This window comes from Symphalangus syndactylus, chromosome 22, assembly GCF_028878055.3.
Source record: "Symphalangus syndactylus isolate Jambi chromosome 22, NHGRI_mSymSyn1-v2.1_pri, whole genome shotgun sequence".
Taxonomy (NCBI): domain Eukaryota; kingdom Metazoa; phylum Chordata; class Mammalia; order Primates; family Hylobatidae; genus Symphalangus; species Symphalangus syndactylus.
Window position 1 is genome coordinate 10,580,034 of NC_072444.2, and position 141,041 is coordinate 10,721,074.

Consider the following 141,041-nt stretch of genomic DNA (forward strand, 5'->3'; position numbering starts at 1 on the left):
TCACAGAAAGGCTTGAAGGAGGTCAGGTAACCAGCCATGTGGATATCTGGGGAAGAGTGTTCCAGGCAGAAGGAATAGCGAGTGCAAAGACCCTGACGCAGAAGTGTGTCTGCCAGTGTTTGAGAAATAGGAGGCAGTGGTGAAGTGAGTGCGGAGGAGACCAGAAGAAGGCTTTGCTGGGCCGTGACATTATGACGAAAGAAGGAGCGGCTGAGTACAATGGCTTACCCCTGTAATCCCAACACTTTGGGAGGCCGAGGCAAGAGAATCAATCAAGACCAGGGGTTTGAGACCAGCCTGGGCAATATAGCAAGACCCTATCCCTACCAAAAATATTTTTAAAAATTAGTCAGGTGTGGTGGCGTGTGCCTGTAGCCCAACTCGGGAGGGTGAGGCTGGAGGATCGGTTGAGCCCAGGAGTTTGAGGTTGCAGTGAGCTATGATTGCACCATTGCACTCTAGCCTAGGTGACAGCAAGACTCTGTCTCAAAAAAAAAAAAAAAAAAAAAAGAAGGAAATGAACCCAGTCACTGAGTGCTGACTGTGTACCAGGAACTATGCTTGACATACATTGGCCTTTTCATCCTTACAATAAACCTTACAAAGCAAGCAATGTGACTCCACCCACCTTTCATATATATGAACACACCGAGAGACAGAAACAAGGTGTGACTTGCTCATAATGTGCAGCTACTAGGGGCTGAGCAGATTCTTTCCTGGCGCCGTGCATTATGTGCCATAAAACTCCAAGCACTTTTAGTGAAAGGATTCAAGGAGGGGATTGGGGAGCAGACATGGCTTAAGCAGGGGGAGATGCCACCCAGGGCCCAGGCTTCCTGAGGCTGTCCTGGATCTGCAGGGGAAGGGTCTGCAGAGACCTGGCCTCTCTGAATCAGAAGCAGTGTGGGCCTGGAATGGTTAAAAAATGAGGACTTGGCTGGGTGTGTCAGCTCACGCCTGTAATCCCAGCACTTTTGGAGGCTGAGGCAGGTGGATCACCTGAGGTCAAGAGTTCGAGACCAGCCTGGCCAACATGGTGAAACCCTGTCTCTATAAAAAATACAAAAAATTAGCCGGGCATGGTGGCAGGCGCCTGTAATCCCTGCTACTCGGGAGGCTGAGGCAGCAGAATCGCTTGAACCCAGGAGGCAGAGGTTGTAGTGAGCTGAGATCGTGCCATTGCGCTGCAGCCTGGGCAACAAGAGTGAAACTCCATCTTAAAAAAAACAAAAAAACAAAAAACAAAAAATGACTTGCTCAAACATGGTTACAAATATTGCTATGTATTTTAACTGATTTTTTTTTTCTTTTTTGAGACAGAGTCTTGCTCTGTCGCCCAGGCTGGAGTGCAGTGGGGTGATCTCTGCTCACTGCAGGCTCCGCCTCCCAGGTTCACGCCATTCTCCTGCCTCAGCCTCCCGAGTAGCTGGGACTACAAGCTCCCGCCACCACGCCCGGCTATTTTTTTGTATTTTTAGTAGAGACGGGGTTTCACCGTGTTAGCCAGGATGGTCTTGATCTCCTGACCTCGTGATCCGCCCACCTTGGCCTCCCAAAGATGCTGGGATTACAGGCATGAGCCACCGCGCCCAGACTTAACTGATTATTTTTAAGAAAACAAGGCTTTTAAGGCCGAGGCAGGCGGATCACGAGGTCAGGAGATCGAGACCATTCTGGCTAACATGGTGAAACCCCGTCTCTACTAAAAATACAAAAAATTAGTGGGCGTGATGGCAGACGCCTGTAGTCCCAGCTACTCAGGAGGCTGAGGCAGGAGAATGGCGTGAACCCGGGAGGTGGAGCTTTCAGTGAGCGGAGATCTTGCCACTGCACTCCAGCCTGGGTGACAGAGCAAGACTCCGTCTCAAAAAAAAAAAAAAAAAAAAAAGAAGAGAAAGAAGAAGATAAGGCTTTTAACATACAATACACATCAGTGTGATTCATTTACAAAAATATTAAATTCATAGCATGCTGAAGGTGGTGGTCTGATGGTGGGACCCATCTCACAGATGTGAGGGTCTGTTTTCCAGCCTGTCAATTTTCTCTGTGACTGAAGGCATAACTTCATGTGGTTCCCAACATCAAAAGTCTACTCTCGAGGTCCTCGGTGCATGTAAATAAATAGAATGATGGTAAATATACGTGGTACTTGCTGGGGGCAGTGGTAAATGCTTCGCATACATTGGCTAATATCTTCATGAGAGCCCCATGAGGTTGACACTATTGTTGTCCCCCCTTATGGAGCTGCAGAACAGGCACTGATTTGCCCAGGGTCTCATGACTAGTGGGCGGTGGTGCCACAGCACTGAAAGGAGACAAGGTGGCTACCCATGTTCGGCAGTCCCAGCATTTAACTATTCATTATTCTACACTGCCTGCGCAGGCTGGGCCTTGGCCATCGGCTGTCCCATGTGGTTTCTCCCGAGGCCTGTTGCCTGATATTGTCCTGTTGTTATAACCTTCTCCAAGCCGTGGAAGATCTCAGGGCTGGCATTTCCTGGTTGTACTGGGATCTACCACGTCCCAGACTGGCACCCAGAGACTCACTGAGGCCTGAGTGAGGGAGAGTTAGAGAGTGGGGAGCACACCAGTGAATGCTGCCTTCAAGACTGGAAAGAACAGTAGGTCTTCGGCTTCTGGCCCGAGGGCACCTGTGGAAAGTCACTCCACCAGCCCCATCCTTTCCCTCTTTTCTTCTTTTTACACTGAACCTGTGATGTTTTAAAAGGGTGCTGGACTTAGGTGTTAGAAACCTGACTTAAGTCCTGGATCTGCTTCTTTTTTTTTAATTTTAATTTAATTTTATTGGCTCACTGCAACCTCTGCCTCCCAGGTTCAAGTGATTCTCCTGCCTCAACCTTCTGAGTAGCTGAGATTACAGGTGCCCGCCACCATGCCCAGCTAATTTTTGTATTTTCAGTAGAGATGGGGTTTCACCATGTTGCCCAGGCTGGTCTTGAACTTCTGATTTCAAGTGATCTGCCTGGCTTGGCCTCCCAAAGTGTTGGGATTACAGGTGTAAGCCACTGTGCCAGGCATGGATCTGCATCTTAATAGATGTGTGACCTTGGGCAAATAGCTTTATGTCTCTGGGCCTTTGTCTTTTCACCTGTAAAATGGGAATGAGAATAAAAGCTACTCTTTGGCCAGGTGCGGTGACTCACGCCTGTAATCCTAGCACTTTGGGAGGCCAAGGCAGGTGGATCACCTGAAGTCAGGAGTTCCTGACCAGCCTGGTCAACATAGTGAAACCCCGTCTCTACTAAAAATACAACAATTAGCTGGGTGTGGTGGCAGGTGCTTGTAATCCCAGGTACTCGGGAGGCTGAGGCAGGAGAATCACTTGAACCTGGGAGGTGGAGATTGCAAGTGAGCCAAGATTGCCACTGCACTCCAGCCTGGGCAACAAGAGTGAAACTCTGTCTCAAAAAAAAAAAAAAAAAAAAAAAGAATAATAGGTACTGTTTTTTCTGAGACAGGGTCTCACTCTTGTCACCCAAGCTGGAGTGCAGTGGTGTGATCTCGGCTCACTGCAACCTCTGCCTCCCAGGTTCAAGTGATTCTCGTGCCTCAGCCTCCCAAGTAGCTGGGACTACAGGCACGTGCCACTCCACCCAGCTAATTTTTGCATTTTTAGTGGAGACGGGATTTCGCTGTGTTGGCCAGGCTCGTCACGAATTCCTGACCTCAGGTGATCCACCTGCCTTGGCCTCCCAAAGTGCTGGGATTACAGGCATGAGCCACCGCGCCCAGCCTAGCATTTGGATCATTGATAAACCTGGGGCATTTGGTTGTGAACTCTAAAGGGCTGAACAATTGTGAGGCATTATTGTTATTATTCTGATCCTTGCTCTAAATGCTCTTTGGTTACTTTTATTATAGCTGATGTTCTCCTTTCATCTGCTCCCAGATGACACAAGTCCCCTGCCCTTCTCTGAAATCTCTTTTGTCATTTCCCAGGTGGCTGGAATTTGTGCCTGGAGAATGTGAGGTACGGAGAACTCAGTTTAGGCATGGGAATATAAAAAGAGAGAGAGAGAGAGAACTCAGTTTAATGTTGCCACCTTCAGTTACTATCGTATCACTCTATTAATTATTTTTATATTTATTTATTTTGAGACAGAGTCTCCCTCTGTCACCCAGGGTGGAATGCAGTGGCACAATCTCAGCTCACTGCAACCTCCATCTCCTGGGTTCAGGGGATTCTCCCACCTCAGCCTCCCAAGTAGCTGGGGCTATAGGCGTGTGCCACCACGCCCAGCCAATTTTTGTATTTTTTGGTAGAGACAGGGTTTTGCCATGTTAGCCAGGCTGGTCTTGAACCCCTGACCTCAAGTGATCTGCTTGCCTCAGCCTCCCACATGCTGGAATTACAGGCTTGAACCACTGTGCCTGGCCTAATAAATTTTTAGAGATGGGTCTCACTATGTTTCCCAGGCTGGAGTGCAGTGGCTATTTCACAAGCACAATCATAGTGCATTACAGCCTCAAATTCCTGGGTTCAAGTGATTCTTCTGCCTCAGCTTCCCAAGTAGCTGGTACTACAGGTGCATGCCACTGCACCTGGATATTATTATTTTATTTTACTTATTTTTTTTAGAGACAGGGTCTCCCTATGTTGCCTAGGTTGGTCTTAAACTCCTGGCCTCAACTGATACTCCCATCTCAGGCTCCTGAGTTGTGGGGATTACAGGCATGAGCCACTGCTGCTAGCTTATTATTATTTTAATATATTTTTCCATGGAAGGATAGCATACCTAGAACAAAGTGCACACATCTTGAGTCTTCAATGAGTTATCACGGAACAACTACATCGCTGTAACCTTTGTAGCTAACGCCCAGTAAAGAAATAGAACATTACCAGCATTCTAGAAGCCCTCATTATGTCCACTTTATGCCCCCTCCCAATTCCTACCACCTCCTTCCTCCCTCTGGCTTATCTCTGTGTTGCCAGAGCCCAGCACGAAGCCCTGTCGAGAGGCCCAGTAAACATTTTTTCAACTAAATTGAACCTCAAGTACTTGTGATGTGACCTTGAGCTAGACACTTTGACTGTTTTGGACTTAATGTACTCTTCTGCAAAACAGGGACAGCATTTCAGTGATTTCTGTACCTCCCAACCCTAGTTGTATATCAGAGCCTTTGAAAAAAATGCTTGGGCACTACCCTGAAGTAATTGAATCTAAATCTCCGACGGTGGGTCCCCAGAAATGGCATTTTACAAAAGATGATGATGACTATTATTACTATTATTGACAGGGTCTCTCTTTGTTGCCCAGGCTAGAGTGCTGTGGTGTGATCATAGTTCACTGTAGTCTCAAACTCCTAGGTTCAAATGATACTCCTGCCTCAGCCTCCCAAGTGGCTAGGACTACCAAGCCCAGCTACTTTTATCAGACAATGATATTTATTTTTATTTTTATTTTTTTGAGACAGAGTCTCGCTCTCTCGCCCAGGCTGGAGTATAGTGGTGCAATCTTGACTCACTGCAAGCTCCGCCTCCTGGGTTCAAGCAATTCTCCTGCCTCAGCCTCCCGAGTAGCTGGGATTACAGGTGCCCGCCATGACGCCCGGCTAATTTTTTGTATTTTTAGTAGAGAGGGGGTTTCACCTGGTCTCAATCTCCTGACCTCGTGATCCACCCGCCTCGGCCTCCCAAAGTGCTGGGATTACAAGCGTGAGCCACCGCGCCCGGCCAGTTTGTGATACTTTGTTACGGCAGCCCTAGTAAGCAATACAACTACTTACATAGTAGCCAGGGGACTCTCTTCACCTGTTTCCTCATCTCTAAAAGTGGAATTGTAATAATGTGCCAGGGTGCATTCCAAATAGTTTACACGGATTGTCTCAGTCATTACATCATCCCTCTGACACAGTCACTATTACTGTCTCTACTTAACAGATGAGAAAGTTGTGAAAAAGAAAGGTTAAGTAACTTGCTCAAGGTCACACGGTAACTAAATACATAAACTAATAATACATTCTTCACAGGATTGTTGGAAAGCGCTTATGAGACTGCAGATGTGGACGTGAAATCGCTTTGTAAGTAGTCGGCATTTTACTCGCGTTAGTGAATTTCTCTGTATGTTCAGGACTTTTTTTTTGTCATCTCTGACTCTCCTTCCTCTTCCTACGCGATACTTCCTTCCCTCAGCGACAGGGGCCGCTGCGCTGGGCGGGTGCCGACGGTCTCTCTAGCCCGCCGCACCGGCTGCTCGCTGGTGCCTATAAGTGACAGCGCCGGGCTCAGCTAGGCTTCAGTCCGCTGCCGCCGGGGCCGGGGCTAGGGTTAGTTGTGGAGCTGGACAAGGAGGAGCTGCAGCTGGGCCGGGGCGGAGCGCCGCGCCGCGCCGGGGCCGCGAGGAGGGGCGTGTTGCTGCTGGTCCACCGCGAGCCGCCCCCAGCCCGCGCCGAGGCGCCTTCCCGCCAGGCCGCCTGCCTTCCGCCTCTTTCCATTTCCCCGGAATCTCAGCCCGGCGCGCCTGGACCCCAGCCCCTCTCTGGGTGGACAAGCTCCCGGCCGCTTCCCGGTTTCATTTCTTCTCAGCCTGGGCTCCCAGCCCCCTCTCTCCTTTTCCTGGACTGGGTCTCACCCTCTTCGGTCCCCTTCCTTTAGCTCAGGCTCCCTACCGCTTCCTTTAGCCCACAGCCCAGAGTCCCAGCTCCTCAGTCACTTTCCTCAGCCAAAGAGCTCAGCCTTCCCTCTTCCTTTCCCTTGCACGGGTCCAGCCTATCCTGCCCCTTCCTCTATCCCTAGGGCTCAGTTTCCCACATCCCTCCTCCCCCTTCCCAGGCCCGGAGTTCCAGACCTTTTGGTCTCCTTCCGTGGTCCTTCCTGGGTCCTTGCCCCCTTTCCCCACTTTGGAGTTCCAGATTGCAAACCCAGCCTCCCTCCATCCCCAGAAAATTGCTTCCATGGAAATGCCTCTCTAAAACATGAACTTTTCCTAGAGACCACGCCAGTCTCTCTTCCCGCTTGCTGACCCCTTGCTACCTATGTGCCCGGTTTTACTCTCACTTGGGTAAGGTCGAGGCCGGCTCTGGGAGAAGCACCATGGTTCTGCGGTCTGGCATCCGTGGCCTCTCTCCACCTCGGATCTTCCCTTCCTTGCTCGTGGTGGTCGCTTTGGTGGGGCTGCTGCCTGTTCTCAGGAGCCATGGCCTCCAGCTCAGCCCAACTGCCAGCACCATTCGAAGCTCAGAGCCACCACGAGAACGCTCGATTGGGGATGTCACCACCGCTCCACCGGAGGTCACCCCAGAGAGCCGCCCTGTTAATCATTCCGTCACTGATCATGGCATGAAGCCGCGCAAGGCCTTTCCAGTCCTGGGCATCGACTACACGCACGTACGCACCCCCTTCGAGATCTCCCTCTGGATCCTTCTGGCCTGCCTCATGAAGATAGGTAAGTCCCATTTGCTCCGATGCGGCGGCCGCCACCAGACTGGTGAGCTTCTTGCCTCATCTCGCACCGTTTGAGGCTGTCCAGGAGTAAGGATCTGAACTACCCCCGTAAGGTAGGCAGTCTCCATCCTGCCACCTTGGTCCTTCTCAGGTTCCAGTTCTGTGGCTTCTGATCTGTGATCTGAGGCTTCCCAAGATTGGAGCCAGCACGGTGCACAGAAGAGAGCAGGATTAGAGAATGGGATGCTTCTGATCCTAGGTCCCTTCAGTAAGGCTTCCACAACTGGCAAGTCTCCTCTGACTGGGCCAGACCCCCAGGGGAGCCAGGCACCCCGCTGTGTGTGAGACAGAAAAGAGTGTCTTCTGGCGGGTGGCACATTCTGCTCTGTCAACAGCAACTAGTGCAATTTATGACAGGCTTCACTGGAGCGTGTTGCAGGATGGAGTATATTTCTACTTGGCCTGCTTGAGGAGTTTAAGCATAGTGACCTGGGCACAGGAAACTTACAAGTGTGGTGGAACACAGGGGATCCCCATATTCCCACCTTTCCTTCATCTCCAGAATGTTATCTGTCAGCTTTGCTTGTCCAGGCTAGTTAGGAGCCCCTGAGTCAATTTCTGGCCCAGGAATGCCATACTTTATAGAATCTGTGGGACAAGGGGCCCTGGAAATTTCTGAAGTCTGTTTTGGAAGTGGGGGGAGAGTAGAGGAGGTTGAGGCTTGGTCTGACCCCAGCTCACCCCCAGGTCGCTGCCTGGCTGTGTCTCAGGGTGCTGTCTGGCCTGCTGCTCAATCAAGTAGGTGAGGCACATGGGGGGGCCTAGGGATGTTTAGGCCTGATGGGGGGAGCCTAGGGATGTTCAGGCCTGAAGAGATTTTGAAACCTTCTTTTGGGGAGAAGGAAACAGACAAGTTATTCGCTCTCAGAGTATTGGTCTTCCTGGTAGGCCTGAGCACTCTGTTCTGCTGAGTGATTGGGGGAGCTTACTGGAGCCTACATTGCCCAGAAGTCCCTGGAAGTGGTGTTCAGGGGGGCTTTGACAGCTGCCTTTGCATTTTTAGCTTGCCCCCAGCCGGCTGTGGAAGGCATGAGGTCCTGGGACTCTGCTGTCCCCTCTGCCTGAGATTTGGGTTTGGGGATTTGGCAGGAAACCTTCCAGCTCTCCCAAGGACATGCAGGAGCTGAGCGGTGCTGCCAGGCTGGTGTGAGGCAGGCTCTGGGACATGATGCGGGAGGGAAGTGGTGCCTCTAATTTGATAGATCCAGGAGCTGGGTTCCTGGTGCAGGGCTCTTGTGCCAAGCTGGTCACAGCAGCAGAGCCTTACATGGAACTAAGCCATCAGCACCTATACCCTGATGGCAGTTAGCTTCCTGGAGAGAAATCAAGGACTGGACAAGGGGAACCATGTGTACTGATTCCGACATAAATGCATGACCTTGAATAGCTGAGGCCTTTTTCTGCAGGTCTCCCTCACCTGTGAAATAGGTAAGACTCTCAAATTTGACCATACCAATTGAGTCATGAAATGCTGTCTGATTTGCTGTAAGAAGCTGAAGTGACAGTGATGTCATTTGACTGTGTGAGACCAGGAGGAGACCTCACAAGTGCAGTCTATAAATTGCCTCCTGTCCCTGATCCCCTCACCTGCCCACCACACCTGGCATTATATTAGGGCATTCAGGGCTGGCAGACACACTTTGAGTCTCAGTGGCTGCTGGTGGGACAACAGCATGACTGCAGAGACCCCACTCTAGGCAGTCAGAAGTTTGTCCCTGCAGGCCTGGTATCTCTAGTGCTAATGAGGTCAGCTTGGCCTAGCCTGCTTTGTCACCACCCAAGTGCTGTGCCTGGGACCCTGGGCAGCTGGAGAGCAGAGATGGTGCCATGGCAACAATATCAGTCTAGAAGTCAGGAAAACCTGGCTCCTCTTCCCACCTCCCTCTGTCCTTGGACCAATCACGCCTCCCTACCCATCAGTTGATCTTCGTGGTCCCTTCCAGGTGTGATATTTCTGTCATTCTACTGACTCTGGAAATTCTGGCAAGTCACTCAGCCTGGGACTTCACTTTTCCCATTGTAAAATGATGAGGCTGGACATGGTCTCCTTTCCAGAAGTCTGTTTCTGCCTTGGAAAGGCATTTTTCTACCTCTGAAAACAGGAGCTCTAGCATCTGGCCATGAGTGGAGAGAAAGGTGGTCTAAAGATCTGAAGAGTCCCTGTTCAGGCCTAAAAAATGAAAGCCCATTTTTCCCAGCTTCACCTTTGCAGTGTGGAATTCAGCTACCACTCTGCCACTTAGCAGCATCTCTGAGCCTCAGTTTCCTCATGTATAAAAGGGGAACTAAGCTGGGCGCAGTAGCTCACGCCTGTAATCCCAGCACTTTGGGAGGCTGAGGCAGGGTGGATCGCCTGAAGTCAGGAGTTTTGAGACCAGCCTGGCCAACATGGTGAAACCCCATCTCTACTAACAATACAAAAAATTAGCTGGGTGTGGTGGCGGCTGCCTGTAATCCCAGCTACTCCAGAGGCTGAGGCAGGAGGATCGCTTGAACCCAGGAGGCGGAGGTTGCAGTGAGCCAAGATTGCGCCATTGCACTCCAGCCTGGGCAGCAAGAGTGAAATTCCGTCTCAAAATAAATAAATAAATAAATAAATAATAAAATGGGAACTAATAGTATCCAGTTATAGTGCTATTAATGTGATTATTACATAAATGAATGCACATAAAACTGAGTTTGTATGTACAGGAAGTGTTCAATGAGTGACAGCTGCCCCTGTTAATATTTTAACCACCTACAGCAAATGCATCCCTACCTCAGCCTCCTACAACCTTCCTCTGAGCTGAAGGATTACAAACCTCTCAAACCTAGGCTGCCACCGATGTCCTTCCTTAAGGTATCAGGGTTTCCATATGTCCTATACTGTTCACTTGAGCTGGTCGTGGCGGGAGGGAAGATGGCACCAGCTGCCTTGTGGGGATAAGGGTGGGGGGCTGAGGCCATGCTCCCTCTGCACTCTCAGATACCCAAGAGCCTGGGAGCTGATTTTTGGGGTCTTGCCTATTCTCTCAACACCCCAGCGTGGGTAGGAGTTCCGTTGAGCCCTCATTCTGTCATCTATGGCAGCTGTTTCCCTTGCAGGTTACCCCTCCTATAAGAATAGAAAGTGCTTTGCAGTTCTCCTTCCTACCCTAACCATGGAGCAGAGCCTCAGGTAGACTTGCAGAGACTGGGGTGGGAGGAGCAGGGTGGGAGCTGAAGTTCTAGAATAGTTGCTTCTGGGTTCTAGTCTACCTCTGACTCAGGAGGTGACATTAGGTAAGTCACCTTCCCTCTCTGGACCTTTTTTCTCTCCCCAGCGGTCAGGAATTCTTGCTTGTCCTTGGTGGGGAGGGGCCAGTGGTGTGAAGAGGATTTAGGCTATTGGGAAAACTGGGAATGACTCCAAGCCTTAGGAGTTAGGTGCATTCCCCACCCCACGTTGTGCTGTGGACCCTGCGTGAACTCTGCTTTGTTCCGAGTTCACCTGACTCCCAGGCTAGTACTTGTTCCAGAGGAGAGCTTCACTGTAACTCAGCTCACTACTGGCATCTCCTGCAGTTGTTTACCCATGTTCCTGACCCAGAATGCCTGGCAGAGGCCCAGGCGCCCATAAAGCAGGTATTCATCTTGTCTCCTGACCAGGGACACAAAAGGTTTCTTTTGTCCCTTTACATCTTATAGCCTTTTTTGGTTTTGGTCTTTGCAAGGCGAATCCTGCCATCTCCTCTGTAGATTAAGTCTGTGAATAGGGGAGATGGGGTCACTGCCCACTTCACCTGCGTGGATATCAGACCCAGCAACTGGTTTCCTGTAAAAATGACACTAGAAGGTGCCTCTCTCACTTCTCAAAAGAAGAGAAGAACAAATAGCTTAAAGGTCACCTTGAAACTGTCTCAAAAAGCCCAAGTAGGACTCTGTAAAAAGGAAGCGATGACCTTTTTCTCTGGGAAAATAGCAGATTGACCGCAGAACAGTGGGAGGGAGGTCAGCTGGGGACTAGGAGGAAGGCTTCAGGTAGGACATGTGTCTCTAGGAGTGCCAAGGCACTTAGAGGGCTTAGTTGGTCAGATTGCCCAGACTTCATTCAGCTGAGCACCCACAAAGTTTGCCTTTCCTCTCCTTCCAAGCCAGCCCCATGGCGTTCAGCCCTGGTATAAAGGAAAGCCATAGTCAGAAGCCCTGGGTTCTCCTCCTGACGCTGCCTCTCGGTACCTGTGTGACCATGAACCTTGAAGTTCATGCACCTCATTCTCTGAATCTGACTTGCCTCATCCTTAAGACCAACGTAGAGGCTGAACGTGGGAATGCCCAGTAGAGTGCCCAGCTCACTGTAGTAACTTTCAGGGCCGTGCAGATTCTTCCCCTTTTGGGAGGTCTTCCCAGCCCACAGCAGTCACTTTCTCTTTCTCTCCCAAACCCTTTTCCCTTATTGTTTATCCATAACATTGGCATTAGGCCTTGCCTGCCCTGTGACAGCTCCTGTGTTGAACGGGTGTGTGTGTTTTCATAATAGTTGCCACTTGGTATCTACGGAGTAGCGTCAGGCACTTTATAAAAGCAATCTTATTTAATCCCTACTCAAATCACATGAGATAAAAGGTGTCTCTGTTTTGCAGATGAGGAAATGGCTCAGAGAGGTTATCTTCAGTGATGTCGAATTGCTATTTATTGTCTGTTCGAGTCTTGGCATAGCCTCCTAGAGGGGTGCAGCTGCATCTCCTGCCTCTGGCATTCCTGCAGCAGATGCACACAGCCCTGCGCTGAGAAGCGCCCAGCTCACTGCACCTGCACTCAGGAATTGTAGGACTCCCTCTAGGAGCTGGGCACATGTCATTGGTGGGAGCCTTGTCCCTGCCTTGAGAAAGCTGTAGGTGTTCTGTGTCCAGCTGTGCGCCTGTCCTTCGTTTTTGTGAGTCTTCTTGGATGCACCTATATCCTGCATTCAGGTAGGGCCTATCCCTTGTTCTCTGCTAGCGACCAGTGCCCTCTCAGCCATCAGACCAGAGCTTGCTTCTTCCCTGCTTGGGCAGGGAAGTGCCAGGCAAAGGGTGGTCTCCTTTAGCCACAAGGGGTGGCTGACCTTATGACCTCCCGCCTCTGAGCAGAAAGGTGACAGGCTGCTTTTGGTTACCCTCAGGGCCCAGCAGAGTCCCCTGAGAGGCAGCCTCTGTTGGGAGCAGGTGGCACAACTTTGTTTAGCTCTACAAGGCAGGAGGAGTTTAATAGTACTTCTCATTAGCAATGAAATTTGTTTCCAAAGCACTTGCGTGTACAATATTTAATTTAGATCTTCTCAGTGGTCCTGTGGGTTAGAATAGCATGTGGTATTGATGTGTTCATTTTACATCTAAAGAAATTGAGCCTTCGGTTGTGACCTGCCTGAGGTCACTTAGCAAGCCTGGGACTAATCACTCAAGGCCAAACTCTCTCCTGCCAAGCCGACACGCTGGGTTCTTGTTGGATCAAGGGGGATGAGAGATTTAAAGGGGCTTTGAGGAGAGTCAATGACCAGACACATCCACATTGGTAACCTGGATTGTTATCAGGAGGGACACCTGTTCCTCCTATAGGAAGGAAGGGCTAAAGGGTCTGGGTGGTCTGGAGCCTTGACAGCTTTGGCTCAGCTCCAAGTTCTTCTCTACAACTTGAACATACCTGTATTTGCATGAAGGAGGATGAGGGCCAGAGTCGCACTGGGGACTGTCATTCTCATAGCCCTTATCTGTGGAGCAGCAAATCTTTGAAATGGAGGACTTGTCCTTTCCCCCAAAACGTTGTATGCCCTCTGGGAGAGAAAAGGAGAGGCAGAGAAATGATTACAATGGAAAACATGCAGGATGGGGTGAAAGGTCAAGATACCTGAGATCTAGTCTCAGCTCTCTGTTGCCCAGCTGTGTGACTTTAGGCAAGGCATAACCTCTCTGAGCCCCTGTTTTCTTTTTTCTTTTTTTTTTTTGATACAAGAGTTTCGCTCTTGTTGCCCAGGCTGGAGTGCAATAGTGCAATCCCAGCTCGCTGCAACCTCTGCCTCTCGGGTTCAAGCAATTCTCCTGCCTCAGCCTCCTGAGTAGTGGGGATTACAGGCATGTGCCACCACACCTGGCTAATTTTGTATTTTTAGTAGGGATGGGGTTTTGCCGTGTTGGTCAGGCTCGTCTTGAACTCCTGACCTTAGCTGATCCGCCCACCTTGGCCTCCCAAAGTGCTGGGATTACAGGCGTGAGCCACCGTTCCCGGCCTCAGCCCGTTTTCTAATTGATAATATAGATACTTAATTTTTCATTTTGTTTTGTTTTGGTTTTTTAGAGATGGGGGATGGGGGGTCTTCCATTGTTGTTGTCCAGGCTGGTTTTGAATCCCTGGCCTCAAATGACCCTCCCGCCTCAGTCTCCTGAGTAGCTGGGATTACAGGCATGAGCCATCACGCCTGACTCCCTATTATTTTATTTTTATTAATTTTTTTGAGATGGAGTCTCACTCTGTCGCCCAGGCTGGAATGCAATGAGGCGATCTCGGCTCACAGCAACCTCCGCCTCCAGGTTCAAGTGATTCTCCTACCTCAGCCTCCCAAGTAGCTGGGACTACAGGCATGTGCCACCACCCCTAGCTAATTTTTGTATTTTTTTTCTTTTCTTTTTCTTTTTTTTTTTGAGACAGAGTCTCGCCCTGTTGCACAGGCTGGAGTGCAGAGGCACGATCTCAGCTCACTGCAACCTCTGCCTCCCGGGTTCAAGTGATTCTCCTGCCTCAGCCTCCCGAGTAGCTGGGATTACAGGCACCAACCATCGTGCCTGGCTAATTTTTTGTATATATATTTTTATTAATAGAGACAGGGTTTCACCATGTTGGCCAGGCTGGTCTCGAACTCCTGACCTCAGGTGATCTGCCCGCCTCAGCCTCCCAAAGTCCTGATATTACAGGCATGAGCCACCACGCCTGGCCTAATTTTTGTATTTTTAGTAGAGATAGGTTTTCGCCATGTTGGCCAGGCTGGTCTTGAACTCCTGACCTCAGGCTATCTGCCCGTCCTGGCCTCCCAAAGTGCTAGGATTACAGGCATGAGCCACTGCACCCAGCCGGTAATTGGTGATACATTTGTTAAATACTTATTAATTATATTAGCTGCCACTTATTAATTTTTTATTTTGTTTATTTTTGAGACGGGATTTCGCTCTGTCTCCCAGGCTGGAGTGCAGTGGCACAAAGACGGCTCATTGCAGCTTCAACCTCCCGGGCTCAGGCAATCCCCCCACCTCAGCCTCCTGAGTATCTGGGACCACAGGCACAGGCTACCACATACGGCTAAGCTGCCACTTATTCATATCTAGTTTAGAGGTTGTGAAAGGTACTTGCACAGCTAGAAAACATTGGGGTTTAAGCCCAGATTTGTCTGACTTCAGAGCCTGTGTTCTTTTCATCCTCATGCCCTGATTCCAAGGGCCTTTTCAGTTTAGAAATGTAATTTTTCCCATAATCATTTTGAATTGGGGGCGATTTAAAGACTTTAGTATTTTGAGCCTTGGCTGCTTTCTGTGGATCACTTCTTGGGTTTGGGGAAAAAGCTGACCCACTCCAAGTCCCACTGTGAAGCAAATAACCTTTCTCGGAGGTGGCAGCGTGCAGAAAAATACGGGAGTGACGGGGAACTAGAGCTGGGGGCCTGAGGCCCTCTCTGGGAATGCCGGCCCATACACAGCCTCCTTTCCTCCTCACCGCCTCTCCCACCTGCCCCCTTTCCTCCTGAGGCAGGGAGAGAAGGCTCGCTCAGCACACCCAGGACCTGGGTTATTCCTGAGTCATCCATTGCCTGTGTGGGCCTCATTTTGCAGCACTCGCTCCCCCTGCAAATGTCTGAGTCAGACATGTCTCCCCAAGGTTGTCTGCACACACTGCACTGGACCAAACTGTCTCTTTAGATGCCGATAAACATCAACTGATACTTTAAAGCAGCTCGTGATTATATGTTGGTATTTTAATCTTATGGGCTAATCTAATTTTAACTGAACTAAGTTTTGGGTTGGGCCTGGATCGGTGGGCTGCCCGCCTTCCCTGGGATCATGCTGACTTCATTTTCTTCCCCCTAAAGCTCATCTAATATACAGGGCCGGTTTTGGGCTCTATTAGGGCAGACCTGAGCCCTGAGTTTTTATACTACTTGCCAAGAATCCAGAGTTCCCCCAAATTACCCCAGCAAGTTCTTTCCTGAAAAGATATGTCCTTAAGCAGTTCTAACTAAGATTCAGGATGAGAAGCTCTGTTCCTTCCCAGGCCCCCTTCCCTATCCCTTGGGAAGCACTTACCCCTAAGCCCAGACTGGCCTTTCCACAGTGCTGAGCCTGTTTGAGACCAGGCCACAGAAGGCAGAGGAGTGATATCACAGCTGTATGTTAGAGCCCACAAGTTCACTAAACCAGTAAATAGCTAACACTTGCATAGCATTTGCCGTATGCCAAGTGAAGCTGGAAGAGGCTGTGTCTTTGCATCAGCCAGCCAGGACCAAGAGCAGCTCGCTAAGATCCTGGGTGGAAGAGGCAGGTCAGCTGAAATCAGCCAGCAGGCATTTAGCATATGGCCATCAAGGAACAAAAGAGTAAACCCAGGCCCTGCTCTTTAGGAGCTTCCAGCCTGCCAGGGCTGGGTGGACTCCTGGCAGAGGCAAAGTGCAGAGGGAGCAAGCAGTCCCTGAGGACTGGGGTGTTTAGAGAAGGCCTCTCAAAGGAGGTGGAACATGAGTCTGAGTCTTGAAGGATAGAAAGGAATTAGATAAGCAGGCTATACTTAGTACCAATTTCCATACGAATGTAAGCCTCTTGAGGACAGGGCCTTTGTTCACTTTCTTTCTTTTTTTTTTTTCCTTTTTCTTTTGAGATGGAGTCTTGCTCTTCACCGGGGTTGGAGTGCCCGAGTGCAGTGGTGCGATCTCAGCTCACTGCAACTTCTGCCTCCCAGGTTCAAGCAATTCTCCTGCCTCAGCCTCCAGAGTAGCTGGGATTACAGGCTCACATCACCACGCCCAGCTAATTTTTTGTGTTTTTAGTAGAGACAGGGTTTTGCTATGTTGGCCAGTCTGGTCTAGAACTCCTGACCTCAGGTGATTCACCCACTTTGGCCTCCCAAAGTGCTGAGATTACAGGCGTGAGCCACCGCGCCCGGCCTGTTCACTTTCTTATCTGTGCCTGGCACGGAGTAAGGGCTCCATAAATATTTGGGGAAGGAACACATGAATGAATATGTGATTGACTTCAGTGTAGACAGGATCCCTGCAAAGCCCTGGGGCAGACAAGAAACCAGTTTGACTGCTCAGAGAGGAGGGAGAGCAAAGGTTGCAGAGGCTCCTTGGCACCAGACTGCCAAGCCAGGGAGTTTAACTGAGCTGGCTGGGAGCGACACTCACAGAATGATGCCTTAGGCGCCAGCCAGTATTTAAGGGGTGCTGCCATGGCCACCTCCCTCGGCTTGGCTCTAATGGAGGGTCTGCAAGGGCATCCTCTCTGGGCCGGGTGGGGTCTCTCTGGGAAGATCTGGATCTGTTTGGTCTGCCCTCAATTTCTGTAAGTAAAAGAAAGATACCAGAGCTTCCTTGGGGAGCTGCCGAGAGCCCTAATTGAATTAAGCTTTTCCTGGGAAGATTCCTCAAGCCATAAACTGCACTGTGACTGTGAATTAATGAGACTAGTGGCTGGAAACCATACAAGAAGGCAATCTTGTTAATTTGTAGTTGTACCTGGACAGGTTTACTTATGGCTTCTCTTTGCTTTTATGTGTGTTGGGAATGGGTGGGCTGGGCCAGAATCTCCTTTCTATAGCAGATTTATTTTGATAATATGAATAAATGAAACATGTCAATGGTAAAAACAAAACAACAAAAATAAAACTCAACAGTACAGAGGGTATTGAGGTGAAAAGGAAAAGTCCCCCTCATTACTTCTCTGACCACCCCCACTGTCATACATTCCAGAGGTTACCACTGTTAACTGTCTTGTCCATCTTTTATAGAAATTCTCCATGCATATATTGAGTATGTGAGTGTGCATGCATGCAAGGCAGATTTAGCTTTCATAAAGCCATTGCATAAAGGGAAAGAGTTCTAGGCTGGTAACTGGGGACCTGGGTCCTAGTCCTAGCTCGCCTCTTTCCTGCATATTGACCTTTGCTAAGCTGTGTTTGCCTTCCTGGGCCTTAGTTTCCCTATCTGTCAATTTCATCTTGAAGGGCTGTCTGGGGCTGTCCTGTGGGAAAGGCGGTCGTTCCAGGGAAGCCTCTGTTCTGTTGAGGCCTAAGCAGACTGTGAGGCCCTCAGATGGGGAATTCCACAGCTCTATGCTTTGGGAGTGGGCCAATGCTGTCATTGAGCCCTGGCTTCAAAGCACAGAATTCAGTACAAGCACAGATCACGGTCATCTCTAAGTCCAGCTGAGGGTTACAAGGTTGAAGAAATGAGCCCACAGGGAGTCAGCTTTCTTGCTGGGGAAGTGAGACAACATAGAAGGGAGAAAGCACAGGTGGGAAATTGTGTGGTTCAGGCTGGATGCTTGGGGAAATCAGAGGAGAGGAGGAGAGATGAGGGAAGCTTCTTGAAGGAGGCGGCCTTGAGAGGTGGGCCAGGGGTAGAAGAGGAATATCATTCAGGAGGGGTTGCTATGGGATTCTGGTTTAGGTGAGAGGATGGACTGGATGATCTGTCGTTCTAGGATCTAGGTTTCTAAGATTGTTTCTGAGTCCATGATAAAGTTTGTGGAGCTCCCAAAATAGTCTGCAGACAGTTGTATATATGTGATTTTATCAAGGGAGAAGGCCCATAATAGACTCAGATTTTTTTTTTTTTTTTTTTTTTTTTACACAGTTGATTGTCAGTATGTAAGCCACAGATTCTGAAGGTTAAGAGCTTCTGCCTTTTGTGTGGTGGGAACTTGAAGAAGGGTAAAGGACTAACTGGTCTGGGATGAATCCTTGGAGGAGGTGGTACTTAATTCTGGGATGAGTGGGGTTTGCCTGGGGGGACTGCAGAATACTTTCCAGGCAGGGAGAAGGACCCCAGAGTGAGTAAGCTGTGTCCTGAGAGAAGGGAAGGGGAAATGAGTGCTTAAAGTAGAGAAAAACTTTTCTAGGTTGGAAATCAAAGCAGATGCAACATGCTCCGCCTACACTGTGCAGCAGGGAAGGTACTGGCTTCTTTATGCCCTCTGGGTTGCCTGGGTTGCCATGGTGAGCCCAGCTCACACCCAGTAGGTGACTCAGGCCACCTGCCCATTTCCCTAAAGCAGCTAGGGCCCAGGCATACCTCTGAGGCTCTGCTAGTGGGGAAGCAGCCACTTTTGAGGCAGCAAATGCAACAGAAAGCCTCTGAAGGTGGACAGGCTTTGAGGATGCAGCTAGGAAGCCCTGACTGGCCTCTGCTGTTTCCTGGACTGAAGGTCCCTCTTCTCTGTTCTCACTCTGCTTCTGGGAGTGAAAGTATAGGATATTCTAATTCTAGAATGTTAGAGATGGAAAAATCCTTATCATAGCTTGTAACCCCCAGGCCCAAAGGGAAATGGAGATGTTTTGATCGAGTTCTCTGTTTTTCCAGTTGAGACCCAGAGAGGATTGGCCCCAGACCACACATGAATTAATGGCAGAGGCAGTCTTCTTCCCTGCTCTGTTAACTAACTCAGGAGTCCCTAGGCAGTAAGACCTGGACAGTGGACCAAGAGGAGAGGCTGTGGTTTTTGGCTTGGATATTGGTAGCATTGGCAAATCTCAGTTCTATCAGTGGGCCCTTTAAGCCTAAAGAAGGGCAACGTCCTCCTGGGGTATCTATTAGGGAGCTGTCCTTGGCAGAGAAACCATTGGTCCTTACACTGGTCCTCACAGGGGAGCCAAGTACAGGTCTTGGGACCTCTGAGACAGCCCAGAGGCTTCTGCCTTCACCCATTGAATCCCTCAGGTTGGGTAGTCCATCATAAGCCAATGTTGAGCTTGGGTGCTGTGCTTTTTATAGCATCTTTGCCATCAAGCCAGAGAATAAGATCTTATCTCCCCGGTGGCCAGGACCCACAGGAATCTGGATGCTGTACCAGGTAGGCGTTATGCCAGCATGAGGCGGAGCCAACTCACCTAACTGGGCAAAGCCTAAGACTCAGGTTACAGCAAGATAGGGGAGGGGGAGCGGGCACCCTACCCCACCCGCATCCCTGACTGAGCCCCGCCTGCCTGGCTGGTGGAAGGTGCAGAGATGCGTGAGAACTGCTTCTTTTACCAAGCTCAACGACTTGTTTGAGAAATGGACTTGTTTGAGAAATGCGGTACAGATGCAGAACAGTCAGACAGTAGAAAGGGGGTGTGATTTGAAGTGCAGATGGAATTCTATGGGAGTTGAGAGGTGGGAGAGAGAACTTCGTACCTGGGAAGATCCCGGTAGGCTGTGCAAGTGATCACTGAGCTAGGCCTTGAAGTATATGCAGGATTTAGATGAGATACTTGAATGAAATCCCACTGGGCACAGCCAGAAGCTTCAACTTGGGGCAGAACCTCTGGATTGCAGGAGAGTGTCCTAGAGCAGTTCCCTTTGGAGACATGCCCACAGGCATGGTGGTTAGAAAAACAAGCTTTGCAGCTTGACAGACCTGGGTTCAAATCTCAGCTCTACTACTTTGTAGCACTGCGACCTTGGGCAAGTCACTTATCCTGTTTTAACAATTTCTTTTTTAAATTTTTTATTTTGAGATGGAGATTCTCTCTGTCACCCAGACTGGAGTACAGTGGCACAATCTTGGCTCATTGCAACCTCTGCCTCCCTGCTTCAAGGGATTCTCCTGCCTCCCGAGTAGCGGGAGGCTTGTGCCACCATGCCTGGCTAATTTTTGTGTTTTTAGTAGAGATGGGGTTTCGTCATGTTGGCCAGGCTGGTTTTGAACTCCTGACCTCAAGTGATCTCCCCACCTTGTCCTCCCAAAGTGCTGGGATTACAGGCTTGAGCTGCTGCGCCTGGCCTGTGGAGGTGACCCGCCTGGTGTCATATAGCCTGACTGTGGCACAGCTGAAGCCGGACTCCAGGACTTCCCCTTCCAAGTCCTGTGCCATTTCTCCTACATAACATTTATGTTATGTTACCCCACCTAGCTAGAGTAGCAAGACTGATTGCCTGAAACATTTAATGAGCAAAGCGTGATTTTGTATGACAACTTGATGTGTAGCTATAAAAGCACTCAATTTTGCAGAACAGATGATGATTTTAAAAATAGTCCCAGCTACGATAAGTGCTAGGTGAGTGATGCCAGTATTAAGGGGAGAAGGTGTGCCCTTTTGAAGCTACATCACCCTGTCTGAGCCTCGGTTTCCCCAGTCTAAAGGGAGTGATGTCTGTAAAGCCCTGAGCGCATTGTAAGTGCTCAGTAATGGGAATTGCTACTATTCCTGGAGCCTTAAAGGAAGAGGTGAGGGTGGGGTCAAGCACTAGAGGATGGTTTCAGGTATATGGACTGGAGGGCATTGGGGTGAGCTGAGTACTGAGGTTAGGGGTGCAAATGAGACCATGAGCTGAATTGTCTGAGCTTGTTCTTTAGTTGGGAGGTGGGGAGACACATGTTCAGCAAACGGATTCGGGCTGATAAATACTGTACTGAAGATGGAAAGATAGATAAATATAATCCCAGCCTCAAGGGAGAGGCTGGCGTGTAAACAGGCACTTGTGATGTGCTGTGAAGTGCTGCAGCAGGAGCCTGCAGAGCTGTGGGTGCGCGGGAGGGAGGAGCGGAGGTGGGTGGGTCAGGAAAGGCTTCCCAGAGCTTTGAGCTGGGTCCTGAAGGTTAAGAATGAGTGTTTTGGCCAGGTGCCGTGGCTCACACCTGTAATCCCAGCACTTTGGGAGGCTGAGATGGGTGGATCACTTAAGGTCAGGAGTTCCAGACCAGCCTGGACAACATGGTGAAAGCTCATCTCTACTAAAAATACAAAAATTAGCCAGGTGTGATGGCGCAAGTCTCTAATCCCAGCTACTTGGGAGGTTGAGACAGGAGAATGGCTTGAACCCAGGAGGTGGAGGTTGCTGTGAGCCGAGATCGCATCACTGCACTCTAGCCTGGGCGACAGCGAAACTCTGTTTCAAAAAAAAAAAAGAATGAGTGTGCTTAGCTCACATAGAGGGGAGAACTAGAGAAGGGCACAGAGATGTGAATGATACAGAGCCACATATCATGCAGAACCATTGACCTTTGCATCTGAAACTCATTGGGATGTTTCCAACCCTTCCACCTCACCCCCAAACACGCCTCACTCACCTGCTTGGCTGGGCAGAGAAGCTAACTGCACCTGTGGGGCACTGAGCACCTGTGATGGCTGTCGCCCTGGTATAGGCAATGAGGACAGAGCTACCTACTACTTACTGAGACCCTGCCAGTGCCTAGCTTTGTGCTCAGGGCTTCGCATAGTGCATCGTTGCCTTCTGCACTATGTGACGGCCCCGAAGGGTGCGAGTCATGGTATCTAGCTTTATTTAGCTTACAGCTACTTTAGGAAAGTGAAACAGGGAATAATTAAGTGCTCGAGGATTGCTGTGCTGTTGCCTCAAAGAACAGGAGACCTTTAGGAAGGGGAGAAATGTGGCTGGAATGAGCATGGAGCAGAGATCTTTGTGCAGACACCTTCACCAGACCCTTCTAAGAGGGAGAGAAGGTGACCAATCAGGCAAGGGCCGTGACATCAGTCAAGGCTCTTTGCAGGCTCTGAGTACTGGGTACGGGCAGGCACCTGTTGGGGAGCCCAGCCAGCTGCAGGAAAAGTCTGGGTGAGGAGTCAGTGAGAAATAAGACAGTAGATGGGCGGGGCTGGATGAAGCATCTGGAACTCCAGAGGGGTGTAGACTTGGCCAGGGCTCCTCAGACTGGTGGCAAACACAACCACACCTGTCAGAGGCTTGCCTCTTCACTCCATCTTCACCACAAGCACCTCCAACCCGGGTGATTCCCGGGCCTCCTGAATGGTCTTGTGGCTCCACTGCTGTCTGCCTGCAGTCAGCTCTCCGCAGAGCAGCCACAGGGAGCTTTGAGACCTGTAAACCAGAGAGCATGGTGCTCCCCCTGCCGAAAACCCTTCAAATGCTTCCTGATGAACTTGGGAGAAAATGCAAGGAAAGTGTGGCCCACCCCCGTCTCCGCTTCATGCCCCGCTACCCTTTCCCCTGTTCCAGTCGCACCGGCCTTCCTGTGTCCTTAACGCACATCTGCCTTGCCAGGCCTGTTCCTCCATAAAGCTGTGGCATTTGCTCGATCCCCAGTCTGGAGCACTGCCCATAGACTGCCGCACGCCGGCGCTCCTTCAGGCCCTAGATCAAACGTCATCTCTTCAGAGAGGCCTCCCTGACTGTCCAGTCTAACGGGCAGCACACGCCCCACCAGCTGCCTCTGCCCCCATGTCAGACACTATTCTGGATCTGAGGACACAGCCAGGAACAAGACAGAAGAGGCTCCTGATGTCAGGGGGCTCCCATGCCAGCATGGAGCATTGGATGTGGACAAAGCAGTGTTAGGTAGTGGTAAGTGTCCTGAAGAAGGCAGACATGAGGGAGAGGTGGGGCTGCTGGATGGCCAGCAAGGGTTCTCTAAGGAGCTGGTGTCTGAGCTGAGACCCAAAGGACAAGAAGAGCTCATCTTCCAAAGACCAGGGCCCCTGAGGGGGGTGTGTTTGAGGAAACTGAAGTGCAGGGGAAGAGGGGAAGCATGGTGTGAGAATGGAGAAGAGAGCAGGGGCCAGATCATGCCGGGCCCGTGGGCCTGGGGCTGGGATTCATGGTGCTGTGTGGCACCGTCAAAGGCTCTTGAGTAGCATGACATGGTCTGACCTGGGGAGGGACGTGTGGACAGCCTGGGAGTGCAATAGAGTCAGCTCAGGCCCTGGGCTGGCCCTACTCAGTGCCCTGCCTACCAGCAGCTCAGGCTGGGTCTATGAGGGCACCAGAGTACAGCTTCCCGACAGGCACCACTGGCCAAGCCAGCAGTGGGATGGAAGCTCCAGCCTAGGAGAGCTGCTAGCAGGGAGGGGCGAGCAGGACGCTGGAGCAGAGTGGGCATGGAGTCAGGGGCACGTTGGGGAGGGAGGGGCTGAGTGGGCACTAGGCTCTGCTGGACTCCTGCTGGCCACCCCTCCCTTGTTGGGCCTCAGCACCTGCAGGCAAACAGTCACCAGACCTGTCATGTGGGAGGCGTGGCATTGCTGAACACCAGGGTTGGACATGCCTGTTCCCTGCTGAACCCTATGGTCATGGCCTGGGGAGTTGTCAGGTCAGGAAAGGGCAGACCTAGAATCAGAATCAGACTTTAGCGCTGGGAGGGATCCTAGAGACTGCAGAAGTCCAGGAGGAAAAGATAAGGGGTTAGGGAATCAAAAGACCAGGACTGAAACCCCCCTCTCCCACTTGCAGCTGTGTGGTCCCCATGTGCAAAGGTGTGGAGGTTAAATGAGAATGCTGAGGTGAGCACCTAGCAGTAAGGGCTTCTAAATGTCTGACATGATGACAGAGCCCGGCCCATCCCCCTCAGCTCACAGAGGAAGCAGAGGCCAGGGCGGAAGTGACTTGCTTAAGGGCCACAGAGCTGCCTTGAGCTCAGCTCCCTGACCTCTAGTCCAGGCTCTCCTGTGATGCTATAAGTGGTCCTTCTTCCCACATCGTTCCCTCCGCAGAGGTGAGGTGGCCTCCTGCCTGTCCCACTTTCTTTTCAGCCTGCCTCTGAGCACCTACCATGCAGCAGACACAGCTGCGTGGTTGGTGGTTCCCACCCTGGAAGCGCTGGCGCTGACATTTGTGTGTGGGAGACAGACACATAAACAGCTAAAACACAAGGCAGGCTGAAGTGCCGCAGGGACACAGCACGTTGCAGGTGGGCCCTGGGGGCAGATGGGGCTCCATCTGGCACTACCACTTACAATGGAATGGCAATGAGGCCCAAACCTAAGTTAGAACAGATCAAGAGGGCCTTGGATTCAATGCAGAGGAGTGTGGGCTCTTTCCTGAAGGTGGGGGAACTGCAGAGGTTCTGGTGGAGCCATGACCATGACTGGCCTGTGTTTAGGATGAGGGCTCTCCTGGCTGATGGAGAAGGGACTAGATGAAGCTTTTTCCCCAGTGTTCTTGGCTCTGGGAATTTTCCGCCTCCTCCTTCCATGGGTAATTATCCTTCCTAAGAAACTGATCAGATGGGAAACTGCAGGAAATTGTTTGGGACAGGGATTGTGTAGGAGTTGAGGGGAGAGTGGAGAGGATGTAGCCGGAGAGGGGGATCCGTGCCAAGCAGCAGGTGGTGGCTCCCTTCAGAGGGGAGGGAGGGAAGTCTGGGCAGGGCTGGGAATTTAGAGCAGGAGGATGCAGGTGCTTCTGGGGGAGCCGAGTCCCTCAAAACTCCTGGTCTTACCCTCGGTTGAGGAGAGGGGTTAGGGTGACTGGCAGGGTCTGACTTTTCCAGGTCAACAAGAGCTGGGGAAAGTGTGAGGCAGTGTGGCCCAGTGGGCGGGGCCAAGCCCAGGCCCAGCTCTGCTTGGAAATTCCCTTATTGTGGGCCAGGGCTAGTTAGGAGTGGTGAGTGTGCACTGGGCATCCTCCCTTGTCACAGAGCAGTCCTCCTCCTGCCCCCTGCTCCCAGCAGACCCAGAGCTTGAGTCGTGGACCTGGCTGCTGTCCCCTTGCTAGTTAAGCAGCAGCTCTCCATGTGCTGAGGCTTCTGGAGAGCCAGGCTTCCCTTAGTGACTGAACCACAGGGACGGGTGCTTAGCGCTGAGGACAAGGGGCTCCCCACATCTGCAGCCAGGTGCGAGACTGCCTCTAGAGGGGCCCAGAAGGCTCTGCAGGTGGAGATTCAAGGCATCCTTCTGGGCAGTCAGGGGCCAACAGAGACTGCAGAGTCCAACAGACCTGTCTGAATCCCAGCTCTACTACCTGCCTGCTATATGCCTGCAGATAATTCTGGGGTAACCACAATTCTGACTTGGATCATCATCAGTTGGTCTTACCTGTTCTTGAACTTCATCTGAATGGAATCATAGGTACTCTTGTGTGTCTGGCTGCTTTTGCTCAGCCTATCTGTGAGATTCCTCTTCACTGTCACATGTACCAGAGGTTTGTTCATTTTATTGCTGTTCGGTGTTGCCTCGTATGAATACACCACAGTTGGCTCACTCTCCTGTTGATGGGCTTTTGGGTTGGTTCCCTTTTTTTGACAATTGTGAATAAAGCTGCTCTGAGCATTCTTGTACTCCATAGGGTTTTGTGAGAATTAAATGAAATAATCTGTGACAGTAAAGTGTTTAATACTGAATTTTGACTCAGAGCAGGTGCTCAGAACATTTTCCCTCCAGATTTTTTTTTTTTTTTTTTTTTTTTTTTTTTTCAGAAAAAAGGAAGAAATAAAAAAAAAATTGAAACATTGCTTAAGTATATAAAGAAGAAAAATGCAAGTCATACCCCTTTTACTCCCTTGCTTCTCAGGCCGAGCACTCTGAATAGTTCATCCTGGGCTTTTCTCTACAGTGGTGTGAACCGCTTTTTCATAAAAAATGTTAAGCCGGGCACAGTGGCTCAGCCCTGTAATCCCAGCACTTTGGGAGACCAAGGTGGGAGCATCATTTGAACCTGGGAGTTTCAGACCAGCCTGGGCAACCTAGGGAGACCCTGTCTCTACAAAAATAAAAAATTAGCAGGGCATGGTGGCACAGGCCTGTGGTCCCAGCTACTTGGGAGGCTGAAGTGGGAGGACTGCTTGAGCTCAAGAGGTCGAAGCTGCAGTGAGCCATGATTGTGCCACTGCACTCCAGCCTGACAGAGCAAGACTCTGCCTTAAAAAACAAAACAAAACAAAAAAATTTGGCATAAAAACAACCATGCTGGTCTAGCATGGTGGCTCACGCCTGTAGTCCCAGCACTTTGGGAGCCCGAGGCAGGCAGATCACCTGAAGTCAGGAGTTGGAGACCAGCCTGGCCAACATGGTGAAACCCCATCTCAACTAAAAATACAAAAATTAACTGGGCATGGTGGCACGTACCTGAAGTCCCAGCTTCTCGGGAGGCTAAGGTGGGAGAATCATTTGAACCCGGGAGGCAGAGGTTGCAGTGAGCCAAGATTGCACCACTGCACTCCAGCCTGGGTGACAGAGCAATTTGCTCTCGAAACAAACAAAATCATGCTGTCTGTACTCTTTTGCAGCTTAACTTTTTAAATTAAATCAGATCTTTTGAAAGAGTTTCCTTATCTGCATCAAGAGAATAGCTTCAAGAGGGGAGAGTCTGGGATGGACCCTGAAACCAGTCACTTGCTGTTCACCCTGGCCGGGCAGATTTCCTTCTAGGTGGAACCCAGGATCTGGTTTCTGGAACCCAGGGTGTAAATCTTGGCTCTGTTGCTCCCTGTCTGGGTGTGTTCTCAGGCTTAAATGCCCTGAGCTTTGGTTTTCTCATCTTTAACGTAGGAGGACCCTCGGAGAGATACCATGAGGTTTAAATGAAATAATGTACATGAAAGAACAAAGCAAAATGAAAAGTGATGTGTGCTGGTTATTATGTAAAATTGTGGGCTGTCAGAGCTAGAGGAAATATTTGAGAAGTTAACCCAGCCCCATCGTCTTATCTGTGAGGAAACTGTAGCCCAGGGAAGGTCATAGAGCCAGCAAATAATAGAGCCAAAACTGAACCAAGGGTTTCTGAACCCCAGGAGTCTGTACTGTTGCTCTTCCTGGGCAGCGGGAACTCCCCTGGAGGGTTCTCACTCTCTCTGGGCCAGAGCTCAGCTCTGACCGACTCACTTCTTAACTGTAGGGCTTCCTGCTACAGTGGAAAGGCACTTTAGAAAATGTCCAGGGCTCAGGCCGGGTGCAGTAGCTCATGCCTGTAATCCCAGCACTTTGGGAGGCTGAGATGGGTAGGTCACGAGGTCAGGAGTTCAAGACCAGCCTGGCCAAGATGGTGAAACCCCATCTCTGCTAAAAATACGAAAATTAGCAGGGTGTGGTGGCAGGCACCTGTAATTCCAGCTACTGGGGAGGCTGCGGCAGGAGAATTGCTTGAACCGGGGCAGCAGAGGTTGCCGTGAGCCGAGATCGCGCCACTGCACTCCAGCCTAGGCAGCAGACTGAGACTCCGTCTCAAAAAAAAAAAAAAAAAAAAAAAAAGTCCGGGGCTCCAGTTCTCTCCCTGTCCCTAGCTGAGGGACTTCCAGGCAGTGAAGTGTGCCCAACATCCTCTGGTCTAAGAAGGCAGTAGAGTGGGTGTTTGGATGGGGCGGGAGATGCTGACCCAGTAGGGCGCACAGCACCCTTCCCGTCCTAACTACCTCTAAACCTGGGCCTCAGTTCCCTGCTCCCACCAGGCTCACTCCCATCCCCAAGAAGTCAAGCCAGGACCCCACTCCCTCACCTCTTAGTCAGATGAAGTCCTGGCTTTGAGTAGTCTCTTACACTTCTTCTAGCTCAGTGTTTGGGTCCCCTCAGCTTCAGGAAGATAAAGAGGGGGCCCCCATACTTACGAGATTACAACCTAGGTTGATGTCAAGAACCAGGAAATGGGCCAGGTGTGATGGCTCATGCCTGTAATCACAGCACTTTGGGAGGCCAAGCACGGTTGGGTCACTTGAGGCCAGGAGTTTGAGACCAGCCTGGCCAACATGACGAAACCACATCTCTACTAAAAAATACAAAAATTAGCTGGGCGTGGTAGTGCATGACTGTAATACCAGCTGCTGGGGAGGCTGGGGCACCAGAATCACTTGAACCCGGGAGACGGAGGTTGCAGTGAGCTGAGATCGCACCACTGCACTCCAGCCTGGGCAACAGAGACTCCATCTCAAAAAAAAAAAAAAAAAAAGAATCAGGAAACGAAACCCTGACGGGCTTGGGCTAGGCCTTTGCCTCACCCACCCCGCTCCCTCCCAGGAAGCACTTGGCATGATAAGATTCCCATGGTACTGGGCCAGGTGGGCCCCACTCTCCCGGGCGTTTAGCTATCACGTCACAGTGCAGTACCAGGTACCAGGCAGTGGAAATGGCTCCTGGTGCTCCAGCGTCCGCCCTTCCCTGGAGCCACAGCTCATTAAGCAAGCACTGTGGCAATGATAATCAGGGAGCTAGGCGGGGCTGTCCGGAAGTGCCCTGTTGGCCCATGGTGGGAGTTGGGGAGGGACTGCTAGCCCTGGTATCTGCTTTCAGGGTGAGGTCATGGAGTGACACTCATTCCAGTGGCAGTGAACAGTGATGAGAAAAAGTCCTGCTCTAATAGTAGGAGGCATCCCCACCTCATGTTTCAGTACTTGCTTTGTCTGGCCCTATGCTAGGCTCTCTGCCTTCATCATTTTGAGTGGTCCTCACCTGACCCTGTGAGGAGGGGAGAGGCATCTTCATTTTAAAAATAAAGACCCTGAGGTCCAGAGAGAGTAACTAACTTACCCGGGATCACACACACAAGAAAGTAGTGGAACTGGGTGACCTTGAATCCTAGGGAGTCAGGGCAAAAGAGCCATTTGAGGTCACATAGTCCATTCCCCTCATTATATGGCTGAGCAAACCTGAGACCCAGAGAGTCACTTCCTGAAAGAGGGTAGTATGGGGACTGGCGATCAGGGACAGTGTTCTTTCCTCTCCATTGATGACAACAGTCACCATTACCATACTGAGGCCCCCAGCCTGCTCCTTTGAACATTCTGGGAGAACTGTGGTTGTGTCCTCCTTTTGGAGAATTGAGAAAATACTCATCCAGATCATTTTCTCTGTGGCTCGTATGAGGAAGTAGTTGAGCATGAGCACCCGTCTGCTGTAGAGTCAGTTTCTGGGCTTGAGTCCTGCTTGGCCCCGTAACGTAGCCTCTCTGAGCCTCAGTTTCCTCATCTGTGATATGGGTGTGATAGCGCCTACCTCTTTGAATAGTTGTGAGGATTAAGAAGCCTTCAATAAGTGTAGCCGTAATTTTATATATATATATATATATATATATATGTATTTTTTCTTCTTCTTCTTGTTTTTGAGACGGAGTCTCCCTTTATTGCCCAGGCTAGAATGCAGCGGTGCCATCTCTGCTCACTGCAACCTCTGCCTCCTGGGTTCAGGCAGTTCTACTGCCTTGGCCTCCCATGTAGCTGAGATTATGGTATTTTTGGGGTGTGCCACCATGCCTGGATAATTTTTTTTGTTTTGTTTTGAGACAGAGTTTCATTCTGTCGCCAGGCTGGAGTGCAGTGGTGCGATCTCAGATCACTGCAACTCCACCTTCTGGGTTCAAGCAATTCTCCTGCCCCAGCTTTCTGAGTAGCTGAGACTACAGGCGTGCGCCACCACGCCCAGCTAATTTTTGTATTTTGAGTAGAGATGGGGTTTCACCATGTTGGCCAGGATGGTCTTGATTTCTTGACCTTGTGATCCACCCACCTTGGCCTCCCAAAGTACTGGGATTACAGGCATCAGCCACCGTGCCCGGCCTTTTTTTTTTTTTTTTTTTTTGTATTTTTAGTAGAGACGGGGTTTCACCATGTTGGCCAGGCTGGTCTTGAACTCTTGACCTCAAGTGATCCACTCCCCCTAAGCCTCCCAAAGTGCTGAGAGTACAGGTGTGAGCCACCACACCCAGCCACTATTATTATTATTAACATCCCCATTTCAACTGGAAGCTGCATGACAGGGCTGATTAGAACCATGGTCTGGGGGCGGGGTGGCAAAAAAGAAAAAAAGAACCATGGCTCTTGCCTGAATTCTTGACCCTCCTTGTCCCGCCCAGTGGTGGCTGCTTCCCCAGTTCTGGCTGCCCCAGGCATCTCCCCTGCCCTGCTGGAAGGAGGCAGGTGCACCTCGTGCCAGTGCCATGTGCGGGATCATACGATGGGCCCTGCCCAGTCTCAGCAGCCAGCACAGGCCAGGCGGAAGTGGGCACTGACAAAGCCTTCCTTATCTCCTTCCTGGGCATGGGGCACTTACTTCTATGGGGTGGACTCGTTGGCAGACAAGTAGGCAGGCAGGTAACCTCTCAGCCTGCCGGAGCCCTTGGCCCTTTGTGCTCAGCTTATCACCAGTGGGCTCTAGAACCTGTGCCCTGAGGACGAGAGTGCCAGCAGGAAGCAGTTAACCAGGCCCGGCTTGAGGGCAGAGCTTGGCTTCTAGGATCAAATACCGGTTTGGTTGTTTCCTGGCTCTGTGTCATTTGAGCTACTTCATTAAGCTCTGAGCCTCAATTTCTCTACTGGAAAATGGAAACAGTAGTGTCTACCTCATGGCATTGCTGAGGCTAAATGAGAAGGCACAGGGCTTGGTAGTAATTCTCCCTTCCCACAGTGGCATGTGCTGGAGGGCTACACTGTGTCTCCTGAGGCATTGCACATGGGTTTTGAGCAGAGGCCTGCAGGCTAGACCCAGTCTGGGGAGCTGCTGCCAGTGGAGCTCCATTCCCCATTACTAGGGTGCCAGATAGCTCCTGCTTCTCTCCTTGCAAGGCACACACAGAACCAAGGCACACTGGTACTGCTAGGGGTCTTAGAAGGACCAGCAGTTTAGGCCGGGTTCGGTGGCTCACGCCTATAATCCCAGCACTTTGGGAAGCCGAGGTGGGCGGATCACGAGGTCAGGCATTCGAGACCAGTCTGGCCAACATAGTGAAACCCTGTCTCTACTAAAAATACACAAAAAATTAGCCGGGTGTGGTGGTGTGCGCCTGTAATCCCAGCTACTCAGGAGGCTGAAGCAGAAGAATCGCGTGAACCCGGGAGGCGGAGGTTGCAGTGAGCCAAGATCGTGCCACTGCACTCCAGCCTGGGTGACAGAATGAGACTCTTGTCTCAAACAAAATGAAAGACCAGCAGTTTAGAATGGGTGAGTGACCTGCCCAAGGTCACACAGCAAAGGAGTGACAGACCTGGCAATAAATCAGGGCTCCTGCTCCCCACATCCACCATTTGGTCCAGAAAACTGGGGCTCAGAGCTGCAGGCAGCATGGTTGGGGCCATGGCTCTGGAGTCAGACCATTTCTCTCTGCCCCGGTTTGCTCAGCTGTAGAATGAGGAGAGTGAGCCCTGTGTCAGAGGGCTGCTGGGAGAATCATGTGGTTGAAGTATACAGAGCGTCAAAGCGAGGCACTCAATAGAAGGTAATTTAAAAAAAAAAAAAAGTGGGAGTGGAATGGGCGTTGGCACCATGTTCCAAGCAAGGACCAGTTTTGGAGTGGACCATCCTGGGTGTGTGTCCCAGCTCTGCTACCACTTTGCCGTGTAACCTCAGCCAAGTTCCATCCCCTCTCTGGACTTCATCCTTTGCATCTGTGAAATAGAGGGGTTGCACTGGATGGTCTCAGAGGGCCCTCCCTCTTCTAATCTCTGACTTCTTGCCGCCCCTTTTCTCCCGCAGGAGAGACCTGACCTCCCATTGCTGTTCCTAGAGCGCTGGGCCCTCCTGGCACCAGGACCAAGCCCTGCAGCTGGCTGTGTCCTCATCTTTTCTCTGCAGTGTCCTCTAAAGGGCAGCCTCCTCCGAGCATGCTCAGTTCTCCTATCCACTCTACATCTCGTGGCTCCTAGAGGCCTGAAGTGACAAACTAACCCCAGTGTGGTGGGAGAGGAGGCAGGGAGAGGCCCTCCAAGCATGCCCTGTCTCTCCCACCACACACACAGCCCAGCCAGCTGGATTGTTATCAGAAGTGTATGGGAGACCCTTAAGGGATCCCCTTGAGATAGAGGATCCGGTATCAGGAGGGCTCACCCATCTTGCTGGTATTGTGCAGGAGGCAATGCCTGCTGCCCATGGAGCCTTAATGCTGTGCACTTGGACAGCTTCCCCCTCAGGCGTCTGTTTAGGAGAAGCTCTTGCCTCCTTCCTGCTGCCAGCTTGCCTCTGGGACCCTGCTGCTGCCGGTTTCTGGGAACCTAGATCTGCACAGGAGTGTCTGGCATGCGTGCGTGCGTGCATTTATTTATTTGTTTGTTTGTTTATTTACTTATTTATTTATGGGGTTTCCCTCTTTTTGCCCAGGCTGGAGTGCAATGGCGTGAGGATCTCGGCTCACTGCAACCTCCACCTCCTGGGTTCAAGTGATTCTCCTGCCTCAGCCTCCCAAGTAGCTGGGATTACAGGCATGCAGCACCACGCCCAGCTAATTTTGTATTTTTATTTTTATTTATTTATTTATTTATTTTTGAGACGGAGTCTTGCTCTGTCACCCAGGCTGGAGTGCAGTGGCGCAATCTCAGCTCACTGCAAGCTCCGCCTCCCGGGTTCACGCCATTCTCCTGCCTCAGCCTCTCCGAGTAGCTGGGACTACAGGCGCCCGCCACCACGCCCGGCTAATTTTTTGTATTTTTAGTAGAGACGGGGTTTCACTGTGGTCTCGATCTCCTGACCTCGTGATCCGCCCGCCTCGGCCTCCCAAAGTGCTGGGATTACAAGCGTGAGCCACCGTGCCCAGCCTAATTTTGTATTTTTAGTAGAGATGGGGTTTCACCATGTTGGCCAGGCTGGTCTCAGACTCCTGACCTCAGGTGATCCGCCCGCCTTGGCGTCTCAAAAGTGCTGGGATTATAGGCACGAGCCACTACGCCTGGCCTTTTTTTTTTTTTTTTTTTTTTAAGACAGGGTCTCACCCTGTTGCCCAGGCTAGAGTGCAATTGGCATGATCTTGGCTCACTGAAACCTCAACCTCCTGGGCTCAGGTGATTCTCCCACCTCAGCCTCCCTAGTAGCTGGGACTACAGGTATGCACCAACCATGCCCAGCTAATTTTTAAGTTTTTTGTAGAGATGGGTTTTGCCACGTTACCCAGGCTGGTCTCAAACTCCTGGGCTCAAGTTATCCTCTCGCCTCGGCCTCCCCAGCTGCTGGGATTACAGTTGTGAGCCACCTCACCTGGCCTGGGCATATATTTTTGTTTTTGCTTTTTTCTGAGTGTTTTTGTCTCTGTTCTCTCCTCTTACAGCAACCCTGTGCCATAGACATTCTTTATCCCAGTGTTAGAAAGGAAGAAACTGAGGTTCAGGGCAGTACTGTGATTTGCCTTATTAGGTCACAGAGAAAGTTAAGATTTAGAATTGGGACAGAAACTACCTCCCTCATTGATGGACCAGAGCTCTTTACGCTGCCCGCTGCTGCCCCATGCAAGCTTGCCATGGCATGAATGCTATTCTGTACCCAGATGCCACAGTTGCTGGCATGGAGAGAGATGGTGAGTATCACAGAGCCCGGCTTTGTCCAGCTGCAGAGTTCATCAGTCAGATGTCAGAGGTAGAGAGGCTCTCAACAAGCCCCCAAGGATGGAAAAACTGAGACCAAAGAAAAGCAAGGGCTTGTTCAAAGCCCACAGAATGTTAGTGGGTGAGTCTAGACTGAAGCCCAGTTCCCCTGATCCCCAGCCTGGGCTTGACTCAGGCCTTTCTTTTCTCAGAATTGTAGTTTTCTGGTCTTTTGAGGCATTTGGAGGTAGGATGGGCGGGGGGGGGGAGCTCACCCATCCTGCTGGTATTGTGCAGGAGGCAGTGCCAGCTGTCCCTGGAGCTGAGACTAAATGGCTATGCAGTTGGACAACTTTGCTCTATGCCAGGTGCTGAGCCTGGGTGGCCAGCGCTGTCTCCCTTGACCACCTCCCTGAGGTGGCAGAATTTCATGTTGTTCCCCAGGCCAGAGCCCTCCAGTGGCTCTGCCTGGCTCAGCAGGGTGACTGGGAATTCTCTTCCCGCAGGGTATTTGTGGCCCTTTCATAACTGGCTTGGCTGAGTGCTGGATTGGGAGTCAGTAGTTCTGGGTTTGGGACCCGTCTCCATTGTCACCCGTGTGATCTTGGGCCTGTGTCTGGACCTCTCTCAATGTCTGTTCTCTCATCTGTTGCCCACTGCCAGGGCTTGTTGTGAGGGCGAGAGAAAAGGCTGCTTTATAGCATCTCAGTAATGATTTCCACTCCAGTCCACTGCCATTTGCTGCAATAGAAATCCTCTACCTGGGCTGGGCTCGGTGGCTCACGCCTGTAATCTCAGCACTTTGGGAGGCCAAGGCAGGCAGATCTCTTGAGCTCAGGAGTTTGAGACCAGCCTGGGCAACATGGCAAAACCCCCATCTCTACAAAAAATACAAAAACTAGCCAGACGTGCCGGTGTGCGCCTGTAGTCCAGTTACGTGGGGGGCTGAGGCGAGAGGATCACTTGAGCCCAGGAAGTCAAGGCTGCAGTGAGCCGTGTTTGCACCACTGCACTCCAGCCTGGGCAACACAGCCAGACTCTGCTTTCCTTGCCCCCTCCCCACCAAAAAAAAAAAATCTTCTACCTGCACCACTCTCGTTTCCCTGTCCTGCCTTTCCAGATGCTGCTGATTTGCCTGCCAGGCCTTCTTGGTGCCTAACTCTCACCCTTCCTTCAACGAAAAGGCCAGTTCAGCTGGGGTTTAGTGTCCACGTGCTTAGTGCCAAACACTGGAGTTTAAGTTAAACCGAAAGATATATACACAAAAGGGAAGGAAAAAAAGTTAAACCAGACATGACTTTTGCCCTCAAACAGTTCTGCTGGCTCAACAAGTCTCTATCGTTCCCATGTGTCAGGCTCCGTGCTGAGGCCTAGCGAGTGAAAGACGAATAGGACAGGGTCCCTACCCTTGCTTGCAGGTGGAAACTTGCTTGTGGTCTGGAGGGGGAGACAGACCAACCAGCTGTGCCGCGTCATCAGACTCTTAATAGAGGGCTGTGTGGTCCCAGGCTCTGCAGGCCACAGAACTGAGCGTGACTGGGTTCTTCTCCCTGGGGTATTTGGGAAAAGCTGCTCAGCAGCGCCTTGGAGGAGGAGTGGCTCTCCAAGGGACAAACTGATGGTGACCCACCCTGACAACATCTTGTGGTTTGCCCAGTGCTTTTGTGTTTGTGGTCTCATGTAATCCTCACAACAACCTCGTGAGGTCACTGAGGTAAGAGAAAGTCATCCATCCAGCAAACATTGATTGCGAGCCTCCCGTGTGCCAGGTACAGCCTAAGGTGCCAGGGATACAACAGTGATTGGGACAGAGGCTGCCCTCACGAGGCTTATGTTCTGGATGGGGAATGGTCAGAAAGCACATCTAGACATCAGGAAGTGGCAAGAGTAAGCGGATAGAGAGGGTTGGGAGGACCTCTCTGGGGAGGTGGCATCTGAGCAGGGACCTGAAAGAAGGGAGGGAATCTGTTGTTCACCTACATGGGGAAGAGTGTCTCAGGCACAGGGAACAGCAAATGCAAAGGCCCTGAGGTGGAAGCATGTTTGTGCTCAAGGAAAAGCAAGGAGGCTGGTGGAGCTAGGGGAGAGTGAGTGGAGATTCAGGTGTGGTGGAAAGACGCGGAGGGGGGTGAAGTCCCTACCTTTCAGTAGTATGTCTTACCTCTTATAAAGCTTCACTCTTGGCCAGGCACAGTGGCTCACGACTGTAATCCCAGCACTTTGGGAGACCACGGTGGGCAGATCACTTGAGGCCAGTAGTTCGAGACCAGCCTGACCAACATGGTGAAACCCTGCCTCTACTGAAAATATAAAAATTGGCCAGGTGTGGTAGCATGTGCCCGTAATCCCAGCTACTCAGGTGGCTGAGGCACAAGAATCGCTTGAACCCAGGAGGCGGAGGTTGAAGTGAGCCAAGATTGCGCCATTGCACTCCGGCCTAGACAACAGAGCGAGACTCTTTCTCAAAAAAAAAAAAAAAAAAAAAGAAAGAAGGAAGGAAGGAAAGAAAGAGAGAAAGAAAAGTGGATGCAGGAGACTGATTGGATGCTGCTGCAGTGGTCCAGGCGAGTGATCATTCTGGCTTGGATGGGTGTTAGCAATGGAGGTGGTGAGAAGTGTCAGGGTCTGTTCACATCTAGAAGGCAGAACCGGCAGGGTTTGGTGATGGATTGGATGTCAGGAGTGAGAGGAAGAAAGGAGTCGGGAGAACTCCAAAGTTTGGGGCCTGAGGAGCAGGTTTGGGGACGAGAAAATAAGAATTTCCTGTCAGGAGCACCCAGTTCCTGTGCATTTGCCATTCTGCAGTCCACCCCACGCACACGGTAACACACCAGCCTAAGGATGCTCATGCCTCACCCCTCTGGGAAGGCCCCCCATCTTTTCTGCCCTACTCCAGGCTCTGTCCCCTGAGAGTCATTTTCTCTCACTGATCATTTTCTGGCCCTTCTGAGAGGTCAGTAAAATGCCCAAGTGGAGGATGGCTAACACCCCTTCTTCATGACTGCCCTCAGATGCTGTGAAGCACACAATAGACCCCATAAAGCTCATTAAGCTACAAGGGATAGAAGGGGCCCCAGTTGCCTCCCAGAGGCTGCTGGTCTCTCTTCCCCACCCAGCCAGTGCCACCTGTGTTTTGTTCTTCCTTTGCAGTCCCCCGCATTCCTTGTAGTGCTGAAAATAGGACACTGTGACTTGCTTTCTGCAGGGGAATTGTCCTGGAAATTGTAGAATTTCTTTTCGTGTTGCTTTCCTACTGCTATCTCTCTATATTCCACCTCTCTGTAGCCAAGTAAGATGAGATTTCAAGCAAGTTGAAGTTACATATAATGAACTTAACACATTGGTAAGCTTCTAAGCTAACTGACTTTCAACTGGAAGCAATACTAAGAACAACAGATATTTGGTACACTCAATTTTTTTTCTCTCAGATTTGCATTTTGCAAGCTCTACTGTACCTCCAGCAAAGAGGAAAGAACAATCTAGCTTTCCCATGGCTCTAAAGTTTCTAGAAATGGAAGCTCTCTTACTGAGCCTCTGCTTCCCCCACCTCTGCCCCCGCCAGGTGTGGGCAAACTGGTGCCTGGAGCACCTGATACCGTCTGTAAGTCCTGACAGCAGTCTGGCAAGAGGCAAGGACAGGCCAGGGATAGAGATGGAGTGGGGAAGGGAGCACCTGAGCTGGGGAGCCACACACCCGGGACACTGGGAAAGGAAAGGAGGGAGATGGTGGCTTGAAATACAAAATTAGCCGGGCGTGGCATGCATCTGTAATCCCAGCTACTCAGGAGGCTGAGGCAGGAGAATCGCTTGAACCCGGGAGGCGGAGGTTGCAGTGAGCCAAGATCATGCCACTGCACTCCGGCCTGGGTGACTGTGCGGGACTCTGTCTCAAAAAAAAAAAAAAAAAAGTTTTTTTTAAGCCCAATAAAAGGGCTGGGCGCGATGGCTCACGCCTGTAATCCCAGCACTTTGGGACGCCAAGGCAGGTGGATCAGCTGAGGTCAGGAGTCCAAGACCAGCCTGGCCAACATAGTGAAACCCCATCTCTACTAAAAACACAAAAATTAGCCAGGTGTGGTGGTGGGCACCTGTAATCCCAGCTACTCGGGAGGCTGAGGCAGGAGGATCACTTGAACCCAGGAGGTGGAGGTTGCAGTGAGCCAAGATTGTGCCTTTGCACTCCAACACTCCAGCCTGGGTGACAGAGCGAGACTCCATCTAAAAAAAAAAAAAAAAGCCCAATAAAAATAAAAAGCGGATAATAATTATACCCACTGCATTAGGGTTGTTGAGAGAATTAAATGAGATGCCTCAGTACTTAGTGCAGTCTCTGCCCCATAGAAGCAGTTGAAGCACAGCATGTGTGATTTACCATTCACACATAATTTTAAATAACCTATAGATACAGAAAAGTCTTCAGGAATATATACCAAACTTAACGGAAATTCGGTTGTCGGGGAGACTGGTATAGTTGGTAAAGGGGAAGGGGGAGAATCACTGTGAGATGATTGTCCTTAAACTTAAACACTTATATGACTGTTAGAAAAAAATTTTAATGACCATAAGTTTTATTTAAAATCACCAAAGCAATATAATGTATTTCCATTTTGAGAAAATCAAAAGAAACCAGTGTGTAGCATATGGTCACCTATCAGACACCCAGTCCAGCCATGACAGTCTTTGGAGCTTGAGGTCCTACCCCTGCCCCAAGTAAAGCCCACCCCCTGAGCTGCCCCCCACCGCTTCCCCAGGTAACCCCCTCCCCAGGTAAGCACCCCACTGCCTGGCACCTCTCCCTTGCCAGGCACTGTTGGGCCTGTTGGAGCTCTGCCTCTTGTCAACACACACAGGCTGTTTACTGCCAGTCCCAGTCCCTGTCCCCCCCTCTCCCCTGTGAGTCATCCTGTGCTTCACTGCATGGCGACTCTTGATCCAGCACCTTTCCTGCAGGGGGAGGGGCAATCTGCTGGAGTGAAATTTATTCAACAAATGTTTATGCAGAGCTTGGATGATTGGGAAGGTCGGGCTGGATACCAAGAGGTGCTGCCCCAGCTTGGGGTGGTATAGGGGTTACGGAAATGGGTCCTTCAGACCCAGGGAGAAGGCTGGTGGCGGTAGAACCAGGCTGCAGGCTAGGATGGGGCATTCAGGGCCAGGCTGAAGGTCAGGGGACCCTCTGAGGCCTGCTGTGTCAGCTCAGGCCCCTTGACTCAGTTCCTTCCTTGGTCTGCCCGGGTCAGGCCTGTGTGCCAGCATCTCCTGCACTGTTCACTCTCATTTCCAGGCTGGCTGCAGGCTTCAGGATCCTCAGAAGGCTTTTGAGGTTCCCTCTCCTTTCATTTATTCACACTCTTCCCCCTTTAGTCACCCACCTTTGAGACCAAACATTAGTCCTACATCCTTCAGGAAGTGTTCATCATTCCCTTAACCCGCTTTTTCTGAGCATCACTTTTTGGGGACCCAGAGCTGTGTGCTGGGATGCCAGGCTGGCTGAGGCACCGAACGCAGAGCTCCTCAGTTCGGAGGAGCACCTGACTCAGCCTGGGGAGGGCGGGGGTGTGGCTCCAGGAAGGCTTCCCAGAGGAGGTGACATCTGCACTGAGGTTTTTTGTTTGTTTGTTTGTTTTTGTTTTTTTGAGATGGAGTCTCACTCTGTCGCCCAGGCTGGAGTGCCGTGGCACGATCTTGGCTCACTGGAGTGCCCTGGCGCGATCTTGGCTCACTGGAGTGCCATGGCGCGATCTTGGCTCACTGCAACCTGCGCCTGCAGGTTCAAGCAATTCTTATGCCTCATCCTCCTGAGTAGCTGGGACTACAGGCGCACACTCAGCTAATTTTTTGTATTTTTAGTAGAGATGGATTTTCACCATGTTGGCCAGGCTAATCTCGAACTCCTGACCTCAGGTGATCCACCCACCTCGGCCTCCCAAAGTGCTGGGATTACAGGTGTGAGCCACCGCGCCCGGCCCTCCACTGAGTTTTGAAAGGTGGGTAGAAGTTCCAGGTGAGGAAGAGTTTCCTGCTGTTTGCTTAGAGGTGGGATTTGGGAACTTCTGGCTACTGGAGTCAAGGAGTTGATGTAGATGGGACAGGTGAGAGGAGAAAGGAAGGAGAGAGAGAGGCTATGCATTGTGAGGGATTTGTAACCCGGTGCCAGGGTCGCTGAGGCTGTAATCCTCTATCACAACATGCCTGCCTCCGGGAACAGCCTCTCTTGCCAGGTCTCTAAGGCAGTTGCTGCTGGCTAAATCACTGCTTATTACTCCAGGGGCCGCCCAGGCCCCCCAGCCTGCCTGACCTCTCTTTTCTCAGTCGTTTCAGTACACAAGGTGCTCCTGTGTCTAGTCCCTGTTCTCACTTGTTTACAGACAAGAAAATGGAGGTTATTCCATGGTATAGTGATTTACACAAAGCTCATGGTTACTAAAGGGCAGAGCGGGGTCTGGACCTGGGGTTTTGGCCTCCTTGCACGGTCTTCTCTTTTCCATGACTCGGGTAGTCCAGTGTATGCTGCTTGTGTTTTCTGACAGCTTTTTACCTGCTTTCCCATCCAGACCTGATGTTCCCAGAGGGTGAGACCCTGTCTCTCCAACATAGTAGGACCCCCTGAAATGTGGATTGAAACAAGCAAGAAATAGAAGTGCTGTTTGGAAGAATGATGGGGAAAGACACAGAGAGAGACTGATTGCCCTGGGTATGGGGAAGGATGCTTGCCCAGGTACTTGGAACAGATTTATTTATGGCTGTTTTTGTGGGGGAGGCATATTTATTGCAGACTTGAATTCTCTTCCTGGTGATCCTGACAAGCTGTTTTCTTTGAAGCAGCATGGCCCAAAGAACTAGCAGTTCAGAGAACTGGATTCTACTGATGACCCTGCCACTTCCCAGCTAGGTAGCCTTGGACAAGTTACCTCTCTGAACCTGGATTTCTTTGTCTGTCAAATTGGGGGTCAGGATGTGAGATGAAATGAGAGGAGGTGTGTATAAGCCCCCTGCACAGAGCCTTGCATCAAATTCTCCAAGTGTCCAGTGTTTGTCTCCTGGGTGCTGGAGAGTTTATCTTTTTTTTTTTTTTTTTTGAAATGGAATTTTGCTCTGTTGCCCAGGCTGGAGTGCAATGGTGTGATCTCGGCTCACTGCAACCTCCGCCTAACAGGTTCAAGTGATTCTCCTGCCTCAGCCTCCTGAGTAGCTGTGATTAGAGGTGCCTGCCACCACACCTGGCTAATTTTTGTATTTTTCGTACAGACGAGATTTTGCCATGTTGGTCACTGTGGTCTAGAACTCCTGACTTCAGGTGATGCACCCGCCTCAGCCTCCCAAAGTACTGGGATTACAGACGTGAGCTGCCACACCCAGCCGGCTGCTACATTTTTAAAATAGTATTATTTGGTCAGGCACAGTGGCTCAATCTGTAATCCCAGCACTTTGGGAGGCCAAGGTGGGCGGATCACGAGGTCAAGAGATCTAGATCGTCCTGGCCAACATGGTGAAACCCCATCTCTACTAAAAATACAAAAACTAGCTGGGCATGGTGGTGCACGCCTGTAGTTTAGCTACTCAGGAGGCTGAGGCAGGAGAATTGCTGGAACCCAGGAGGTGGAGGTTGCAGTGAGCCGAGATTGCACCACTGCACTCCAGCCTGGTGACAGAGCGAGACTCCACCTCAGAAAAAAAAAAAAAAAAAGTATTATTCATTGAGTTTCTGCTATGGGATGGGAGGTTTATTTATTTTTTTTTTTGAGACGGAGTCTCACTCTTATTGCCTAGGCTGGTGTACAGTGGCACGATTTCGGCTCACTACAGCGTCCGCCTCTAGGGTTCAAGTGATTCTCCTGCCTTAGCCTCTCCAGGGGCGGGGATTACAGGCACCTGCCACCACGCCTGGCTAATTTTTGTATTTTTAATAGAGGAGGGGTTTCGCCATGTTGGCCAGGCTGGTCTCAAACTCCTGACCTCAGGTGATCCACCCACCTCGGCCTCCCAAAGTGCTGAGATTACAGGCATGAGCCACCGTACCTGGCCAGGAGTTCTAATTAAATTATCTCAAAGTTGCTTTTAATCATCATCATCCCAGTTACAGAGACAAAATGAGACTAAAAGACACATGTACCAGGTATTGTGCTAAGTCTTTTATGTACGCCATATCTTTAATCATATTTAATCTTCACAAGAGCCCTCTTGTTTGGATATTGACAAAAGCTTGGTGAAGTCAGCCTGCCTTCCTATTTATTGTCTTCTTTACTTGTTTTTCTTTCATTCATTACCCACATATCCATCTACTATGTGCAAGGTACTATACTAGACTTTTTAAAGGATACAAACCCTTCTCTTCTGGCAAACTTCTATTGATCCTTCAAAGCCCAATTCAAATGGTCCCTGCTCTGGGAACACCACTTAGTCTTGAAAGTCCAGACCCATCCCCACCTCCTTCTTTCCCATACTTCACAACTAACAAGTGAAGTTTACTTCATTTTTCTTTCCTTTTTAAATTAGAGATAAGGTCTTACTTTGTCTCCCAGGCTGGAGAATAGTGGCACCGTCATAACTCACTGCAGTCCCAAATTCCTGGACATAAGCAATCCTCCTGCCTCGTACACCCCCACATCCAGCTAATTATTTTTGTTTTTATTTTTGTAGAGATGGGGTCTCACTATATTGCCCAGACTGGTCTAAATTCCTAGTCTCAAGCAGTCTTCTCTCTTCGGCCTCCCAAAGTGCTGGGGTCAGTTTGCTTCAGTTCACAAATATTTGATGCCTACTCTGTGCTAGAAGCTGGAGACCCACGTGAATCTAGACAGTTCCTACCCTCAGGGAGCTTATAGCCCAGTGATGAACACATGCACACCAACAGGTCACAATAATGCAGAGTGAATTGTATTATACTTGGGTTTTAAAGAAAATTATAATAGTAATAGTAGTCACCACCTTTGGCTAACATTGAGTACCATTATTGCTTGGTGCTCTTTATCCTTATCTCCTCTTGTACTCCAGAAACCCTCTGAAATAGGCTTTTACACAGATGGAGAAACTTTGAGGGGAGGGATGTAAAGTAACTTGTCTAAAGCCACCCAGCAAGTTGTGGCTGGGCTCTGATTAGAACTCAGTTTTCTGACAGTGGGAACATAGGGTGGGGTGGTCAGTGCCACATGTCTGTGTCTCCTCTGCAGGCCTGGCTGTGAACCTGCTGAGGCAGTGGCTGAGTCTGTCATCATGTGACTTTTCTTTCTCCCTGGCCCTCATAGCTGACATTGATGGTAGGAAGAATCAGCCTTGAGGAGACTCAGACGCAAAAGGAGTCAGAGCCCTCCCAGACCCATGGGTCCTCCAGCCCGGTGGACACCAGGGCTGAGTGCAGATCAGCCAGGCAGGGGCTGAACAGTCTGAATAATTATCACTTCTTGCCCTGCAAGTTTGGTAGAAATGATTGACCCCTCCTGGCTGAGTTAACTCAGGAGGGCTTCCTGGAGAGGGCAGCCTTAGAAGATAGGAAGGAGTTCATGAAGTCTTTACTAGGCCACTAGAGTAGAAGGGGAGCAGGGGGAGACTTCCTGGAGAAGAGCTCATGGAAAGAAAAACCTACCTCTGGCCCTTTGGGAACTGCTTTGGGCCTCTTTAGTCCTAGGCTCACACACCCCTTAGAAACAAAGAATAAAGCCAGGGACAATACAGTGAGTGGCCAAGAACACAGACTCTGGAGCCAGACTACCTGGGTTTGAATCCCAGTTACCAGCTATGTGACTTTGATCAAGTTGCTTAACCATTGTGTGCTTCAGTTTCCTCATCTGTAAAATAAGGGGATGGTAACTGTGACTTCCCAGAACTGTGGTGAAGAGCAAACGGGTTGAGAGTGTGCTGCTGTAAACTGTAGAGTGCTGCGCTTTCGTTGGGAAGTATTACCTTTCATTGCTGCAGTTGAGACTGGTTGCTGGGGCAGTTGAAGAGGGAGTTAAAGAAATGGAATCGTTGTGCAACTAGGAATCCCTTGGGACCTGGCCGAGTTGCAGCCCCAGAGCAGTCCTCAGGCCTGGAAGTAGGGCGACAGAGCCCTCAGTGTGCCCCTGGGTCCCTGGTGACCTGGCACTATGGGCCAAAGAGACCCCTCTTCCCAGCACTCCCCTCTGACTTCCCAGGCCAGAGGAGGGTTGCGGGAAGGGGGATCAGGCATGCCTGGTCACCCTGGCAACCCAGGGTGATGTGGGACAGCCTTGCCTGCTCCACTGAGCCAGTCTCAGCAGATGGGGACCGTCCGAGGAGATATAAATAAAACATTCTTGTGGTGCAGAGCAGCTGCAGGGGGCTGGGAGCTTCCATCAATTGGAAGTTTGGTGAGGTATCTGCTCAGCAAGAGTGTGTGTGTGTGTGTGTGTGTGTGTGTGTGTGTGTGTGTGTGTGTGTTCGTTCCAGCTACCACCTACACTAGATAGGTTGAAAAACACTTCTCCCATCCCCCAGCCTCTTCTAAAAGGAGAGCCAACTCTGAACTGTGTCAGAAGGTTTGGCCTGTGGCTGTGCTTGGAGATGCCGAATTCCACACTTCCGTGCCTCCTTGTTCTGGGAGGACTGGACGTCCTCGAAGGAGGCTGTGTGGCTTGTGCAGACCATGGGGCTTGGAGTGTCACAGACTGCTGGGGTAGAACTGGACATGTGATCATTGACGGGTCGCTGGCTGTCTCTGTCTCCGTTTCCCTGACTGTATAATGGAGAATTTAGAGGCTCTCCAAGATCCATTCCGGCTCTCACGTCTCTGGTTCTTACTCTAACTGCCTCTTCCCACCCCTGATTTCACCCTGGTGACATCACTGCTGCTGCATGTTTGGGCCCTGAAAGTTTTGCCTCATCTCTTGGCATCCTGGGATCTTGCCTCCATGCAGGGCTTTTGTCAGGGTACCAGGGGCCCCAGCCATCCTTCTGTGCCCCTTTCACCACACTGGGTGTCAGCAAGCGTCCTACACTTTGTGGGGACTCTGTAGGGATGCAGAGTGAGCGCAGTTGGTGGAGTCAGGGCGTTAGGAGAGGGACAAGCCAGCGCAGGTCCGGGGGTTGCTTCCCACTTCCCTGAGCCGTTGCTCCTGAAGGAGCCTCCTCTTGATGACAGAATCCCTTCCTCCCCCAGCCCTAGAAGCACTTTCCAGTAATGTGCCACCTACCCACGGGCAGGGAGCCAGGAGTGGATCTCAGACCTTTCTCCTCAGCCTGGCCCGGCCCAGCCCTCCCCTCGGGCCCAGAGAGCCCATCAGGGCCTAGAGCTCCTTCAGCTCACTGAGCGCCAGAGACAAAACAGGAAAGCCGGGGAAACCAGTTCCAGGAACGTGGCTGCAGCCCCAGGTACCCTGGAGCTGGCTGAAGGAGAAGGAGGTCGCTGCGCTGCAGTCAGGAGGCCCGGGACCCGGTCCTGGTTGGCCTGGCTGAGTGCATGCAGCGTCCTCTCAGAGCTAGTTTTTCTTGTGTTCAGTAGGAATGCCAGCTCTCCTTTCACCTGGTCATAGAGGCTCCAAGGACTGGAATAGCATGGCCCTCCCCATCAGCTGCTCACGGAGCTTCAGAGTCTGAGTCACCTCAATGTCCCCAGTGTCCAATATGGCCCGGCTCGGAGAAAAAACCGGGCTTTGAGTAAAGAATTAATCAGCGCTCTCTGCTATGGGTTTGAGACAGCTAAGCTGGAATAGAAGTCCTCCCTTAGACACTAGGGAAGCGGCGTAACCTTGCTGAGCCTCAGCTTTCTCTTCTGCAAAATGGAGGCAACACCTATCCCAAGGGCTGTGGTGGGGACTGAATGAGATGGTGCGTGCCAGGCTCCCAGCATGGTTCTGGCTCATGGGACGCCCTCAGACCTGAGGAGCCATCTTCATGTTGCTGCTCTTGGCTTGTTTCACATGCCTGCCCCCTCCCCAGGCAAGAGCTGTGGCCAACTCTTCTCTGGGTCTCCCAGGCACTGTCTGGCGATGTATGGGGCCAGGAAAGCTCTGTGGATTGGGCTGATGGCACAGAGTGAGGGTAGGAGGCATTTTTAGAGCCTGACCCCTTAGGTGGAGGTGGAAGCCATCATCTGCCTACCCTGAACTATCTCTTTAGACTCTGCCTTCTCTTAAGGCAGCTCTTGGTGCTAACGCCAGGACAGGGGCAGGGAGGCTGTGGAGGGGGGGGTCAGCATGCAGCTGGCTGGAGCTGGACTTCTGGCCTTGGGAAGGTGCTTTCTGGCCCCTGCCTGTAGGAGCTCTGCTGCCCTAAATCTTCATCCTGCTTATCTCCCCTGCGCTGTGCCTGTCTCCCATCCAGCACACTGCAGGTCTTTGGGGTGTGGTGCCATTGTCTTGTCTCAGCTGCTTCTGCCTGGGTTGTCTGACTGATCTCATTGGATGCCAGGAAGAGAGAGAGGAACCTGGGAGATGACTGTGGATTGAAGGTTATGAGAGAGGGAGGCACCAGAAGATTCCTGCCCTAACCTGGGCAGACAGGTGGTGGTCAGGGAATGCTTCCTGGAGGAGGAGGCAGGCAGAGGATATGGTGTCAGCCACATACGGTGGGGGTAGAGGTAGAAGAATGATTTCTAGAGAGAGGAACTAGACTAGGTGAAGGTTGGCAGGCAAAAGAGGATGTGGCTCATATGGGGCAATTGCAAGGAATTTGGCAAGGCCGAAACCTAAGAGTTGACAGTGGAGAGAATGGGACATGAGGCAAGACCAGATGACAGAGGCAGTGCTGAAAATGTGGGCTTTATCCTCTGCAGCAGGAGAGACTTGGGTCCAACATGACTAGCCCTTCCCAGTGGACCAGGCAGCTACACACTGGATGTTGACTGGTGGACAGTACAAAGACTGGGGGACTTTTCAGCAAAAGGGGTGATTTTGGAATTATTTTCCCTTTTATTGATGTGGGAAGTAGATGAACAAAAAGTGACTTTTGGTCGTGTCTATTTTGAAATCAGGAGAATGCACACGGTGCCTTCGAGGTCTTCTTGGCCTAGGATGGAGACGTCTTTTTTTCCCAATGTGTTTTGAGTGTTTTCAGGGTGCTTGGCACTGTGCCAGGATTCTGGGCCTGGATAGTGTTCACTGTGTGAACTTTTTTTTTTTCCTTTTTTTTTTTTTTTTTTTTGAGATGGAGTCTTGCTCTGTTGCCCAGGCTGGAGTGCAGTGGCATGATCTCGGCTGGAGTTCAGTGGCGTGATCTCGGCTCACTGCAACTTCCACCTCCCGTGTTCAAGCAATTCTCCTGTCTCAGCCTCCCAAGTAGCTGGGACTACAGGCGCCCACCACCACGCCTGGCCAATTTTTATATTTTTAGTAGAGACAGGGTTTCACCATATTGGTCAGGCTGGTCTTGAATTCCTGACTTCAGGTGATCCACCCACCTTGGCCTCCCAAAGTGCTGGGATTACAGGCGTCTGCCACCACGCCCGGCTAATTTTTTGTATTTTTAGTAGAGATGGGGTTTCACCGTGGTCTCGATCTCCTGACCTCGTGATCCGCCCGCCTCGGCCTCCCAAAGTGCTGGGATTACAGGCGTGAGCCACCGTGCCCAGCCAGCAGTGTGAACTTTGACTTGTCACTGTATTAGCACTGCCCAGATTCCTACCTGAGAGTAGGAAGGGCTTTGGGCATGGACACCAAGGATCTCGAGAGTAAGTAATGAGAGCAGAGGCCTGGCCAGGCATGCAGGTTATCGGAAATCTTGGGTGATGTCCCAGCCCTGTGTATTTTCAAGTCAGCCGATATTTGTTGAGCTCCTCTTGTGTCCTAGCCCTGGGTGTATAATGATGAGCAGTTATGGGATCTGCCTGCACAGAGCTTGCAAGATAGGGAAAGGCAGGAGAGACAGCTTTGCTTTCTTTCTTTTTTTTTTTTTTTTGAGGCTGGGCTCAAGTGATCTTCCTGCCACAGCCCTCCTGACTAGCTGAGACCTACAGGCGCATGCCATGCCCAGCTATTTTTTTTTAAGTGAAAATGAGGTCTCCTACGTTGTACAAGCTGGTGTCAAATTATTGGCCTCAAGTGATCCTCCCACCTCAGCCTCCTAAAGTGCTGGAATACAGGCATGAGTCACCATGCCAGGCCAGAGAGAGCTTTCCTCTTGAGCAAAGGGTTATATCCTCTTGGCTATGCCAACCCTGGGAGCATAGTACCCAAAATACAACTAGATGCTTAGATTTTTTCCACCTACTTTTCTACCCCAAAACAAAACGAACAAGTAAACCACTCACAGGAGCTCAGGGTTCTCTGGCCATACCTGGTATTGAGAGAGGCCCTCTCACAGGGATTTTTGTTACTTCTCAGCTCTGGGTTCGGAGCCTCAAGGTGGACTACACTAGAGTGGCCTGCTGCTGGCCAGGACACGGCCTGGGGAGATGGCTGGTGGGTCCCAGGCAGAGGGGTGTGTGAGGAGGCCTTGATGGGAGGGAAGGATAGGAGAGCTTGAATTACAGAACTGTGCAGTTTGATGGGACCTGGGGCATCAGACCTGTGTTCTATTCTGGTTCTGCTCCCCATTTGCTGTGTGACTTTGGGCAAGTCCCTTCCCTTTTCTGAGCCTTAGTTGCTCCATCTTTAAAGTGGGTGGCATTGAGCTAGAAGCGGCATAGCAAATAGATTTTATCTCACCTGCCAAAGCTGGTTGCCATTGACACCCTTGAGCTGTGTCTCGAGCAGCTGCCCTGGACTCAGTTGGGAAGCCTACTGTTTTGCAGGTTTGCAGACCCCAGGCCTTATTATCCCCAAGTTCCTTCCCACGCTGGTATTCTTAGATTCTTCTGTGCTTTCTTCTGTCTCCTATGCCACTCCCCACCAGCTGGTTGTCTGCCTTCTGCTTAAACAGCTCCGTGATGGGGAACTACCATCTTCCCTCAGACAGAATTGTTAGATTATTATTCCTCAGGTTGAGCTCAGATCTGCCTCCTTGAACTTGTGCCTGGAATAATGCCTTGGGTTCAGGCGTAGGTGATGCCCGTAGGTACTTGGCACGTCAGTAATCAATTTATAATTTCTGCCTTCTGGAGGCATATAGAACTGCTGCTTTCCAACACTTTATGACAACGACAGAGATAGCATGTATATATCCTTTGAAAAAAGTGCCTTAAAAACACTGTCACTTGGTTTATGATGGCAAACCTGTGAAGCTAGCATTGTCCCTTCCATTTTACAGGCGAGGAAGTGGAGGCTCAGAGAGTTAACAGAGCAGCCCTCTGAGACCCAGCCTGTACACCTCTCACCAGCTGCGCTCCTCATCCCCGGCCCGTCCCCAACCTTCTATTCTCCTGGCTCCTCCGAAAGCCCACGGCCTCCCGTTCTCTCGCCCTCCGCAGGTTTCCATGTGATCCCCACTATCTCAAGCATCGTCCCGGAGAGCTGCCTGCTGATCGTGGTGGGGCTGCTGGTGGGGGGCCTGATCAAGGGTGTAGGCGAGACACCCCCCTTCCTGCAGTCCGACGTCTTCTTCCTCTTCCTGCTGCCACCCATCATCCTGGACGCGGGCTACTTCCTGCCACTGCGGCAGTTCACGGAAAACCTGGGCACCATCCTGATCTTTGCCGTGGTGGGCACGCTGTGGAACGCCTTCTTCCTGGGCGGCCTCATGTACGCCGTGTGCCTGGTGGGCGGTGAACAGATCAACAACATCGGCCTCCTGGACAACCTGCTCTTCGGCAGCATCATCTCGGCCGTGGACCCCGTGGCGGTTCTGGCTGTCTTTGAGGAAATTCACATCAATGAGCTGCTGCACATCCTTGTTTTTGGGGAGTCCTTGCTCAATGACGCCGTCACTGTGGTGAGGAGGCCAGGGGCCATGCCCATGTCCAAACGGTACAAACCCGAATCCAGGCCCACCAGTGAATCCCTCATCCGCCCGCTAATAACAGTAATAAAAACAGCTGAGGCCCATTCCCGCCCCCTGTGTGCCAGGCACCGTGCTGAGCCCTTCGGCATGGATTATCTCATTTAAGTCCTCACGGCTGCCTTAGGAGGTGCTTATTATTCTCATTTTCCAGGGGAGACACAGGCCCAAAGAAGTTAAATAACCTGTTGGAGTATGAACCAGTTTGTGATTGAACCAGGTCTGTCTGACTCCAGGGCCTAAGCTCTTGGTTTTGCTAGGTTATATGCTCCCTCCTTGACTTGACTTGCTTTTTGTTTTTTAAGAGACAGGGTCTTGCCCTGTCTTCTAGGCTGGTGAAATGGTACGGTCATAACTCACTGCAGCCTCAAATACCTGGGCCTGAGATCCTCTTGCCTCAGCCTTCCGAGTGGCTAGGACTACAGGCATGCACCACCACACCTGGCTAATTTTTTAAATTTTTTGTGGAGATGGGGTTTGACCATGTTGCCCAGGCTGGTCTCGAACTCTTGGCCTCAAACGATCCTCCTGCCTCGGCCTCCCAAAGTGCTGAGATTACAGACCTGAGCCAACAAGCCTGGCCCTTCACTTGCATTTTGATGTGATCTTGGGCAAATTACTTACACTCTCTGTGCCTCAGTTCCCTCTTCACAGACCATATCATCTGTGAGGGGCCTTTCGGCTCTCATGTTGGCTATATCTTAAGTTAGAATTCGGTTTGTGCACAGTTTTTGGGCAGAGACTATGGAAAGGGGCCTTGTCTCCAAAACGTCTAGAAGGTGATAAGTAAAATAAGTTGGCCACTTGCTTGCTGTGTGACCTTAAGCAAATGCTATACCTCTGTGGTCCTCACCTTTTTTTTTTTTTTTTTTGAGATGGAGTCTTGCTGTGTCTCCCAGACAGGAGTGCAGTGACGCAATCTCAGCTCACTGCAACCTCCGCCTCCCAGGTTCAAGCAATTCTCCTGCCTCAGCCTCCCAAGTAGCTGGGATTACAGGCGTGTGTCACCATGCCCAGCTAATTTTTGTGTTTTTAGTAGAGACTGGGTTTCGCCATGTTGGCCAGGCTAATCTCGAACTCCTGACCTGAGATGATCTGCCCACCTCAGCCTCCGAAAGTGCTGGGATTACAGGCGTGAGCCGCCGCACCCAGCCGGCCTCACCTTTGATAGCCGCAAAGTGGCAGAGGATTAGTGCTTTCCTCCAGGGTCTGCACGTGGTGGCACCATATACACCTGCACATGCCCTTGCTCCCAGCTGGTTTCCTTGGGAAACAGATGTGTGCGTGTGCATGCTCACGTTGTGTTGTGAGAACACTCCCACCCCCTCCTGAGCTGTCCCCCTCAGAGCAGCTGCACACACACGAAAGCTCAAGGGCACATGTGCGTGCCCAGGCCATGACTCCCTCCTCTGCAGCCCCAGCCTTGAGGAAGCAGCACCTCAGAGTAGAGACAGACTGTGGTGTTCAGCTGCTGGCAGCCTCGGCTTCCTGTTCCTCCCCCGCCTCCTCATGGGGCTGGGTAGAATAGCAGCCTGACCTGAGCAGGCAGCCCTCCGTCCTGGCCTCCTCTAGCAGTAGCTCTTGCCCAGGGTTACCACATGAGCCTCAGTTTCCCCATCTGTGACACACAGATTGCAGTACTCAGCCTGTCATCCTCCCAGGCTTCTTACAGGGTTACTTACATTAGTGAGTCATACTAATGTCTGTGAAGCCAGTGGGTGCCAAAGCTAAAGCCCTCTCCAGTGGGATCTGGGTGTTGGGGTTCAGGTGAGCACTGCTGTGGAGCTTGGGGCATGGTTGCATCAAGCTGGTAACAGACCCAGCCATTTGTGGACCCACGGTCGTGTCTCCCAAAGGCAGTGGCAGCGGTGGTAGTGATTGCTGGTGTTCGCTGGGTGCTTCCTGTCTGAATGTGTATTGCCTCATTTTTTTTTATTTATTTAGAGACAGAGTCTCCTGTCACACAGACAGTGTCACCCAGGAGTGCAGTGGCACAATCATAGCTCATTGCACCCTCAAACTCCTCAAATGATCCTCCCCTCTTAGCCTCCCGAGTAGCTGGGACTGCAGGTGCTGGCCATCACACCCAGCTAATTTATTTATTTGTTTATTTATTTTGTAAATATGGGGTCTCATTATGTTGCCTGGGCTGGTCTCAAGCTCCCGGGCACAAGCGATGCTCCCTCCTTGGCCTCCCAAAGTGCTGAGATTACAGGTGTGAGCCATTGTGCCTGGCCTGTATTGCTTCATTTAATCTATACAGTAACTCCATGAGGTTGACACGGTTATATTCCAATTTCTTTGAGATGAGGAAACTGAGGAACAGAGAGGTTACATAAGCCTGATATAGGATACAGCTGAGGTTCAAATCCGTAGTCTGAGTCCAAAGCCCAAGTGCTTACTACTGTGTTACTCTGCTTCTCTATAGTTCCAGGGGTAATAGCACCAGGCCAGAAAGGAGGACTTTCCCCTCTGTGCCCACTCCATGGGCCCATGTGGTAGACCATGAGGACCCATGAATCCCCTCAGGCCAGGAATGAGTTTAGGTAGCCCACAGCTGAACACGTACCTGCTAAGAGGCTCTCTGCCGCTGGGGCCCTGTCCTATCCCCCAGACGGCTGGGGCCAGGCAGCACCAGGCCTGGCCAGTGCTCTGCATCTCCCCTTGCTGCCTGGCCCAAGTCAGATCTTTCTGGAGCTCTCGGCGTGAGTATGAGTGCCCCATTTCCCAGAGAGTAAAGCCAGAGGCTGACCCTGAGCTGCCTGGTCTCAGGTCTGTGCCCTAGACAGGTCACTCCTCATAGTCCATTCCTCCTGCTCCAGGTCCTGGGGGCTTCGGGGGGTTCCCTGTCATGGATCCTCAAGTCCTTCCCTCCCTTCCCCCAGGCCTGGAAACTCCCTGCTCCTTCCTGGCAGAGCTGTCTAGGACAGACTTGAGTAAGCCAGGCAGCTCAGGGACCTAGCAGTAGAGGGGTAGACCCTCAAAGCTGAGCCTGCTGGGGAGGCCTCAGCCATGGCTGTCAGGGAACAAGTTCTGGGCCCAGTTCTTCTGCTCCTGGGCTGGGGGCCCCCTGGCATGTTGTTTTACCACTGTGAGCCTCGGTTTAGCAAAGGAGCATCCTTGACCCACCTGCCTCACATGGTTGTTGAGTGTCGATTCAGATAAAGACCATCAAAGGGCTTTACAGTGTATGAAGTGCCACTTAAACGTCTGATGGTAGTGTTGCAATGACCATCTATTGCCCAGTCCAGGAGACAGGGACGCCTTAGCCTCTGATTCCATAGCATCTGAACTTGGCTGTTCATTGCAACCCCTGGGGTGCTTGTTACATAGAGAATTCTTGGCCCTATCCCAGAGAGTCCAAGTCCAGTATGGCCTGAACATGTGTATTTTCAGAAAGCTCCAGAGGTTAAGAAATCACATTCTAGTTCATTGTGTGAACATCCCTTTTTTGTGCTGAAGGAGGGACTGAAACCCAGTGATGGGCATGACATGCCCAAGGTCAGGCAATGAGAGGCAGACTTGATAGCACCAGGTGTGGCTAACACTGCATCAGGTAAGGCTCCGAGCACTAAATTCACTGATTTAGTCCTCACAGCAGTCCTAAGATTTGGCATTATTATCCTCATTTTATAGACAGGAAAACTGAAACACAGGGAGATGAATTTGCTTCCTGTACACAGCTCAGGAGTGGCAGAGCCAGGATTCCAGTCCAGGCAGTTTGGCTTCAGGGTCTTCACAGAGCTTCCCAGGGCCCACCCTTCACCAGTGTGGCACGTGGCCAGCCCAGAGCAAGCCCCTCAGCCCCAGGCTGAGGTTTTGAGCACCTGCTTGGCACTAGGGTTTCTCTGCTACCGTGTGGCCTCTTCTTGTGGCCGTGGTTAACGGAGGGGACTGGATCGCCCTGGGTGGACCCAGGGAGCCGTGGGGCCAGGGCCCTCTCCTCCCACCCACCAGCCTGCACATCCTCCCCAGGTCCTGTATCACCTGTTTGAGGAGTTTGCCAACTACGAACACGTGGGCATCGTGGACATCTTCCTCGGCTTCCTGAGCTTCTTCGTGGTGGCCCTGGGCGGGGTGTTTGTGGGCGTGGTCTACGGGGTCATCGCAGCCTTCACCTCCCGATTTACCTCCCACATCCGCGTCATCGAGCCGCTCTTCGTCTTCCTCTACAGCTACATGGCCTACTTGTCAGCCGAGCTGTTCCACCTGTCAGGCATCATGGCGTGAGTCTGCGTGCAGCAGGCAGTGGGCTTGGCAGGGTGGGGGTGGGGGCTGCCAGCTTGGATTCCCCAAGCTCGTAGGGTCACGGAGCTCCCAGGGCCCAGCCTTGAGCTCCAGGGATGAGACCTGAGCTCCAGGCTCCAGACCTGCTTGGTAGCCATTTAAATGGCCAAGGGCATCAGTGGCTTCCTAGAAGAGGAGCCCTTCTGCAGCGCCCCCTGGGGTCCAGGAATCTGGAGAGGGCATTTCAGGCTATGAGCAGATGATGCAAGAGTGACCTGCATGAGGGCAAGCCCAGGGTATAGGAGAGCAGAGCCTTCGAAGCCACTAAGCTTCAGGTTGAAGAAAGCCACTTCATTGTCTCGAAGGGAGTCCCCTCAGCAGCCCCAGTAGGAGGCTCACCAGGCCTGAGTCCTGGCGGTCCTGAGGTCTCCGCCGGGTCTGGAAATGGGGAGAATGGGATGTGGAGAGGCAGTGAGGGGTGAAGGTGTTCCAGTGCTGAGGCAAGGCAGAACTGGGGTTCAGGGCCCCTGGCTCCCAGGAGCAGAGCCTGGGTGTGAGCGCTGGGCTGGGAGGACTCCGAGCTCCAAGCAGCTGCTTGGAACACAGCTCCCTGTGGAGACCCCTGTGTAATGGCAGATGCCACCCTTGAGGGGAATGAACCCAGAAGACCATGGGTCTGTGCCATTGACTCCTGTTGGGTCAAGAGGCAGTGTGGCATTGGGGCAAAGGTGCAGGCTTTGGAGTTGGGCACAGTGTGGTTTGTGTGTCTTGGCTTTGCTGCCCGCAGGCAGCATGACGGGACAGGTGACTATTTCTCTTAGCATAAGATCTCTCATTTTTTTTTATTTGAGACGGGGTCCCACTCTTGTCACCCAGGCTGGAATGCAGTGGCACGATCTCAGCTCACTGCAGCCTCCCCCGTCTGGGTTTGAGATTCTCCCACCTCAGCCTCTCAATTAGGTGGGATTACAGGTGCCCACCACCGCACCTGGCTAATTTTTGTATTTTTAAAAGATACTGGGTTTCACCACATTGGCCAAGCTGGTCTCGAACTCCTGGCCTCAAGTGATCCACCTTTGTCGGTCTCCCAAAGTACTGGGATTACAGGCGTGAGCCACTGTGCCCAGCCAAGATCACTCATTTTAAAAATGGAGGAATAGGGCCGGGCACGGTGGCTCACGCCTGTAATCCCCGCACTTTGAGAGGCCGAGGCAGGTGGATCACAAGGTCAGGAGTTCAAGACCAGCCTGGCCAAGATGGTGAAACCCCGTCTCTACTAAAAATACAAAAAAATTAGCCAGGCATGGTGGTGGGCACGTGTAATCCCAGCCACTCGGGAGGCTGAGGCAGAGAATTGCTTAAACCCGGGAGGCGGAGGTTGCAGTGAGCCGACATCGCGCTACTGCACTCCAGCCTGGGCGACAGAGTGAGACTCATCTCAAAAAAAAAAAAAAAAGAGGAATACACCGTGTCTGTAGGGTTGATGTGAGCATGAGTGGCAACGGTGTAAAGCACGCAGCGGGCCCCTGGCCCATAGAGGAGCTTGGAACACGGGCAGCTTGATCGTGGCCCCATTGCCCCTGGCAGTGGAGGGGCTCGGGCAGGTGCAGCTCAACACGGAGCCCTGACCCCGCTCTTTCCTGCTCCAGGCTCATAGCCTCGGGAGTGGTGATGCGCCCCTATGTGGAGGCCAACATCTCCCACAAGTCCCACACCACCATCAAATACTTCCTGAAGATGTGGAGCAGCGTCAGCGAGACCCTCATCTTCATCTTCCTCGGCGTCTCCACGGTGGCCGGCTCCCACCACTGGAACTGGACCTTCGTCATCAGCACCCTGCTCTTCTGCCTCATCGCCCGCGTGCTGGGTGAGGGCCAGGGCTGGGGCGGGGTGGGGGGCGTGGTGAGGGGTGGTGGGCTGTGGTGCTGTGTGTGTGGTGTGTGCAGTGCACTATGTGGAAGGGCCAGGCTATGTGGTGTGTGTGTGCGGTGCAGTGTAAAAGTATTATGTGGAGGGGCTGGGCTGTGGTGTGTGTGTGTGTATGCATATTGCATGTGTGGTGTGTGTAGTGCATTGGGGGGCTGGATGTGTGTGTATGGTGTGTGTGTAGTGTGTGGAGGGCTTGGGGGGGTGTGTGTGGAGGGGCTGGGTGTGTGTGTGTGTGTGGAGGGGCTGGGTGTGTGTGTGGAGGGGCTGGGTGTGTGTGTGTGGAGGGGCTGGGTATGTGTGGAGGCGCTGGGTGTGTGTGTAGTGTTGTGTGAAGGGGCTTTGTGTGTGTATGTGTGGAGGGGCTGGGTGTGTGTGGAGGGGCTGGGTGTGTGTGTGTGTGTGGAGGGGCTGGGTGTGTGTGTGGAGGGGCTATGTGTGTGTGCATGTGGATGGGGCTGGGTGTGTGTGTGGATGGGGCTGGATGTGTGTGTGTGGAGGGGCTGGGTGTGTGTGGGGGGCTGGGTGTGTGTGGGGCTGGGTGTGTGTGTGTGTGTGGAGGGGCTGGGTGTGTGTGTGTGGAGGGGCTGGGTGTGTGTGTGTGGAGGGGCTGGGGGTGTGTGTGTGTGTGTGTGGAGGGGCTGTGTGTGTGTGTGGAGGGGCTGGGTGTGTGTGTGTGGAGGGGCTGTGTGTGTGTGTGGAGGGGCTGGGTGTGTGTGTGTGGATGGGGCTGGATGTGTGTGTGTGGAGGGGCTGGGTGTGTGTGGGGGTGTGGGGGGCTGGGTGTGTGTGGGGGTGTGGAGGGGCTGGGTGTGTGGGGGGGTGTGTGTGTGGAGGGGCCGGGTGTGTGTGTGTGTGTGTGGAGGGGCTGTGTGTGTGTGTGGAGGGGCTGGGTGTGTGTGTGGATGGGGCTGGATGTGTGTGTGTGGAGGAGCTGGGTGTGTGGGGGGGGGCTGGGTGTGTGTGGGGCTGGGTGTGTGTGTGTGTGTGTGTGGAGGGGCTGGGTGTGTGTGTATGGAGGGGCTGGGTGTGTGTGTATGGAGGGGCTGGGTGTGTGTGTGTGGAGGGGCTGGATGTGTGTGTGTGTGTGTGTGTGGAGGGGCTGTGTGTGTGTGTGGAGGGGCTGTGTGTGTGCGTGTGGAGGGGCTATGTGTGTGTGCATGTGGATGGGGCTGGGTGTGTGTGTGGAGCGGCTGGGTGTGTGTGGGGGGGCTGGGTGTGTGTGGGGCTGGGTGTGTGTGTGTGTGGAGGGGCTGGGTGTGTGTGGGTGTGTGTGTGGAGGGGCTGGGTGTGTGTGTGGAGGGGCTGTGTGTGTGGAGGGGCTGGGTGTGTGTGTGTGGATGGGGCTGGATGTGTTGTGTGGAGGGGCTGGGTGTGTGTGGGGGTGTGGAGGGGCTGGGTGTGTGGGGGTGTGTGTGTGTGGAGGGGCTGGGTGTGTGTGTGGAGGGGCTGGGTGTGTGTGTGTGGATGGGGCTGGATGTGTGTGTGTGGAGGGGCTGGGTGTGTGTGGGGGGGGCTGGGTGTGTGGGGGGGGAGGGGCTGGGTGTGTGTGTGTGGGGGGGTGTGTGTGGAGGGCCTGGGTGTGTGTGTGTGTGTGTGTGTGGAGGGGCTGGGTGTGTGTGTGTGTGTGTGTGTGGAGGGGCTGGGTGTGTGTAGGTGTGGAGGGGCTGGGTGTGTGTGTGTGGAGGGGCTGGGTGTGTGTGTGTGGAGGGGGCTGGGTGTGTGTGGAGGGGCTGGGTGTGTGTAGGTGTGGAGGGGCTGGGTGTGTGTGTGGGTGTTTGTGTGTGGAGGGGCTGGGGGTGTGTGTGCGTGTGTGGAGGGGCTGGGTGTATGTGTGTGTGTATGTGGGTGTGTGTGTGGAGGGGCTGGGTGTGTGTGTGTGTGTGGGTGTGTGTGTGTGGAGGGGCTGGGTGTGTGTGTGTGGGGGTGTGGGTGTGTGGAGGGGCTGGGTGTGTGTGTGTGTGTGGAGGGGCTGTGTGTGTGTGTGGAGGGGCTGGGTGTGTGTGTGTGTGTGGAGGGGCTGGGTGTGTGTAGGTGTGGAGGGGCTGGGTGTGTGTGTGGGTGTTTGTGTGTGGAGGGGCTGGGGGTGTGGGTGTGGGTGTGTGTGTGGAGGGGCTGGGGGTGTGTGTGCGTGTGTGGAGGGGCTGGGTGTATGTGTGTGTGTATGTGGGTGTGTGTGTGGAGGGGCTGGGGGTGTGGGTGTGTGTGTGGAGGGGCTGGGTGTGTGTGTGTGTGTATGTGGGTGTGTGTGTGGAGGGGCTGGGTGTATGTGTGGGTGTGTGTGTGTGGAGGGGCTGGGTGTGTGTGTGTGTGGGTGTGGGTGTGTGGAGGGGCTGGGGGTGTGTGTGTGATGAAGTTTGTGGGTGCAGGCTTCCTGCCTGCTCCCAGCACAGCTGGACAGGAGGGACTTCCCTTTTCCATGATGGGCCCTTCAGCAGGAAGAAGCCTGTGTCACAGCAAGGCTGTGGTCTCTGGAGACAGAGTCAGGCTGTGTCAAAGTGATGGGGCCCTGAGACTCTGAGCCTGTGGCTGTCCTGATGAGGGGCCTGAGGCCCACAGAACCCAGGTCTGTGACTCTGAGCTGAGTGCTCTCTGCACCGTCTCAAGACAGGTGATGTGAGCACGTGCCGAATCGCGTGCAGAGCCACGTGCAGTCCTCCAAACCTATGCAGCAGGCCGGGGCACACGTGGGGACCAGGCCCCAGGTGCATGGGTTCCAGTCACATGTGCCCCACATGCCTCACCCCAGCGCCTCAGTCGCCTCCTCCCTGGATCTCTCGCTTCCTCTCTGAGGGTTAGGCCCGTGCCCCCAAGCCTGACAGGACCTCACATTTATTTGGTGCACTTTTGAAATCCCCTTTGTTCCTGAGCCTCATCCTCCAGGGATTCTAGTTCTGTGGGTGGAGGTTGGGCCCAGCCCTCTGCATTTTTTATGCTTTATTATGGAAAATTTCAAGTACTTAGAAAAGTAGAGAGAATAGGATCATGACCCCCCACGTACCCATCACATTTAACAAGTATTGACCTGTGACCCATCTTGTTTGATCTTTTCTCCCTCTTCCTGCCCCCAGCCCTCCAGCCACTGGAGGCCTCCATGGTGTCTCTAAAGCACATCCAGGTTGGGGAAGTCCCTTAAGGATCCACCCAGCTCTTGGATTGAGGGGTTCAGGGCACTCTGGGCTGAGGGATCCAGGAATTGAGTGAGCGGGGTGGGTTTAGTAATGGAGACTTCCTAGATGCACAGAGAAATCACTGATGCAGAAGCCAGGAGGGACTGGGGACAGCCCGACCTGACCCTCATCACCCCCTGCCCTCCCCTGCAGGGGTGCTGGGCCTGACCTGGTTCATCAACAAGTTCCGTATCGTGAAGCTGACCCCCAAGGACCAGTTCATCATCGCCTATGGGGGCCTGCGAGGGGCCATCGCCTTCTCTCTGGGCTACCTCCTGGACAAGAAGCACTTCCCCATGTGTGACCTCTTCCTCACTGCCATCATCACCGTCATCTTCTTCACCGTCTTTGTGCAGGTGCTGGGCCAGGGCAGGGCAGGCCCTTGCCTTGGGGACCCTCACGCTGTTCCCGTGGAAAGAGAGGAAAGCGTGTGATTTGAAATGCGATTCTAGTCCCAGCTCCACCACTAACTTGCTGTGTGACCTTGGGCAAGCCACTCCCCCTTTCTGGGCCTCAGTTCCTTCAATCGCGAAGTGAGAATTGTGATGAGTCATTGCAGAGTGACTGATCAGAATGTAAAGGAACCAGAATGCTGCCCAACTTAATTTGGAACTCATAGAGCATTAAGAGAAGTGGGTACTGGCCGGGCACGGTGACTCATGCCTGTAATCCCAGCACTTTGGGAGGCTGAGGGGGTGGATCACCTGAGGTCAGGAGTTTGAGACCAGCCTGACCAACATGGTGAAACCCTGTTTCTACTAAAAATACAAAATTAGTGGGCATGGTGATGCATGCCTGTAATCCCAGCTACTTGGGAGGCTGAGGCAGGAGAATCACTTGAACCCGGGAGGTGGAGGTTGCAGTGAGCTGAGATCGCGCCATTGCACTCCAACCTGGGCAACAAGAGTGAAATTCCATCTCAAAAAAAAAAAAAAAAAAAAAAAAAAAAAAAGAGAAGTGGGTACAGTCAACAGGCCCAAGATCTCTCTTTGCTACTAACTCATTGTAGGGCTTTAGGCAAGAGATTTCGTATCTTAGGGTCTCAGTTTCTGCATCTGTAAAATGGGAATAATATCACAGCCTGGGGAACTGGAAAGGGCCATGAGCCAGGCAGCAGGAGGCCTGGAGTCAGCCCTAGCTCTGTGTTGGTGTCCGTTTGACCCTAAGAAAGACCCCCACCCTTCTCTGGGTCTCAGTTCCCATCTGTAAAGTGAGGGAACCAGGCGAGATGATTCCCAAGAATCCTTCCAGCCTGCTGCTCAGTGATTTCTGTGCATTTAAACGGCTCACGCTTAGCTGAGAGCCACTCTCCTGCCTAAGGTCCCCAAGGAAGCCCAGCCTGTGATGGTGCAAATTGCTCTGCCTTACCTGACTTTGCCTGACCTTGGGCAAATGAAAAACACTCTGTCTGAGCCTCCATTTCTTTACCATCCCTTCTGTCTTTTCTGGGCACTGATACTCAAAAAGCCCTAGATGGAGTACATCTTTGCATTCCCTTGAGAAAAAAAAATAGGGGAAACCTGGGGCTGGGCTTATTTTCTGTCCTTTAAAGGGAGAGGGGACCCTGGTGCAGTGGCTCATGCCTATGATCCCAGGACTTTGGGAGGCTGAGGCAGGAGGATCCCTTGAGCCCAGGAGTTCAAGAGCAGCCTAGGCAACATGGCAAGACCTTGTCTCTACAAAAAATTTAAAAAAAATTAGTAGGTATGGTAGTACACACCTGTAGTCCCAGCTACTTGGGAAGCTGAGGTGGGAGGATAGCTTGAGCCCAGGAGATTGAGGCAGCTGTGAGCTGTGATTGAGCCACTGCACTCCTACAGCCTGTGTGACAGAGTGAGACTCTGTCTCGAGTTAAGAAAAAGGAGAGAGGCTGGGCGTGGTGGCTCACGCTTGTAATCTCAGCACTTTGGGAGGCCGAGGCAGGCGGATCGCCTGAGGTCAGGAGTTCGAGACCAGCCTGGCCAACATGGTGAAACCCTGTCTCTACTAAAAATACAAAAATTAGCTGAGCGTGGTGGCGGGTGCCTGTAATCCCAGCTATTCGGGAGGCTGAGGCAGGAGAATCACTTGAACCCGGTAGGTGGAGGTTGCAGTGAGCTGAAATCACGCCACTGCACTCCAGCCTAGGTGACAGAGCAAGACTCCATCTCAAAAAAAAAAAAAAGAAAAAGAGGAGGAGGCTGCCACTTTTGTCCTCTTGCCCTGCTTCCATCTTCAAAATTTTTTTTTTTTTTTACCTTGATTTTGCAGTTGTATGTGCTAATGATTTTCCAAGCCCATTTTCACTGAAGGCAGCATTGGGGAGGGGGCCTCCCTCCAGAGCCAGCCTGCCTGGGTTTGAAGCATGGCTTTACTGCTTCTGTGGGATCTTAGCAAGCTGCTTAACTTCTCTGAGCCTCAGGTTCTGCGTCTGTTAAATAGCGACAATGGAAGGACCTTCCTCTTTGTGTTGTGGGTATTGGAGAGCTGATGCTAGAACACTTCCAAGCACATGTGTTGGTCACACAGCAGGTGTGCAGTTCCATCCGCCGCTGCTGTTGCTACTCGGTCCTCCTTGCAGTCCTGGTGGGGAGGCAGTGCAGAGGTAGTTTTCCCTGTGTGTGGGGCCTGACTTCCGTGGGGTTGCAGAGCAAGTCTGTGGTGCAGTCCACATCCAAACCCAGGCTGTCTGCTGCCTGGCCCAGGCCAGATGACCAGTGTGGGGGGCATTTGGCGGTCAAACCTCTGACCGTGTCTCCAGGAAGAAGCAGGCCTTAAGGACCTGTCTTTAGATGAGCGCTGGGAGGTGGGAGAGTTCTCACACCCTTGGGTCCTGGGAGAGATCAGAGCAGAGAAGGCATCCTAGCCTTGGGGGCCTGGGGTGAGGGAGGGAGGCTCTGCGGCCTTCCTGCCTGGGTAGCAGAACTGGAGTGCATGACACCTGCCTGCCCCCCAGGGCATGACCATTCGGCCCCTGGTAGACCTGTTGGCTGTGAAGAAAAAGCAAGAGACGAAGCGCTCCATCAACGAAGAGATCCACACACAGGTACTGGAGTGCGGGCTGGGCCCTCGGTTGCAGAAGGAGGAACAGGGAGATAGGGAGCAGCTGGGCCTCAAGTCTCTGCCCCCCATCAGCCCCTTCTCCCTGTGCCGGTGCCCAGGGGCTCCCTCTGCCCCAGGAGGCCACCAGGGTCTAGCCATAGGAAGGTGTGGTGTGAGCAGCTGGGAGCCTGAGGAGGGGGCATCATGCCATCTCTGCCTCCATTTGAAACCTATCCCAGGCATGGGTCCCAGGTGGGATTAGAGAAGGGGGCTCAGCTGGACACAAGCAAGGCTTGGAGATACCCAGAGTCAGGGCCACTGGGTTCGATGAGTGGAGTGTGGGCGCCACCTCCTGGCTGCTCATGGAACCACAGGGCTGGACCCAGCAGGGCTGCAGCTACAGGAGGGAGTGGGGCTAGTCAGAGGTCTTGGTAGGGAAGGCGCCCCACAGCGAGGCTTGACCTGGCCCTGGGCCCCTTTCAGTTCCTGGACCACCTTCTGACAGGCATCGAGGACATCTGTGGCCACTATGGTCACCACCACTGGAAGGACAAGTAGGTGGCAGGCCTGGTGGGCAGGCAGGGAGGGGCAGGCAAGGGTCTCCTGGGCCTGGGCATCTCCCCACTCCTGGAAGCTGGCTCCATCCGTCTCCCTCCTCCTCCCACCAGGCTCAACCGGTTTAATAAGAAATATGTGAAGAAGTGTCTGATAGCCGGCGAGCGCTCCAAGGAGCCCCAGCTCATCGCCTTCTACCACAAGATGGAGATGAAGCAGGCCATCGAGCTGGTGGAGAGCGGGGGCATGGGCAAGATCCCCTCTGCCGTCTCCACCGTCTCCATGCAGTGAGTGCCAGGGCAACCAGGCAGCTTCTGCTCCCACACACCGGCCCCTCAAGCCCAGTTGGAGGTGGCCACCTGGGGGCGGGGCCCTCTGTTGTCCTGTTGGGGCAGACAAGAGAGCTGTGGGCTCGCACCAAGGACCTGAGGCTTTGGTGCCCACCTGGGTCATCCCTAGGGTGACTTCCTTCTGGCCAAACCTGGGAGGCACCAGGATCCCAAGAAGCTTGGGGACCTAACCTATGCCCTATTGCCCCAGGAACATCCACCCCAAGTCCCTGCCTTCCGAGCGCATCCTGCCAGCACTGTCCAAGGACAAGGAGGAGGAGATCCGCAAAATCCTGAGGAACAACTTGCAGAAGACCAGGCAGCGGGTGAGGGCCTGCTCCCCAGCCCGACCCCCAGGGTACAGGAGCCTTCAGCCCCTCTCCACCGCAGCCCTGCCCTGCCCATGCCCCTCGGCACCCACCCCGGGACTGGCCCGCCCTCCGGCACTGCCCCCACCCCTCCATGAGCAGAGACTTCCGGGGCCTGCACTGCCCTGACGCTGTCCCTCCCACAGCTGCGGTCCTACAACAGACACACGCTGGTGGCAGACCCCTACGAGGAAGCCTGGAACCAGATGCTTCTCCGGAGGCAGAAGGCCCGGCAGCTGGAGCAGAAGGTAGCCTCTGCCTTTTTCTGGGAATCTGTATCCCACCCCACTCGCCCAAGCTCCACCACAGCCTCTGAGGAAATGTAACCATTCTAGGAACAGGGTTTGGCTTTTGAGGGGCTTGTTGGCAGTGTAAGGGCATGGAGAGCCATGAAGAGTTCTAAGCCAGGGATTGGCGTGGGGGTGTGGGACGTGTCCTGGGTTAGGGCAGTGGCAGGGGACAGAGGAATGGGTGGCTTTAAGGCTGGGCAGTGTGGGTGTGTTCAGGGAGGCTGTGACAGGAGCCTGGGATGAGCCCTCAGGAGCTCCTGAAGGGCCAGTACGGGCGCCCACACAGGCACGAGGGAGGGGGAGCGAGCACTCCGCATATACGGAAGGTGGGGTGTGCACTGGCTGGGTTCTGTCCTGAGGGGCTCCGTCTGCCCAGCTGCCTGTGCTCACCCTGTCTGTCCTCTCTGTCAGATCAACAACTACCTGACGGTGCCAGCCCACAAGCTGGACTCGCCCACCATGTCTCGGGCCCGCATCGGCTCAGGTAAGGGCCTGGCGAGGGGCCTCAGGACGGGGCGCTCTGAGCCGCCATCTCCTGCCACCATCTCCTGAGGATAGGGCTCCACAGGAACAGGCCTCAGCCACTGGGAGGACAGGCCTGGCCCTCGCTGACCTCAGGGGCCCCTCCCAAGCCATGAGCTGCTTCTACGTCAGGGGCCATCCCTAGGGAGAGAGACGTTCCGGGTGAGGACTGTGTGGGGAGCTGGGAGAGCCACGGTGCCTGGCGGGAAGGCAGGGTATCTGCCCCATCAAGACCCCCAGCACGTGTGGGGAACGTGAGGGCAGGGCCCCAGGGCAGACTGTGACTCAGGGAGGAGCCCCAGGTCTTGGCCTGTGGAGGGACACCTCTGGGAGCCCCTGTCAGAGGAGAGGGCCACAGTCTGAGGAAGAGAAGCTGTGGGGTGGAGGGTCGCAGAGGCCCGCTTCTGAGGCCTGTCGGGACGGGGACGGCTGTGCTCTTGAGAAGGCCTGCAGGAGGCGCTGATGCAGCCGAGTGGCACGTGCTGGGCCGGGCCCCAGAGCGGAACCCAGCTTGTGCCTTGCTCTTGGTCCCCAGACCCACTGGCCTATGAGCCGAAGGAGGACCTGCCTGTGATCACCATCGACCCGGCTTCCCCGCAGTCACCCGAGTCTGTGGACCTGGTGAACGAGGAGCTGAAGGGCAAAGTCTTGGGGTTGAGCCGGGATCCTGCAAAGGTGGCCGAGGAGGACGAGGACGACGATGGGGGCATCATGATGAGGAGCAAGGAGACTTCGTCCCCAGGAACCGACGATGTCTTCACCCCCGCGCCCAGTGACAGCCCCAGCTCCCAGAGGATACAGCGCTGCCTCAGCGACCCAGGCCCCCACCCTGAGCCTGGGGAGGGAGAACCGTTCATCCCCAAGGGGCAGTAGCACCAGGGCCAGCAGGCAGCGCCCGTCCCCTCACAGACTCTCCCACCAGAGCAGGGGCTGCTGGGGGCTCCCCTTGCCCTTCCTGACCCGGATTGGCCCTGCCCCTCCCCCTACCGCATGGCAGCTGGGCCCACAGCCCCCACCCCAGCACAGCTCCTCCCCCGCCGCCTCCTGGGAAGCATCCTCCCCACCAGAGCTGCCTCCCCAATCCATTTGGCAGAACTGCTGGGGCTGGTGAGGCTGCCCCTGCCCCTCCCTAGATCCGGGCTTCTCCCAGACCTGGACTAGGGCCTCGGAGGCTCCTCCCTCTGCCTCAGCCTCCTCCTCCTCATTCAGACCAATCTTAGTTTCTAACCAAAGAGTCTCTGGCTCAGCTGTGGTCCCACCCAGGAAGGGAGGGAGCTGAGGCCTCCCTCGAGCAGGCCCTGCTTTATCAGGGGATACACCAGGGGTACCAGGCACATGGCTGAGGGAGGGACTGCTGACCCACCAAGGTCTCATAGTCCTCCTGCCAGCTCTGTCACCCTGGCTACCACCCAACCTGTCCTTACTCAGAGCTGCGGGCTGAGGGCATCTCTGAGCGTCTCTGCCTGGAGCAGGGGTGGTTTCTACGATGACAGTGACGTGACTCAGAGCTTTTCGAACTATGCTCCCACAGGGACCAGTGGACCCCTCAGGGGATGCTGCTAGGGGAAGGACTGGCTGTGGCTCCAGAATGTGCTGCCTTTTAAAGTTTCGTTTGTTCACACTTCTATATATAATTGTTTGCACAGAGGGCACTCCTGTTTTTAAAACATTTTGAAAACCCCTGGCTGAACAGTGCTCTGCCTCTAACTCCCTCCTCACACTCCAGGAATTACCCTTCCTCATTTGTGCCTGTCTGTCCAACCCCCTCCCCCACGTTTCTCTGCCTGCTGGGTTCTTAACTGTTGCTGGAAGACTGTGACATCAGAAGTAACTCCCACTCCTAATCAAGAGTCTCTCCAGCCTCACAGATGCTGGCCTCTTGGCACCTGCCTAGCTCTTGGGCCTGACCTCCAGTCCTGCTGGCCTGCTCTTACTTCCCCCACCCTGGGTTTGTCCCCTGGAACCTTTCCCTTGTGTGTACCACACCCTACCTGCTGTGGAGCCCATTGTGGAGGTGGTGGGAGGGGAGAAGGCCTCCCCTGAGGATCTCCTGTCCCCCGGGGCTGGTGGGTTGGGCAGAGTCCTGGGCCCCCAGAGACCTTTGCTCACACACACTCCTTCCCCTTGTCCCTGGGGCACTCCCTCAGGATTGTGCAATAGAGTGTCCCTCTTTGCAGGGGACTGGGCCATGGGTCCTCGGCCCATCTGTCCATCCTCCTCTCCATGCAAGTGCTGTTTGGGCAGGAGTCACCATGCAAGGGTGACGTCGACAACCACGTACCAAGCCACCGCAGCTGCTGCCACTCTGCTGCCTGTACAGAAGAAACTGAATCTTTTTCATACTCTAATAAATCAACGTGAGTTTTTAATAGAGTCAAGGGTTGCTTCCTGGGGACGAGGGTCTTTAGGAGGGAGGGTGGCCTGAGGGCCTGAAGTACTTCGTTCAAAGGCTGGCACAGAAACACTTCATGGCTGTCAGCTGCTGGGATGGTTGTTCCCACATGCCAGGCACTGAGATACCACAACGAGCTAAGCAGGACGTGCCCTGCCCCGCGGGGGAGAGCGGCACTAACCAGTGCCCAGTGTTTGTGCAAGAGGTGAATAAGAGGCAGAGGGGAGGGAGGGGACGGCGAGGAGAACCCTCCTGAGTCCTGAGTGAGTGAGATCCCAGGAGGGGACTGAAGGAGCTGGGGGCTTCCGGGTGGAAAAGGACCCAGAAAGTTCCCAAACGTTGTACTGGGAGCTGAGAAAAGGCCAGCTGGCTGGGTCAGAGTGACAGGGGAGGCAAGGATGGGGCCGCGTGCTCCACGGTTAAGATTTTGCTCTTTTTTTTTTTTTTTTTTTCTGTTGTGATGGAGTCTCGCTCTGTCACCCAGGCTGGAGTGCAGTGGCGCAATCTCGGCTCACTGCAAGCTCCGCCTCCCGGGTTCACGCCATTCTCCTGCCTCAGCCTCTCTGAGTAGCTGGGACTACAGGCGCCCGCCACCACGCCCAGCTAATTTTTTTGTATTTTTAGTAGAGACAGGGTTTCACCGTGGTCTCGATCTCCTGACCTCGTGATCCGCCTGCCTCGGCCTCCCAAAGTGCTGGGATTATAAGCATGAGCCACCGCGCCCGGCCTAAGATTTTGCTCTTAACCGTGGGAAAACCAAAAGGGCAGTGGGAAGTCACTGAAGCCCTCAAGTTCTCACCTGTAAAGTGGGGACAGTGACCCCTGCATGAGATAAGCTCAGGTGTGTACAGACTGAGCATCCCTAATCAGAAAACCCAACACAACGCCAGAATGGAGAATGCACACCTGACCTCATGAGACAGGTTGCAGTCAAGACTTTGCTTCATGTGCAATATTTAAAATATATAAAATTGGGCAGGGCGCGGTGGCTTACGCCTGTAATCCCAGCACTTTGGGAGGCCAAGCTGGGTGGATCACCTGAGGTCAGGAGTTCGAGACCAGCCTAGCCAATATGGCAAAACCCCATCTCTACTAAAAATACAAAAATTAGCTGGGCATGGTGATGTATGCATGTAATCCCAGCTACTCGGGAGGCTGAGGCAGGAGAGTCACTTGAACCCAGGAGGCGGAGGTTGCAGTGAGCTGAGATCTAACCACTGCACTCCAGCCTGGGCAACAGAGCAAGACTCTGTCTCAAAAAAAATAAAATATATAACATTAATTTCAGGCTATGGATAGAAACTGTATATGAAACATAAATGAATTTCGTGTTTAGACTTGGATTCTATCCCCAAGATATCTCATTATGTATGTGCAAATATTCCAAAATCTGAAACACTTCTGCTTTCAAGCATTTGGGGTAAGGATTGCTCAATCCCTAATGGGCTCGGTTCAGCAGAGGTTGGAGCCCTGAGGTGCATTTCCTGGATCCAACCACCAGAGGGCAGTGGGGCCTTGGCGCGCACCCCTGGCACCCTTCGAACCTGGGCTGTCCAGGAAAGCATCTCCTTTGCCCAGTCTGGGACCTGAGTATGGAGCTGGTTTGACTCACAAAATCTGAAGTGGTTAGTGCCAAGAGGATTACAGGGTTGTTATTATTAAAGGATTATTCTTATATCCATCGGTTCCCTAGCAGGAAATGGATGTTACAGCCATCCCTCCATATTTTCCGGGGATTGGTTCCAGAACCCACATGGAAACCAAAATCCTTGCATGCTCAGGTTCCTGATGTAAAATGGTGTAGTGCTGTTGGCCCTTCATGGATTCTGCATCCATGGATTCAACCAACTGCAAATTGAGACTATTTGGGGAAAAAAAATTCAAATAATAAAGTGTAACAACTATTTACATAGTATTTACATTGTAATCGAAAGATGATTTAACGTATATGGGAGAATGGCTGGGCACAATGGTTCATGCCTGTAATCCCAGCACTTTGGGAGGCCGAGGCGGGCGGATCATTTGAGGACAGGAGTTTGAGACCAGCCTGACCAACATGGTGAAACCCCATCTCTACTAAAAATAAAAAAATTAGCTGGATGTGGTGGTGCATGCTTGTAGTCCCAGCTACTAGGGAGGCTGAGGCAGGAGAATCACTTGAATCCGGGAGGTGGACTTTCCAGTGAGCCAAGATTGTGCCACTGCACTCCAGCCTGGGCGACAAAAAAGGTATATGGGAGAATGTATGTAGGAGGTTATAGACAAATACTACCGTATTTTATATAAGGGACTTGAGTTTCCTTGGATTTTGGTACCTGGGAGGTATCATGGATACCAAGAGATGGATGCATTTGCATATAACCAACACTCATCTTCCCATATACTTTAAATCATCCGTAAACTACCTATAATACCTAATACAATGTAATGCTGTGTAAGTAGTTGTCAGCTGGGTACGGTAGCTCACTCCTATAATCTTGGCACTTTGGGAGGCGGAGATGGGCGGATGACTTGAGCCTAGGAATTCAAGACCAGCCTGTGCAACATGGTGAAACCCCATCTCTACAAAAAATACAAAAATTGGCCAGGCATGGTGGTGCACCGGTCCCAGCTACTTGGGAGGCTGAGGTGGAAGGATTGCTTCAGCCCAGGAGGTCGAGGCTGCAGTGAGCCATGTTCATGCCACTGCACTCCAGCCTGGGCAACAGAGCAAGACCCTGTCTAAAAAAAAAAAAAAGTTGTTATACTGGTTTTAAAGCTGTATTTTGATTGTATTGTTATTTTTTGTTTACTCATTTTTATGTTTTCAATTTGTGCTAGGTTGAAACTGAGGCTGCAGAACCCGAGGGTACAGAGGCCGACTGTATATTCAAAGGGGTACCAAGAGCCTTCAACTAAGGGATTAATTAAAGATGTGGGTGGGGTCGTGGCAACCTACCAGGGATGGGACCCAGCAGGGCTCATACTGCGGGAAGCTATTACAACCCATAGACCTGAAAGGGCAAGAGGAGGGAGCTCTCATCATGGGAGGGGACTGCCCAGCTAGAACTGTGGCCATGCTTAGAACAGCCTCTACCAGAGGGGGAGCCGGGGAGGTTGGGGGTGGACAGTTTTCATCCTGATGGTGCCTCCCACTGGCTAGTCCTAGCTGAAAGCCTGAAAGGAAGGCAGCCAGAGCAGGTCGGCCCTTCGTCGAATGGGGTGTGTGGATGTGGAAGGGAAACAGGAGGTCCAAGCAGGTCTATTCCTTTTACCCCTCAGCACCCACTTTTTTCCTTTGGGTGAGAAACTTGTGTCCCTATTGCTTAATGGTTGCAGAATTTCTGTTTGGGATGATGAAAACGTTTGGGAAATAGGTTGTGGTGATGACTGTACAATATTGTGAATGTACTAGATACCACTGAAGTGTTTGCTTTAAAACGGTTAGTTTTAGGCCGGGTGTGGTGGCTCACGCTTGTAATCCCAGCACTTTGGGAGGCCGAGGCGGGCAGATCATGAGGTCAGGAGATCGAGACCACGGTGAAACCCTGTCTCTACTAAAAATACAAAAAATTTGCCAGGCGTGGTGGCGGGCGCCCGTAGTCCTAGCTACTCGGAGAGGCTGAGGCAGGAGAATGGCGTGAACCCGGGAGGCGGAGCTTGCAGTGAGCCAAGATCGTGCCACTGCACTCCAGACTGGGTGACAGAGCAAGACTCCGTCTCAAAAAAAAAGGTTAGTTTTATGTTATGTGAATTTCATCTTTTTTTAATGGAAGGAACAATCTCGTCAATACCATCAACCTTGTCAGATTCACCCTGTTCTTATTAACCTTCAGTCATATTCACCTGGAGCGCCTAAATTAACACATTAGTCATCAACGGGGCTTTTTTTTTTTTTTTTTGAGACAGAGTCTTGCTGTGTTGCCCAGGCAGGAATGCAGTGGCGTGATCTCAGCTCACTGCAAGCTCCGCCTCCCGGGTTCACGCCATTCTCCTGCCTCAGCCTCCCAAGTAGCTGGGACTACAGGCGCCCGCCCCGCCACCGTGCCCGGATGACTTTTTGTGTTTTTAGTAGAGACGGGGTTTCACCGTGTTAGCCGTGTCAGGATGGTCTCGATCTCCTGACCTCGTGATCTGCCCGCCTCGGCCTCCCGAAGCACTGGGATTACAGACATGAGCCACCATGCAACCGGGCTCTTTAAATAAGACAACGGGGCATGCAAATAACAGAAAATTGCTACAGCCCCCACTTTGGCAGCTGGTCACCAGGCCCAAGTTAGCAATCACAGCATCCTTCCTCCACCCCCACTTTCCTCTAACCGTGTACAGCACTGTGGCTGACTGGGGTTTTTATAGGTGGGGTGTCCTAAACCTTTACTCCTGTGCAATGCAGCCTCTTCTGGTCTTATGTTTGTTGGACTGTCACATTTCCCCTTCACTGAATGCAGCCTCTTTTGGTCTTATGTTTGTTGGACTGTCACATTTCCCCTTCACTGAATGCAGCCTCTTCTGGTCTTATGTTTGTTGGACTGTCACATTTCCCCTTCACTGAATGCAGCCTCTTCTGGTCTTATGTTTGTTGGACTGTCACATTTCCCCTTCACTGTCAATACTGGAAGGGGGACTGGGGGGACTGAGGCACCTGGTGAATCCCCTCTTCTGTCATTGCCGTCTGCCCTCCCCACATTGTGTAGCAGGAACTTACTTTCCTTCTGGCAATCCTAGCTGATCACCCTGTCAGGTACAGAACAGTTGACCCTCTTCTCTGCCTTTTAGTTAAGCAACATACAGACCTCAAAATGACCAGGGGAGAACACTCTACTTCCAATTCTTTTTTTTTTTTGAGACAAGAATCTTGCTCTGTCACCCAGGCTGGAGTGCAGTGGCACGATCTCGGCTCACTGCAACTTCCGCCTCCTGGGTTCAAGTGATTCTCGTGCCCCAGCCTCCCAAGTAGCTGGGATTACAGGCCTGCACCACCATGCCCGACTAATTTTTGTATTGTTAGTAGGGATGGAGTTTCACCATGTTGGCCAGGCTGGTCTTAAACTCCTGACCTCAAGTGACCCACCCGCCTCGGCCTCCCGAAATGCTGGGATTACAGGCGTGAGCCACCACGCCCAGCCTCTCTACTTCCAATTCTAAAGGAGTCATATCCACATTCCCTGGAGGGAGTGTTCCTCCTTTAAGCATCAAGTTCACCCACTGAACACAAAATTGAGGGGATAGGAAGCCCAAATTCCTCCAGTAGGGAATTGGGAATAGTGGTGAGAAAGGCTACTCCCATATCCATTCCTTGGTCCCTGGGCCTGTGTATTTCAGCTGTCAAAGAGGTAGGACCATATATTAGCCACTGATTTCAAGTGTGTGCTGCCTCCTACCCATCAACAGCTCAGCTGCGGGGTTTGTCTCTCACCTGGCGCCCTAACTCTATTCTGCCCAGTCAGCTTCTTCTGGTTGCAGGGCCTGTTTTAAGACCAGTGTGTTCTGAGCTGGGCGCAGTGTCTCACGCCTGTAATCCCAGCACTTTAGGAGGTCGAGGTGGGCAGATCACTTGAAGTCAGGAGTTCGAGACCAGCCTGGCCAACATGGTGAAACCCTGTTTCTAACAAAAATACAAAAATTAGCCGGGCGTGGTGGCAGGCACCTATAATCCCAGCTACTCAGGAGGCTGAGGCAGGAGAATTGCTGGAACCAGGGAGCAGGAGGTGGCAGTGAGCTGAGATCACGCCACTGCACTCCAGCCTGGGCGACAGAGTGAGATTCCGAAAAAAAAAAAAAAAAAGGAAAGAAAAAAGAGAAGAAAAGAATAAAGAAGGACTGCTCTTTTCATGACAGGGGGTCGGTGTAGTCAATCCGCCAGTGGGTGACTACCTTGCCCCCTTAAGTGAGTCTCACCATTTTTGGTCTCAGGAGTCTTTTACAGTCTTAGATATAACTCACATAAAAAAAAAACCCACTGGGATCCTCAAAGATTCTAAGTTTCTATCAATTTTCCTGAATTAGAAATTAAAATTTTATTAATCAAAAACTAATAAGCCCATCCCACGTTAATATAAATATAAAATTTTTAATGAAAAATAACTTTTTCAAAACAAAAATTGTTAGAATGGCATTTGACATTTTGGCAGATCTCTACAGCTGGCTTAATAGAAGATAGCAACATTCTCAGATCTTCAGCATTTGATCTGTTGTGTACTTGTCATGTAGCCTATGGGAAATTCCACTCTACACTCAATGACAGTGAAGAGGGCAAATAATGTCTTAGTATTCATATGAAAATAGATTTGACCTCACAGAATTCCTGCAAGGGTCTTGGGGACCCCCAGCGAATGGTGCCATGTAGGAAACTCAGCTTGGTCTTTGCTGTTGGACAGCTTGGCACTGAACACCGCCATTGCCGTGTCAGATTTGGTGAGGGAAATGTGTTGAGTCTGTATTAGTTTTCTGTGTTAGTTTTCTGTGGCTGCTGTAACAAATTATCACAAGCTTAGTAGCTTGAAACACTATTTTCTTACAGCTCTAAAAGAAGTCTGAAATGCATTTCCCTGGACTGAAATCAAGGTGTCAGCAAGTCTGCCCTCCTTTCTGGAGGTTCTGAAGAGAATCTTGTCTTGCCATTGCCAGTTTCTAGATGCCCCCTACCATCTTGAAAGCCGGCAACATCTGGTTGGGTGTTTCTCACATCACATCACTTTGCCCGACTCTTCTGGATTTAAAGACTTCTTCCGGCCAGGTGCGGTGGCTCACGCTTGTAATCCCAGCACTTTGGGAGGCCGAGGAGGGCAGATCACCTGAGGTTGGGAGTTTGAGACCAGCCTGACCAACATGGAGAAACCCCGTATCTACTAAAAATACAAAATTATCTGGGCGTGATGGTGCATGCCTGTAATCTCAGCTACTCGGGAGGCTGAGGCAGGAGAATCACTTGAACCTGGGAGGTAGAGGTTGTGGTGAGCTGAGATCGTGCCGTTGCACTCCAGCCTGGGCAACAAGAGCAAAACTCTTGTCTCAAAAAAAAAAAAAAAAATTCTTCCACATTGTGATTACATTAGGCCAACCCAGATAATTCAGGGTAACCTCCACCGCTACCTTTTTTAAGATGGTCTCTCTCTGTTGCCCGAGCTGGAGTGCAGTGGCACAATCATAGCTCACTGCAGCTTCCATCTCCCAGGCTCAAGCGATCCTCCTGGGTCAGCCTCCCAAGTAGCTGGGACTACAGGTGCACACCACCACACCCAGCTAATTTTTTTTTTTTTTTTTAAGTAGTAGAGATGATGAGATCTTCCTGTGTTGTCCAGGCTGGTCTCGGAGCCCTGAGTTCAAGCGATCCTCCTGCCTCGGCCTCCCAAAGTGCTGGGACTACAGATGTGAGCCACCGCACCCAGCCGTAATCACCCTATTTTTAAGGTCAGCTGATTAGCAACCTTATTCCATCTTCTGCCTTAATTCACCCTTTGCAGCTGGGCACAGTGGCTCACACCTGTAATCCCAGCACTTTGGGAGGCTGAGGTGGGTGGATCTCTTGAGGTCAGGAGTTCGAAACCAGCCTGGCCAACATGGGGAAGCCCCATCTCTACTAAAAATACAAAAACTAATCGGGCATGGTGGGTATCTGTAGTACCAAGCTACTCAGGAGGCTGAGGCAGAAGAATCTTGAACCCGGGAAGCAGAGGTTGCAGTGAGCTGAGATCGCACCACTGCACTCCAGCCTGAGTGAGAGAGCAAGACACTGTCTCAGAATAAAAAATCACCCTTTGCCACGTACCATGCAACATATTTAGTTCTGAGGATTAGAACATAGACATTTTTGGAGTGCTGTTACTCTGCCTACCACACCACACGTAGCCAGCCATCCCTGCCACCACAGCATGTATATAGGCCCATTAAGCAAGAACCAGGGTAGCTGGGAATAGAAGTTGCCATCTACAGGACGGGTCACCTTGTCCACCTGATGACTGAGGGCTTCTCTACAATAGATGCCCTCTGAGGGTACTTGCGTGTGTTAAAATTAGCTTCACCACCTATGCCCATTTCAAGCAGCCCATCCATAGTGCTCTCCCTTACACCTGCTCATCACCAATCTCTCAGTCTTGTGATTTTTAAGCCCCCAACCAGCCCCTAACTTGTTAGCCACTGCTCATGAGTCAGTGTGGATCTGCCCCTCAGGTCATCTTTCCTTCCGTGCAAGTGGATAATCCACACAGTCAGAGGTTCTGCCTGCTGGGACAGAACCGTCATCGCTGTCCTGCAGGGACACCCTGAGTGTGGCTATAATGCAGTAGTTGTCTCTTCGTAGTTGTGCTGAGTACTATGCAGACTCATTTAGAAATCAGGTCTGTGCTTTTTCCTCTGTGTTAACTGGTCATAGCAACTTCACCAAGTGTGGGTAGAGAGAAACAGTGAAGCAGTAAGGGTAGGTACCCAGGGAATTTGAACCACCTGCTCATGCAACTTCTTTGTACCTTCTGGACTTGCTCAGACCCGATCTTACATATACTATTCAGTAATAGAATTGCCATTCCTAGTGCTGGCAACTGGTTGACAGAGGGGGAGGAAAGACAAAGAACAGAACACTTCCATGCATGTCCAATCTTACAATCAGGTGGATCAGATCACATCTACTTCTGGTGGTGTGGGTCACTTGGTGTCCCACAGTCAGGCATTCCACCTTCACCGTGTCCAGTTGTGAACCAGGAGCTGTTTTTTTATTTTTTTGAGACAGAGTCTCACTCTGTCACCCAGGCTGGAGTGCAATGGCGTGATCTTGGCTCACTGCAACCTCCGCCACCTGGGTTCAAGCGATTCTCCCGCCTCAACCTCCCGAGTAGCTGGGACCACAGGCACCCACCATCATGCCCGGCTAATTTTTGTATTTTTAGTAGAGACGGGGTTTCACCATGTTGGCCAGGTTGGTCTTGAACTGCTGATCTCAGGTGATCTACCCACCTCGACTTCTAAAGTGCTGGGATTTCAGGTGTGAGCCACTGCATCTGGCCAGGAACTGTTTTTTGTTTTGTTTTGAGAGAGTCTCGCTCTGTCACCCAGGCTGGAGTGCAGTGGCACTATCTTGGCTCACTGCAAGCTCCACCTCCCGGGTTCACGCCATTCTCCTGCCTCAGCCTCCCAAGTAGCCGGGACTACAGGTGCCCGCCACCACGCCTGGCTAATTTTTTGTATTTTTAGTAGAGACAGGGTTTCATCATGTTAACCAAGATGGTCTTGATCTCCTGACCTTGTGATCCGCCCACCTTGGCCTCTCAAAGTGCTGGGATTACAGGCATAAGCCACCATGCCCGGCCTAATCTTATATTTTGTCTTCCTTAATCTACCACCCTTGGATGCAACCCAGACTCCTGCCAATACAAATTGTCAAGATTCTGCAACTCCTTTAATGTATAAACTATCTCCTCCTGGGATACACCTTGTCCTTTTCTTGGCTGGGCTCTGTGGGGATATAATTCTCATTATAGGCCTGGAGGAAACAAGAGGTGATGGGAGTGTATCCTGGGGTGCATCTTCCCTGGTGAGGCAGCCGCCTCAAGTGAAGTCACTGAAAGAGTTCTGTGCTGGGAAAGACCAGTTTTCTCAGACTGAAGACAAGGGGTGCTGCCTTTACCAACAGGAAAGATTCAGGAGGTGCTGGTGTTCAAAGTTCTATCCAAATGTCCCCATCTTGGGATCTGTTCCTTCTTAACCCGTGCCCTTCCCTTAGCAGAAGAGACTGAGCAAGGTTGTGCATTTAATTGGCTCTGCAACTCTGTGATCCTCACAGTCAGAGCCTGAGCTTGGTTCTCAGCCACATCTGCCCTGTGGCTGGCAGAGATCAAAGATACTTTCAGAGCCACCCTGGGGCCTTTCGGAATCTCCAGCCTTGCACTGAGTCGGGAATTCAAGGTTTTCAATCTGTTCCTTTGTGTGTGTTTCTAGGGCAGTCAAATGTACAGTCAGAAGCCCATGCCACAGTCTTTGTCACTATTTGTTAGTCATTATTGTCATCATATTGACTAAATGCCATAGCCACTTGATCTCCCAACATCAAGCCACCACTGGTCATAAGTAACTGTGATGCCACTGCGTGCCATAGATGACCATTGTCCATTACCCCATGTCGAGGAGGTTATTCACGCACTAATCAAGAAGCGTGAGCAACCCAACCCCAGCATCCCTTCCAAGGATCTGTCTCCCAGAGCTATTCTGGTACCAATTATTGCAGCAATCAGGGCCCTGGGTGGAAACAGATGGCACATTCAAAGGGGTATTGTGGGTTTGATGAAGGGACTCTTACAAAGTGCTGGGCAGAGTTAAAGGAACCAAGAAAGGCTGGTGAAGCCTGCAGGGTCTGCAGCAGCAGGAAGCTCTTACCAGCCGGAGAGCAGGGAAGGTCCTGGAATCTGGTGAGAGCTGGAGCCTGGGGAGAGGTCAGCCTCTAGGCCCAGCACAGAATGGAGAAAGGTGAAGAGGGCACCTGGACTGGCAGGAGGAACATATGACCCGACACCCATTTTACAGATAAGAAGACTGGGCCGGGTGCAGTGACTCTCACCTGCAATCCCAGCACTTTGGGAGGCCGAAGCAGGCAGATCACTTGAGGTCAGGAGTTCAAGACCAGCTTGGCCAACATGGTGAAACCTGTCTTTACTAAAAATACAAAAACTAGCTGGGCGCATGCCTGTAATCCCAGCTACTCAAGAGGCTGAGGCAAGAGAATTGCTTGAACCCAGGAGGTGGAGGTTGCGGTGAGCCAACGTCGTGCCACTGCACTCCAGTCTGGGTGACAAGAGTGAGACTCTGTCTCAAAGAAAACTGAGGCTCAGCTGCCCCATGCAATTTGACAGATAGGTCCAGAGCACCTGCTGTGTGTGTGTGTGTGTGGTGGGGCAGGGGGTGGTGTGAGTGTGTGGTGTGAGGTATGCATGTGTTGTGTGGTGTGTGGTTATGTGTGAGGTGTGTGTGTGGTGGGTGTTGTGTATGGTGTGTGTGTGGTCTGGTATTATGTGGGTGTGTGGTGTGGGTGCAGTGCATGTGTGTGGTGTGTGTGGGATATGCGGTGTCTCTGTATGATGTGTGCGTTGTGCAGGGTGTGTATGGGGTGTGTGGTGTCTGTGTGGTACGTGGGGTGTGTGGTGTGTGTGTCATCTTTGTGTGTGGTGTGTGGGGGTGGTGTGTGAGGTGTATGTGGTGTGTGATGTGTGTGTGTGGCATGTGGGTGTGTGTGGTATGTGGTGTGTGATGTGTCAGGCGTGTGGTGTGTGTGCGATGTGTGCATGGGGTTGGTGTATATAGTGTGTGTTGCGGGTGTGGCGTTTCGTGTATATGGTGTGTGTGTTGTGTGTGGTATGAGCTGTATGGTGTGTGGTGTGTGCTGCATGTGTGGTGTTTGGTGTGTATGATGTGTATGTGGTGTGGCATGTGGGGCGTGTGGTGTGTGTGGTGTGTATGTTGTGTGCGTGGGGGTGTGTGATATGTGTGGTGTGTATGGTGTGCGTGTTGTGTGTGTAGGGTGTGTGGTGTGTGTGCTGTGTGTGGGGCGTGTGTGTGTGTGGTGTGTATGGTTTCTGTGTTGCCTGTGTGGTGGTTGTGCTATGTGGGGTATGTAGTATGTCTCGTGTATGTGGTGTGTGTGGTGTATGTGTGGTGTCTGTGGTGTTTGGTGTGTATGGTATGTGGGGTGTGCGGTGTCAGTGTGTAGTGTGTGTGTCATGGGGTGTGTGATGTGATGTGTGTGGTGTGGCAGGTGTGTGTGGTGTGGCATGTGTGAGGTGTGTGGTGTATGGTGTGTGTTGTGGTTGGCAGAATTCTAAGATGGCCTCCAAGATTCCTGCCTCTTATTGTACAAGACATGTATAATCCCCTCCCCTTGAGGGTATACAGGCAGAAGCTGTATGGTGGGATATTGCTGTGATTTAGGTTACATTATATAGCAAAGGTGAATATTGCAAATATAATTAAGGCCCCTAATCAGTTGACTTTGAATTAATCAGAAGAAACTCATCTTGGTGGGCCTGATCTAATCAGGTGAGCCCTTTACAGAGCACTTTACTGCTGGCCTTGAAGGAGCAAACTGTCCTCTTGTGAAGGGGGTCACACGTCAGTGAGCAACTGGTGGCCTCTAGGAGCTACGAATGGCCCCCTGTTGGCAGCCAGCAAGAAAGTGGAAACCTCAGTCCTCCAATTGCAGGAAACTGAATTCTGCAACAACCAATAAGCTTGGAAGATGACCCTGAGCCCCAGCTGGGGTCACAGTCTGGGCCAGTTCCTTGATTTGAGCCTGGTGAGATGCTAAGCAGAGGACTCAAAACATGCTGGGCTTCTGACCCACAGAAACTGACACGATAAATGTGTTTTTTGTTTGTTTTGACAGAGTCTCGCTCTGTCACCCAGGCTGGAGTGCAATAGCACAATCTCGGCTCACTGCAACTTCCACCTCCTGGGTTCAAGAGATTCTCCTGCCTCAGCCTCCCAAGTAGCTGGGATTACAGGCGCGCGCCACCACACCTGGCTAATTTTTTATATTTTTAGTAGAGACAGAGTTTCGCCATGTTGACCAGGGTGGTCTCGAACTCCTGACCTCAGGTGATCCACCCACCTCATCCTCCCAAAGTGCTGAGATTATAGGCATGAGCCACCACGCCTGGCAAATGTGTGTTCTTTTAAGCCACTAAGTTTGTGGTAATGTATTACACAGCAATAGAAAACTAATACAGCCATTAGTTTACTTTTGTTTTGTTTGTGTGTGTGTTGGGGGTGGAGAGTGGATATTAGAAATGTTTTTAAAGTGGTGGGAAATGACCCAGTAGAGAAAGAAACACTTTGATAAAGTAAAAGAGGTAGAGATTCAGAATCAAGACATTCTTGAGGCCAGGCACAGTGGCTCACATCTGTAATCCCAGCACTTTGGGAGGCGGAGGCAGGAGGAGCTCTCGAGCCCAGGAGTTCAAGACAAGCCTGGGCAACATAGAGAGACTGTGTCTCTACAAAAAACAAAAGACAAAAAACATAGCTAGGCGTGGGTGGTGGCCCATGCCTGTGGCCCCAGCTACTCAGGAGGCTGAGGTGGGTGGATCACTTGGCCCAGGAGATTGAGGCATGATTGCACCACTGCACTCCAGTCTTGGTGACAGAGCGAGATCTTGTCTTAAAAAGAAGGAGAAGGACGAAAAGAAGGAGAAGAAAGAAGAAGGGGAAGAAGAAGGAGGAGAAGAAGAAGAAAAAAGAGAAAAAAAAAAAAAAGACACCCTTGAGAAAAGTAGGGACAACATCTCCAAGGTAGGAAGAAGCAGGTGGGTTTGCAGATTTTGTGGAGGAAAGATGAAAAGGTGTCTGTGTGATTGAAGGCATTAATTCTCTCAATAAATAATGAGGCAAGGTTACCAAATCAAATGAGAATGAATCTAGAAAGGGAAATAGGAAATTTGAAGAAAGAGAAAAAGAAGTGAAATACTTACCTTGAGAAAGTGGAGAAGAAACTGTTCGTATTAGAAAAACAGTAGAGTTTTCCGTGTCGAGGCCCTTCGATGTTTGAGAATAGTGGCACTGCTCAGCTCAGCTGTACGAATGTGTCGGTGATCTTCAGATACTTGAGTGCAGGCACCAAGACAGATGGGTTTTGCCGGGCAAATAAGATGAAGTCAAAGAGGGGTTACGGAGTTCCAGGTATTCGCAAAGAGATGGTGATAATGACAAACCATAGACCCTAGAAGAGACCCAAAGAGAGGTTAAGACTGGAGGAAGCTGAGAACTAGGATTAATGTACTGGACATATGCCTGGACGGGAGCATTATTAAATGGATCTCTGTTAGTTGGGGATGAGGCTAAGGTGCTGTCACAAAGATGTCCCCAAATACAGCAGCTTCGCATAAGTTAGTTTTTTTCTCATGTAACGATCCTGAGATAAGTGGTCCAGGTTGTTGGGGCCACTGTGTGCCCTGCAGTCATTCAGTGCCAGGTTCCTTCCATCTCATTGCTCCTCTGACATCCCCTAAGGTGTCCTCCTAATTTTCATGGTCAAACCATGGTCCATGTTTAACCCACGGGAAGGAAATGAGCATGAAGGAGAAGGCACCTAAATTCTAAAGCCTGTACTGGGAGGTGACACACATCAATTCTGCTCACATCCATTGCCAATAACTTATCACGTAGCCCCACCCAGCTGCAGAGAGGCTGGGAACTGTAGTCTCTAGGTGGGCAGCTAAGTAACTACTGTTTATACAAAAGAGAGAATAGATTTTGGTGGACACCCAGCAGTCTTTGCCATAAAGGGTATTTTAGCAAACGAGCATGATAATTGTAATATGTTATCTCGTAAATTTATTTAATAATTCCCCTGTTTTGAACACATTTGCCTATTATAACATTTTACCTATTATAACTAGTTTGCCAATTGACATCTCAGTACATAAGCTTTAGGGAGTAGTTTCTGGTAAACATCTTCCTAAAAACATCTTCCTGAAAAGCAATGACCAGCTAATAATGAAATCACCAGACAAATCTAAGTGAAATGAGAGTTAAGCCTGTTTTTCCTGAGATCATTTGCTAGCCAGGTATACAGGGGCTTCAGGTTGGGTGGTCTCACAAAGTCCAGAACTTAACCAAGAAAGAGAATCTGATATGAGACCCCAAAGTGTCATACTCTCAGGGTAAGGGTGAGCCTGAATAAACCAATCCCCCCCGCCAGGGGACTGCAAGGAAATATGCCCTGGTGCCACAAAATGCAGGAAGAAGACAATCAGATATCTGAGAAGTTGCATCCTGACACTATCCGTTATGCAGAATCACACATGAAACTCACATCACCTCCCATGCTCTATACATCTTCAAACTGTGAATTCAGATTAAAATGACCCTGGGCTTGTAATGCCCCTAGCACCTGATAGAAGCAAATGCAACTGCTCTCTGAAGGAATGCACCATCATCCTCAGCCTCAAGATTTCAATAAATTATGTTTTTTAAAAATGCGAACTGGGCTTTTAAGAGACAGGGTCGGGGCTGGGCGCGGTGGCTCACGCCTGTAATCCCAGCACTTTGGGAGGCTGAGGCAGGCAAATCATGAGGTCAGGAGATCGAGACCAGTCTGGCCAACATGGTGAAACTTCATCTCTACTAAAAATATAAAAACTAGCTGGGCGTCGTGGCGCATAGTCTGTAATCCCAGCTACTCAGGAGGCTGAGGCAGGAGAATCACTTGAACCAGGGAGTCGGAGGGTGCAGTGAGCTGAGATCGCACCACTGCACTCCAGCCTGGTGACAGAGCAAGACTCCATCTCAATAAAAAAGAGAAAAAGACAAATCCACGAATAGAAAAATAGATAAATTGGCACACCTGTAATTCCCAGCAGTTTGGGAGGCTGAGGCCTACTGATCACTTGAACCCGGGAGTTCGAGACCAGCCTAGGCAAAATGGTGAGACCCCCATCTCTACAAAATATACAAAGATTAGCCAGGTGTGATGGCATGAGCCTATAGTTCCAGCTACTCAGGAGGCTGAGGTGGGAGGATGGCTTGAGTCTGGGAGGTCAAGGCTGCAGTGAGCCGAGATCACGCCACTGCACTCCAACCTGGGCGACAGAGCAAGATTCTGTCTCAATTTTAAAAAAAAGAAAAATAAATACATATAATAGACATGTGACAGAAAAAGAAAATTCAAATGGCTAATAAATATATGGAAAAGTGCTTCACTCCATAAATAATCAGGGAAATGCAAAAACTGTAACGAAATGCCATGATACACGTGCCAGATAGGAAAATTCAAAAGCCTGGCAATGTCAAATAGTGGCAAGGACGTGGTGCAGCATAGCCTCTCATATGCTGCTGGCGTATATCAGCATAACGACCGCCCAGGAGACTTTGGCATTTTCCAGTAAAGTGGTATAAATACTCATGCCCTAAGACTCAGAAACAGGACAGGAAAAATCCCCTAAGAAGTGTATGCACTATGTACCAGAAAACATGTCCACAAATGTTCAGAGTAGAATTGTTCATGTACACTCAAAGTGAAATAATTCAAATGCCTGTCAATAGTAAAGTGGTCTCAGCACTTTGGGAGGCCAAGGTGAGCAGATCACTTGAGCCTAGGAGTTCGAGACCAGCCTAGGCAATATGGCAAGACCCCTGTTTCTACAAAAAATACAAAAATTAGCCAGGCATAGTGGCACATGCCTGTAGTCCTGGCTACCCGGGAGGCTAAGTCGAGAGGATCACTTGAGCCCTGGAGGTTGAGGCTGCAATGAGCCAAGATCACATCCAGCCTGGGCAACAGAGTAAGACTGTCTCCACAAAAAAAAAGAAAAAAAAAAATACATACATATATATATACAGTAAAGTGGATAATTTTTATAATCATACTATGGAATATTAAACAGCAATGAAAACAAACAAACTAGAACTTCACAATAACATATATTGATGTTGTGAATCCAATAGTGAGCAAAAGAAGCAAAACACAGGAGATCTACAGAGAATGATTCCATTTACATAAAGTCCAAGAACAGAAAAATCTAAATTATATTGTATAGGGATGGATAAACTATAAAGAACCATAAAACTATACTGGCAGACAGAGATTATCATAAAAATACAAGGATGATTACCCTTAAGAGGAAAGGAGGGATGTGATTGAAAAGGGGCATGTGGGGATTCCTGTGGTGCTGGAATTTATTTCTTGAGTCGGGTGGTGAATACACAGATGTTTATTTTATAATTACACATTATATTATGCAATTCTAATTTATGTACCTTTCTATTCGTGAGCTATATTTTATAGTTAAGCTTTTAAACAGAAAGAAGTTATTATGAATAGCTTTATGCTAATATATTTAAAGATTCAGGCAAAATAGGCCAGATGCAGTGGCTCACGCTTGTAATCTCAACACTTTGGGAGGCTGAGGTGGGTGGATCACTTGAGGTCAGGAGCTTGAGACCAGCCTGGCCAACATGGTGAAACCCTGTCTCTACTAAAAATACAAAAATTAGCCAGGCATGGTGGTGGGCACCTGTAATCCCACCTATTGGGGAGGCTGAGGCAGGAGAATCACTTGAACCAGGGAAGTGGAGGTTGCAGCGAGCCGAGATTGCACCACTGCACTCCAGCCTGGGCAACAGAGCTAAACTCTATCTCAAAAATAAATAAATAAATAAATAGGCAAAATGAACAAATTTCTAGAAAACTATTACTCTCCAAAAACTGAATCAAACAGAAATAAAATACCTGAATAGTTTCTATTACTAGTTGCACTAGTTAGCTATTGCTGTGTAACAAATTACCACAAACTCAGCTGCTTAAAAACACACATTTGCAGCCAGGCACAGCGGCTCATGCCTGTAATCCCAGCACTTTAGGAGGCCAAGGCGGGCAGATCATGAGGTCAGGAGATCGAGACCATCCTGGCTAACACAGTGAAACCCTATCTCTACTAAAAATACAAAAAATTAGCCAGGCGTGGTGGCGGGTGCCTGTAGTCCCAATTACTTGGGAGGCTGAGGCAGGAGAATCGCTTGAATCTAGGAGGAGGAGGTTGCAGTGAGCCAAGATCACACCACTATAGTCCAGTCTGGGTGACAGAGTGAGACTCCATCTCAAAAAAACAAAAACAAAAAAAAGGCACACATTTACACATTTACTACCTGATGGTTTCTGTGGGTTAGGAGTCCTGGCATGGCTTAGCTGGGTGCTCTGTGTCAAAGTCTCTCACAGGGTTGCAGTTGTTGGCCAGGGCTGAGGTATCATCTGCAGACTCAACTGGGGAAAGACCCATGTCCAAGTTCACACAGTTGTTGGCAGCATCCAGTTATTAAAGGGTTGTTGCACCATGGGCCTCAGTTCCTAGCTGGCTATTGGCCAGAGGACACCCTCTGTTTCTTGCTGGATGGACCTCTCCAATACAGCCACTTGCTTCATCAAAGTGTGCAATCAGAGAGGCAATAGAAGCCTGGGCAACACAGTGGGACCCCATTTCTACAAGATTTTTTTTTTTTTTTTTTTTGAGACGGAGCCTCGCTCTGTTGCCCAGGCTGGAGTGCAGTGGCGCAATCTTGGCTCACTGCAAGCTCCGCCTCCTGGGTTCCCGCCATTCTCCTGTCTCAGCCTCCTGAGTAGCTGGGACTACAGGCACCCGCCACCACGCCCAGCTAATTTTTTTGTATTTTTAGTAGAGACAGGGTTTCACCATGTTAGCCAGGATGGTCTCGATCTCCTGACCTCATGATCTGCCCGTCTCGGCCTCCCAAAGTGCTGGGATTACAGGCGTGAGCTGCTGCGCCTGGCCACAACATTTTTTTTTTAATTAGCTGGGCATGGTGGCTTGTGCCTGTAGTCCCACTCCACTCCAGCCTGAACAACAGAGGCGCTGTCAAAAAAAAAAAAAGGCAATAGGGAGAGGCTGCTAGCAAGACAAAAGTTACCATCTTATGTAATCTAATCATGGAAGTGACATTGCATTACCTTTGCCATATTCTATTGGTTAGAAACAAATCACTTATCCCGCTGGGCGAGGTGGCTCATGCCTGTAATCCCAGCACTTTGGGAGGCTGAGGCAGGCAGATCACGTGAGGTCAGGAGTTCGAGACCAGCCTGCCCAACATGGCGAAACCCTGTCTCCACTAAAAATACAAAAAATTAGCCGTGCGTGGTGGTGGGCGCCTGTAATCCCAGCTACTTGGGAGGCTGAGGCAAGAGAATCGCTTGAACCCAGGAGGCAGAGGTTGCAGTGAGCTGAGATCAAGCCACTGCACTCCAGCCTGGGCAATAAGAGGGAAACTGTCTCAAAAAAAAAAAAAAAGAAAAGAAAAGAAAAAAAAGAAAAGAAAAGAAAGAGAAAGAAAAAGAAACAAACCATTCATCCCACCCACACTCAAGGGCAGGGGATTATACAAAGGGTTGATAACAAGAGGCAGCGATCACTGGGGGTCATGGAGTCTGCCCACCTTGTGAGTAAAGGAATTGAATCAGTAGTCAAATATCTTCCCGTAAAGAAAACTCCACCCATGCCTGCTCAGTTCTGCCAAGTGTTAAAGTAACAATTCTGATCTTACATAAATCTTTGTCCTCATTTCCAATTATTCCCTTAGAATGGGGAAATTAATGAGGCAAAGCTCTTGACAAATGCTGCTGATTTCTTTTCCAGGAATGTTGTACTAATTTACACTCCTACTATGTTCTATACCTAATCTTTCCAAAATTTTGTTATGAAAATTTTCAAACATAAGGAAAAATGGAGATAACTGTACAGTAAATGCACATATACTCACCACCTAGATTCTATAGTTGCTAATATTTTGCTCTATTTGCTTTATCATAGAGCTATCCCTCTATTGATTCATCAACACATTTTTTTTAGTTATTTTCCAGAGATAGGTTTTGCCCCTTCTAGAACTTCATGCAATAAGTGCTCTTTCGTGTCTGCCTTTTTTTTGTTATTGTTGTTTTTTTTTTCTTTTTTTTGAGACGGAGTCTTGCTCTGTCACCCAGGCTGGAGTGTAGTGGCGCGATCTCGGCTCACTGTAACCTCCGCCTCCCAGGTTCAAGCGATTCTCCCTGCCTCAGCCTCCCAAGTAGCTGGAATTACAGGTGTGATCCACAGTGCCTGGCCCTGCCTTCTTTCACTCAGCCCAATGTTTTTGAGACTCATCCACACTGCTGTCTGTATAGCAGTCCCTTCTGTTTTGTTGATGAGTGGTAATCTATTGTTTGAGTACAAAATTATTATTTTGATGAACACTTGGGCTGTTTCCAATTTTGGACTGTAACAAAGCGGCTATGAACCTTGTACGAATTTTTTTGTGGATATATATTTTCATTTCATTTCATTGCAGGTAAATACCTGCAAGTGGAATTACTGGTCATGGGGTACACGAATATTTAGTTTTATAAGAAACTGCCATTGGGAGGCTGAGGCAGGAGAATCACTTGAGCTCAGAAGTATTAAGTACAGCCTTAGCAACATAGCAAGACCCCATTTCTAAAAGAGAAAGAAAGAAAGAAGGAAGGGGAAGGGGAAGAAGGGAATGGGAAGGGAGGGGAGAAAAGAGGAGGGAAAAAAAGGGAAGGAAGGAAAGAAGGAAGGAAAACTTTTCCTCTTGTCAACAATATATGAGTTTCAGTTGATCCTTGTCTTGGACACACTTGGTGTTGACAGTCTTCATTTTTAGCCATTCTGATGGGTCATTTTATTCCATAGCATCTCATTGGGGTTTTAATTTGCGTTTCCTTGATGGCTAATGATATTGAACATTTTGTCTTATATGTATTGGTTATGCACATATCTTTGTCAAATGTTTGTTCAAATCTTTCACCCATTTTAAAATTGGGTGTTTGGCTTTTTATTATTGAGTTTTAGAAATTATTTATATTCTGGCCAGTCGCAGTGGCTCATGCCTGTAATGCCAGCACTTTGGGAAGCCGAGGTGGGCAGATCACCTGAGGTTGGGAGTTCGAGACCATCCTGGCTAACACGATGAAACCCCGTCTCTACTAAAAATACAAAAAATTAGCAGGGCGTGTTGGCGGGCGCCTGTAGTCCCAGCTACTCGGGAGGCTGAGGCAGGAGAATGGCGTGAACCCCGGGAGGCGGAGCTTGCAGTGAGCCGAGATCGCGCCACTGCACTCCAGCCTGGGGGACAGAGCAAGACTCCGTCTCAAAAAAAAAAAAAAAAAAAAAAAAAAAAAAAAAAAAAAAAAAAAAATATATATATATATATATATATATATATATATAAATTAGCCGGGCATGGTGGCGCGTGCCTGTAATCCCAGCTACTCGAATGCTAAGGCAGGAGAATCACCTGAACTGGGAGGCAGAGGTTGCAGTGAGCCGAGATCACGCCACTGCACAGCCTGGGTCACAGAGCGAGACTCTGACTCAAACAGTAATAACAATAATAATTAGATGGTGTTTTTCTTTCTTTATAGGGGAGGAAACTAAGGCCATAGAAAGGCTAAGTAACTTGCACTTGGGCACACACATGCACAGCCATGTGCACACACACAATCCTAGTAAGTGATTGTGCTGGAAGCTGGAACAGGAATCCAGGCAGTAGGCTACAGACGCAGGCTCTGACACCGCTCGGTGCCACTTCTGAAAGGGGCAGTGGGGCATCCTCCTCAAGGTAGTAGGGTTCTCTGGAAAGAAGGAACCACACCAAACTATTCTCTAGGGCCAGTGGCCCTGTCCTTTCCTACAGAAAGAGAGAGCCAGGCCCCTGGGGCTGGAGAAGGAGGAAAGAAAGGCTGGAAGGACTTGCGGTCATGGGTGACTCCAGGAGGGGCTGGACGAGTCTGGCCAGGCTCCCTCTGACTGCTCCAGGCCAGCCCCCAAGTCCCTCCACAGGCCCCATGAAGGTGCTTCCCATCCTGTTGGTACTGAGGGCAGTATTACTCTCCAGCTCTACCTATTTTAAGTTCCTTTTGCTTTTAGCCAGCACGGGCACTGCAGCTAGAGGATTCATTCATGACACAAACTGTTATTCAGGAAGAACCTGAACCCTTGTGTGTTTGCCCATCTAGGGTGAGGTTTCTCCATTGATTTCACCACTGGGCATGGGGGAACCAGGAGGCATCTCAGATGATTCAACCCCACCCTGGGCTCTTCAGATCCTCCCTATCTCTGCTCAACAGCAGGTTCTACTTCCCTTTGAGACTCAGGGTCAACACCATAATGACTCTTATTTTATCATCTGTTTTCTCAGTGGCGGTGACAGTCTCAGCTTCCACTTCAGAGGAATCATTTTTTAACCTCCTGATGGACCCAGTCCTCCCCTGAGGACCAAAAATGTGCCACTCCCTGCGCTGGCTCCCAGACCCATGGACGTTGACTCCAGGAGAAATAGCATCATGTGTTTTTGTGAGACAAAGTCTTGTTCTGTCGCCCAGGTTGGAGTGCAGTGGTGTGATCACAGCTAACTGCAGCCTCGAACTTAGAGGCTAGGGTGATCCACCCACCTCAGCTGCCCAAGTACCTGAGACTACAGGTGTGTGCCACTATACCTGGCTAAATTTTTTTTTTTTTTTTTAAAGACGGGGTCTCACTACATTGCCCAGCCTGGTCTTAAACTCCTGTGCTCAAGCAATCCTCCCGCCTTGGCCTCGCAAAGTGCTGGGATTTCAGTCGCAGAGTCACCACACCCGGCTGCATCACATGTTGTTACTGGCACAGAACATATGCCCCCTCCTGTAGATCTGCAGGCTTCCAAGGTGGTGTGACTTGGCTGCCAGGGCAGTTCACCATGCAGAGACCACCTAACTCAGGGTCATGGGTATAAGGAAAGTCCAATGAGCCCCACAGGGACCGGCCCACTGTTTTTTTTTTGTTGTTGTTGGTTTGTTTTTTTGTTTTTAAGACAGAGTCTCACTCTGTTGCCCAGGCTGGAGTGCAGTGGCTTGATCTCGGCTCACTCCAGCCTCCACCTCCCAGGTTCAAGCGATTCTCCTGCCTCAGCCTCCTGAGTAGCTGGGACTACAGGCACCTGCCACCATGCCCAGCTAATTTTTATATTTTTAGTAGAGATGGGGTTTCACCATGTTGGCCAGGCTGGTCTTGAACCTCGGACCTCAGGTGATCCACCTGCCTCAGCCTCCCAAAGTGCTGGGATTACAGGCATGAGCCACTGTGCCTGGCCCAGCCCACTGTTTCACACCTCTGCAGCCTTCACAGAAGCATGAGCTTCTCGGCAGGAGGCAATGCTCTGTAGGACACCCAACCGGTGGCCTTCAGTGAGACCCTGATTGGAGGTGCAGAGGCAGGATGGAAATGCAAGTCCAGCTCAACAACAAGGATCCATCGAAGGAGGACAAATTGCTGTCTTCCATGAAGGAAAATGTTTGTGTAATCAGGCAGTCACCTGAGCTGGCTCAGGTGTGGCCACTCAGAGGTGATGGCAACCAGGTTGGCTTTGGTGAGGGAAGCTCGTACTGGAGAAGCTGGGCAAAACCTCCATGCCTGCCTCCATGCCTGCCCCCGTGCCTGCCCCCGTGCCTGCCCCCATACCTGCGTCCATGGCCACTTTGTTCGTGGTCCCATTGATCCGTTTCTTGACCAGCCGCGGCTTATGGGAGACTCACAGAACCCAGGACATCACCACGTAACAGTGTGTTCTCCTCTTGGGAAGCAGATGGAATTAACAAACGGTAACTATTAAGCAAGTTACACCAGGAGATAAATTATATATATTGCAACAAGGGGAAAGAAAACATGTGATGTTCGCAAAATTCTTAAGGGAATTTATCCTTGTCCTGGAAAAAAAAAAAGCTGGCTTGCTGGTCAACATTTCTATTCGAAAATTAAGGCTCATTGTGCTTCAAGTAAGGTAAGGAAGTCTGGGATGTCACCCTGGATGCCACCTCAAATGAGGTAGAGTCACAAACTAGTGGTGACCAGTTCTGTCCCCAGGGAATAATGATCAGATGTTGATTGGCATTATTACAGCAGGATAATGGACCAGGAAAAACCCTGTAAATGGTCTGTATCTCTTTTTATTTTTTATTCTTTATTTATTTATTTATTTTTTGAGAGAGTCTTGCTCTGTCACCCAGGCTGGAGTGCAATGGCACAATCTCGGCTCACTGCAACCTCTGCCTCCCGAGTTCAAGCGATTCTCCTGCTTCCACCTCCTGAGTAGCTGGGATTACAGGCGTGCATTACCACGCTCGGCTAATTTTTGTATTTTTAGCAGACATGGGGTTTTGCCATGTTAGCCAGGCTGGTCTCAAACTCCTGACCTCAGGTGATCCACCTGCCTTGGCCTCCCAAAGTGCTGGGATTACAGATGTGAGCCACCGCGCCCAGCCTGTATCTCTTATTCTAAAACTTAAGTCTCATTGCAATTGGAAGTATCAAAGGTAAGGCTACATGTGGTTGGGACATCTTCTTGAATTTTGTCCAGGTCCTAATAATAGAGAAAGGGAAGATGGTGACACCCACAGGTGTCACCTGTTAAAAGCCTCTTTTGAGGGGGAGGGCTTTGGTAAACAGTCACTCTGGTCAAGCATTCTCTTGTAATCTGGGCCGTTTCTGAGAGTCCTACCACATAGTTGCTCACCCAGTGCCTGTGTTTCACCAACTTCCCCATCACGCCCTCCCAAGACTGGCCCACCCGGCAAGACCACCAGCCACTGCACCGGCTGAAGTAGAGCCAGACCTCGGGCCACCTTTCCTTTCACACAAAGTGCAACTCTTCATACAGGACCTCACCTGCCTGTCAGTGCTTCTGCCCAGGAGCTCCAGTCTTCACCAGTCTTTCTGCTTGCATCTACCCTGGACTACTGCAGGCACGGGAAGGGCCTCTCCTCCCTCTTGCTGGTGGAGACAGGCAGCAGTGCCTCCGCAACTCATTTCAGGCTGGGGCTGGCTGCTGCGGAACCATCTGTTCCCAGGCTGTGGAGAGAGCTCAGAGTCGTCTGAGGAATGACCTCGAAGGCTCATCCTGGGTTGCCTGGCAACCAGCAAGCTGGGACCAGTGGCTCCCTGTCCCTGCAGGAGGGGCAGTGCCTGAACTCAGCTTCCCACGGAGGGAGATGGGAGCCGAGGGGTGGAGGCCTCCGTACAGGCCCGCACTCTGCCACACAGCTGGCACGAGCTCAAAATATTCATGCCCCACCCCACTGCCCAAGGTCATTCTCACACCCGGCCATGACAAGGGAGAACGTAGAGGGGCTTGCATCCCTGTGCTCCCTGATGCCTCCAGCCTCACACTGGACGCCACGTGCCTGTCACTTCTGCCCAGGAGATCCAGTCTTCACCAATCTTTCTGCTGGCATCCACCCAGGCTCTCTGCCTGGCTCAGGCTCGAGTGTTCAGTTGGTCTTAGGGACCTGTACCCAAGGTATGGGCGGAGGCAGGGGCTTTGGGAAGCTGGAGAAGGGACTCTGGGGAAGGAGCCGCCTGCTGAGAGGCTCAGCTGGGCTTCAGGACACGCCTGCACTCAGCCCTCACCCACGTGTGCTTTCTTCCTTTGATGACAGAAACTGCTGGGCACACCTGACTTTGTGGCAAGGTCAGACAGTGCTCGGCTCTGGTCACGTGGTCCCCAGGTGCCACAAGTCAGGTGTTCCATCTCCCCAGGGCCCAGCAGCTTACCAAAGGCATGAGCTGTTTCTCAGGAGAACCGTGGTTTACAGAAGAGGGCAGAGCTTTGCACTAAAATCCTGGCCCCTGAGCTGAGATTGGCTTCCTGGGGCTGGTCCCGGGCTCCATAAAGGCAGCTCGTTGTGCTGTAGACACTGGTGGCCTCAGATGATTCCAGCAAACTTTGGAGTGAGCGCTGTGTGTGAGGGCAGGGGTATGAAGGCTGGGTCATCCTCACCATCCAGGGCCCTGGGGACAGGCCTACCTCCTCAGGGAGGGCTGCCCAGAGCCTGCCTCAGGGGATGAACACACGTGACCTGAGGCCCTGGGTGCTTGACCCCTGCCCTCCACCCTCACTGCCTCCCCCAAGTCCCCTGATCTCCATCTGCATTCAGTTCACCCAAGGGATCGGAATGGACTCCTGATTTTCTTAAGAGTTATATGAGGACACAGAATGAAGGCCTGTGGTCTCCGACTTGAGTGTGCCTCGAAGTCCTCTGCCTGGGGAACGTGGTTAAAGGAGAGCTGCTCAGGTCCCAGCTCTAGAGAGTCTAATTCAGCAGAGCTGAGTGGTATACCAGAATAGACATTTTATTTTATTTATTTTTTTTAGAGACAGGGTCTACTTCTGTCACCCAGGCTGGAATGCAGTGGCACTCACTTCAACCCCAAACTCCTGGGCTCAAGTGATCCTCCTGCCTCAGCCTCCTGAGTAGCTGGGACTAGAGAGAGGTATGCGTCACCACACCTGGCTAATTAAAAAATTTGTGTAGGGACTGGACATAGTGGCTCACTCCTGTAATCCCAGCACTCTGGGAGACCAAAGCAGGCAGATCACTTGAGGTCAGGAGTTTGAGACCAGCCTGGCCAACATGGTGAAACCCTGTCTCTACTAAAAATACAAAAAAAGGCCGGGCGCAGTGGTTCATGCCTGTAATCCCAGCACTTTGGGAAGCCGAGGTGGGTGGATCACGATGTCAGGAGATTAAGACCAGCCTGGCCGAGATGGTGAAACCTCATCACTACTAAAAATACAAACATTAGCTGGGCGTGGTGGCGGGTGTCTGTAATCCCAGCTACTTGGGAGGCTGAGGCAGAGAACTGCTTGAAACCAGGAGGTGAAGGTTGCAGTGAGCCGAGATCACGCCACTGCACTCCAGCCTGGACGACAGAGCAAGACTCCGTCTCAAAAAAAAAACAAACGAACAACAACAACAAAAAGTAGCCAAGCGTGGTGGCGTGCATCTGTAATCATAGCTACTTGGGAGGCTGAGGCAGGAGAATCACTTGAACCTGGGAGGTGGAGATTGCAGTGAGCTGAGATGGCACCACTGCACTCCAGCCTGGGCGACAGCCAGACTTTGTCTCAAAAAAAAAAAAAAAAAAAAAGTTCTTTTATAGAGCTGGGATCTTGCTATGTTGCCCAGCCTGGTCTCAAACTGCCAGACTCAAGTGATCCTCCCTCCTCAGCCTCCCGAAGTGCTAGGATGATAGATGTAAGCCACTGCACCTGGCCTATAATCTGTGTTTTAAACATGCTTCTCACCATGATTCTGATTCAGGTAGTCACCCATCAACACTTTAAGAAACACTGGTGCAGTTTCTCAGGCCCAGGCAAGCCTCAATGTAAATCCAAGTTCTACTCCAGCATTAATCTGGATTCATTTCAGCTACGAATGATGGATACCTGAATAACGGAAGCCTAAATGTGATAGAATTTTGTTTCTCACATTTAAATTTTTTTTTTTTTTTTTTTTTTTTTTTTTTGAGACGGGAGTCTTGCTCTGTCGCCCAGGCTGGAGTGCAGTGGCGCAATCTCGGCTCACTGCAAGCTCCGCCTCCCGGGTTCATGCCATTCTCCTGCCTCAGCCTCTCCGAGTAGCTGGGACTACAGGCGCCCACCACCACGCCCGGCTAATTTTTTTTTGTATTTTTAGTAGAGACGGGGTTTCACCGTGGTCTCGATCACCTGACCTCATGATCCGCCCGCCTCGGCCTCCCAAAGTGCTGGGATTACAAGCGTGAGCCACCGCGCCCGGCCTCTCACATTTAAATTTTATTCTCTCTAGGAATACAGTCCATGCTGGCACAGTGATGCCACAATCATTAGGAACCTAGACTTTTTCTGTCTTGTTGCTCCCAAATTCTCTGCATTCGTCTTTTGTCTCATGGGCCAAAATAGCTGCTCCAGCTCGAGCCATCATGCCTACATTTCATGCAGCAGGAAAGACGAAAGGGGAGGAGAAAGACACAATGCCTCCATTTAAGGGCAATTCTTGAAAGTTGCATATGCGACTTACACGTGCCAGAACTTAGTTATTTTGGCTACAGCTACTGCAAGGGAGGTGGGAAAATGTAGAAATATATTTAATTTTTTGTAGATAGTGATTTAAGGCACACAAAGAGTATCTAAAGAAGCTGAAACAGGCCGGGCACAGTGGCTCACACCTGTAATCCCAGCACTTTGGGAGGCCGAGGCAGGTGGATCACCTGAGGTCAGGAGTTCGAGGCCAGCTTGACTAACAGGGTGAAACCCCGTCTCTATTAAAAATACAAAAATTAGCCAGGCGTGATGGCTAATGCCTGTAATCCCAGCCACTTGGGAGGCTGAGGCAGGAGAATCGGTTGAACCCGGGAGGCGTAGGTTGCAGTGAGCCGAGATCGTGCCATTGTGCTCCAACCTGGGCAACAAGAGCGAAACTCTGTCTCAAAAAAAAAAGAAAGGCCAGGCGCGGTAACTCACGCCTGTAATCCCAGCACTTTGGGAGGCCGAGGCGGGTGGATCACGAGGTCAGGAGATCGAGACCATCCTGGCTAACACGGTGAAACCCCGTCTCTACTAAAAATATAAAAAAATTAGCTGGGTGTGGTGGTGGGCACCTGTAGTCCCAGCTACTCGGAAGGCTGAGGCAGGAGAATGGCATGAACCTAGGAGGCGGAGCTTGCAGTGAGTCGAGATCGTGCCACTGCACTCCAGCCTGGGCGACAGAGCAAGACTCCATCTCAAAAAAAAGAAGCTACAATAGAGAGAGGGAGAAGATGGCGCAAGCTAAACATAAAATCGGCTAACCTCAATTGTGTACTTCCTGAGTGCCAGTTACAGTTCTAAGCCTAATTTCTCCCACAGTTCTGTGAGGTTGGACCTACTGGTTTTTTTTTGGTTTTTTTTTTTTTTTTTTTTTTGAGATGGAGTCTCACTCTGTCACCCAGGCTGGAGTACAGTGGCGTGATCTCAGCTCACTGCAACCTCCGCCTCCCTGGTTCAAGCGATTCTCCTGCCTCAGCCTCCTGAGTAGTTGGGATTGCAGGCATGCGCCACCAAAACCAGCTAATTTTTTGTATTTTTAGTAAAGACGGGGTTTCACCATGTTGGTCAGGCTGGTCTCGAACTCTTGACCTCGTGATCTGCCCACCTCAGCCTCCCAAAGTGCTGGGATTACAGGCATGAGCCACCGCGCCCAGCCTGGTCCTACTATTTCTTATCTTCTGGAACAGGGACACACACAACCCACCCCTCAACCCAAACTACTCAGATAGAAAGATGAGCTTTGCCTGCTTACTACCTTCATGACTCTGAGCAAGTTCTTTGCTAATGAAAGGGAATGTGGTGGGGCGCGGTGGCTCACACCTGTAATCTCAGCTCTTTGGGAGGCTGAGGCGGGCAGATCACTTGAGGTCAAGAGTTCAAGACCAGCCTGGCCAACATGATGAAACCCCATCTCTACAAAAAATACAAAAATTAGCCGGGCGTGGTAGTGGGCACCTTTAATCCCAGCTACTCAGGAGGCTGAGGTGGGAGAATTGCTTGAACCCGGGAGACGGAGGTTTCAGTGAGTCAAGATCATGCCACTGCACTGCAACCTGGGCAACAGAGTGAGACTGTCTCAAAACAAACAAACAAAAATAAAAAAGGAATGGAAGCCATATTTAATTAGGACCAAACAAAATTCACCCCCTCCACCTGGGGATGTTGCCCCAACACCTTCACAGAGTCAAGCCTCTGCTGGCCAGGAGGAGGGGCACACTCTGCCATGTCTGTAAACTGGGTGTCGGCAGGGGTGCCCATGAGACTGAGGCAAGTTTTCCTCAAGCCCCATCCCATGCCCTGGGTCATGCGAAGCCCTCCCTCCATCCTCTGTACACTCTAGGGATTTTTTTTTTTTTTTTTTTGAGACGGAGTCTCGCTCTGTCACCCAGGCTGGAGTGCAGTGGCGCAATCTCGGCTCACTGCAAGCTCCACCTCCCGGGTTCATGCCATTCTCCTGCCTCAGCCTCTCCGAGTAGCTGGGACTACAGGCGCCCGCCACCGCGCCCGGCTAATTTTTTGTATTTTTAGTAGAGACGGGTTTCACCGTGGTCTCGATCTCCTGACCTCGTGATCCGCCCGCCTTGGCCTCCCAGAGTGCTGGGATTACAAGCGTGAGCCACCGCGCCCGGCCCACTCTAGGGATTTTTGTTCTCAGGGAACTTCTAACTCTGGCTTCTTGCTTCTGCTGAATTCTTAAGTCTGTGCGTGTTTGGAGCCTCGAGGTGCAATTGCTGGGCTCTGGCACTGCCAGTGGGTCTGCTTCTGACGCAGTGCCGGGTACCACGAGGATGCTCAGTAAACGCTTGTTGAATTAATAATGACAGCCATTATTTAATAAGTGCTTACCATGTGCCAGGCACCATGCTAAGGACTTTACATATATTCTGCCATTTGACGCTGACAACTGCCAAAATCTTCATTTTACCCATAAAGAAACTAAGATTCGGGCTGAATGTTGTGGCTCATGCCTGTAATCCCAGCACTTTGGGAAGCTGAGGTAGGAGGATCTCTTGAGGCCTGGAGTTCAAGACCAGCCTGGGCAACATAGTGAGACTCTGTCTCTACAAAAAAAAACTTTTTTTTAATTAGCCAGGCATGGGCATGCTGTCATGAACCTATAGTCCTAACTATTTGGGAGGCTGAGGCGGGAGGATTACTTGAGTCCAGGAGTTCTAAGTTACAGTGAGTTATGATCATGCAACTGCAATCTAGCCTGGGCAACAGAGCAAGACCCCATCTCTAAATAAAAATAAATGGAGACTCACAAAACTTAGGTACTTGCCAAAGGTCTCATAGCTGGTAAGTGTCAGAGCAGAAATTTGAATATGCAAATTCTTTTTTTTTTGCCCAGGTTGGAGTGCATTGGCGCAACCTCGGCTCACTGCAACCTCTGCCTCCTGGGTTCAAGCGATTCTCCTGCCTCAGCCTCCTGAGTAGCTGAGATTATAGGCACATGCCACCACTCCCAGCTAATTCTTGTATTTTTAGTAGAGACGGGGTTTCACCATGTTGGTCAGGATGGTCTCGAACTCCTGACCTCGTGATCCGCCCACCTCAGCCCCCCAGAGTGCCAGGATTACAGGTGTGAGCCACCGTGCCTGGCCTACAAATTCTTAACCATAATTATCAGGTGTCTACATCCCTCAAATGACCACCCCTCCCTGCCCACTCGTACTGTGACAGATCCAGGAGCCTAAGGTCCCGAGAAGGGCCGAGCCTATCTAAGATGACGGCTCTGTGGGCTGACACCACAGAATGAGTTCGTTTTTTTTGAGATGGAGTCTCGCTTTGTCACCCAGGCTGGAGTGCAGTGGTGCCATCTCGGCTCACTGCAACCTCCGCCTCCCGGGTTCAAGTGATTCTCCTGCCTCAGCCTCCCGAGTAGCTGGGATTAGAGGCACCCACCACCACACTCGGCTAATTTTTGTATTTTTAGAATAGATGGAGTTTCACCATGTTAGCCAGGCTGGTTTTGAACTCCTGACCTCAAGTGATCGGCCCACCTCAGCCTCCCAAAGTGCTGGCATTATAGGCATGAGCCACCGTGCCTGGCCAAGAAAGGGTTTTTGTTTAGGCTTCAAACAACTGCAGGACATTTCTGTCCAATCTCTTCTATTTCCTGCCGCCAGCTCCCCAACACCCACTTCTCCACCAGCAATTCTGCACAGCAGAGAATGGAGGGCATTTCCACTGTGGAAGGTGTGGGAAGGACAGGCCTTTCACCCACGGGGGAAGTGGAAACCATTTCCAGAAAAGCAGCCTGGTACATAGCTGAGAGTCCGGACGCTAGCCTGCCACTCTTCAGCTCTGTGGCCTTGGCCAAGCCAGTGGGAATTAAATGAGTTCATACAGGTCACATAAAGCACTTAGGATGCTGCCACTGCACTATCCACCCTCCAAGGGTTAGCCTCCACGATGATGACTTCAGCTACAGCCAGTACCAGCAGGAGTCAACAACACTGGGGAGGGTGGGGTGCAGGCCCCTCATCTTTCTTTTTATAAATAATGACTTTTGGCTGGGCACAGTGGCTCAGGCCTGTAATCCCAGCACTTTGGGAGGCCAAGGCAGGAGACTCACCGGAGGTCAGGAGTTTGAGACCAGCCTGGCCAACATGGTGAAACCCCGTCTCTACTAAAAATACAAAAATTATCTGGGCATGGTGGCGCATGCCTGTAGTCCCAGCTACTCGGAGGCTGAGGCAGGAGAATCGCTTGAACCCGGGAGGCAGAGATTGCAGTGGCCCAAGATCGTGCCATTGCACTCCAACCCGGGCAACAAGGGTGAAACTCTGTCTCAAAAAAAAAATTTTTTTTTAAATAGCAAGTGATATATGGTCACTTATTATAGAAAAATGTAAAAATTCAGATTTAAAACAAATCACCTGGCCAGAGGTGGTGGCTCACTCCTGTAATCCCAACACTTTGGGAGGCCAAGGTTGGTGGATCACTTGAGGTCAGGAGTTGGAGAACAGCCTGGCCAATATGGTGAAACCCCATCTATACTAAAAATACAAAGATTAGCTGGGTGTGGTGGCACATGCCTGGAATCCCAGCTACTCTGGAGGCTGAGGCAGGAGAGTAGCTTGAACAGGGAGGAGGAGGTTGCAGTGAGCTGAGATCATGCCACTGCATTCCAGCCTGGGTGACAGAGTGAGACTCCGTCTCAAAAAAAAAATAAAAAAATCAAAAGTTAAATAAAACAAATCACCTATAACTCACTCTCCAAAGATCATCTTTGTGGCTGTCTCACCCATCAGCACCTGCCATTGAGTCACCCTGGTCCCAGTCACCCAAGACACTGGGTTTGCTAAGGGACTGATGTCTCAGGGAGGAAAAGAGGCTGAAGAACAGGCCGTGCAAGTATGGCTGGCTTGTCCCCAGCAGAGAATTTTATGAGCAAAGCATTTCAGTGACTTTTAAAAGTAAATCAGGCCAGACGTGGTGGCTCATGCCTGTAATCCCAGCACTTTGGGAGGCAGAGGTGGACGGATTGCTTGAGCTCAGGAGTTCAAAACCAGCCTGGGTAACATGGTGAAACTCCGTCTCTACAAAATATACGAAAAGGAGCCAGCCACTGTGGCATTTGCCTGTAGTCCCAGCTTCTCAGGAGGCTGAGGTGGGAGGATCACTTGAGCCCAGGAGTTTGAGGCTGCAGTGAGCCGAGATCTCACCAGTGCGCGCCAGCCTGGGCAACAGAGTGAGACCCTGTCTCAAAAAAAAAAAAAAAAAAGGTAAATCAGAGGGGCCACCCCTGCTTAAAACCTTTCACCAGCTTCCCACCGTGCTGAGGAAAAGGCCAGAGTCCCTACAGTAGCCCGCAATGCCCATACCCCACGCACCTGGTCTGCATGCTGGCTCCATGTATGAGCTGTATGACTTTGAACAAGGTATTTAAACTTGTCTGTGCTTCAGTTTCCTCATTTATAAAATGCGAATAACAGAACCTACCTTAGGACTGTTTGAGGGTGAAATATGCTACATGAGGTGCTTAGAATAGGGCCTGCCATGCAGAAAGTCCTCAAGAAGCATTGCTGCTATTACTGTTATTATTTTTGTCCCACTATCTCTTGCTTTCCCCACTAGGAGACACACCCCAGCTGCCTGACTGTGGAGCTCCGCCTTCTAATCCCTCTGGCAGTATCCAAAGGCAAAAGGCCATGGCAAAGCTTCTCCTCAGATGTCCTCCTTGTTTCATAAGGGGGTGGGGGACCTTTCCAGAACCCCCTTCTGTCTCATTGACTAGAATGGGATTCTATGCCTGCCCCTAAACAAATAGAGGCAGAGAGTAGGGCTGGGTGCGGTGGCTCACGCCTGCAATCCCAGCACTTTGGGAGGCCAAGGCAGGTGGATCATGAGGTCAGGCGATCGAGACCATCCTGGCTAACATGGTGAAACCCTGCCTCTACTAAAAAATTAGCCGGGTGTGGTGGCGAGCGCCTGTAGTCCCAGTGTAGCAGGACCAGCCTCAGACAAAACTCCTCAGACACCGAGTTAAAGAAGGAAGGGGGATGGCCGGGCGCGGTGGCTCAAGCCTGTAATCCTAGCACTTTGGGAGGCCGAGGTGGGCGGATCACGAGGTCAGGAGTTCCAGACCATCCTGGACAACATAGTGAAACCCTGTCTCTACTAAAAATACAAAAAAAAAATTAGCCGGGCGTGGCGGCAGGCGCCTGTAGTCCCAGCTACTTGGGAGGCTGAGGCAGGAGAATGGCGTGAACCCAGGAGGCGGAGCTTGCAGTGAGCCGAGATGGTGCCACTGCACTCCAGCCTGGGGGACAGAGCCAGACTCTGTCTCAAAAAAAAAAAAGAAGGAAGGGGTTTATTTGGCCGGGAGCATATCGGCAAGACTCCTGTCTTGAGAGCCAAGCTCCCCGAGTGAGCAATTCCTATCCCTTTTAAGGGCTCACAACTCTAAGGGGGGGTGCGTGTGAGGGGGTCATGATTGATTGAGCAAGCAGGGGGTACGTGACTGGGGGCTGCATGCACTGGTAATTAGATCGGAACAAAACAGGATAGGGATTTTCACAGTGCATTTCTTTTTTTTTTTTGGAGACAGAGTTTTTTGCTCTTGTTGCCCAGGCTGGAGTGCAATGGCACAATCTCGGCTCACCGCAACCTCCACCTCCTAGGTTCAAGTGATTCTCCTGCCTCAGCCTCCGGAGTAGCTGGGATTACAGGCATGCATCACCACACCCAGCTAATTTTGTATTTTTAGTAGAGACAGGGTTTCTCCATGTTGGTCAGGCTGGTCTCGAACTCCTGACCTCAAGTGATCCACCTGCCTGGGCCTCCCAAAGTGCTGGCATTACAGGCGTGAGCCACCGCACCCAGCCTCACAGTGCATTTCTATACAATGTCTGTAATCTATAGACAACATAACTGATTAGGTCAGGGGTCAATCTTTAACTACCAGGCCCAGCAGCACCGGACTGTCTGCCTGTGGATTTCATTTCTGCCTTTTAGTTTTTACTTCTTTCTTTGGAGGCAGAAATTGGGCGTAAGACAATATGAGGGGTGGTCTCCTCCCTTACCACCTACCTACTCGGGAGGCTGAGGCAGGAGAATGGTGTGAACCCGGGAGGCGGAGATTGTAGTGAGCCGAGATTGCACCACTGCACTCCAGCCTGGGTGACAGCGAGACTCCGTTTCAAAAAAAACAAAACACAAAACAACAACAACAACAAATAGAGGCAAAGAAGAAAGGGAATACCATAGTTATACACACCTGACCCAAAGCAGGGCTCTGTTCCCACAGACTGGTGGTTCTCAGGTTCCAGGAGAGTCAGAATCACCTGAGGGTTTAAAAAAAAAAAAAAAAACAATTTCCAGGCCAGGCACGGTGGCTCACGCTTGTAATCCCAGCACTTTGGGAGGCCAAGGCAGGCGGATCACCCGAGGTCAGGAGTTTGAGACCAGCTTGGCCAACATGACGAAACCCCGTCTCTACTAAAAATACAAAAATTAGCCAGGCATGGGGGTGGGCGCCTGTAATCCCAGCTACTCAGGAGGCTGAGGCAGGAGAATCGCTTGAACCTGGGAGGCAGAGGTTGCAGTGAGCCAAGATCGCACCACTGCACTCCAGCCTGGGCAACAGAGCGAGACTCTGTCTCAAAAAAAAAAAAAAAAAAAAGAATCCCAGCGTGGAAGAGGGGAAAAGAAAAGATGTAACCCAGTCTGCAAATGCGGGCTCCTCCCTAGAGACTGGCATAAGGTGAGTGCCAGCCCAGACGTGGCCATCGCTGTAGCTACACAAAGCCTCCAAGGTTTCTGCCAGCTCTGGGGGCTCGTGCTCATGGCAGCTGTCTTGCTTCTGCTGATTCCTTGCAGCTGTCGCCTTTAATTCTGGCCTGGAGTTGACCCAAATGAGGGGCAAGAACTGCAGGACATTTTCCCCTGCTCTCAGAGCAACTGCGGAGATAAGGCTGTTGGGCTGTTGTGTGAGGGGGATTTTCCTAAAGACACGGTGCACAGGGAGAATAACAGAAGTCACCTTCCTGAGGCCGCCCCGCACTTGGGTTCTGAGGACCTTCGCTCCCTCCCCTCCTCCTCTTCTCCTCCCTCCTCTCTCCCCTGCGGCAACCTGAACTACTCGGCTCTCTCCCCGCTCCTCCTCCTCCTCCTCCTCCTCTGCCACTCAGCTCCAGTCCTGCCCGAGGCCAAACCCTTGAACAGGGGCCAGGGCTGGAAAGTTGTGGAAATGCCGCTGTGGGAAGCCCTGCTGAGGATGCTGAGGCTGAGCCCCAGCCTGGGAGAGGGGGTGCCCTGATCTGAGCAGACCCTCAGGGCAGACAGAAGGCAGCCAAGGTCTGGAGCTGGTGCCTCTAACCACCTCTACCCCAGAGGCTGTGGGATGCATGGGAGCCAGGATAGGGCTGGGCTTCGGGTCTGCATTACCTTGGTCCTGAGATGGGAGTCTAGGAACATTGGTGGGGGTGCCAAGGATTCTGTAGAAGTAGGATGGGGTGGGTCCCTCTCACTCTTCAGCTCCCAAGATTGCATACGACAGGCTCCTAAGAAGTCACTGAGGCTGGCCTGCATGGTGGCTCACAGGTGGCTGAGGCGGGAAAATCCCTTGAACCCGGCAGGCAGACGTTGCAGTGAGCCGAGACCGTGCCACTGCGCTCCAGTCCGGGCGACAGAGCGAGACTCCGTCTCAAAAAAAAAAAAAAAAAAAATCACTGAGGCTGGTTGGGCGTGGGCTTTGGGAGGCCGAGGCAGGTGGATCTCTTGAGTCCAGGAGTTCCAGACCAGCCTGGCCAACATGGCGAAACCCCTTCTCTACAAAAAATACAAAAATTAGCCAGATGTGGTGATGGGTGCCTGTAGTCCCAGCTATGTGGGAGGGTGAGGTGGGAGGATGGCTTGAGCCTGGCAGGTTGAGACTGCAGGGGAGCCAAGATCACACCACTGCACTCCAGCCTGGGTGACAGAGCAAGACCCTGTCTCAAAAAAGGAAGGAAGGAAGGAAGGAAGGAAGGAAGGAAGGAAGGAAGGAAGGAAGGAAAGAAAGAGAGAGAGAGAGAGAGAGAGAGAGAGAAAGAAAGAAAGAAAGAAAGAAAGAAAGAAAGAAAGAAAGAAAGAAAGAGAGAAAGAAATCCCTGAGGTTTTTAAGCCTCGGAGGCAGAGCCTGCTGACTCCTTGAGGTGTACAGAGGCACCAGTTTTTAGGAGGACAGTATCTTTCTAAGGCAGTTTGATTTTTACCTTCTCAGGTGCAGGAAAAGTGACCGTTTCCTTCTCTGTGAATTTCCCACGGACTAAGGGGCTCAGACAGGTCCCGACACAGGGAGGGCCCTCTTGGCAGTCAGCTTATTCTGAAATTTGAATTTCCAATGCACCTGGAGGAACCCAGAGGGGAAGGGTTGTTATTTATAATCAAAGCTTCCTTCTAAGGAAAGTAGATCCTGCTGCATTAACTAAAAGGCCCTTTTGTTCTTAAAGGGCCCTTACTGGGTTTGGCTTGGCAGCCTGGTTTGGGAAGAGCAGGAGGGGCTAGGGAGAGCTGAAATGCAGGATCTCCTGTGTGAGAATTGGAAGCCCCTGGGGCATCCAGGTGTCCCGCAGGGGCTGAAGAAGGGAGGCGGGTAGATGGGCGCCAGCAGATGGGAGCAGCAGCCCTGCGCGGGCGGGGCTGGAGGATGCCTGAGGAACCAGCTTGGAAGAGCAGAGACGTCCCGGTGCCACTTTCAGTCGTGTGCTGAGCCACTCTGTAACTCTTCCAGGGACCCACAAATCTTCAGTAAAATTCTGCTTACAGAGCAGTCTGGTATCCACGGTTTCTTGGGAGAAGAAACGGGCTGCATCCTACATTTGAGTCAATTCCAGGGCAGAAATAAAGGGAACAGCTGCTAGAATTCAGCAGAAGCCGGAAATCAGAGGCACACAATTGTAAGCCTGAGAAATTGCAGAAGCCTTGTGGAAAGTAAGGGATACGGTCTGAGCCAGCCTTATTTCAATCCCAGTGGGCTGGCGGACCCCAGCTACCAACCATGGGTTCTGCCTACGGGCAGATATTTGCCCCCTGCTTCCTTGCTAAAAGAAGCTTGTTTTGTTCTGGTGGGAGGACAAGGTACTAATTACCCCCAGGTGGATGGTGACTGGGGTATTTACATTTGATCACTCCCCTCTGCTGGTAATTGGGTTGAGGAGAACCATGGGACCCTATTCTGGCCAATGAGATAGGAGGGGGACACTGCTGGGGGCTTCTGGGAGGAATTTTCCTCCTCTAATAAAAAGAGATGTTTTAGGGGGACCCCTGTCCAAGCCTCCCTTTCTGAGATGCTGCCCATGGCAAATGCAGCCACACAAAAGTGCAGGCTCCAGGGTCAAACCATCTGGGCTAAAAGCGTGGCTCTGCCTCTGATTGGCTTAAGCAGATTACCCGACCTTTCTGTACCTTGTGTTTCTCATCTGCAAAATGAAAATAATTGGACTTTCTTCACAGGGTGCTGTGAAAATCAAATGAGTGAATACACTTAAAATGCCCACACAGTTCTAGCACATGATAAGTACTCAATATATAATAGCTGTTATTTAGTTGTTCTCTGTGGATATGATGCTTGGAGCCACTGTAGTCATCTTTCAACCATGAAGCGCTTGACTCAAAAATGGTCTACCCCAAGATATCTTAAGATAAAACTCCTGACTCTTTTTTTTTTTTTTTTTTTTTTGAGACACTCTCACTCCATTGCAGAGGCTGGAGGCTGGACTGCAGTGGTGTGATCATGGCTCACTGCGGCCTTGGCCTCCCAGGCTCAGACGATCCTCCTGCCTCAGCCTCTTGAGTAGCTGGGACCACAGGCACATACCACCACACCTGGCTCATTTTTAAAAATTATTTGGAGAAGGTCGGGCGCAGTGGCTCACTCCTGTAATCCCAGCACTTTGGGAGGCTGAGGCGGGCAGATCACGAGTTCAGGAGTTCAAGACCAGCCTGGCCAATATGAGGAAACCCCGTCTCTCCTAAAAATACAAAAATTACCCAGGCGTGGTGGTGTGTGCCTGCAGTCCCAGCTACTCGGGAGGCTGAGGCAGAAGAATCACTTGAACCCAGGAGGTGGAGGTTGCAGTGAGCCGAGATTGCACCACTAAACTCCAGCCTGGGCAACAGAGCAAGCCTCTGTCTCCAAAAAAAAAAAAAAAATTTTGTAAAGATAGAGGTCTTCTCTTATGTTGCCTAAGCTAGGAAACTCCCAACTCTTTAGGCAACTTTTTGTTTAGTATTCTGTTACTTGCAGCCTAAATCTCCCTAACCAATTCGTAGACAAAAACTTGATACTTATGATTGTTTTATGATAAGAAATTAAACCACCTAATCCGTGGGATACTCATATTTAGTGAGAACACTGCTGAGAACCCTGGAGGCAGATTACACAGCATTGACTGCTAGTCATCCTCAAATGAGTAGTTTCTCCTTCTCTCTTTAATAAATAGAATGGCCATATTTTAGCTGGGCACATGCTGCTTGGCTAGAAAGTACATTTCCCAGGCCAGGCACGGTGGCTCACATCTGTAATCCCAGCACTTTGGGAGGCAGAGGAGGGTGGATCACTTGAGGTCAGGAGTTCAAGACTAGCCTGCCGAACATGATGAAACCCCGTCTCTACAAAAAATACAAAAAATTGGCCGGGTGTGGTGGCAGGTGCCTGTAATCCCAGCTACTTGGGAGGGTGAGGCAGGAGAATTGCTTAATCACAGGAGGCGGAGGTTGCAGTGAGCCGAGATCACGCCATTGCACTCCAGTCTGGGGCAACAGAGCCAACGAGACTTCATCTCAAAAAAAACAAAAAGAAGAAGAAGAAAGAAAGTACATTTCCCAGTCTCCCTTGCAACTAGGTGAAGCCATGGGCCCAAGCTTTAGCAAAGAAATATGAATCGAAGTGATATGTGCCAAAGGATTGGTTATTTTCCCACCTCACTCCTCTCTCTCTTTTTCTTTTTTTTTTTTTTTGAGACAGGGTCTCACTCTGTCACCCAGGCTGGAGTGCAATGGTGTGATCATAGCTCACTGCAACCTCCACCTCCTGGGCTCAAGCAATCCTCCTACTCAGCCTCCAGAGTAGCTGGGACTAGAGGTGTGGGCCACCAGACCCAGCTTATTTTATTTTTTTTGAGACGGCGTCTCACTCTCTTGCCCAGGCTGGAGTGCAGTGGTGCAATCTCGGCTCACTGCAACCTCTGCCTCCCAGGTTCAAGCAGTTCTCTGCCTCAGCCTCCAGAGTAGCTGGTATTACAGGCCCCCACCACCACAGCCGGCTAATTCTTGTATTTTTAGTAGAATCGGGGTTTTACCATCTTGGCCAGGCTAGTCTTAAACTCCTGCCCTCGTGATCCACCCGCCTCAGCCTCCCAAAGTGCTGGGATTACAGGCGTGAGCCACTGCGCCCAGCCGCCCGTTTTATTTTTTGTATTTTTAGTAGAGACGGGATCTCACTGTGTTGCCCCGACTGGTCTCAAATTCCTGAGCTCAAGTGATATGCCCACCTCGGCCTCCCAAGGTACTGAGATTACAGGCATGAGCCACCACGCCCAGCCAGAAGGGTCATTTTGAAGGTGGGCACAGTTGCCCCACCAGACATGAACCACCTAACTCTGACCTCTTGCACAGAAGAAAACAAACGATCTTGTTTAAGCCACTGTATTGCTTTATTGCTTCACTGCAACAGATCTACAGGAAGCTCCAGAATATCAAGTGGAAATAGTAGCACAGAAATATTGTCCTGTGAGTGTTACTGTGACCCATTATATCAGTTAGCTATTGCTGCATAACAAACAACCCAAGACTTAGGCTTAAAACAGTAATTTTTTTTATTTCTCATGAAAATATGGGTTGGCTGCATTCTTCTGCTGATTTTTCCAGGGCTTACTTGCGCAGCTACGTTCAGCTGGAAGAATGGCTGTGAGCTAGGTTCAGCTGTGGGCTAGGTTCAGCTGGGAAGGTGGGGATGGTTAAGCCTCACTCTTCATGAGATCTTTCATCCTCAAGGATGACCATGTAGCCTAGGTTTCCTCACATGGTGGTTCCAGGACAGTGCTAACAGAGTAAGCCCCAAATCACAAGCACTTATCTGGCCTCTGTGTCGTAGTTACTGATGTCCCACTAGCCAAAGCAAGTCACGTGGCCAATCCCCGCGTCACCATGGGAGGGGCCTATCCAAGGGCGTAGATACCAGGAGGCTTGATTCATTGGGCCATCTGATTAACAATCAACCTCATTCTATCACACCCCATGAATTGTAGAAGCTCATTTTTTTTTTTTTTGAGACGGAGTCTCGCTCTGTCGCCCAGGCTGGAGTGCAGTGGCGCAATCTCGGCTCACTGCAAGCTCCGCCTCCCGGGTTCACGCCATTCTCCTGCCTCAGCCTCTCCGAGTAGCTGGGACTACAGGAACCCGCCACCACGCCCGGCTAATTTTTTTGTATTTTTAGTAGAGACGGGGTTTCACCGTGGTCTCGATCTCCTGACCTCGTGATCCGCCCGCCTTGGCCTCCCAAAGTGCTGGGATTACAAGCGTGAGCCACCGCGCCCAGCCTGAAGCTTATTAAAGATAATTAGAAGTCCTGGTGCAGTACTCATTAGGCCCATCTGCACAGGGACTAATATAGGATTAGGGGCAATTGAAATTCCTTCCCCTATTTGGTTATTCATCACCTAGCTCCAGAAAAAAGTTTGAGGTTGTTTACATAACTATAAAAGATTTTTAAATGATAAAATTAAAAATGAACATTGGTGAGAATCAGAACAGAAAGAAAAAGAAAGAGGAAAAAAAAAAAGAAAAGATGGTATCAAGAGCAGGGTTAGAACAAAAATTGCCTGTCCCAGGGGTCCAGGCTCCTGCTAGGAGAGGGACTGAGGTCTCGATACACAGTGCTGGGACAAGATCAAGGAGATGGTCAGGGCATGGTGGAGAGGATGGGGGGCAAGCATGTGGCCTTCCAGTGAGCACCAGCACTTTGTGCAATTTGTGGCACTTTGGGAGCTGGGATGAAGCTACATCTGAAACACTTCTCAACCTTTGCTGTGCATCTGGATCGCTTATAGAGCAGGTTTAAATATAGATTCCTAGGCCTGACGTCTAGAACCTGTTTTTTTGTTTGTTTGTTTTGAGACGGAGTCTGGCTCTGTCGCCCAGGCTGGAGTGCAGTGGCGTGATCTCGGCTCACTGCAACTGCAACCTCTGCTTCCTGGGTTCAAGCGATTCTCTTGCCTCAGCCTCCCAAATAGCTGGGATTACAGGCATGCGTCACCATGCCTGGCTAATTTTTTTTTTTTTTTTTCTGGAGACAGGGTCTCACTCTGTCATCCAGGCTGGAGTGCAGTGGTGCAAACATGGCTCACTGCAGCCTCGACCTCCTGGGTTCAGGTGATCCTCTCGCCTCAGCCCTGCAAGTAGCTAGGATCACAGGCGCTTGCCACCAGGCCTGGCTAATTTTTTCGTGTTTTTTGTAGTGATGGGGTTTTGCCATGTTGCCCAGGCTGGTCTCGAACTTCTGAGCTCAAGCAATCCACCTGCCTTGGCCTCCCAAAGTGCTGGGATTGCAGGCATGAGCCCCCACGCCCAGTCCCAGCTGACATCTTGACCACAACTTCAAGACAGACCCTGAGAGGCCGGGCGCTGTGGCTCACGCCTGTAATCCCAGCACTTTGGGAGGCCGAGGCAGGTGGATCATGAGGTCAGGAGATCGAGACCATCCTGGACAACACGATGAAACCCCGTCTCTACTAAAAATACAAAAAATTAGCTGGGCATGGTGGCGGGCGCCTGTAGTCCCAGCTACTCGGGAGGCTGAGGCAGGAGAATGGCGTGAACCCGGGAGGCAGAGCTTGCAGTGAGCTGAGATCATCGTGCCACTGTACTCCAGCCTGGGTGACAGAGCCAGACTCCGTCTCAAAAAAAAAAAAAAAAAAAAAAAAAAGACAGACCCTGAGTCAGGGCCACCCAGCTAAGCTGCTCCTGGATTCCTGACCCTCAGAAGCTCAGCGAGAGGATAAATGTATATAAATGTATATTGGTTTTGGGTTTTTTGTTTGTTTGTTTTTGAGACAGGGTTTCACTCTTGTTGCCCAGGCTGGAGTGCAAGGGCACAATCTCAGCTCACTGCAAACTCCGCCTCCTGGGTTCAAATGATTCTCCTGCCTCAGCCTCCAGAATAGCTGGAATTACAGGCATGCACCACCATGCCCGGCTAATTTTTTGTATTTTTAATAGAGACAGGGTTTCTCCATGTTGGTCAGGCTGATCTCGAACTCCCGACCTCAGGTGATCCGCCCGCCTTGGCCTCCCAAAGTAGTGGGATTATAGGCGTGAGCCACCATGCCTGGCCAAATGTATATAGTTTTTTTTTTTTTTTTTTTTGAGACCGAGTCTCGCTCTGTCGCCCAGGCTGGAGTGCAGTGGCGCAATCTCGGCTCACTGCAAGCTCCGTCTCCCGGGTTCACGCCATTCTCCTGCCTCAGCCTCTCCGAGTAGCTGGGACTACAGGCGCCCGCCACCACGCCCGGCTAATTTTTTGTATTTTTAGTAGAGACGGGGTTTCACAGTGGTCTCGATCTCCTGACCTCGTGATCCGCCCGCCTCAGCCGCCCAAAGTGCTGGGATTACAAGCGTGAGCCAACACGCCCGGCCTAACGTATATAGTTTTAAGCTGCTAAGATTGGGGATGATTTGTGCCCTAGGAATAGATCGCTAAAATACCTGAGGATGAGAATGTGCTGGGCTCGGAATATCTCCAGAAATCACTCATAAAGGGGGTAATGGGGTGAGGCTGTGTGGCCCAGATTTGCCTCAGTGGGACTTCAGGCACCAAAGGCAGCTGTGCAGAGCCCTCCACCTTCTCCTGTATCCGCCCCTTTGGAAACGGAGGGAGGGAGCCCACGCCATAGGACACAGCTGCTAACATTCCTGGCCCTCTCAGGTGCGCCCTGCTTCATCCGCATGAGAGCCAAATTAAAAACACAGTTCCTCTGATACTCAGAATATTAGTGTTGTAGGAGTTATTAAGAAATTATTTTAGGCAGATAGAGAGGAAAAGGAATCCTTGGAAAGTTTTCGTTTTTTAAAGCATCTCCAGAAAAGCCTTTAATATGCAAATGCAGGTCATTAGAAACTGGGTCCACCCTACATGGCGATTCTGCAGCCTTCTTGCCCTTGCCCCACATGTTCCTGGCAACATGGCTGCCCCCACAGATCCCCACGTGTGTAAAACATCCTGGCACCTGCATTTGCATATTAAAAGGCTAAGGTGGGAAGGCCAGCTTTTTTGCGGGCTAAGTGAATGACATGCCTGGTCAAACCAATCCCCTGAGCCCTATGCAAATCAGACACCGCCTCCTCCAGCCTCTGTATATATACCTGGCTGGTTTGCACCCCACTTGGGGTTCCCTCTCTCGGCTTTGGAGCCCTCTTCTTTCTGTCTCTGTATGGGGGAGCTTCTTCCTTCTGCCTTCTCCCTTCTTGCCTATTAAACTCTCCACTCCTTAAAACAACTCTACGTGTCTGTGTCGTTTTATCTAAACCAGCATGAGGACCAAGAATCCTGGTGTTCCTCCACTCATCAGAGCCATATCACCAGGATTTCTGAGTGCCCTTCCTATTGGTGGTAGAAGGTCCAAATTTTCTTCTCCTGAGGGAGGTCCAAGGATCCTAGAGTGCCTGACAGTCTAAACGAGGCCATCCTGATGCATTTTTCCCAGCAAAGGAAGAAACCAGAAAATCTCATCTAGACCTCTGAGGGGCTCAGCCTTCCCCAAACCAGAAATTCCAGCAGTTTCTCAAAGTACATCTGAGGAAATGAAATACTGCCTTTACAGAACCCCCAGGGACCCATCCTGATGGAATAACTCTGGGTTATTGTTGTGGTTGGGCTATTTGTCCCTTCCAAAACTCATGTTGAAATACTTTTTTCTTTTATATATATGTGTATATATGTGTGTGTTTGTGTGTGTATATATATATGTGTGTGTGTGTGTGTATATATATATATTTTTTTTTTTTTTTTTTTCTTTTTTTGAGATGGAGTCCTGCTCTGTGGCCCAAGCTGGAGTGCAGTGGCGCGATCTCGGCTCACTGCAAGCTCCACCTCCTGGGTTCACACCATTCTCCTGCCTCAGCCTCCCGAGTAGCTGGGACTACAGGCGCCCACCACCAAGCCCGGCTAATTTTTTTTGTATATTTAGTAGAGACGGGGTTTCACCGTGTTAGCCAAGATGGTCTCGATCTCCTGACCTCGTGATCTGCCCGCCTTGGCCTCCCAAAGTGCTGGGATTACAGGCGTGAGCCACCGCGCCCACCTGAGACAAGGCCTCACTCTGTTGCCCAGGCTGGAGTGCAGTGGCACGGTCACAGCTCACTGCAGCGTCAACCTCCCTGGGCTCAGGCAATCTTCCCACCTCAGCCCCTAGAGTAGCTGGGACTACACGTGCGTACCACCATGCCTGGCTAATTTTTTTATTTTTTGTCAAGATGGGGTTTCACCATGTTGCCCAGACTGGTCTGGAACTCTTGGGCTCAAGCAATCCGCCCACCTTGGCCTCTCAAAGTGCTGGGATTGCAGGCATGAGCCAGTGCACCCAGCCTATGCTGAAATGTAATCCCCAATGTGGCTGTATTGAGAGGTAGGACCTCTAAGAGGTGATTGGATCATGAAGGCTCTGCCCTCATGAATGGATTAATCTTGTGGGTTAATGGATTAATGAGTTAATTGGTGATTATAGGAGTGGGACTGGGGACTTTATAAGAAGAGGAAGGGACACTGAGGGACACCCCTCAGCCCCCTCACCGTGCAATGTCATGCCCTCCCACAGGACTCTGCAGAGAGCTCCCACCAGCAAGAAGGCTCCCACCAGATGTGGCCCCTCGACCTTGGACTTCCCAGCCTCCAGAACTTTAAAAATACATTCATTTCCTTTAGAAATTACCCAGTTTCAGTATTCTGTTGTAAGCAACAGAAAACAAACTAAGACAGATGTCTGAATCTGTCAGAGCAGAGAAGTCCAGGCCCCAGCACAAGCTGTCATCCTGGAAGCTATCAGACCACATGCTTCCCAGGAAAGGAAGGGAGATGCAAGGTCGTGCAAATTGCAGGGAGTCCGCTGGCCTGTCCGGGCCCTGGGGGTCTGGTGCTGCTTCTCCCCTACCTGCCTTCAAATTTATGCCACCATCCACTTCATTCCCAGCAGATCTCACTGCCCACAGGCCCCAGGTGGCCAGAGACCACGGACCTTTCTGCTCAGGATCTGCTTCCCAAGGACTCCTACTCTTTTCTCTCAGATTCTCCTTTCAGGGAATCCCTGAGACGCAAGAGCACTGTGGTGACCTCTTTCCTGCTGCTGTCACAGTCACAGGGTGGAGGGCAGAGACGCTAACCTAGAGGAGGAAGGTTTTCTCCCTGATGCCCCACAATTCTGCACCCAGCATACAGGGAAGAGCCAAGGAGCCAGGGAAACACTGCCCAGCCTGCACCCAGTGGGACAGATGTGTGCCCTGGCCCTGGTACAGACCTCACTACCATGATGGCCTGCAGACCCTGCCTGCCCACCTCCGTCCCCTTGGCCTGCTGCCCCTACCCCAGGGCAGGGTCTCAGCTGAGGAGGGAGCTGTGGTCACCCGAGCACTCCTTCCTTGCTGAGCTGGGATGGGGCTGTGCTTGTACTTATTCCCACTACATTCTGGAGAACTTTCCAGGCCCTCGGGAAGCGCATAGGAGGTGCTTCTTATGCTGCAGTCCTCCATGAATGTGAGTTTATGGGAAGGCCAGGGAAACAGTGAGGCCTGGGGGCAGCTCTTCAGCCATCCTCTGGCCTGAGTAAAGCGGAGTATAGCAAAGAGATACAACCTTCCCCCACGGCCAGGACAGACCCAGAGGAGCAGTAGCCACTTTCTCACCTGTAAAATGGGAATGAAGCCGGGAGCGGTGGCTCACACTTGTAATCCCAGCACATTGGGAGGCTGAGGCAGGCGTATCACCAGAGGTCAGGAGTTCGAGACCAGCCTGGCCAAAATGGTGAAACCCCAACTGTACTAAAAATACAAAAATTAGCTGGGCGCGGTGGTGTGCACCTGTAATTCCAGCTACTCAGGAGGCTGAGGCATGAGAGTCACTTGAATCCAGAAGACAGAGGTTGCAATGAGACGAGATCGCACCCCTGCACTCCAGCCTGGGTGACGGAATAAGATTCTGTCTCAAAAAAAAAAAGGGGGGATAATGAGAGCTTGAAAGGAGACAAAGAAGTAAAGCTTTTTATTCAACCTCTGCTGAGGTGACTTTTCCAGGTTTCCAGGGGGGTGTGGATACACCCAAAAGCAGGGCGGGGGCGGGGGGCAGTGTGGGATGGGGCCCTGAGATGGCAGAATTCATCCTCAAAGGTGAGTGAGGCCTTGCTCCTTCTGGGAGCAGCAAAGCTGGACAAGCAGAGACAAGGGCTGCTTCTTGGACACAAAGAATTCCTGGAGAGCCTCAGGAATATGACTTTGGGCCTGGACACTTTGTCAAATCAAAGATTGATTGAATCAGTGAATGGCTGAATTTATGGCTCGAGATGAGCTCACTTGGAAACGGCCCTGTGATCATGAGAAAACTTGAACCAAAAGAGGGGGAATGGCCTGGCGCGGTGGCTTACGGCTGTGATCCCTGCACCTTGGAAGGCTGAAGCGGGTGAATCACTTGAGCCCAGGAGTTCAAGACCAGCTTGGGCAACATAGCGAGACCACGTCTCAAAAAACTAAACAACAACAACCAAAAAAAAAAAGAAGGAAGGAGGAGGAGGAGAAAAAGGATAAGGAGAAAGAGGAGAAGAAGGAGAAGGTGGGGAGGGGGTGGGGAGAAAGGGTCCCGTGAAATCCTTAAGTCAGGAAATCTGACTCCTGCCGGGCCGCAAGGGTCAAAGAATTCCCCACGTGCCTCAGCGCCACCTGCTGGCGATTACTGACCCTGGCTGCAGCTAGAAGTTACAGCCTGAATGGGGAAGATTTTGCAAAGAGGAGGACCAAGCTCTAAGATGGCCCTGCCTGCTCAGCAAGGGCTGCTACCTGATTCATCCTGATCCTTCCAGGAGTCGGCCAAGAAAATATATCAAAGCCTGGGAAAAGGCAAGAGATTTCTGGGTGTGTTCCTTTCAGAGGAGTGCCGGGTGTTGGCTGTGACCCTCTAGTGATGATGATTCTTTAGGGGTGTGTGCTTGTGGGCCTTTGATTGTCTTTGATTAGCTTTATAGCTCTGTAGGGATAGAGGCAATTTGAGGAAAACATATCACAAAGCAAATGATTCCTGCTCATAACCGTGCAAAGGAATTTTGTCCAGTAGAGAATATAAATACCTGTAAGTCAAATTCTCAGTTGAACTCATTTTAACATCTTGCTGATTCCATGTCAATTAATAAGTCAAAGAAAATCTTTGACACATGTTCATTTTAATTTGTATGGGAGTCATGATATTGCCTCTTTGAAAGTTATACTGGCGCAGGTCCTTTGCACATAAGAAATCTACAAAGTCTCTCACACATTTCCACCCTTCCCTCCCCCAACCGGTTCAGATGGGACCAACAACTGCATCCTCTGGGTCCCCAGACGCAGCCTCACCCTCCAGACTGCCAGCTCCCAAGGGCAGGGGCAGGTCTGATCCTTGCGGGAACTGCAGCACTCTTGTAGATGCTGTTGAATGAATCTACGGATATATTTAGATATAACTCACCTTATTACTGGCAATGGAGCACCAATGGGAAAGACAATGCATGCACGTGGCCGAACGCTTCTGAGCCTCAGTTTCTGCATCTGCAAAATGAGGATAACGGGTTCAGCCTACAGATGGAGAAGTCTTAAGCCAATCTCCCTGTTTTCCATTTCTCTCTTTTGGTTTCTATTCCTACCTCCCATCCCACCCCCAGGATGCTAAGAACAGGAACCAGGTCATTTCCTCTGGCTCCCCACCCTGCAAGGCCCACAGGAAGTGCTCCGTTAAGTCCTCCTACCTGGCTCATGAATGACAAGGGGAGGCGGGGTTGGTTTAAGAAGCCTGGGCGTGGAGGGAGAGGGGCCTGCTCAGCGGGAGACTTGGGCTCCAGTGCTGGAGGGAAAGGGGTACGTACAGGGAACCCCGAGGAGACAAACCGAAGGGAGAGGCTGAAGTGGCTGGACTTTAAGCAAATCTAGTGCCAAGCCCCACTCCATCCAAGCTTGAGGAGCCTACCTGCTTCTCTGGCCCCTTTTCCCCCCAAACAGCTTCCTCTGCTAAGAAGGGCTCTGAGTCCCTCATAACTGGGATTCAGGCGCCATCTCGTGGCCATTCCTGGAACTGCAAAGGCTGCGCGGAGCCGGAACCTGTCCAAGGACAGAGGAAACCAGGCCAACCCTTCTCCAACTTTCTGGCCCCGCATCCTCCTCATCTCCATCTTCTCCTTTCCATTTATTGAGCACTGACTATGCCAGCCTCTGTGCTCAGCCCTTTACAGGCCCTTAGCACATTTATTTATTGAATAGCCTTAAAAGGAAGTTATATTTAAGGTCTGCTTATTATCATTTTATAGCTGGGCACGGTGGCTCCCGCCTGTAATCCCAGCACTTTGGGAGACCCAGGCAGGCGGATCACCTGAGGTCAGTAGTTCGAGACCAGCCTGGCCAACATGGTGAAATCCCATCTCTACTAAAAATACAAAAATTAGCCGAACGTGGTGGCGGATGCCTGTAATCCCAGCTACTCTGGAGGCTGAGGCAGGAGAATCTCTTGAACCGGGCGGGGGAGGTTACAGTGGGCCGAGATTATGCCAGTGCACTCCAGCCTGGGCAACAGAGCGAGACAACGTCTCAAAAAAAAATCCGGGTGTGGTGGCTTACGCCCGGAATCTCAGCATTTTGGGAGGCTGAGGCAGGCGGATCACCTGAAGTCAGCAATTCAAGACCAGCCTGGTCAACATGGTGAAACCCCGTCTCTACTGAAAATACAAAAAATTAGCCGGTCATGGTGGTGGGTACCTGTAATCCAGCTACTCAGGAGGCTGAGGCAGGAGAATCACTTGAACCTGGGAGGCGGAGGTTGCAGTTAGCTAAGATTGTGCCTTTGCACTCCAGCCTTGGCAACAAGAGCAAGATTCTGTCTCAAAAAAAAAAGAAAACCATTTTACAGATGAAGAAACTGAGGCACAGAGAGATGAAAGAGTTTTCCCAAAGCCACGCAGCTAGGAATTGGACCAGAATAGCTTTTCTCTGTAAAGGAGAGTGACAGTGAGGCAGCTGGTCCTGCCCCTCAACAGTCATTTGGCCCTGGAGCCCTTCAGCTCTAATTCAAATATGGTCTGGGACTGGGCACAGTGGCTCACACCTGTAATCCCAGCACTTTGGGAGACCGAGGCGGGTGGATCTCTTGAGGTCGGAGTTCGAGACCAGCCTGGCCAACACGATGAAACCCCGTCTCTACTAAAAATACAAAAATTAGCCCAGCGTGGTGGCGAGCGCCTGTAATCCCAGCTGCTCGGGAGGCTGAGACAGGAGAATCACTTGAACTGAACCCGAGAGGCAGAGGTTGCAGTGAGCCGAGATAGCGCTACTGTACTCTAGCCTGGGCGACAAAGCAAGACTCCGTCTCAAAAATAAATAAATAAATAAAATAAAAATACAAAAATTAGCCAGGCATGGTGGCAGACCCCTGTAATCCCAGCTCACAAGTGTGAGCCACTGCATCCAGCCTGTCTCCTGTAATTCTATCTCAGTTCCTGTTAATGCCCTTCACAGCTCCTATCACTGTTTATATGGCCTGATTTACTTAAGTGTCTGTCTCCCACCCAAGACTGGGGGCTTCCCAAGAGCAGGGACCTCGTCTGTTTTCTCTTTTTTTTTTTTTTTTTTTTTTGAGACGGAGTCTCGCTCTGTCACCCAGGCTGGAGTGCAGTGGCACAATCTCGGCTCACTGCAAGCTCCGCCTCCTGGGTTCACGCCATTCTCCTGCCTCAGCCTCTCCGAGTAGCTGGGACTACAGGCGCCCGCCACCACGCCCGGCTAATTTTTTTTGTATTTTTAGTAGAGACGGGGTTTCACCGTGGTCTCGATCTCCTGACCTGGTGATCCGCCCGCCTCGGCCTCCCAAAGTGCTAGGATTACAAGCGTGAGCCACCGCGCCCGGCCTTCCTCTGTTTTCTTCACTGCCATGTCCCCAGAGCAAAATATGGATTCCAGAATACAAAATAGGAGCTCAATAAACATCTGTGAGTGAACTGATACATGGATTAATTAATGGAAGATTAACCAAAGACTTGTCCCTGCCCTGTGTCTCAAAAAAAGACTCTGTCTCAAAAAAAAAAAAAAAAAAAAGCCAGAGAGGGGGCCGAGTGTGGGGAGATAACTCGAGGCTGAGGCCAGATGAAGGTCTCTTGGCCACCGGCATGCCCAAATGAGGATGCAACATGTAGTAACAAAGGGACACAATGGGAGGAACACAGGAGCTGCTCGCCAGGCCACTGTGCACTTGCATCTCATTACCCAGCCACACCTCCCACTGTGCACTATGAATTCATATTTTCTAGAAATCCTCTAATTATCTTGTGAATAGCACAATTACATGGCATTGCATTGTGTGTGTGTTTTTAAAAAGTTCGTTTGTTAAACATAAACCTTTAAAATGCATGATGTTTTCCACGGCCTTTTTATTTTTTAATTTAATAACACTGGAAGCCTTAAAATTGGAAGCAGCAGGGGCTTTTTCTTTTTTTTTTTTGAATCGGAGTTTCTCTCTTGTCACCCAGGCTCGGGTGCAATGGCGCAAACTCGGCTCACTGCAACCTCTGCCTCCCGAGGTTCAAGCAGTTCTCCTGCCTCTGCTTCTGAGTAGCTGGGATTACAGGTGCCCACCACCACGCTGGGCTAATATTTGTGTTTTTAGTCGAGACGGGATTTCACCCTGTTGGCCAGGCTGGTCTCGAACTCCTGACCTCAGATGATCCACCCGCCTCGGCCTCCCAAAGTGTTGGGATTACAGGCGTGAGCCACCATGCCCGGCCTGCAACAGGAGTTTTTCTTGACCTTCAAGAGGTCGGTCCTGGGGTATCTACACACACAGTCACACACAGCCACTCACCCTCACACTCACTTGCCCATGGTGCCCAGCCAGAGGGCAGAGACTTGTTCCCCTGCCACCACAGGTGACCTTGGGCTGGACACTGCAGCATCTTCACTACCTCAGCTCCACCCCACTGAGCCCTTTTACACAGAACATGTTTACATGTTTTACAAAAAACATTCCCATCCTCGTGGACCTTCATTACAAAACAGTCAGAGATGTGTGTGTCCATTTTACAGACAGGTAAAATGAGGATCTGAGAGGTGCCTGCTCAAAGCTACTGGGGAGAGCACAGGGACTCTGGAGGAGACAAGATGGGGACGGGTGGCCTGGCATGATGGCTCATGCCTGTAATCCCAGCACTTTAGGAGGCTGAGGTGGGCAGATCACTTGAGATCAAGAGTTCGAGACCAGCCTGGCCAACATGGTGAAACCCCATCTCTACTAAAAATACACAAATTAGCCAGGTGTGGTGGCGGGCACCTGTGGTCCCATCTACTCTGGAGGCTGAGGCACAAGAATTGTTTGAACCCAAGAGGTGGAGGTTGCAGTGAGCAGAGGTCACACCACTGCACTCCAGCCTGGGTGACAGAGCAAGACTCCATCTCAAAAAAAAAAAAAAAAAGATGCGGATGAAGAGATTGAAAGGTTTAAAGATGACCAGAGGGTCAGGAGAGTGTCAACATGAACCCCCGGGTGGACTATGACCTTCGATAGACCTGTGTTTGAATCCCAGCCCCACCATTCATTTATCTTGGGTAAATTACTGAAGCTCCCTGATCCCCAGTTTCCAAATCTTCATAGTGGGAATAATGATAGCATCACCTCAAGATCCTCTCGTGCAGGTTAAATGAGGCAGTATGGGTGAAATACCTGTTGTTATTTTCAGACTTACCAAGCCTGTGACCCTGGAGTGTAGGGTGAGGTGTGATGGGGAAGAGGCCACTCAGGGTACAGCCTGCCCAGCCACAGGCTAGGGAGACTCCTGCTGTGTTGCTGCCTCTGCCTGCTAGACAGTAGTTATTTTACAATTACTATCGTCCGTCCTTTCCCATCACTCCTGCTTTAGAGCTTACAAAGTGCTTTCATTCATTCATCCCTCCATTCACTCATTCAGCTTTTACAGAGTGCCTCTTATGTAAGCCAGGCATGGTGCTGGGCTTCCAGTATATCCTGGTGAACGAGGTAAGTACTGTCCTTGCACCCGGACGGCTTACAGACATCCAGTAGTTAATCATACAAATAAATATGTAGTTAGAAATTGGATTGCCGGGCATGGTGGCTCACACCTGTAATCCCAGGACTTTGGGAGGCCGAATCGGGCAGATCACAAGGTCAGGAGATCGAGACCATCCTGGCTAACACGGTGAAACCCTGTGTCTACTAAAAACACAAAAAAATTAGCCAGGCGTGGTGGTGGGCGCCTATAGTCCCAGCTACTCAGGAGGCTGAGACAGGAGAATGGCGTGAACCCGGGAGGTGAAGGTTGCAGTGAGCCGAGATCGCACCACTGCACTCCAGCCTGGGCGACAGAGGGAGACTCTGTCTCAAAAAAAAAAAAAGAAAGAAAAAAAGAAATTGGGTTAAGGGTGAGGAGAGAAAAATATAGGGGTCCCAGGTGAGAGAATCACAAGGTGCCCCAATTTAATCTCAGCGAACCTTCACAGTAGTGTTCAAGGCTAACTCTCACTCCCAATGCCTCAGATAGAGCCCCTGAAGATCAGTAGAGGTCCAGCACTTGCCCACGGGCACCCATAAGGTGGGATGAAGGACCCTGACTGTTTCTCCAGCTGAGCCAGAGGAAGGCGAGCCCCCTGGGTTTCCCCTGCCTTGGAGAGAGGCTTGCAAGAGCGGCCAGGGAAGGGGGGAGCCTGCCTGGAGTCCTATGTCCCCGTCACATCTCCTCTGTGTCTCCTGAGAGGCGGGGGAGTTGGCTCAGACCCAGGGGTCTGAAGCGCAGAGTAGGCACCAGCCTGGGCACCTGTGCCTACCCTTTGGGCATAGCCGTTCCAAGTTGGGCCCCTCTAGACTCCAAGGGGCCAGATTGTGAGTGGAAGGAGGGTTGCTTCCAGGGGAGGCTATGCCAGGCTGGCTTGGCAGCATGCCCACCTTGTGGCCAGAGTGAGCTGGAGGCTATGCTATCATCTATCTATCTATCTATCTATCTATCTATCTATCTATCTATCTCCTTGGATCTGCATATGCCACGTCTTTCGTTCAGTCACTCAACAAACATTCATAAAGCATCTACTTTGTTCCAGGTAATAGGCTAAATTCCGTGCCAACAGACACATCAGACCAATGTCCCCGTTCTCCTGAACAGAAAGGAAGACAGAGAGTAGTGAAGTCATCACACAAAAGCCAGGGGTTCCCTTCACAGGTGTCACCCTTGCAGTCTCTCTCTCCCTCCCGTCTCAGCCAACCCGCAGGCACGTGCTGTGGGTGCTGCCTTCTGTATCCCAAGGCCAGATGCCTCTCACCTCGACGATGCCCTCCGTCTCTTTCAGGATGAGCACACTGTCCTACGAGCAAGGCCCCAGCGTCCTTCTTTGGACAGTTCCCCACCCCGGCCACAGCGAGCTTCCTGTGCACTCTCCCTCTGAACCCTCCATGGACCCCCGCTCAGAGTAAAACCCAAACTCCTTCTGGTGACCTACGAGGTCCCACATGACGGGGCGTCCTGTCACCTCTCCCACCTCATCTCTGGCCACTGCCCGTCGCTCCCTTCCCCCAACACACTGGCCTTCCCGTGTCTCAAGTTCACAGGCACATCCCTGCCTCTGGGCCTCTGCCCGGAATGTTCCACAACTAGACGTCCCCATGTCTTCCTCTCCCATTCCACAACAGCCTCTGTTCAAATGTCACCATCTCAAGAAAGCACCTTCCTTCGTGCCTCCCTTGCCCTGCCTCACTTTCTTCCAGAACACTGGCCTAGAAAAATAGAACTCACATTCTTTTTTTTTATTTATTTATTTTTTTTTTTTTTTTTTTTTTTTTTTGAGACGGAGTCTCGCTGTCGTCCAGGCTGGAGTGCAGTGGCACAATCTCGGCTCACTGCAAGCTCCGCCTCCCGGGTTCACGCCATTCTCCTGCCTCAGCCTCCTGAGTAGCTGGGACTACAGGCGCCCGCCACCTCGCCCAGCTAATTTTTTGTATTTTTTAGTAGAGATGGGGTTTCACCATGTTAGCAGGATGGTCTCGATCTCCTGACCTCGTGATCCGCCCACCTCGGCCTCCCAAAGTGCTGGGATTACAGGCGTGAGCCACCGTGCCCGGCCTCTTTTTTTTTTTTTTTTGAGATGGCGTTTCACTCTTATCGCCCAGGCTGGAGTGCAATGGCGCGATCTCGGCTCACCGCAACCTCCGCCTCCCGGGTTCAAGCGATTCTCCTGCTTCAGCCTCCTGAATAGCTGGGATTACAGGCAGGCACCACCACGCCTGGCTGATTTTGTATTTTTAGTAGAGACAGCATTTCTCCATGTTGGTCAGGCTGGTTTTGAACTCCTGACCTCAGGTGATCCGCCCGCCTCAGTCTCCCAAAGTTCTGGTATTACAGGCATGAGCTACCGTGCCCAGCCAGAACTCACATTCTATTTTGTATTTGTTCATTATCGTCTATTTCCTCGTCCAGGGCAGGGATTCTTGTCTCTCTTGTCCACTGCTGCATCAGAGCCTAGAACATGCCTGGTACATAAGAGGTGCTCAATAAATATTTGTTAAAAACAAATGAAGACAATTGCAAAGTGTGGGTAAGGGCTGAGAACAAAAACCACAGGAAGTCAGTGCAGGATGGAGTGGGGGCTGCACCCACCTGGTGGAGGTGGCAGGTGGGGGTCAGAAGTGGTTTCCCTGAAAGTTAGCCGGGTGTGGTGGTGCGTGCCTGTAGTTCTAGTGACTTGGGAGGCTGAAGTTCTAGTGACTTGGGAGGCTGAGGCAGAAGAATCGCTTGAACTCAGGAGGCGGAGGTTGCAGTGAGCCGAGATTATGCCACTGCACTCCAGCCTGGGTGACAGAGTGACACTCCACCTCAAAAAAAAAAAGGCCGGGCGTGGTGGCTCACGCCTGTAATCCCAGCACTTTGGGAGGCCGAGGCGGGCGGATCACGAGGTCAGGAGATCGAGACCATCCTGGCTAACACGGTGAAACCCCGTCTCTACTAAAAATACAAAAAAATTAGCTGGGCGTGGTGGTGGGCGCCTGTAGTCCCAGCTACTCGGGAGGCTGAGGCAGAAGAATCCCTTAAACTCAGGAGGCAGAGGTTGCAGTGAGCCGAGATTATGCCACTGCACTCCAGCCTGGGCGACAGAGTGAGACTCCATCTCAAAAAAAAAAAAAAAAAAAAAAAAAAAGTGGTTTCCCTGAGAAACTGGGAAGGCCCTTCAGAGTGGACCCAAACTGAGGCAAGGTGGCCAGGCCTTTGAGCCTCCCCATTAACCAGTAACAGGCTGCCCCTGGGGAACAGACATGCCCTTGTCCCTGAGGATGGGACATTTGACTGAAATCTGAAGGCTGAAAAGGAGCTGAGGGAAACGGAAAAGAGCTCTGCCACAGAGGGAGGCGTGGGGAACAGGGAGGCAGCCTTGAGGCAGCTGCGGCAGCTGACAGGAGGTGTGCAGAGCTGGGAGGTAACCCCTGAGGTCAGGAGCTCAATTTATCATCAAAGCAATGGGTAGCCTTGAAGGGCTTAAGCTGGAGATTGGCTGGATCTGCTTGGATCCTTCTGGCTGCCCTGGGCAGAAGGGGTCAGAAGAGGCAAGAGAGGGGAGGGAAACCACTTAAGAAGCTGCGGAGATTTAGACGCGCCATGACCTTGGCCTCAGGTGGTGGCTGCAGAAATGGAGAAAGAAGGAGGCAGGAAAGTCTGACCTTCGGGGGACTCCAGTGGGTGCCAAGCCAGAGCCTCCGCTATGACTGGTTGGTTGTCTCAGGGACAGTCACCTCTGGGCTCCGGGACCCTGAAACAGACTCGGAGGAGATCCTCACTCAGCAGCTTACAGGGGGCTGCTCTCAGGGACCACCCCAAAAGGGAGTGAGAAGCAGAAGTTACAACCAAGGCCTCAGCCTATTCCAGGGAATTCTGGGGCTGAAAGGGCCCTTTAGAGGTGACCCAAACTGAGGCAAGGCGGCCGCATCTTTGAACCTCCCTGTTGACTGTTAAAAATCTAGCTTATTACAGAGCTCTCCCCCATCCCTCCCATTTGCGGAACTTCACAGGTGTTTACATACATCCAGGAGCCCACCCTGGGTCAGCCTCAACTCTGGGTGCTGCTCGGCCCAGTATACAGTAGGCGCTCACTGAATGTTAGAAGGCCCAGAGTGGAGGGAGGAAAGAGGCTCAAGTTCTAAGGAGGCTCCCAGCTTTCTTTGTGGTTTGGGCCCCAGGCTAAGAAGGAGGCCAAACTGGGGAGAGAAGACCATGCAATGAGTTTGGGACATGTGAGGCTGTGGTGTCCAGCCCCCCGAGGAGCCCCACCATGAAGGAGGAAGAGGAAGAGACTGAGAGGAGAGGACTCGGGGAGGGGGAGCCTGGCAGGTAGAGTTTCAGAACGCATGGAGGTGGCAATGATGACGCCAAGGAAAGAGCAGCAGAGATGAGGACCCAGAAGCAGGGACGCGGAGAATGTGGCAGTGTCTGGTGAGGGCAGGGTCAATGCAGGAAACAGAAACCCCTCTTGGTGTTTTTAGCAGCAAGGTATTTAATACAGAGCAGTAGGTCGTTGCACAACCATCAGATAGGCTCAATAAGCCAAGCCTCCAGGAATGATTCCAGACCTTTCCATACTCGACCCACTGAGAAAGCCAACGCCAGAGCTATGAATTGAAGAACTTACCCCTGAAGCTTAAATGCAGGGATCAGAAAGCTGGATTTAAGAAGCTGCTACCCCTGCTTTCATCCCTGCGACTACCTCTGAGCAAGCACGAGGCTGGAGCCTTAAATGCTGGAGACCTGACACCAGATCATCACCAGTGCAGAAAAACCTCGTGTTCCTGCGACCTTGCAGGCTAGCAGAAACAGCCAAAAGGGGGCACAAAATAACTTAAAATTAATAAAATGACAATTTAGCAACAACAACCAACACTTACATAGTGCCTATTATGTGCCAGGCACTGTTCTATTATTATTTCTATTTTATTTTTATTTATTTATTTATTTATTTTTATTTTTTTGAGACGCAGTTTCACTCTTGTCACCCAGGCTGGAGTGCAATGGTGTGGTATCGGCTCACTGAAATCTCCGCCTCCAGGGTTCAAGCAATTCTCCTGCCTCAGCCTCCCAAGTAGCTGGGATTACAGGTGCCCACCACAACGCCCAGCTAAGTTTTGTATTTTTAGTAGAGATGGGGTTTCACCATGTTGCTCAGACTAGTCTCGAACTCCTGACCTCAGGTGATCCGCCGCTTCGGCCTCCCAAAGTGCTGGGATTACAGGCGAGAGCCACCGCGCCCGGCCGGCTCCTATTTTGTAAATGAGGAAACTGAAGCACAGAGAGGACGGAGCCTCACTTCCGCCTTCCAAACCCTGCTGCAGTGAGTATCTTGGTGGAGCCTGTCCCTCACGCAGGCACCGCAGGGAAGGGACAGGCAGTGCTTTGCCGTCCAGCTGCCCCAGCTAGGAGGGGGCAATGGACTTGAGAGAGCCAAGCCACAGCGTCTACCCCACAAATTGCCACTACCACTGTCACCTCTCCACCAAGACTATGATCTGCCACCGCTATTAGCAATCACTTGAACTACCCTCAAGTCATTACCAGCCCCCTCACTTCCTCCGCCAACATCGAGATCTAATAGAGCCATCACCTTTTCGTCACTCGGCGTCACCATCAGTGTCACTGTCACCGCTGCCATGATTACCCCCATTACTCCCACCCTGGCGGCAGGGTGGTGTCGAGATGGCAGTGAGATCACTTCCTTGCCTTGGTGCTCCCTGCGGTAATTGCTTAATGAGATGTTTGCGGCTCTGAGCATACTACTTACCCTGCACAACTAGGAATCCTTCCCAGGTTCTGACGAGGCCGGGATGGTTTGTGAGCGGAGGGCTCTGTGGCTGTAGTGTGGCTGGGAGGGTCCAAGAGCACCTCTGGAAGGCCCATTTTGTCTGTCCCCCTGCCTCATCAATGCTTTGCCTTTGTGGTGGAGAAAAGCAAGAGTGTGATAATGTAGGGGACTCAAAGAATCCATCTAGGTCAACTTAGACAACTGACTTCCCCTCTCTGGGCCTCAGTTTCCTCATCTGCAGGATAGGAGCAAGAAGAATTATCTTAATGAGTAATGTGGGGATTCGAGGTAATGCAAATAAAGAATCTGGCATGGTGCCCAGCGCCCAGGTGGCTCTCAAATGGAAGCTGCTAATATCTTTTCTTTATTTTATTAAACATTTATGGCTGGGCGCCGTGGCTCACGCCTGTAATCCCAGCGCTTTGGGAGGCCGAGGCGGGCAGATCACCTGCAGTTGGGAGTTGGTGACCAGCCTGGCCAACATGGAGAAACCCCGTCTCTACTAAAAATACAAAATTAGCCGGGCATGGTGGTGCACGCCTGTAATCCCAGCTACTCGGGAGGCTGAGGCAGGAGAATTGCTTGAACCCGGGAGGCAGAGGTTGTAGTGAGCTGAGATCACGCCATTGCACTCCAGCCTGGGAGACAGAGCGAGACTCCGTCTCAAACAAACAAACAATAAATAAATAATTTATATAATGGTCACTTTGTGCCAGGCACTGCTCTGACACTTTACAAATTTCTTTTTTTTTTTTTTTTTTTTTGAGACGGAGTCTCGCTCTGTCGCCCAGGCTGGAGTGCAGTGGCGCGATCTCGGCTCACTGCAAGCTCCGCCTCCCGGGTTCACGCCATTCTCCCACCTCAGCCTCTCCGAGTAGCTGGGACTACAGGCGCCCGTCACCATGCCCGGCTAATTTTTTTGCATTTTTAGTAGAGACGGGGTTTCACCGTGGTCTCGATCTCCTGACCTCGTGATCCGCCCGCCTCGGCCTCCCAAAGTGCTGGGATTACAAGCGTGAGCCACCGCGCCGGGCCAACTTTACAAATTTCAACTCACTCATTTAAACCTCCTGAGATAGGTACTACTATTGCTCCCATTTTACAGATAAAAAAACTGAAGCAGAGTTAAGTAGCTTACCCAAGATAACACAACTAGTTAGTGACAGAGCTGGGATGTAACACAGGGAGTCTGATGTCTTAACCTTGGTGCTCTTTGGCCCTAAGTGCTTCACCCTGTTCTAAAAACCTTCCCTCCCAGCCCTGGCCAGGCTGAAGAAGACTCTGCTCTTTTTGTCTGTCATTTGGAAAAGGGCCTCCAGAAGTCAGTCCCTTGTCTTGGGATAGAAATGCTTCCATTGACCTTGTCCAGGGCCTCCCATCCCCTCCAGTCAGGAAGTCCTTCCTGTTGTCTGACTTGAATCTGGGCTGAGGCAGCAGTTCCCAGGGAAAAGCCTCTTCAGCTGGGATACTTGGTGGGAGGGGCCTCAGGAGATGTGGTGGAGGAGGGAGGGGGCTCAACCCTGAACTCTCAGAGAGTGGAATTTGGGGGACGGGTTCTGGGCATCTGAGTGGCGGCAGAGCTCTGGGGCAGGAAACCCTGTTAGCTCCTTTCCAAAGGGATCTTGGTTTCCCCACCCCTCCACAACTGCACCGGCGACTTCTCAAACTACCTCCCAAGCTCAGATAAAAGCAGGAACGAAGGAAGTGACAGCATTGGACAGGCCAAGCCTGCTGCAAGACACCTGGACATCACTGTCACCATCAGACACCACATTGGTACCTGCTACCAAAGACCACCTTTCTTTCTTTCTTTCTTTTTTTTTTGAGACAGAATCTCCCTTTGTCACCCAGGCTGGAGTGCAGTGGTGCGATCTCAGCTCACTGCAACCTCAGCCTCCCGGGTTCAAGCAATTATCCTGCCTCAGCCTCCTGAGTAGCTGGGATTACAGGCATGTGCCACCATGCCGGGCGAATTTTTTTTTTTTTTTTTGTATTTTCATTAGAGACAGGGTTTCACCATATTGGCCAGGCTGGCAAAAGCCTCCTTTCTAAGTGAATTCTCACCCTCCTGTCTTGGCATCACTCACTCCAAGCCCTGGGCTAAGCCCCTTGGCTGCCCCAGGTTGTGTGCCCATGTCCTCTCTGCCGGGGAGCAGGAAGAGGGGTCTGTGGTCCCCTCCAGCTTCTATAGTGGGCGATAGGGCCCAGATGTCCATCAAGACTCATGCAGTGGGGGCTCCTCCCCAAGGAGAAAGGGGCTTTGAATGTAACGGGAAGATAGGAAGGGCTGTCCTTTGATAAGAGGAGGAGTTCGTCCTCAGGAGTGAAGGAGGAAGGAGGAAATGGGCACAGGGCAGACAGAAAACAATGAAAGTCCTGCTCAGAGAGGAAGCCCGGGGGCCAGGATGCACATAGAAGCTGGAGGAAATGCTGCCCTCTGTACCAAATGCAAATCAAAGTTGGAGGTGCCCGGACCTGTCAACCCCAGGAGGCTGAAAGCCCCTTGAGCTCACCCAGCAGCCTCTGCTGCCCCCACCACAGGGACGCCTGCAGAGCGCTATCCCCTCTTTCATACTGTGGCCCAAATGTGGGGGGGAAACTTGGCCCATTCCCTTTAGAACGCAGTGGAGAGAAGAAACCAGGCTTGGACCTGCAAACAAGGTGTTAGCAATGGCCCAGGGACAACAAAGGGGAAATAAACACAGACATGTACTTATATATTCCACGTGCATTTATCTGGTACCAGCCAGATTCCAGGTACCCAGAGAATGAGCGGGCTGCCCTCATGGAGCTTACACTCTAGTGGGGAAGACCCTGAAACATGTCACACTGCAGTAAACAAGGTGACCCATCAGTGCTGGGCCGACCACAACAAAGGTGAAAAGACGGAGAGTAACTGGGGAGCCCCCTTTAGAGTGAAAGGTCAGGGAAGGGCTCTTTGGGCCAAGACTGGGAGGATGAGTAACCAGACATGCAGAGAGCGGGAGGCAACTGTGGGCTCCAAGTCCCTGAGGTAGGAACAAGCTTGTTGTGCTTGTAGAACAGCAAAGGGGCCAGTCGAAGCTGGAACACAGGGGTGGAAGGGGGAGATGAGGCTAAAGTCATCCCATAAAGAATCAGCATTTTATTCCAGCCAGTGGGAAGCCACTAAGGACTGTCCTTTAGGCCTGGCATGGTAGCTCACGCCTGTAATCCCAGCACTTTGGGAGGCCGAGGCGGGCAGATCACTTGAGGTCAGGAGTTTGAGACTAGCCTGGCCAACATGGTGAAACCCCATCTTTACTAAAAATACAAAAAGATTAGCTGGGAGTGGTGGTGCATACCTATAATCCCAGCTACTCAGGAGGCTGAGGCAGGAGAATTGCTCAAACTTGGGAGGCAGAAGTTGCAGTGAGCTGAGATCGTGTCACTGCACTCCAGCCTGAGCGAGAGAGCAAGACTCCGTATCAAAAAAAAAAAAAAAACAAAAAGGCCAGGCACGGTGGCTCACGCCTGTAATCCTAGCACTTTGGGAGGCCGAGGCGGGTGGATCACGAGGTCAGGAGATCGAGACCATCCTGGCTAACACGGTGAAACCCCATCTCTACTAAAAATACAAAAAATTAACCAGGCGTGGTGGCGGGCGCCTGTAGTCCCAGCTACTGGGGAGGCTGAGGCAGGAGAATGGCGTGAACCCAGGAGGCGGAGCTTGCAGTGAGCCGAGATGGTGCCACTTCACTCCAGCCTGGGCCACAGAGCATGACTCTGTCTCAAAAAAAAAAAAAAAAAAAAAAAGACTGTCTTTTGATAAGAGGAGGGACTTAACCTCAGATGAGAGTCAGGAAGGAGAAGACGGGCACATCGCACGTGGGAATACAGATTACACCATGGAAAGATGAGAGCGTCCCACAGCTGGGCTGTCTCCTCAGTGCAGCATAAGGCCAGGTCATCACTGCACAGTGGAGGGAGGGGAGAGTGGCAGGAGATGTGTTCATTAGGTCACATCAGGTTTCCAGTTTCCTGCATAGAGCCACAACACAGCCCTGAGGACCCTGGGTCCTAATTGGCCCTCATACTCCTGGGGACCTGGCAGTGTCCCTTGACTGGCCTCTTCTCCCTGTCACTGAAAAGACACCAGTAACTGAAGCTTCAACCATCACAATCACAATGTCAGCTATAGCCACAATCATAATCACAGTCACCTCACACCAAAAGGCACAAGGGCAGGACAGGAAGTCCTCAAGGGTACCCTAACTTGGCAAGCCAGCAGGACCCCAGCCCCTTTCTGGGCCCCGTGGAAGGCAACGGGACTGTCCTGGGACAGGGACAGGGACAGGGGGGTGCTGGAGCCAATTCTGCACATCTCTTCACAACTTCACGTGTAGTGGCGTCCTGTGGGTAGCCTGAAATTGACCATGGTGGAGGGCTTTTGGTTATTCTTTCCAGCTAGCCAGTTTACCAGAATCCATACCTCTGGACAGGGCCCTGAGGACAGTTAGAGAAGCTGCGTCCCCCGCCCCCACAAGTCCAGCTGCCACTAGAAAGAGCTGGTTGTGGTGCCACTAGAAAGAGCTGGTTGTGGTGCCACTAGAAAGAGCTGGTTGTGGTACCACTTTCCTGTGTAAGCACCAGGACCTTAAGTAGGAACAGTGGAAGCAGATGGCCAGTCATGTTCACAGAGTCCTGGTGGCTGAGCTGTAAGCTGGGGAATGTGGGTAGAGATGAGGGGTTCATCTGTCCTGAAAACCCACCCAGTGGTGAGCCAGAGAGCCTGGGCCTCAGCTCGAGGACATCACCTTCACTCAGAGCCTCTGCTCCAGCCCAACAGCCTAAGACCTGTGAGCTCCAAGATGCCTGCCTGACTCACCCTCTTAGAGCAAGAATCCTGGGCTGGTTCTGTCCTGGGAGAAGCTAAGAGCTGCTTCTCCCTGTTCCCTGATCCCAGGATGGGCCCTGACCTTGGTCATAAACTGAGCCTGTGCCCAGTGACAAAGATCTCCACCCAGGCCCAGACAGAGCCCCACCTGTTCTGGGCTAGGCCTCAATGGGGTCACTCACAGAAAACGCACTCACCTCTATCTGATCCTGCCACAGGCCCCAGCTTGGCCCTAGACTGGAGGCAGAGCCTGGCCCTTGAGCCCAAACATGCCCAGAGCAGGGCTGGCACAGCCCCTCTCACCTCTGTTGTCAGGGCTTGGGCCTCCTGCCTGGGAAGCAAAATAGTGAAAAACAAAATCAAGTTAAACCCACTATCATCTCCTTGCTTTAGTGACACATCTCTGTCTTAGGAAATAAAGCCTAAAGGCAAAGAGTATTTTCAGAGGCATAAATCTTCTCCCCTTCCCTGCTGGGCGCGTGCTTTGATTTGGAGGATTCTTGCCTTAACCCCTCCCTCCCACAGTACCCAAACACAGGCCCCAGTTGCTCAAGCAGGAAAGACAGGGAGCTGTGAAAGGCTCAGAAACTTCATCTGAGACCCTAAGGAGTGGGGGTCAGAACCTTATCTGGCTTCTGACCCTTCCCCTCCGTGGGCCTGAGTTTCCCCCTCTGTAAATGGTTTAGCCTTCCAGCTCTGGTATTCAAAGTTAAGGATCCTGATGGTGGCCAGGTGGGGTGGCTCATGCCTGTAATCCCAGCACTTTGGGAGGCCAAGGTGGGTGGATCACTTGAGGTCAGGTGTTCGAGACCAGCCTGGCCAACATGGCGAAACCCCATCTCTATTAAAAACACAAAAGCAGGCCAGGCGCAGTGGCTCATGCCTGTAATCTCAGCACTTTGGGAGGCTGAGGCAGGCGGATCACCTGAGGTCAGGAGTTTGAGACCAGCCTGGCCAACATGGTGAAACCCCATCTCTACTAAAATATACAAAAATTAGCTGGGCATGGTGGCAGGCAACTTAATCCCAGCTACTTGGGAGGCAGAGGCAGGAGAATCGTTTGAACCCGGGAGGCAGAGGTTGCAGTTAGCCGAGATCAAGCCATTGCACTCAAACCTGGGGGATAAGAGCCAGACTTCTCTCAAAAAAAAAAAAAACAAAACAAAAAAAGCAGCTGGGTGAGGTGGTGCATGCCTGTTATCCCAGCTACTCCAGAGTCTGAGGCAGGAGAATCTCTTAGAACCTGGGAGGCGGAGGTTGCCATGAGCCGAGATCGCGCCACTGCACTCCAGCCTGGGCAACAAAGGGAGACTGTCTCAAAGAAAAAGAAAAAAACGGATCCTGATGGAAATTTAGAGCCCCACGTTCAAGGGTTGGAATGGTATTCCTGGATAATCCAGGCCCAGAAGACCCAGAAAGCTTCTCCTAAAACATGCATGTCATACCAGGTTCAGGTCCTGGAATGTCCTCTGAGCTCTGGCACCTTGTCCTAGTGACTTAGTGACTTGGCCTCTCTGGGCCTCAGTTTTGCCATCTGTCAAATGGCAAGAACACCGAGTTTATGAGGATAAAACATTACAGTGGCAAGAAAAGTGTCCTGTAAACTGTAGAGTGCAGTCCTCCTGGGAGGGAAGGACAGTTGTTGTTGTTAGGGGCTCATGTTTTGCCTTCCAGCAGAGCCAGGAGAGCAGATTAGCCTGGCCTCATTCTCACGGTGGGAGACCTCCGCCGTCCTCCCCAGGAACCACGGCCCCTGCCCTGCCCAGACCAGCAATGGCCCTCCATAAGCCTCCCGCCTGGAGGGAGGTGGCGGGCAGGGAACAGCCGGGTCACCGTGGGCTCCTCACTGCAAGGGCCCAGCTCAGACTGAAGGCAGAGGGAACGAGCGAGCGAGGAGGAAGTGGGGAGGGACGGAAGGAGGGGCAAGCGAATCAAAGCACTAGGGATTTACTCACCCAAGCAGGTACGGGGAAAGAGATGGGGCTAGCAGGGCGGGGGACGCCCACGCCCCGCCCCTTCAGAGGACAATTCCCGGGGCGGGGCGGGGCGGGGCGGTGCGGGGCCTCCCTCGGGCGGGGCTTCCCTCCCTCCCCCCGCGGCCCATTCCCGGTGCGACTCCTCCCGTGGGAACTGCTGTCGCTGCAGCGGGCGCGCATCCACGTGGATGCCAGGAATCAGACTGGGCGGCTGCGGTAGGGCGGGTGCTTCCGTGGGCAGCGGTCGGGGCAGGCCTGGGAGAGGGCTGACCCTCACTGGGGTCTGGGGAGGGGGCGGCTCTGGGCGGAAGGGCACCTCGGGAACTGGACGCCCTGAGCTTCGCAGCCCCTCAGATCTGCAGCCAAAGTCATCTTTTGCCAGCCTGCGGAGCAACAACTGGGCACCACCTGGGAGCAGGTTAGAAATGCAGGCTCTCAGGTCTAGCCCCAGACTTGCTGACTCAGAACCTGCACATTCCAAGGAATGTGCCCCAGGTGGCTCCCGTGCACTTTCAAATTTGAGAAGCCTTTTTTCTACAAGAGTAGGCCTGAGTATTTACAGGTTTAAAAAGACAGACGCGGTGGCTCACGACTGTAATCCCAGCACTTTGGGAGGACGAGGCCGGCGGATCACGAGGTCAAGAGATGGAGACCACCCTGGCCAACGTGGTGAAACCCGGTCTCTACTAAAAATACAAAAAAAAAAAAAAGTTAGCTGGGCGTGGTGGCGGGCGCCTGTAGTCCTAGCTACTCGGGAGGCTGAGGCAGGGAAGATCGCTTGAACCCGGGAGGCGGAGGTTGCAGTGAGCCGAGATCGCGCCACTGCACTCCAGCCTGGTGACAGAGAGACTACGTCTTAAAAAAAAAAAAACAGACAGACAAGGCCAGGCATGGTGTCTCATGCTTGTAATCCCAGCACTTTGGGATTTTTGTACTAAAAATACAAAATTAGCCAGGCATGGTGGCATATGCCTATAATCCCAGCTACTTGGGAGGCTGAGGCAGGAGAATCGCTTGAACCCTGGAGACAGAAGTTGCGGTATGCCGAGATGACGCCATTGCACTCCAGCCTGGGCAACAAGAGAGAAATTCTGTTTCAAAAAAAAAGAAGAACTGGAGCTTTGACTGGGCACGGTGGCTTATGTCTGTAATCCCGGATCGCTTGAGCCTAGGAGTTCAAGACCAGCCTGGGCAACATCTCTACAAAAAATACAAAAATTAGCTGGGTGTGGTGGCGAGTGCCTGTAGTCCCAGCTACTCAGGAGGCTGACATGGGAGGACGGCTTGAGCCTGGAGGTTGAGGCTGCAGTGAGCTGTGATTGTGCCACTGCACTCCCAGCCTGGGCTACAGAGTGAGATCCTGTCTCAAAAAAATTTTAAAAAATGTTTTAAAAGTACACACACTCGAGAGGGGAGTGCGGGTGTTCTCAAGAAAGTCACACAAGGGGCTTTGCGGTTTCTTTTTTTTTTTTTGAGGCAGAGTTTCGCTCTTGTTGCCCAGGCTGGAGTGCGATGGTATGATCTCGGCTCACTGCAATCTCCGCCTCCCGGGTTCAAGTGATTCCCCTGCCTCAGCCTCCCAAGTAGCTGGGATTACAGGCACGTGCCACCAGGCCCGGCTAATTTTTTATTTTTAGTAGAAACGGGGTTTCACCATGTTGGCCCGGCTGGTCTCAAACTCCTGATCTCATGTGATCCGCCCACCTTGGCCTCCTAAAGTGTTGGGATTACAGGCATGAGCCACCGTGCCCAGCTGTGGTTTCTATTTTTATAGGTTTCTTTAACCAAGGGGTGGAATATTTATGAAAGTTACTGGGAAAAGGTGGAGATTTCTTGGAACTGTGGTGCCACCCATTTTTACATCAAATATGGGAACTATAGTGGTGCTGGTGGGTGTGTGATTTTTAGTATGTTAATGAGCGTATAATGAGGTCCTAGGAGAAACCCGGGTCAAATCCAGCGCCATGCTGTGTCCAGTTGGTCTCAGCCATCTTGCTCCATGCCCTGATTTTTCAGGGTCTTATGAGCCCCTAGCTTCTGCAGTTATTTCAACAGCTTCCTTTTGCTAGTCATGTGAAACTGCTGCCTGGAATTTTCCATTCTTCTGCAACCCATGTTGGTCCTGTCTCACCTTCACTCATCCCATGAATATTTACTGAGCATACACAGGTTTCCAGGTGCTGGATTGCATAGAAAACAAAATCCCTGCTCTCCTGGAGCTTTGGTTCCAGGGGCGGGAAATGGGGCAATAAATAGGTAAATACGCAGCATGGTAGATGGTGTCAGGTGCTTTGGAAATAGAGAAGAGGCTAGCAGGTGTGGGGAGCGAGGGTGCCATTCTAATTGGATAGTCAGAGAAGGCCTCCCTGAGAACAGGAGACATGGAGAAAACGGCCTGGAGGAACTGAGAGAGCAGCCATGTGGGGATCAAAGGAGACCATGCCAGGCGGATGGAAGAGCAGTCGCAAGGCCCTGAGGTGAGAGCGTGCCTGGCATGGTTGAGGAACATCAGGGAGGCCAGTGTGGCTGCCCCCGATAAGGGAAGGGGTGTGGGAGGAGATTGCGGCTTTTACTCCAAATGAGAAGGAGGCATTAAAATGACATGATCTGACTTGTGTTTAGAAAGGACCACACTGGCTTGCTGGGATGAAAACACTGTAGGCGACAAGCACAAAGGCAGACAGCTCCAAAAATCCTGGAGAGTGGGGCGTGGCTTAGACCGCAGAGATGGCAGTAACCTGGAGGTGGGGCCGAGATGTGGTCAGGGCCTGTCTGGGTTCTGAAGGCGGAGCCGACAGGGCTTGCTGACAAATCAGAAAGTGCAGCGTGAGAGAAAAAGCAGTGGAAAGTGGCTTCAGAGTTTGGGGCCAAGAACTGGAATTTGCCATTTGCTAGGACTTCAGTTCGAGAAGTCAACATTGAACGTGCAAAAGTTGAGGTGACTACAAACGTAAAGGTAGAGATGTTGACTAAAATTAAATAAATGAGCCTGGAGTGCCAGACAGAGCTCTGGACTGGAATATATAAATTTGGGATTTCGGGAGAGAGAGGTTGCAGTGATCCGAGATCACACCACTGTACTCCAGCCCGGGTGACAGAGTGAGTGAGATGTCGTCTCAATAAATAAATAAATAAATAAATAAATAAATAAATCTGGGATTTGCCAGCACAGAGATGGTATTTCAAGCTTGAGACTGGTGAGATCACCAAGGGAATGAGTGTACACAGAAAAGAGAAGACCAGGGAGTAAGTCCTGGGCATTTCATTCTTTAGAGGCTGAGTGGATTCGGAGGAAACCACAGCAGTCAGTGAAACAGAAGGAAAACTAGGAAACTGTGGTGTCTTTGAAGCCAAGGGAAGGTCTGTGCACGGTGGCTCACACCTGTAATCCCAGCACTTTGGGAGGCTGGGGCGGGTGGATCACTTGAGGCCAAGAGTTCGAGACCAGCCTGGCCAACATGGAGAAACCCACATCTCTACCAAAAAATACAGAAATTAGCTGGGCATGGTGGCCTGCGCATGTAGTCCCAGCTATTCCAGAGGCTGAGGCACCAGAATCACTTGAATATCAGAGACGGAGGTTGCAGTGAGCAGAGATCATGCCACTGCACTCCAGCCTAGGTGACAGAGCAAGACTCTGTCTCAAAAAAAAAAAAAAAAGCCAAAGGTAGAAAGTATTACAAGGGGCCAGGCATGTTGGCTCACGACTGTAATCCCAGAACTTTGGAAGGCCAAGGTGGGCAGATCACCTGAAGTCAGGAATTCAAGACCAGCCTGGTCAACATGGTGAAACCCCGTCTCTACTAAAAATACAACAATTAGCTGGGCGTGGTGGTGGGCACTTGTAATCCCAGCTACTCGGGAGGCTGAGGCAAGAGAATCACTTGAACCTGGGAAGCAGAGGTTGCAGTGAGCAGAGATCACACCGCTGCACTCCACCCTGGGTGACAAAGTGAGAATCCATCTCAAAAAAAAAAAAAAAAAGAGAGAAAGAAAGTATTACAAAAAAGGAATGATTAGCTGTGTCTTGGGCAATTTAGAGGTTAAATAAAATATGAGGATTAATAATTAAGAATTAAAGTGGAAGAAAATTTTGCAAATCATATAAGGGACTGTATCTAGAATAAATAAAGAACCCTTACAACTCAATGATAATAAATAGCACAATTTAAAAATGGGCAAAGGTACTGAATTGGCATTTCTCCAAAGATACAGATGACCGAAAAGCACATGAAAAGATGCTCACCCCGGGTCGGGCACGGTGGCTCACGCTTGTAATCCCAGCACTTTGGGAGGCCGAGGCAGGCGGATCACGAGTTCAGGAGATCAAGACCACGGTGAAACCCTGTCTCTACAAAAAAATACAAAAAATTAGCCGGGCGTGGTGGCGGGCGCCTGTAGTCCCAGCTACTCGGAGAGGCTGAGGCAGGAGAATGTCGTGAACCCGGGAGGCGGAGCTTGCAGTGAGCCGAAATCGCGCCACTGCACTCCAGCCAGGGCGACAGAGCGAGACTCCATCTCAAAAAAAAAAAAAAGAAAAGATGCCACCGCATTAGCCATCAGGAAAATGCAGTCAAAACCACAATGAGACACCATTTCACACCCATCAGGATGGCTATAGTCAAAAAAGACAGTAATCAACAAGTGTTCGTGAGGACATGGAGAAACTGGAGTCCTCAGACACTGCTAGTGAGAATGAAAAATGGTGCAGCTGCTTTGGAAAACAGTCTGGAAGTTCCTCAAATGGCTAAACAAAAAAATTGCCTTACGACCAACATTTCTACTCCTGAGTATATATACTGAAGAGAAATGAAAACATATAGGCCAGACGTGGTGGTTCATGCCTGTAATCCCATCACTTTGGGAGCCCGAGACAGGTGGATCCCTTGAGGTCAGGAGTTCGAGACCAGCCTGGCCAACATGGCAAAACCCCATCTCTACTAAAAATACAAAAATTAGCCGGGCGTCGTGGTGCACGCCTGTAATCCCATCTACTTGGGAGGCTGAGGCAGGAGAATCGCTTGAACACAGGAGGCAGAGGTTGCACTGAGCCAAGATCGCACCATTGCACTCCAGCCTGGGTGACAGAGCCAGACTCCATCTCAAAATAAATAAATAAACAAATAAATAAATAAACAGTTCTTTTTTAAATGGATGAATTATATGTTACGTGAATTATATGTCAGTGAAGTTGTTCTTTTATAAAAATAATTGGCCGGGTGTGGTGGCTTACGCCTGTAATCTCAGCACTTTGGGAGGTCAAGGTGAGCGGATCACCTGAGGTCAGGAGTTCAAGACCAGCCTGGCCAACATGGTGAAACCCTGTCATTGCTAAAAATACAAAATTAGCCGGTCATGGTGGCATATGCCTGTAATCCCAGCCACTTGAGAGGCTGAGGTGGGAGAATCGCCTGAGCCCGGGAGGTGAAGGTTGCAGCGAGCCAAGATCGCGCCACTGCACTCCAGCCTGGGCAACAAGGGTGAAACTCCATCTCAATAAATAAATAAATAAATTCAAATAAAAATAAAAAATAACTAATTAGATTTGGCAATGTGAAGGTCACTGGTGACTTTGACAAAAGCAGATTGGGTAGAGTGCTGGCAACAGAAGCCTGGCTGAAATGTATGCAAGAGCCAACATGACAGCCCTGAAAGCAGCAACAAGTGGAGATGCTGTCAAAGAGGTTTGCTATATAGAGAAATGGGGGCCAGGCGCGTTGGCTCACACCTGTAATCCCAACACTTTGGGAGGCTGAGGTGGGCAGATCACCTGAGGTCAGGAGTTCAAGACCAGCCTGGCCAACATGTGAAACCCTGCCTCTACTAAAAATACAAAAATTAGTCAGGTGTAGTGGCTGGCGCCTGTAATCCTAGCTACTTGGGAGGCTGAGGCAGGAGAATCACTTGAATGCGGGGGTAGAGTTTGCAGTGAGCCAAGATGGAGCCGCTGCACTTCAGCCTGGTGACAGAGAGAGACTCTGGCTTAAGAAAAAGAAAAAAAGAGAGAGAGAAGTAGGGTAGAAGAGAAGGGAGGTTTGGGGTCAAGAGAGGCTCTTGGTTTTGTTGTGGGTTTTCTTTTTTTTTAGATGCAATAAATTATTATTATTATTATTTTATTATTATTATTTTTGAGACTGACTCTTGCTCTTGTCGCCCAGGCTGGAGTGCAATGGCGCGATCTCGGCTCACTGCAACCTCCGCCTCCCAGGTTCAAGTGATTCTCTTGCCTCAGCCTCCTGAGTAGCTGGGATTACAGACGCACTCACCACGCCGGGCTAAGTTTTGTATTTTTAGTAGAGATGGGGTTTCGCCATGTTGGCCGGGCTGGTCTCAGACTCCTGACCTCAGGTGATCTGCCCACCTGTGCCTCCCAAAGTGCTGGGATTACAGGCGTGAGCCACCGCACCCAGCCTGAAGTTATTATTGTTATTATTATTTGAGACAGGGACTCACCCTCACCCAGGCTAGAGTACAGTGGCGCAATCATAGCTCATGGCAGCCTTGAACTCTCATGCTCAAGTAATCCTTCTGCCTCAGCCTCCCGAGTAGCTAGGACTACAAGTGTGAGCCATCACGCTCAGCTAATTTTTTTTCATTATTTTATTTTAGAGACAGGGTCTTGCTATGTTGCCTAGGCTGGTCTTGAACTCCTGGCCTCAAGCAATCCTTCCTGCCTAGGCCTCCCAAAGTGCTAGGAATACAGGTGTGGGCCACTACTCCTGGCCCAAGAGATCATATTTTAATGGTGACTGGAATGATCTAGTCAGGGAGAGAGGGACACTTGCTGGTGTGAAGGCCTTCGGCAGGTGAGAAGGATGGGATGTGGTGTATAAATGAAGGTGTAGCCTTGGAAAGGAGCAAGCAGGGTTCATTCCCAGGGGCAGAAGGGGAGGCTTAAAATGAGGCACAGCCCCAGGTGAATGGATAGAGGTGTTCAGTCCAAGGAAATTGTCTTCTTGATACTGGTGGGCTGGGGAAGGTCCCCCGAAGCCGGCGGAACCTCAACCCCAGCCAGTGTCCAGGTCCTTGATGCCATAGTGAGAAGGAATTCATGAATGACTCAGAAAGTAGTGAAAGTACCGAGATTTATTGCAAAGCAAAAAGTACACACTGAACGGGAGTGTGCGCAGACTCGAGAGAGTCGCACAAGAGGGTTTGGAGCTGCTACCTTTATGGCTTTCTTTTTTTTTTTTTTTTTTTTTTGAGACGGAGTCTCGCTCTGTCGCCCAGGCTGGAGTGCAGTGGCGCGATCTCGGCTCACTGCAAGCTCCGCCTCCCGGGTTCAAGCCATTCTCCTGCCTCAGCCTCCTGAGTAGCTGGGACTACAGGCGCCCGCCACAGCGCCCGGCTAATTTTTTGTATTTTTAATAGAGACGGGGTTTCACCATGTTAACCAGGATGGTCTCGATCTCCTGACCTCGTGATCCACCCGCCTCGGCCTCCCAAAGTGCTGGGATTACAGGCGTGAGCCACCGCGCCCGGCGGCTTTCTTTTTTTTGAGATGGAGTCTCATTCCAACCGCACAGGCTGGGGTGCAGTGGTGCGATATTGGCTCACTGCAACCTCCACCTCCCGGGTTCAAGTAATTCTCCTTCCTCAGCCTCTCGAGTAGCTGGGATTACAGGCATGTGCCACCACGCCAGTTAATTTTTGTATTTTTAGTAGAGACGGGGTTTCGCCGTGTTGGCCAGGCTGGTCTCGAACTCCTGACCTCAGGTGATCCGCCTGCCTCAGCCTCCCAAAGTGCTAAGATTACAGGCATGAGCCACTACGCCCAGCCATTTTATGGGTTTCTTTCACCAAGTGGTGGAATATCATGAAAACTCCTGGAGAAAGGTGGAGATTTCTCGGAACTGTGGTGCCACTCATTTTTACACCAAATATGGGTGTTCTCAGAACTGTTGTGGTGCTGGTGGGTGTGTGATTTTTGGTATGTTAATGGGCATGTAATTGTTGTAGGCAAAAACGAGTTCTTCTCACAGGACCAGGAAGAGTTAGGCACGCAGACACTGAAGAGTGAGGAGGAATAGAATTTATCGGGCGAAAAGGAAAAAAAAACTCAGCATAGCAAGAGGGGTCCCTGCTTACAGGCCCCCACCTCACAGATTGAATCCCAGGTCCCCACCCAGGAACAGGAGAGGCCACGCTCCTCCCTCTCGCAAATGGCGTGAACTTCCTGAGTCTCCACCCCATCTTCCCAGTGGGCAGGCTGGTGGGAGATTCTCCGGGGACCCTCCCCCTTATCTTCCTTCTGCATCTATCATAATGAGGTCCGAGGAAAAACCTGTGTCAAACCCAGCAGCATGTTGTGTCCAGTCAGTCTCAGCCAGCTTGGTCCACATCCTGTTTTTCAGAGTCTTATCAGCCCCTCGCCCCTAGTCATGTGAAACTGCTGTCTGGAATTTTTATTCTCTTCTGACCACCCCATACTATTCCTCTTACTCTGATTGCCTCTGTTTTTCTTAGTGAAGTAGGAAGCACGGACACCAGATGAGAGGACAATGGGGCAGAGGAGAGAGGAGAAGTTATATCCTTGTCCTACAGGACTGCGGGAGGGTGAAAAGCCTGGGTCACGTGGTGGGATTGCCCGCCAGCGAGTGCTAAGGGCCCCTGGAGGATAATGGGCATGATGTTCGAAGGAGATCAGTGGGCAGGGCTGTGTCTTTCACTAGCCTCAGTCACCTGTGTGGAATTAACCAGGGTGTGGCCTTGCCAGGTGGATGCAGTTTAATGAGTGGGCAAGGGGGTTGAGGGAAGTAATTATAAGGGGTTGCTAGGATGTAATTATAGCAATGTGCCATGGAGTCTAGCTGGTAAAAGAGGAAAGTCAAGACATGAGGGAAGCAAGGAACAGTGACCAAAAACAGTATCAGTGGACTGGAGGTTCTGGCAGGTCAAAGAACTACTGGACTCCCAGCTGTACAAGGAGTGAGCTGGAAAGATAGGAGGTGGTGTTAGGAGGATAGGATACTTGGTGTTCAAATTACCTGGCGTAGGGGTACAATTATTGTTAATGACAAGGTCCATTACCTTGGTAGGACCTGAGGTAGGGTGGAGGACAAAAACCATAGAAGGAGGGGATGAGTGATCCTCCCTTCAGTGTGTGTAGCTGAACTCACTGTGACATCTTCAGAGGCAGAGCCCTGGATAGGGAATAGGCCTGGGATTCAGTCAGAGCTGGCTATAAACTCCCTCTTTCCAGCTGCGGGGCCCTAAACAAATTACTTAGCCTCTCTGAGCTTCAGTTTCCACTTCTGCAAAATAAGAGTGTGCTCCTTTTCATAAGATCATGTTCTGAAAATTAAATGAGGCCAGGTGCGGTGACTCACGCCTGTAATCCCAGCTTTTTGGGAGGCTGACACGGGCGGATCACTTGAGGTCAGGAGTTCGAGACCAGCCTGGACAACATGGTGAAACCCCGTCTCTACCAAAAAATACAAAAATTAGCTTGGCATGGTAGTGCACACCTGTAATCCCATCTACTTGGGAGGCTGAGATGGGAGAATCGCTTGAACCTGGGAGGCAGAGGTTGCAGTGAGCCAAGGTTGTGCCATTGCATTGCAGCCTGGGAGACATGTCTCCAAAAAAAAAAAAAAAAAAAAACC

The 141,041-nt window shown here is 51.2% G+C and overlaps 1 protein-coding gene and 1 long non-coding RNA gene across 10 annotated transcripts; one reads left to right on the forward strand and one right to left on the reverse strand.

Moving 5' to 3' along the window:
• Positions 1 to 6,136: 6,136 nt before the first annotated feature.
• Positions 6,137 to 66,205, forward strand: SLC9A1 (solute carrier family 9 member A1). 3 transcript variants are annotated; one of them, XR_008653778.2, is made up of 13 exons: positions 6,223 to 7,406; positions 48,902 to 49,362; positions 53,404 to 53,654; positions 55,305 to 55,522; positions 58,905 to 59,107; positions 61,687 to 61,776; positions 62,256 to 62,326; positions 62,441 to 62,614; positions 62,868 to 62,982; positions 63,171 to 63,272; positions 63,726 to 63,798; positions 64,372 to 65,784; positions 66,014 to 66,205. XR_008653778.2 is itself a non-coding variant. In XM_055260919.2 (12 exons), the coding sequence occupies exons 1-12, from the start codon at positions 7,055 to 7,057 to the stop codon at positions 64,707 to 64,709; spliced, it is 2,448 nt and encodes an 815-aa protein (XP_055116894.1). In that variant the 5' UTR covers positions 6,137 to 7,054; the 3' UTR covers positions 64,710 to 66,205. The 3 variants fall into 3 exon arrangements, 2 of the variants coding, with proteins under 2 accessions (XP_055116894.1, XP_063487490.1); XM_055260919.2 differs by having other exon boundaries at positions 6,137 to 7,406; positions 64,372 to 66,205; XM_063631420.1 differs by lacking the exon at positions 6,223 to 7,406 and adding an exon at positions 10,186 to 10,304 and having other exon boundaries at positions 64,372 to 66,205.
• Positions 66,206 to 72,257: 6,052 nt separating this feature from the next.
• LOC129471868 (uncharacterized) lies at positions 72,258 to 114,515 on the reverse strand. 7 transcript variants are annotated; one of them, XR_010118883.1, is made up of 11 exons: positions 114,432 to 114,513; positions 114,257 to 114,336; positions 102,774 to 102,907; positions 101,965 to 102,222; positions 100,796 to 100,862; positions 91,275 to 91,458; positions 90,390 to 90,572; positions 89,187 to 89,298; positions 83,830 to 83,944; positions 79,656 to 79,903; positions 72,258 to 76,434 (listed from the first exon to the last, which is right to left on the reverse strand). It is a non-coding gene; the product is annotated as an uncharacterized lncRNA (long non-coding RNA). The 7 variants fall into 7 exon arrangements; XR_010118881.1 differs by having other exon boundaries at positions 72,258 to 79,903; XR_008653779.2 differs by having other exon boundaries at positions 114,257 to 114,464.
• Between the last annotated feature and the right edge of the window lie 26,526 nt (positions 114,516 to 141,041).

Excerpts from the sequence above, each read along its gene's own strand:
- SLC9A1 (XM_055260919.2), top strand. The coding sequence starts at position 7,055 with ATGGTTCTGCGGTCTGGCATCCGTGGCCTCTCTCCACCTCGGATCTTC. Across the intron at positions 49,363-53,403 it reads TCAATGACGCCGTCACTGTG|GTCCTGTATCACCTGTTTGA; the intron begins GTGAGGAGGCCA and ends CATCCTCCCCAG. Across the intron at positions 62,615-62,867 it reads GTCTCCACCGTCTCCATGCA|GAACATCCACCCCAAGTCCC; the intron begins GTGAGTGCCAGG and ends CTATTGCCCCAG.